Raw genomic sequence first — 144,179 nt, 5'->3', positions numbered from 1 at the left:
CTGAAGTCACAAAAGTGTGAGGGAACACCCCCACCCCCGCAAATGTCTAGATCTCTCTGGAGTTAATTCTCAGACTTATCCACACTAAGCCTCCAGCAATTCATCAACTACACTTCATATTTTCCAATACCAGTACTGGTTCCCCCAGAGGTGGGTTTTTGCTCCAAAAAGTTGTGATTTTCTGTATTTGTCTAACTCCAATTCTGCGGTCATTGGTTTACCCCTGAGTTCTCAACTCCCGGACAGATCTAAGAAGAGTTTTTGATTCTCAGTTTGTTCAGCTTTTTACCCCTCGTTAGGATGGATGGACAACTTTCAATCCCCTTATATGTCAGACCAGAAACTAGCAACTAGGAAGGTATCACAAAAAATGCAAATGCCTCTTCCCAGAAAATAGACAATATAACTAGAGTAGGGAAAAGAACATTAACTCTTTGCTAAAAGTGTTCTTTCACTGCATCCCAGCAAAAGTTCTATTATATACAAAGGCTTGGAATCAAGAAGAGAACAGTCCTTTTAAGAAAATGCAAATGTTCCATAAGATTGGAATGAGACTTGTGTGGTAGAAGAAAGGAAAATAAGCATATAGAGATAACTAGGATTCAAAAGCTATTAAAGGGAAGGAAAATGGCATGAATTGGTGTGTGTTTCAGAAAGATCACTAAGGGGTCAATTAGTCAGAAATGCCTTAGACTCAGGGGCATGACAACAAAGACATCAGATGGAGGCTTTTTCAGAAACCCTGTAAGAGGTGATGACACCACAAAAATAAGCAGCCAGCAGTGGGGGGTGGGGGATGGAAAGAAACCAATTTGGGGGGATGGAGAGAGAGAGAGGGAGAAGGCACAAGATACAAGAGGTATTAGGGTTTGGTGACATTTTGAGTGGAGGCATTGAGTGTCTGGGAGAAGTTGCAGGTTCCAGGTTTCTGGCTTGGGGCAAGAAGGTGGGGGTGCCTGGTGGCTCAGTAGGTCAAGCATCTGCCTGTGGCTCAGGTCATGATCCCAGGGTCCTGGGATTGACTCTGCATCAGGCTCCCTGCTCAGTGAGTAGTGCTTCTCCCTTTGCCCCTCCCCTCCACTGGTGCTCTCTCTTTCTCTCTCCCAAAAATAAATTAATAAAATCTTTAAAAGAGGAGAGGAGTGGGGGGGGGGGTGCCATACACAGACAGAAGGAAGATTAAGAAGAAAAGATGACAAAATGACTTTTGAAGAAGTCGACTTTGAGATAACTAGGAGATGTCCTAATGGAGACAGACAGATGTCTAGTAGTCAGTTGTAAGCCCAAGCCTGGAGTTCACCACAGCCATCCTTATTCATAACCTAGAAGCTGTCCTTTACATAAAAATAAGTTAAAAGCCATGTAAATGAGAGTGGAGTGAAGGGAAAGTCGTTTGACAGAAATTTTTTTTTAGATCGCCAGCACTGAAGATACATACTGAGCAAAATGAGCCACGAAAAAGACCATGAAGCAGAGGAAGAGAGTGGTCTGGTAAAGCCATTCTTTAAAAAAATTCAGCATTCACAACAGAGTTTAAGAGAAACTGGCAAATACTCCACCTTCTTTCTCCACTCTGGCCACTCCTAAACCACACCACATCAAATACATCCACGCTCCGGAGGCTTTACACTCACTCGTGCCCCTCCTCACAAAGTTCTCTCCCCGCATCCTGCTAACCGCCAAAACTTCTATCCGCCCTTCAAGAACAGCTGGAATAGAGCCTGGGAAGTTTCCCGACTGGGTACGTCCTTTGTGTCCCCTTTACCATTGTCCTCACAGCTCAGTTTCCCCGCGCCATTGAAGAGTCCTTTGAAGGGCTAGATCTTACTCATGTTGTCAGGTCAAGACGCAGCGCACAAATAGTGTGTAGAAGGAGCACAAAATGGTGCAGTCCTGTTTCTCACGTGCTTCCAGTTAAATTCCTGGTTCCTCCTCACATTCCATCTCTCTCCTTCATAAGCCTTATCTACGTTGCCTGGGCTAAAAGTTACAGGGGGAAAACTCCTTCAGGCACAGATAGTCCACATCCAGCCTGACTTGCCTCGCGAAACCCCTCCAACTTCAGAGCTGAAACCACGTGGGCGCGTCCTAGACCTTCCGCCGCGTCCAGCCCAGGCCCCCGCCCAGCTCAGGGCCCGCCCCTCGCGACCAAAGAAGGCCTAGCAAGTCCGGCATTCACGCTCCGCCCCCGGTGCAGGCGGAGGCGGGAACACGCCAAGAGCACGCCCCCCCAGCCGCGCCCCCAGCGCCAGGCGCACGCCCCGCCCATTTGCCCAGTACTGTGGGTCCCACCCCGGATGTCCGCCCCTAGCTGACTGAGCCCGAGGCCATGGCGAGCCAGGTAGGCCCTCCTGTGTCGCGCGACCGACTCCAAGGAAGGAAGGGAAGGGATAGAGGGAAAGCGTAAGATGGAACCCGGCCGCTGACTGTGACGGGAGCGCGAGACCCGCAGACAGGCTTGAGCTGCCGGATCGGAAACGGTGCCTGGGGCGAGCTGCTCTGGGGGAAGGAAGGGAAAGAATCTTTGTTTGGCTCCTTACTTGAAAAGGTTTTGCTGCTTCTAGGGCCGCAGAGAGTGGGGGCAGGGGTGGTCGGTTTCCTGCTAGAAGTGGTTTAGGAGCACTTGTGCTTTGCAAATGCTAAAATAACTAACTTGCCTGGGGTCATAGTGGGCTGGTAGCAGAACCCGTGAGTCTAACCCTTACGATAGCTGTGTTTCATGATCGTAATTCATAATTGAACAGTGACGGTGACACCAAAGACTGCTAGAGCCCTTTCAGTAGTAACATTTTTGAGCATTTAAGGCACCAGAAGTTTATATCCTTTTAATCCTCCCGTGACACTTCTGCGGGGTATTGTCTCCATTTTACAGACCAAAAATTGAGGCTTAGAGGTTTGGCGTGCTTAGTGGTCACTTTAAGGTAGCCAAGATTCCGGTCCAGGTCTGTTCCTGTGCAAGGACTATTCTAGGTTCCTGAAATATGCATTAGACAATAAAGAAAGGCAGAAATAGACGAATACCATGAATAATTAAAAGTTATTTGGTGTTTTAATGTTTTGCAAACTTTAGAAATTTTCTAGAAAGATTTAGGACGTTAAATGTTGAAGTTGAGAAGAAACGGTAAACTGTAGACAATCTTTTAGACTTAACAGGTTGGCAAGTTGTTTATCCTTATTACCAAGTGCCTTTGTTCGAAGAAGGTGAGAAATTATAATCCTGTGATAGTTCAATTGTTGAAGTAGGGCAATTGTCTGTGGATTTGGGGTGGAGCCTTTCCTGCTTAGAATCGTCATTGAAAGGAAAAGGTTAATCTTTCAAACATTCCTGAAATGAGGGGAAGGGGCATAAAAACTTAGATTATAGGTGAATTATTTATTCGTGTTGCTTAAGTTCTCTAGGATCCATGACTATTCCAAATTTGACCTTTAGGACTTTGTTTTGAGCTTTAATGATCCATTGAGTTGGAAACCGATTCTAATACAATGTCTGAATTTTTTGACCATCAGATTTAATATCTACACTTTAATTTTAAAAGCAATAATTTCCAGCCTCACCAGTTTACACAAGCCATTCATCTCTCCATGTAGTTCAACTCTCCTTTTCCTCCAGTCTTTGTTCTACTGCTACTAAGAAGTATTGATTTATTATTGCAAAGCTACACAATGCCAAGGAAGTTTTAGGGACATCATTTTCAGTTACTTCTCACAATAGCTTTTTGTAATTGTAGGTGTTTTATCACTATTTGTAACTCTTTCTCATCCTTTGGTATCCTAGTTAAAAGTGAAGATTTTTCAAACCCACCAACCAAAGTTAACTCTTTCTCCGCTTTGTGCACACTGTAGCACTTTATGCCTCTCCCTTTAACTTACACTTGTTGGAATTGTTGACTGTCAAGTCTGTCTCCTATAAACCCAGCAGTTTGCAACCTTTATTCTGTCAACAGATTTCATAAGCATTATGTGAACTAATCAAAACTTTCCTGCGGGGTTGGGGAGGTGGCAAAATAGGTGAGGAAGATTAAGTTCAAACTTCCACTTATAAAATAAAGAAGTCATGGAAATGTGAAGTACACCGTTAAGAATAAAGTCAAGAAAATATTGCAATAACTTTGTATGGTGACAGATGATAACTAGACCTACTGTGGTGATCGTTTCCTTATGTATATAAACATCAAATCACTATGTTGTACACCTGAACTAATATAATATTCAATGTTTACCATACTTCAATTAAAAAAAATGTTTAAACTCTCCTCATTACACCTGATTCTCTGGTAAAGGAGGAGTGTACTGACTAGAATTTCTAAGGCAATGCTATGCTATAGAAATATAATACAAGTCCCATATGTAATTTTTATTTTCTAGTTGCCACATTAAAATTGGATAAAAATGTAATCCATTATACAGTAATCCACACCACCCCCTGCCCTGCCTTATCCACTGTTTCAGTTACCCAAAGTCACCTACAGTCCAGAAATCGGTGATCTTCTTTCTGACCTATTGTCAGAAGGTCACTAGTAGCCTAACTCTACATCACAGTGCCTACATCACTCCATGTCACCTCATGTAGACATTTTATTGTCTCACATCATCACAAGAAGGGTGACTACATAACAGTACAATAATATTTTGAGAGACCATATTCACATAACTTATTATAATTGTTCTACTTTATATCATTGTTAATCTCTTACTGTGCCTAATTAATAAATTAAACTATCACAGGTACATTTGTATAGGAAAAACATAATAATTTCAGATATCCACTGAGAGTCTGAGAATGTATCCTCCACAGATAAGGAAGAACTACTGTATTCAAGTTACTATCATGATATATAATTAATATTTTTTAAATATTAAAATACTTCTACTTTATTTGTACTAAGTCTTCATAATCTGGGTAACTTTTACACTTACAGTTTGTATCAGTTCAGACTGGCCATTTTCCAGCTCCTCGGTAACACACATGGCAAGTGGCTACTGTATTTGTATAGAACAGCTAAAAGGAGTAGATGTAGTATTTTAAAGTTCCTGCCTTCTGTTACTCCTTATGCTTCTTCCCACTTTGCAGTTTTGCACTAAACCAGTGTCAGCTTAAACCAGCCTTAGAGGAATCCTCTAGGGTATATGTTAAGCATTCAAGATTCCTTGGATCCTATGCCAGACCTACTAAATCAGATTGTCTTGGAATGTGTATGCTTTTTTTTTTTTTTTAAGATTTTATTTATTTATTAGAGAGCAGAGTGAGGGAGAGAGCACAAGTGGCGGTGAGGGGCAAAAGGAGAAGGGCAAGCAGATTCCCTGCTGAGCCAGGAGTCGGACATGGACCTCAGTCCCAGGACCCTGAGATCTTGACCTGCGCCGAAGGCAAACACTTAACCCACTGAACCACCCAGGTGCCCCTGGAATCTGTATTCTTGATGTGCTCCTGCTTATGCATTGTAGAAAGCCATTATTATTTGGTTCACAAAACTTCTTAACCAAAAGAGGCTTTATATCTGACCATGTGGTCATCTCAATTAATTTTTTCCATGAACATTATTTATATGAAATCTAAAAACATGCAGAATAGTTCTCCCTATCACTTCGCGGTGTAGAGTTTTCGTGTGTGATATGCTTTCTAAGATGAGCATTCCTCAGGACCTAAATTAACTAATAAGTAGTTCATTATTAGTGCAGGAGGATAAACAATGTGCTCTCTTTTTTTCCCCATTTCAGGTGATCAAGTGCAAGGCTGCAGTTGCCTGGGAGGCAGGAAAGCCTCTCTCCATAGAGGAGGTAGAGGTGGCACCCCCAAAGGCTCATGAAGTTCGAATTAAGGTAATGATACATCTAAGGCCCTGGAAGAGAAGACTTAAAATTAGGTCTCTGGGTAGGTGAATCCTCTGAGGATAAATCCCAAAGGCCAGTGTCAAGGAAAAGGTATCGAAAGTCATCCAACCTTAGAATCACAACATCTTCCTCTTATTTTACCCCGTTCGCTTTTGCAACGCTGCTCCATCTTTTCTGCTTTGATGCTGAGCTGAACTCAGCAACCTTCCCCACGGATCAATGGATTATTGCAACTTGCCTTCTGTAGCCCGTGTTTAAGATGAATTTGTAAGATGCTCCCTTTTCTCCTGATCCCATGACTTAAAATGTATGAAGACCTTTAGAAACAGAAGTAGAAATGGTCTTCAGTTGTTAGACAAGGTTTTGAATAAGATTTGGAAAGAGGCTCCTGATTAACCGGAGCAACAGCCAGGCGAAGTCCGCTTGCTTAGAGAGCTTTAACATGTACTGGCCCCGGCAGGCAAGGCCGCGGCTCAGGGGATCAGTCTCGTCCTACTCGGCCTCTACTGTGGCAGAGAAAGGAAGATCCCCGTGGAGAAAAGGCTGTTGCACAGGCAGTCACCTGGATATTTTTAGCATTCTACTCTGTTGTTTTGATGCAAATTAATACTTTAAAGTAGTGACCACTGAGTAAAACTAACATTCTAGAAAAGTAAGCTTTTTTTTCTTTTTTGCTCTGAATTAGAGTATACCTTCCCCATCTCACCTCCAAACGCTCATGCTCCCAGGGATCAAATACCAAGTGGAGGAGCCCAGGGCCAAGTAACTTTTCAAGATCCTATTCAACTCGGACCCAGGAATCTGAAATCTACAGGGCTTAGATGTTTTTCCTTAAGTTCAGAAATTAACCTGATTGTGATTTTGCTACTGAAAAAGAAAATGTGTCCTGGGATGTACTAAGATGAGATGTAGAGCAATAGGAAGCTACTGACAAATAGCAGGTATATAGGTGAGAAACAGAGAAGCATAAATACAAACATTCCACACTTTTTTTTTTTTAAAGATTTTATTTACTTGAGAGAGAGTGTGTGTGTGTGCACAAGCAGAAGGAGTGGCAGAGGGAGAGAGAGAAGCAGACTCCCCGCTGAGCAGGGAGACCAATATGGGGCTGGATGGAGTGTGGCTCAGGATTTGATCCCAAGACCCTGGAATCATGACCTGAGCCGAAGGCAAACACTCTACCAGCTGAAGCACCTAGGCACTCCTCCCAGATTTCTTTCTTGTGCTTTTAGTGCTTAGAAAGATAAGCTAGTTTTTAAAAACCAGAGAGATAGGAATGAAGGATTATTTAAGTAGAAATTGTATGTGGTTGCTAAAAAGGGAGTCAGTTACACTAAAAGCTCTGAATTTGGGCTCAGAATAAGTAGCCTGTCATATTTCAGAAGTAGGACATACCTCTTTAGAAATCACAATTGTCAGGAGTCAGGAGGATCCCAGCAGTGAAGTGGGCTCCACCTGCTTTGTACACAGGTCATGTTCCTCTCCATATCTGGAGGCACAGGGCCCATAAAGTCACCATGTTTACCTGCTCTTGCTAGCCTGCACTGGAAAGGAGACAGAAAAACCATTTCCTTCGCATATAAACACACCATTACTTTTATGGATCACTAAAAAATGCTGTCAGTTCTAATTGTTAAGAGGCCATAGATTATAAGCACATGCTGATTTTCAAGAGGTTAAAATATCAAAGAAATGTGTCTTAGAATCAGTGAAATACGGTATTAAAAATGCCTTGCCTTTGACCTGTATCTCACTCTGAATTGCATGCACACACACATAAATGCTCTTTAATATCCTGTTAGATTATTGCCACTGCAGTTTGCCACACCGATGCCTATACCCTGAGTGGGGCTGATCCTGAAGGGAGTTTTCCAGTGATCCTGGGACATGAAGGTGCTGGAATTGTGGAAAGTGTTGGTGAAGGAGTTACTAAGCTGAAGGCAGGTAAGGAGGATATTTGAACCACTTGATTTCATAATTTCAACTAATTTGTGCAAGGAAATTATATTTCCAATAAGCTATACGTTGTTTCTTCATGAACAGATTATCACATGAGTCATTTGTCAAGAACGATTTTATTCCTTATCTGGGAAGTACAAATACTAGAGATTTTTTTCTTTTGGATTTTGCAGACTACTGTTCTTCTGAAACTGTTTATTCCCAAAGCCAGTTTTGACCAATTATACAAGAATTTTTGAAGATTCAGCAGTGAATCGGTATTTCAAAGCCCATGACCTTGTTTTCCGTTTACAATTTTAAGAGCTTCATTTCAATCAAAATTTTGAAAACTTGTACTTCTTGTATAGTCAGTGGTGTCTGAATGATGTTATGTAGGTTATGTTCTAAGTGGAAGTTGTTAATTTGGAAAGCCATGCGAGTTGACAGGAGTGGGAATTTACAGGGGCTGATGTATCCATTTAGAAACAGAGCTTCCCTATTCAGGAGAGTGTCTTTGCATTTGTTTCCCAGGTGATACTGTCATCCCACTTTACATCCCACAGTGTGGAGAATGCAAATTTTGTCTAAACCCTAAAACAACCTTTGCCAGAAGATAAGGTTAGTATCTGTGATTTTTTTCTTAAAATAATAAGTAATTGTGTGGCAATGTATACAGAATATTCTACCTGCATTATTTCATTTCAGCCCTGTGGCAACCTTATCACTCATATCCCCATTTTCATGGATGAGAAAATTAAGACTCAGAAATTAAGTGGTTTACCCAATATCATAACTATTAGATAAAACAGAATTTTCTGAACCCATTCTCCTTCCATAACACTAGGCTAAATTTGCCAAAATATACATTAAGGAGGGACATGCTTTTGAAATTAAATGAAACCATTTAAAGAGCCATTTTATTGTCCATGAGATCCAAGTAATAAAACTCATAGGTTACTAGGAAGACTACGAGAGATAACATAACCCCTTACTACACAGAAAAAGGTGCTTACTTTATTGTAGTAAGGTAGCAGCACTTAACTCTCTTTTGAGGCAACTTAAGATCTCCATGTATTCACCTTTTTTTCTTCTTCTTCTTGAGGTAGAACATATAAAATACTTAGTCTATACATCTTAAGTGTACAGCTCCATGAATTGTTATGTATATACACACCTATATCCACCTAGATCAAGATCGAGAACCCTTCCAGCACCCTGTGGAGTCATTCGTATCCCTTCCACGTCAGTACCTGCCTCCCTCAAAGGGAACCACTGTTCTCATTTCATTTGCTACAGGACTTCATATAAATAGAATCCCATACTGTGTGCTCTTTTTCCGGTTTCTTTCATTCAGAATGTCAATGAGATGTATCCAGGTTGCTCTGCCATATTTCATTCATTTATCTCTAGCCATTCCCCTGTTGATGGACATTGAAGTTGCTCCTTCAGTGTTTGGGGCTCTCGTGGCTCATGCTGCTGTAAACTTTCTTGTGCATATCTTTTAGTGAATATATGCACTACTTTCTCTTGGGTATTTTCCTAAGATTAGAATTGCTGAGTATAATACCGTGATTTCATTTAGATGACCAGATTTATATTTCTCTTACGTATTTGGTGTTCTGCCATGGTTTCTGGCTCATAGCTACTAAAACCCTTGGAATTTCCTGTGATGTGGGCCATGAAGGTGTCTTTATCGTATTAGTAAAAGTGACCTTTGGAAAACCGTTAGGAAACCTACAAACGGCCTGGCCTTTGGTAGAGGAAAAGGGGCTACTGAGGTTGAATCAGCCAATGGCCAGTGTCAACCATGACTATAATTAAGCTTCCATAAACCCCAAAAGGTTGGTTCAGAGAGCTTTGGGGCTAGTGAACACATGGAGACTGGGGAGAGTGACATACCTGGAAAGCATGTGGGAGCTCCTCAGTTTTTTCCCATACCTTCTATGCATCTCTTCATCTGGCTGTTGATTCGTATTCTTTATCATATCCTTTAATAACAGAAGTGTTTCCATGAGTTCTGTGAGCTGCTCTGGAGAATTAAAAGAACCTAAGGAGGAAGTCTTTGGAACCTCCAGTCTGTAGCCTATGAGTCAGAAGCATAGGTTCCATGGGGCACCTGGGTGGCTCAGTCACTTGAGCTTCCTACACTTGGTTTTAGCTCAGGTCGTGATCTCAGGGTTGTGGGGTCGAGTCCCGTGTCAGGATCTGCACTTGGCACCAAGTCTGAGATTCTCTGCCTCTCCCTCTGCCCCTCCCCCGAGGCATGTGCACGCATGCACCTGCACATACTCTCTTTTCTCTCTCAAATAAAATCTTTCCAAAAAAACAAAAAAAGTCCCTTGTAACAGCCTGGAGCTTGCAACTGGCTTTTGAAGCAGAGGGTAGGGGCAGTCTTACAGGACTGAGTCCTTAATCTGTGGAACCTGATGGCTCTCCAGGTAGCTGGTGTCAGAATTGAGTTGAATTCTTGGACCCTGCTGTGTCCAAGAATTTGTTCAGTGTTGTGTGTGAGGGAACACACCCCCACACACACATTGGAATTGTGTCCATGACCTAGAAGATTGAGTCATATATGGTAAATCCATGTGTTCTCATATTTGTTTTCTAGTGCCATTGATAAAATTAGCTTATATTTTTGGGAAACGAAATTCCATTTACTTTATAACATAAGTCCAATTAGTTTTGGCAAAGCTAAAACCGAAACAGATCTTGTTTTGAAAGATAATTTCAAACACTGTCTAAAAGCTTGGGACCTATCAAGTAAAATAGTGATAATGGACTTTTTGTGGCTGTCTGTAACCTTTCAGAGGGACAAGTCCTTTCAAAGCATAAAATGTATCCCATGTCACCTTTTGTTAAAGAAACTCCTCTGGGACAGAAGTGATTTCTTACATTAAGGAAGGCTAAACAAACTTAAGTTGTTCTCTTAAAGGTAGAAGTTATTTGTGGTAGAGCTCTGTCACATAGTTTTTTGTTTCTGGCCTTATTTTTCTCTCCAAGGGAATGTATTTGCTCTTATGTCTAGAGGCAATCCATTTTCTCTTCATCTGTGTGTTTATTCTGTGTATTCCAAAAGATTAGCTTAAGAATGTACATCAAATTATAGTACATTGTTTTTACTAAAAACAACAAATATTTATTAAATAACTTATTAAATTAACTTATTAAATATTTATTAGTATTGTCCCTGTGCCAAGCACAATACTAAATGCTTTACAAATGCTCATTTGATTTTTATAACAATCTGTAAGGAAAATATGATTGTTTCTCTCCATTTTCTAATGAGGAAACTAAGGCACAAAGGCTAATTAACTGGCCCAAGATCACACAGGATTTGAACCCAAGTGTGTTTGACTTTAGGGCCTGTACTCCTAAGCAGGGCATTATTACATTACCTATCTATTTAGAATGTCAAAAATAACTTTTGATACCGTTTATCATACTGGTGTCCTTTGTGAGGTTTTTTTTTTTTAATCCTTCATTAGTGTTACCAACTACAAAGGCAAAACAAAACAAAACAAAACCAAAAAAAAAAAAACAGAAAGAAAAGATAACTTGAATCCTTGAGGACCGTTTTGAAAAAACAAGCCTCCTGAAAGATCTAAATTAGCCAGTGTGGCTATCTATTTTCATCACCTGATCTGCATAATTGCTCATAATCTCTCCTTGTGTAGATTCTGGCTTTGGCTCTGTGCTTTCAGAAGTTATATTTGCTCACAGCTTTATGATGGAATTTTAAAATTATTTAATCTGCCGTAAGCTGTATCTGTTAAATTTACTTCAATACCAACAGTAAGATCCAGAAGGATATTGAATGTTGGCAAATGTCTTTCTTAAGTTTCCTTAATAAGTTATTGCTGAAAGGTGCTAAATTATTAATACAATAGAAATTAGACTTTAGGGATCACCTGGGTGACACAGTTGGTTAAGTGTCTGATTTTTGTTTTCAGCTCAGGTAATGATTTCAGGGTCGTGCAATGAGCCCCACATCATGCTCCCGTGCTAAGCACAGAGTATGCTTGAGTTCTCCCTTTCTCTCTGCCCCTTCTGCTTACGTGTGCATGTGCTCTCTCTGGCATGTTTGTGCTGTCTTCTCTTTCTCTCTGAAATATTTTTTTTTTTTAAATTGGACTTTGGGTCATAGCACACATTTCTGTCATATTTAAAATCGATTTTCCTGTGCATTTTGGGAAACCTGATTTTACCCTGCCTTTTTCCTTTTTTATTTTCTTTAGAGTTACTCAGGGGAAAGGATTAATGCCAGATGGTACTAGCAGATTTACTTGTAAAGGAAAGACAATTTTACATTACATGGGAACCAGCACATTTTCTGAGTATACAGTTGTGGCTGATATCTCTGTTGCTAAAATTGATCCTTTAGCACCTTTGGATAAAGTCTGCCTTCTGGGCTGTGGCATTTCAACTGGTTATGGTGCTGCTGTGAACACTGCCAAGGTAAGACATTGGCCTTCAAATTTGATAAAACAGAGCTTTGCTAGAATAGTGAACTTGACCTGGTATGTAAGAAACCTAGTGATTTCCTTGACACTTGTGCAAGGAGTACCTAATAGACGGTCTTTACTGTTAGGTGGAGCCTGGCTCTACTTGTGCCATCTTTGGCCTAGGAGGAGTTGGATTGGCGGCCATCATGGGCTGTGAGGTGGCTGGTGCATCCCGGATCATTGGTGTGGACATCAATAAAGATAAATTTGCAAGGGCCAAGGAATTTGGAGCTTCTGAATGCATTAACCCCCAGGACTTCAGTAAACCCATCCAGGAAGTGCTCATTGAAATGACTGATGGGGGTGTGGACTATTCCTTCGAGTGCATTGGTAATGTAAAAGTCATGGTAGGTATGTTTCACTTCATTCCTTTTTTTCTCTAGCTTTATTATAAGAATAGAGCATAAAATACACAAAATATTGGCTGATTGACTGTTTATATTATTATAAATTATTATTTTATATTTTATGAATATTATGAATTATTAGAATAAGTAAGGCTTCCAGTCAACAGTAGGCTATTAGTTAAATTTTGGGGGAGTTATGTGTGCATTTTCGACTGCACGGGGGGTGGGTGCCCCAGTCCCTGTGTGTTGTTCAGGGGTTAGCTGTACATCCACTTTACTAACCTCAAGCAACAGCTTCTCTAAGCTCAGTTTCCTCTTGTGTAAAATGCAGACAGTAATGACACCTCCTTCACACAAAGTTGATACTCAGCAGGAGTATCACTATTCTCCACCAGCTTCCTTTATTAAAATCTTTAGAATTTTGAACTAGGATTTATTTTAAAAACTAGACAGCAGGGGGCGCCTGGGTGGCTCGGTCTGTTGAGCATCTGCCTTTGGCTCAGGTCGTGATCCCACAGTCCTGGGAACGAGCCCCATGTCAGGCTCCCTGCTCAACGGAGAGCCTGCTCCTCCCTCTGCCTGCCGCTCCCCCTGTTTGTGTGTGCTTGCTTGCTCACTCTCTGTCAAATAAATCAAATCTTTAAAAAAAAAAAAAAAACTAGACAGCAAATAAAAGCTTTAAATTCTTTCATTTTGTGTTAATATTTAGCCAGGTTAATAATTTTTTAAAAAATACTGTTGAATGAAATTATATTTACTAAATATTCAGTATGATCATTTTGTTGTGATTTTCTTAAAAAGCTCTGAGCTACCACTCTCTCCCCCCAAAGCTATTTTGCTGATATTCTCAGCCAGATGCGCTGACCTCTGTGATTTGGTCCTATCTCTGCCTGCAGAGAGCAGCGCTGGAGGCCTGCCACAAAGGCTGGGGTGTCAGCGTCGTAGTTGGAGTAGCTGCATCTGGTGAAGAAATCTCCACTCGCCCATTTCAGCTGGTAACAGGCCGCACGTGGAAAGGCACTGCTTTTGGAGGTAATTCAGTGGATGAGCACATTTTCTCTATTGTGTTTTCCATTGGCAGAATTTTAATCCCAAGCTGATTTTTATTTGTTTTGTTTTAACAAGAATTTTCATAGACTACCTTCTCATCACAACTTGTTGCATAGTTGCTGTACTGGGAGGGTTTCACGTTCATTCAGTACTTACCCCGGGGCCGGGGAGATGCTCACCTTCCTGTGAAGCACAACATCACATTCTGCACACACAGTCAGTATCCTGTTGATGAGGAAATAGTTGGGGGTCAGGCAGGAGTGAGGAGTTGGTTCCAGGATACACAAACAACAGTGTCAGCCACACTGTTATGCTCTAGACTTAATTGTTGGCATTTCTCCTCCTCTTTCCCGAGTGCAGCTGTCGCTGGATGTGATCATACCTCTGTCTACATAGTACTGACTTCAGCAGTAACCAATACAAAGCCTTAACGTGAAAATACTGGGGTTTTTTAAAATTTATTTATTTGACAGAGAGAGACAGTGAGATGGGGAACACAAGCAGGGGAAGTGGGAGAGGGAGAAGCAGGCTTCCTGCCGAGCAGGGAGCCCAATGCAGGGCTCGATCCCAGGACCCTGGGATCTTGACCTGAGATGAAGGCAAACGCTCAATGACTGAGCCACCTAGGCACCCCTGAAAATACTATTTTAGACCAAACTTTATAATAAATTGAAAAGTTGCCAGACTGATCATTTTTCCCTTTTGTGATCCTAAAAAGTTCATGGTTGGTTGCAGTTGCCTAACTACTGGTAGAATGCTGAAAAATCATTTCCATCTTTTTCGTGGTTGCTCAACTAAGAAGCACAAATCATGCTTTTATATCCCAACAATTATGAATGAATGAAATCTTAAGTTTTTATAGGTTTTTATTTTTTTTTTTAATTTTTTTATTTTTTTTCAGCATAACAGTATTCATTATTTTTGCACCACACCCAGTGCTCCATGCAATCCGTGCCCTCTACAATACCCACCACCTGGTGCCCCCAACCTCCCACCCTAGTTTTTATAGGTTTTTAAATACACACACACACACACACACACACACACACACACACACATATTCTTACCATTCTTTTAGGGGGAAAAATAACATAGCATGAGTTTTTAATCTGTATTTAACAAAGTGTCTCTTAAGATCCCCATTGTCCGTATTATGTCCACTTGTTTGAAGCCCAGAGGAAAAGATCAGGAAAGTATGAGGAGTTTGGCCAAAGTTTTCTATCTCTGTACTGTAGAATTCACTATAAAAAGAAGTCAAGGGGCTCCTGGGTGGTACAGTGGGTTAAGTGTCTGACTCGGTTTCAGCTCAGGTCATGATCTCAGGATTGTGAGATTAAGCCCCACGTTGGGCTCAGCTCAGTTCTGCTTGCAGATTATCTTTCTCCCTCTGCCCGTCTCCTGACTCAGGTGAGCTCCCTCTCTTTCTCTGTCTTGCTCTCTCTCAAAAAAATAATAAAATCTTAAAATAAATAAAGGATTTCTATTAAGAAAAATATATAAAGCTGACTAAACTTGCCTTTCCAACTAGATATATGCCTCACTTGAGTATCTTAGAACAGACTTTTAAGGTCACACGTCCTCCCAGGTTCTTATCTGCATTTGAAAGGACATTCTAAGCCTGGGAGACTGAGCCTGGGGTTTGATCCTAACCCCTCACTGAAGCCTCATCCTCCCAGCACATGCTGGTTGAGAAATAAACTGGAGGACTGGGGCCCAGTGGGTGTTGTGAAAATATGACCCACAGATGAAAATAGAAGTTTTGGTCTAGAGAACAGTGGTGGCTGTACTTGTCTCGGTTACCAGGAGATTTAAAGGTGAAAGAAGGGGGTGCCTGGCTGGCTCAGTGGGAAGAACATGTGACTCTTGATCTTGGGGTCATGAGTTCAAGCCCCATGTTGGGCATGGAGCCTACAATCAATAAATATTATACACACACACACACACACACACACACTTTTTTGTTCTTAAAGGACAAAGAAAAAGCCCCATAATTCTTAGGAGAAGAGTAATTGGTAGAAGATATAAAGAGGGAGATTTGGAAAAGGCTCAAAAGTGGATTGAAACAAGCTACAAAGTGTCCTAGTTTCAAAGGTGGAGAGTGGAGAGGCTTCTTTGTCGTCTTATTGCATCTTTCAGTATAAGTGAAAGACTGAAGCCCCTGATTTTGTTTAAAATCTTAAATAGCTAAAAATTTCCCACTTTTGTTTTCAGTTTCACAGTTTTCTAGGGTGAGATGCTATCCCTAATTCATTGCTAAATTTAAAACCAAAGGAATAAAGTTATGTATCACATCAGTTTTATTCTTCCTTGAATTTCACAATTATAGAAATCTTTCTTTTGTGGACCTAAGTAAATTTGTTGTGAAATATCCAGAGTTCTGGCCAAGGCAGTTTAAAATTTTGTCTCAATTTGCTAAAAACTTAATGAGATTTTAGTAAGTCTTAATACAGAAAAAGGAAAATACTCAGAAGGCATTTACTATTTTCTTAACTAAAGACAAACATTAAATTCTTCCTCCTCTCTGCTGATTTTGAAGGTCTTCATTCCCTTTTAATTCACGATAAAATTTATTCTCTTAAATGTCTGTCACCCACTAAGTAATAAGCATACTCTAAAGATTTGTTGGGAGAATTAATAGAAGTATGATTTCTTTTAGGATGGAAGAGTGTGGAAAGTGTCCCAAAGTTGGTGTCTGAATATATGTCCAAAAAGATAAAAGTTGATGAATTTGTGACTCATAATCTGTCTTTTGACCAAATTAATGAAGCCTTTGAACTGATGCATGCAGGAAAGAGGTAAGCTTCCATATTATAAAATGTAGTAATGATTTAGGGTTTATGGAGGGAGGGTTAAAAAAAAATAGTTTTAGTGGTCTTCAAAGATAGCATTTAAAACCTATTTATTGTTTCCTTCTCTTACAGCATTCGAACTGTTGTAAAGCTTTAAATTCAACAGAGAAAGCTTTAAATTCAGCAGTTCATCCTTGTACTTAAGTCTTGTGGTCCAGCTGGAACAGCCAGACAAGCAGGGAGAAGATCTTCCAAGTTCACAGCCTCTTAGACATTCTAGACCTTCTAGGCCTTCTCTACTGTTACTTCTAGAGCAACCTACTTTAGGCAGTATTTTTTGTATAATTCATAAATCTCTAATCAAGGACAAGACTAATAGAGTCATAAATCTGATTTCTCAACTCTCCTTCACATGAATAATTGCCAGCTCATTAAGGAATATCCCAACATAATAAAAATAAGTTCTGCATATGTGTAGATGTTTTTATCTCTCTTTTATGCTGAATTCATTCTCAGGGTTCCTGTCCCCATTATCTTCATTCTTTAAAGGAAAGCTAGAGGAAACAGGGCAGTGGTGAGTATCTGAACCTTGCCTTCTTCCATCCTCAGTAATGTTTGCTTAACTTTTAAGTCTCTGGCCCATTTACTAAAGAACAGATTTCCCTCACCATCAGGGGCAAAGTTAATCAGAACCCAGGTCAGCCTCTGTGAGAGTACATTTTTGAGAACAGATACCATGCCTTGTTCAGACTTACTCTCCCAATTCCTAGTATGGCATCTCGCCCACAGTGGGCACTAAACTTCATTAAACTACCTTCTGGGCAGAAGGTGTGCGTGTGTTGGTGGCAGCTCTGTGAACTTTCAAGCATATTAAAAATATATACTGAATTTCAAAGTTTCCAGATACGTTTTCACATTTTTCCAATTCTAGATCACATTGCCTTTCCTCCCCAGAAGTTTCTTGTGAAATACCTGCCCACATCCTTTCCTCACCACCCAGAATTTGGTGTTTTTCACTCTTCGTGCATGTTGTTATACTTTATACATATCCATTAACCTTCTAGTCTTTGGTATGGAAAACCTGATACTGTCTCATTCTGCAGCTTTCATTTTTTACTCATTATTGTGTGATGAATCATGTCATGCTGTTTTTAATACTGTGCTATAGTATTCAGTTATATGAAATAACATAATTTACTTGCTGTCCAAATGATGGCATAAAGCAACTTCCAGAGCTGTTTCTGTTTTGCTAACACTGGTGACAACCACTGTACATCTTGCTGATTGTGTTAGTTACTTAGGCCATATAGCTGACCCTTGAACAACATGGGTTTGAACTGCACAGATCACTTACACGTGGATTTTTTACATTACGGTACTGTTAATGTATTTTCTCTTTAACATTTTTCTCTAGCTTATTTTGTTGTAAGAATACCATTTATAAGACATATATAAGAAATATGTTAATCAGCTGTTTCTTAAGGCTTCCAGTTGAAAGTGAGCTGTTAGTCGAGTTTTGGGGGAGTCAGAAGTAATATGTGGATTTTCAAATGCGTGGAGGGTCAGCAGCCCTAACCCCTGTGTTGTTCAAGAGTCCGCTATATACTTGGATTAGCGCATCTTAACTTGACTAGAAATTGCCAGACTGTTCCTCAAAATGGCTGAAAACTTTAGCAAGTGAGATGGACATGAAATGATATTTTGTTGCTTTAGCTGCCTTTCCCCTCAGTTACTAAAGTACTATTATACATTTGTATTTTCTTTTTTGTGAAGTATTCATTCACATACTTTGCTCATTTTTCTGTTGAATTAGTTATCTTTTCCCAAGTAGTTTTTAGGAGTTACTATACATGCCAACCCTTCATCCATCGTATATCTTACTTTAATATATCTTATATTTATTTATTTATTTATTTATTTTTAAAGATTTTATTTATTTATTCGACAGACAGAGATCACAAGTAGGCAGAGAGGAAGGCAGAGAGAGAGGAGGAAGCAAGCTGAGCAGAGAGCCCAATGCGGGGCTCGATCCCAGGACCTGGGATCATGATCTGAGCCGAAGGTCATGATATATAAATATATATATATTTTATATGTATATATAAAATATATATAATATATAATATATAAAAATATATTTATTTTTAATATAGTCAAATATATCAGTCTTTTTGTGGTGCTCTTAGGTAACATTTATGTTTTTTTATCCTAAGCAATATAAAGAAGCAAAAATGATTCATAATCTTCCCATCCAGGGGGTGCCTGGGTGGCTCAGTGGGTTAAGCCTCTGCCTTCGGCTCAGGTCATGGTCTCGGGGTCCTGGGATCGAGCCCCGCATCGGGATCTCTGCTCGGCGGAGAGCCTGCTTCCCTTCCTCTCTCTCTCTGCCTGCCTCTCTGCCTACTTGTGATCTCTGTCTGTCAAATGACTGAATAAAATCTTTAAAAAAAAAAAAAAAATCTTCCCATCCAGGTAATCCATTGACATAGAAAAAATAAAACATAAAAGCAACATATCCGAGAGTTAGAAAATTCAAATAGAGAAAACTATATAAGAAGAGCAACACTCCCCTCCTAATATAAACGTAGTTGACTGTTAAGTTTATATATTTTCCCAGAAGTTTCAGTACATATAAGAGCATTGATACATATCCTTCCAGACTACACAAAGCATATTGCAGACTGTCTTTGCATCAACACATTGGATACGCCATGCACATCTCTTCTGGTTGGATTGAACCCATGTGCTTTTTTTATTGTTTTAATACTTTTGATCAATGTGGCTTAATTGCTCCTATATAAAGGTTGTGTTTCTGAGCACCATCTAGTTGACTGAAAAGTAGAAAAGTGGCAATTATGGTCGGGCCCTCTCCTTTTTGGATCTTTGGTGCATTTGTAGGCAATGCAACCTAGCTTTTCATTATAGCTAGAGGGCTAGAGTGCACTAGGGGCCCACTAGCCCCAAACTATTGCCCTGAGAAAACCAAAAGAAGAAATTAAAACTAGCTTCTACCAAAGCTTCAGAAAAAGGCTTTTAATCAGGTTTGATTTAGCCTAGACTTCCAGGAACCAAGTATATTATTACCTTGAGCAATTGCACTAAGAAAATGGACATGTAGGGTAATAATGGAGAACTAATAATTCTTTAAAAAGTTTTTTTCCCCATTGCTTTTCTTATACATGAGGTATACACAAATGAGATGGCATTTTTATGTTCACCAGTGTGAGAAAGTAAAGCCATTTTTAAATATAAAATAATTAACTCCAATTCTTGTAGCTGGCCAATTAGAGAGTTTACTTTTTATTTCTGTCACAGTTAAGTACATACTCCCGAGCCAGCTAATCCAGTTTAAGAAGTAGGAGCATTTCCTGGCTGAGAGCACAATTGTCTATTCAAGGAACTAGCAGAAACAATCAAGTTTATAAGATCCTTATTATAAAGATTCTTGGATCATGGGACTTTCAAGCTTTTTCAAGATCCTTTTAATACATCCTCTTGGATGGCATCTGGGATGTTATTGGCTTTGGAAGAAGGTATAGTTAACATGGTTAAAATCCATTCACTGTGTGCATGTCAGCAAATCTACCCTGGTTGCCCAAAATTAGGAGTCTACCACTTTGGAAATATTGTTGAGAATTTTTTTTATAAGTATCTTAAACTGCTTTCTTGGACAGATACATAATTTTAACACAAATGGCTAACCCATCATATATTTCATGAAAGCTAGTAAAATGTATTTTTAATTTAAGTACCTAAAATTTTACAGTATTAAGAACTAATTTTAGGGGTTCCTGGGTCGCTCAGTCAGTTAAACATCCAACTCTTGGTTTCGGTTGTGATCTCGTGGCTTGTGGGATTGGCCCCCTGCATCAAGCTCTACATTCAGCAGGGAGTCTGCCTGAGATTCTCTCCCTCTGCCCCTCCCCCCCCACTCACACTCACTCTTTCTCTCAAAAAAAAAAAAAAATAAAAATAAGCATCTCTTTTACTGAAAATTTTTACTATACCTAGCTAATATTTTTCAAATCTTATTTGCATATCCATTTTCAGCATGCTGTGCTATTCTTTTTATTTAACCCTACTAATGTTCACTAGAGTAAGATAGTCCAAAGACAGACATGTCTGACTTAGAATAAGTTCTTTATTACATGCAGAGAACTAACCTATAAAGTAGGAACATATAGAATGATGAGGTTTTAGGGGATGGAGGCAGGAAAAAAACTGCATTATATCCAGAACAAGTCACAGGGAACCAGTTAATGTTTGTACAACTTAAACCAAACAAAAAAATGCTCCAAAAAATATACATAATGCTCTTTCCATTTATCCCATTTGAATGCAAAAGTATACATAGCTGGTAATTCTGAAAACGTTTGTTGATTTGGGAATAGAGGGAACATATTTTCCATGCACAGAATTCTTCAGAACATTTTCTGCTTGCCTACCAATCTGCCAGTTAAGCTGATGATCAAAGTCCTAAAGTAACTGACAGTCCCTTTGGGCCTAGAGTCACTTTGTGACCCAGGAAAAAGACCAACTCTGGATTCAGTAAATTTATTTCAGTTAATACACAAGATCAGATTTAGAAAAAGTATACCACAAACACATTTGGAAAACATTTTATAAATTATATTTAAAGAGATATTTAGACAATAAATGCATAGAACTAAGGGAATTGTGTCTTTAAAGAAATAATTACAAAGTAAACAGGGACATACAAAGTCCTCCATTATACAAATTGCTTTGGTAGAACTTTTCTTTCTGAGACAAAGCAGGTGGGATGACTTTTAAGCAGACTGGTTTTTATCAAGGTGATGACATCATACCAGAATTCCTTATGAGATAAATTTTGCACATACTCTTTTCAAGAAAGGAGTGCTAATGTACCATAGAATCGCCTCCAGTTCAGAATGGACTCAAATGTCCTTGACTACCAAAACCAGGCTATATGAAGCAAGATCAACAGTGAAAATGGGCTCTAAAATATCTACTGTTCTTTCTCTACATTATACATCTTCATACTAAATGTTCTTATCCTCAGCTATTTTGTTTCCTCTGAATCACTCAGGGCTCAGATTTACTAATAAAGTTTTTTTCTACCCTGAGGGACGCCTGGGTGACCCAGTCAGTTAAGTGTCTGCCTTCAGCTCAGGTCTTGGTCCCTGGGGTAAAGCCCCGCATCAGGCTCCCTCTGTCTTTCCCCCCACTTGAGCTCCCTTCTCTCTCTCTCAAAAATAAATAGAATCTTAATTAAAAAAAAAAAAAATCTACCCTGTTTTCTGTTGACCCCTGACCCAGGTATTGAAATAATGTGAATTTTACAGTCACATTATCCATAGAATAAAACAGTTCCTAAGTTATGATTACCATTCCACAAATTGGAGGACTCCACAGAGAAGCACGATGATTTGTCCTAGTCAGGCAACCAAGTAAAAAATTAGAGAAATCAGAGCCCTGGGGTCCTGACTATTGGTCTTGTGCTCTTCTCATGACACCAAAGTACAGATGTATCTACAGGTTTTGGAAAGTGTTAACCTGTTTGTTCTTGGGGTAACAGTAAAAGGGCTAAGCACTCGGGAGATGTAAGCCATTACTCTCCGGAAAACTTTACAATGGTAAAAAGATTAAACGTCCATTTTTTTAAAAGTTAATGAAATACTTCAAGCTGTAACAAACATATTACTGGTAACTTTCCAGGAAGCCCTTCCTCAAGTGTTCCACTGACTTGACTTTTTGGCACATCTGAATAAGATATACCAGTGTTGATACATTTTTTAATATAACCACAGAATCGCCATAGACTGACAGTTCTATTTTTGCTCATCCACAGTCCCCCAAAAGCAAATGGTAACAGGGGGCCAAGGCCACCTTATTCCTGCTTCCTTTTTCTCAAAATAACCAAATACACACCCCCATTCTTCTTTGTCATACTTAGCACCAAAAGAAGAGGAAGCGGGGAAGGATGCCACCAAAGGCTGCTTGCTGCTCGGAGTTCAAACATGGGAGAGCCAGGGAATTTCTCCCCAGAGCCTGTGCTAAGCTAACCTTTCCTTGCACGTTTATTTTTAAAATGAAACAACACATTAAAAACCTTTAGGATATTAGCATAATGTAGCCTACATTGTGAAACAATTTGTTCCTAAGGCATCCATGTCCAGATTTTCTTCTCTACTGCAAAATGGGCCATATATCCACATTACAAAGTGGTATTATTTGCTCCTGTTATAGCTAGAGTTTGGTAGAAGTCAAACACCAAATGTAAACAGAATCGTATCACACTACCTCAAACAGTTCCAATATTTCTAACTCCCAGACCACTAAAATATATCCCCCACTCCTCCTACTGTATGTTTCCCCCCCAACATTCACTGTATTCATTGTTTAAAAGTAGCTCACCAAGGGAGGAAAACTCTAAGAGACTATTAATCTCAGAAAACAAACAGGGGAGGGGAGGGGCATGGGAGGGATGGGGTGGCTGGGTCATGGACATTGGGGAGAGTATGTGCTATAGTGAGTGCTGTGAATTGTGTAAGACTGATGATTCACATACCTCTACTTCTGGAACAAATAATACATTATATATTAATTTAAAACTTTTTTTTTTTAAAGTAGCTCAGTTTAGGAAATTTTGAATATAGTAGGAACAAAATTACTTCATGTAATTTTTAAACCAATACTCTGTACTCTCACAGTGAGTCATGTTCCAAGTTAGTAAAAATCACAAATTTTGTACTTAGGTTCCTTGTTGGTAGTGACTTTGATAGAGTAATTCTAAATTTTACATGTCTTATAGACTCAAGCAAATAAGTAAATATTAATGTTATTGAGAACCAAAGTTCCCACCATGGGATAAAGCAGACACAAATATGAAACAGGGAAAGGTGAGGAAGATTAGTGGTAGATTTAAAAGTATCAGAATGAACTCATGATTTTTTTTTTTTTTTTTTAAATGCATTTCCTTGTTCAGTTCCCTGAAAGTGACTGGAAACAATGACAACCAGTAGTACCCATATCTTGATTTCCAAATAGCAGTTCCCATGAAAAGGAAGTAGAGCTCCTTGGAGAAACAGCCTGTCCTACTGAGGGAAAGGAAAACTGTATGATAAACGTACATCTTGCTATGGAAAAAAACAAGAAAGTGTGCAACGACTGGTAGGCACAGGTCAAAATGACACATGAATAAGCTGAAAGTTGCTTCTGCTGGCCAAATTTGGACCAATTATAGTAATTGATTTATAAGAATTGATGTTTACAGAATTTTTATGAATTGATGAGCTCCTATGGATACTCAAAAACAGTGGGTAGGAGGGTAAAAAAAAATGCTTCCTTGTAAGAGTGACAGCTAATAATGTAGATGGAATGCTAGACTTAGAAAATCTCAACGTGCAGTCCCCAGTGTAATAAAATAATGTACCCCAGCAAGGATTATCAATGAATGTTAAAACCATGGAGTGAACAGGATACCAAAATGATCTCCCAAATATCTCCTCCCAGATTATTTGCTTAAGAAAAGATATCCTTAAAATGGAAAGATCTGACAAGGCAAATGACCAAACTTATATTGGCAATGTGACAATAACATTGTGTCTCCTCATGTGATACCATGAAAAAGACATGCTGCATATCATCAGCTGACTCTTCTGCCAAAATACTTATCGTGAACCTACTCATGAGAAACAGAGAAATACATAATTCTACAAGCTAACTGGCTTGCTTAAGTGTCAATTCCATAAAACACCAAAAAGTTAGGCTTGTTCTATAATAAAGAAGACTACAGATAGGGGACAACCAAATGCCATGGGTTTGGATCCTGGATTTTCACAGAAGAAGAAAAGCTTTAAAGAACACTAGCAAAAAACTGAGACTCCTGTTTGAATGTGTACTCTAAGAGAATTCTGTATCAATGTTAAATTCCTTGGGTGCCGTAACTGTATTATGACCAGACAGGAAATGTGCTTACCTTGTAACAGATTGGCTGCAAGAGTAATGAGAGAAGTATGGAGCAAGTTCTTTCAAAAGAAGTGCCTCAAGAGAGAGATGCAGCCAAGTAACGGGCACTGAACACAGGAAAAGGATTTAGGATTATTTCGTTGTACTATACTTTTAACTTTTATGTAAATCTGAAAATTTGCAAAATAAAAGGCTGCAAGTAAAAAAAAAAAAAAAAAGTTTTAAGAAATTAACAGCAGATACCAGGAGGGTGATTTGGGGGGCTTTAGCCAAGTGAAGCACCAGCCCTTCTATTCTCACCTAACAGAAAGAAAAGCCAAATGTGGTTACAGGACAAATGAATCAAGTTAAGACAGCAAACAATTCCTAACCCTCTTCCTATTAATTTTGACCTGTAGCAAATGGTATAGAAGTGTCAGTGTGTGGGTTCTAATGTACCTTAATCCATTTTATCAGCAAAAGACATAAAATGAAGACAAAAGGCAAACATGTTTCCCTGCTTCTAAATTATAATCCCAAGGAAGATGAAGGAATAGCAGGAAAAAATGTATTTATTATTTTAAAAGTTAACACCAAAAAATGGAAACTTAAATTTACTGACTTATTTTGATGAAAAGTTGGCAGCATGATAGAACTTGATGTTTTCATCTAAATCTAAGAAACATCTGATATCAGATATTTACATTTAGACTAGAATCCATATTGTTTTGAAATCTCCCAAAGCGAAAAAAGCCTCATCACCAATGTGTTGGTTTATCTTTTCCACAACTATCCCAACGAGACTTTTTCCCCTTGAGCTTATTTTCTAAGGACAGACATTAAAGAAGCCCTTACTGTTAATTCCACAATCAGTACGTAAGATGCTCCCCTAAATATTCAGCACTCGATCTTAAAATTAGCTCTCAAAAATATGGTTGCATCTCAAATGCTGCTGATAGACTCTGCTGAAACAAAAACAGTACTGGAATCTTTTTTACTCAAATGGTCATGGAGTTTATTTGAGATTATGAAATCACCCACCCTATTCCCACCACTGCCCTCTGAAATCCCCAACAAATGCAGCAAAGTTAATGACTACACAGCGGGATAAGCACTCAAACTTTTAATCTCCCTTTACACATTATATTAACATTCATATTGCAAGGCATTCCATTCACAAATATTACAGTTTGATAAAAAACTTCACACACATACCCCCAAAAGTCTATACCAGATTCAGTCACTTCACTAAATCATTAAAATAATAAAAGTAATGAAAACATTATCATAATTCTTTTAAAGCAATAAAGGTCTGAGGCACTCTGGGAAAGATGTTCTCATATTAACATGTCAGTGGTATCAAATTATCTTAAAGAAAGTTACCAGATACCCAGTAATCAAGTACGCTCCAATGACAGTAACTTCGACCTGATAATGTGTTCACTGGATACACTCCCATTTGGACTGAACTACTGAAAGGAACACAGATATTGGGCAGCTGAGGTCATTTCTAAGGAGGTTCCCAACTATGTAAAGGTAAAGCGTGTTTTCAACACACCAAGGACAGCTGCACTTCTACCGCAAGGGAACAGTCCAGTCTCGAAAGAAGTTCCTTTTTCATCAGTACCAGGTTTACTAAATGTCAGAAGCTAATAGTCCACCAGACTTAACTCTGCTCGCTGCTAAAGAGATTTCAGAACTGTCTCTTCCCATCAACCTCCACAGTGCAACCTTCACCCTTCTCTGAATATCTCCAAGGTGTGCCCTTGAAATAAAACAGAGGGGAAGAAAGGGAGCTTTTTCCCTCCCATTTCGACCAAACAGAGGTCTGAAATAGCAACATTTACAAAATTCTCGTGCTCTGCAACAGTGGGCTACCATTTGAAGCATGGCTACTTTTGCCATAAACTAGATTTTTAAAAAGCTGACAACCCTTTTCCAAAGTGAATTTTGCCACATCCACTCACTGACAGAGTCCACATTGGAGAGAGAGTCTCAATGACTGAGTGCTTCCTTACACACAATTACAAGGGTAACTAATCAGCATGGGGAAGGAGGGAGGCCAATTCCCAACTGGGAAATGAATCACTGCAAACTATGGGTCCACTTATGACAGCATATAACCCTGTCAGAGCAGAATCAACACAAACCCAGGTCATATAGTGTTCGGTAATTACATACATGGAATTTAAAACGTATACATATATATTTCCATACATATATAATAAAAAAAAATCTGGAACAACATATGTTGCTAAAGTTTCAAGGATTCTCCTCTTCCACATTCACCTGGAGAACAGCCGGCTCTTGCTGGCCCAGTCGTGGCAGTGATAAAAGCAACTAGAAGCAGGTGTAAGGAAGAAGTGCTCAAAGGCCACGTGAGAAAACGGGGGTGCACACATTTCTGGAGGGACAGGGGAGCACTGAAAAGAGTTGAGAATGTCTCCTTTATTCTTCTCAGCTTTTCCAGACCCGAGACAAGTTCTGGAGGACACTCATCCAAAGGTGGAGTCCTTCCTTATCTATAGTCAAAACAAAACAAGTAATAAAAATTTTCCCCTCCATTCTGTACTCTCTATAAAATGCATAGTACAGCCAGAAGGTATTATCGAGATGCGCCATCTCAGGAGGAATTAAAACTGGGACATGAAGTGAGGCCGCGTGCTGTCGAGTCGCCGCGTCAGGATTTCACAGCCCGTGTCTGTGACCAGCAGGGTGTGCTCGAACTGAGCAGACCGCTTCCCGTCTCTTGTCACCGCGGTCCAGCCATCTGGCCAGGTTTCATCCTGCCATCCACCTTAAACACAAAAACAGGAACAGTTTCTTAATTCTATCACTCAGTTTTCTCAACAAACTCTTGAGGTAAGTGTATTTGCATGTACTCCCATATGCTGAGATATCACAGAAACAATTAGAAAATTCACTATAGGACACCTACTTACAAATGGTGGACAGCTACATGCAAAAGAATGAAACTGGACCGTGTTCTTAACAACACACACAAAAATAAACTCAAAATGAATAAAAGACTTGAATGTGAGACCTGAAACCACGAAACTTCTTCAAGAAAACATAGGCAGTAATCTCTTAGACATCAGCCTCATCAACATATTTATGAATTGTATCCTCAGAGGAGGGAAACAAAAGCAAAAATAAACTACGGGGGGTCCCCAGGTGGCTCAGTGGGATAAGTGTTGACTCTTGGTTTTGGCTCAGGTCATGATCTCAGCTTCATGAGCTTCATGGGTCCTGGCCTGGGCTCTGTGCTGAGCATGGAGTCTGCTTGAGATTCTTTCTCCCTCTGCTCCTCTCCTTGCATCCCCCTCAAATAAACAGAGAAATATATATATATATTTTTTTTAAGATTTTATTTATTTGTTAGAGAGAGAGAGCGAGCACGTGGGAGCACAGGCAGACAGAGTGTCAGGCAGAGGCAGAGGGAGAAGCAGGCTCCCTGCCGAGCAAGGAGCCCGATGTGGGACTTGATCCCAGGACCCTGGGATCATGACCTGAGCTGAAGGCAGCCACCCAACCAATTGAGCCACCCAGGTGTCCCTAAACAGAGAAATCTTAAAAAAAAAAAAAAAAAAAAAAACAACCCACACAAAAAAACAAAAAAAACTATTGGGGCTACACCAAAATAAAAAGCTTTTGCACAGCAAACAACATCCACAAAACAGAAAAGCAACCTACTGAATGGGACAAGGTATCCACAAATGATATATCCAATAAGGGGTTAATATCCAAAATACATAAAGATTTTATACACCAGGGTTTCCTGGGTAGATCAGTTGTTCAGCGCCTCCTTTTGCCTCAAGTCATGATCCCAGGGTCCTGGGATCAAGCCCCACACTGGGCTCCCTGCTTGGCAGGAAGCCCGCTTCTCCCTCTTCCACTCCCCCTGCTTGTGTTCCCTCTCTCTCTGTGCTGAATAAATAAGTAAAATCTTAAAAAAAAAAAAAAAGAAAGAAAGAAAGAAAGAAAGAAAGAAAAGAATTTATACACTAAAACAACAAAAACCCCACACAAATAATCCAATTAAAAATGGGCAGAAGAAGGGTGCCTGGGTGACTCAGTCAGTTGAGCATCTGCCTTCGGCTCAGGTCATGATTCTGGAGTCCCCAGATCAAGCCCCGCATCAGGCTCCCTGCTCAGTGGAGAATCTGTTTCTCCCTCTGAAGCTCCCCCACTCTCGCGCTCTCCCTCCCTCTCATCACTTGGCATCAGGGAAATGTAAATCAAAACCACAATGAGATAACACCTCACACATGTCAGAATTGCTAAAATCAAGAAGGTAATAACATGTACTGGTGAGGAAACAGAGAAAAGGGAATCTTATGGTCTGTTGGTAGGAATGCAAACTGGTGCAGCCTCTGTGAAAACTTGTATAGAGTTTCCTCAAAAATTTAGAATTACGGGGCGCCTGGGTGGCTCAGTGGGTTAAGCCTCTGCCTTCAGCTCAGGTCATGATCTCAGGGTCCTGGGATCGAGCCCCGCATCGGGCTCTCTGCTCAGCAGGGAGCCTGCTTCCCTTCCTCTCTCTCTGCCTGCCTCTCTGCCTACTTGTGATCTCTGTCTGTCAAATAAATAAATAAAATCTTGAAAAAAAAAATTTAGAATTACATACGATCCAGTAATTTTACTACTAGGTATTTACCCAAAGAAACAAAAACAGTAATTTGAAAAGATACATATACCCTTACATTTATTGTAGCATTATTTACAATACCCAAGATATGGAAGCAATTCAAGCGTCTGCTGATAGATGAATGGAGAAGATAAGGTATACATACACGATTGAATACTACACAGCCATAAAAAAGGATGAGATTGTGCCATTTGCTGCAACATGGGTAGACCTCGAGGGTATTATGCTACGTGAAATAAGTCAGACAAAGGAAAAAAACCCTATGATTTCACTTATATGTGGAACCTAAAAAACAAAACAAACGAATTTTCAAACAAACAGACTTAAATACAAAGAACAAACTGGTGTTGCCAGAGGGTCGGTATGTGGTGGGAGAAAGGGGGGGCAGGAAATAGATAATGGGAATTAAGGGGTACAAGCTTCCAGTTATAAAATAAGCAAATCACAGAGATGAAAAGTACCGCATGAGAAATACAGTCAATAATATTGTAATGCTATATGGTGATAGATGGTGACTATACTTACTTACCATAATGGGCACTGATACAGTATTGTCCAATCAGTATGTTTACTGGATGCCTGAAACTACCGTAACATTGCACGTCAACTAGACTTCAGTAATAATAATGAAGATTCCTATTTATACTTCAATTGTTTTAGTCCTTCCAACTTGATTTTGGTCCTTAGACCAATGACGTAATGATGACATTTTAAATTTCCTTGGATATGTTATAACTTTAGGTTCTTTATACCTCCCAAATATCAAATCAAGATGGTATTTCCAAAATAAAGGCACTGGGTTTCATTTTAGAAAATATATTGATACCACTCATTATAGAACTATGAGTTAAAAATTGAATTAATGAACTTAGCTCTTTCCTGGTTTAACTTTGGCATCTGACTAAACTACAGCCAATGCATATTGTGAAGAATATAATCTTTTTATACTTCTATTATAGCACTTGATTCCTGATATTACTTTTAAATGGCAGGCACACAGATGGTGAGAACAGATTATACTGTGCAATTTCTGTGGACCACACACCCCTGTTAAGCAGAAGACAGGGCTAAGAGCTTGGTGAGGGAAGTTAAGAAATTACAGTGAGGCGAAAGAGGTTAGGGAGGGGCTAAGACTAGAGAAAGGATACTAAGGGACAGTGAAAACAGCCCTAAGACAATGAAAGAATGGGGGGGGGCGCAGGGAGGGAGAGAGAGAGAGAGAGAGAGAAGGAGAGTGGGGGAGAGAGGCAGAAGTAAAATGAGAAAGTTCTACAATTCTGGATATTGCTATGAAACTGTGTTTACAGAGACTTACTTTCTTGTCTCCAAATCAGAGGTCAAAAAATCAAGGCATCCCTCATTCTGAGTAATCTTTATCAAAGATTAGGTCTCACTGACTCAGTAAAATCCCAGAACATAAACTCTGCAGTGAAGTAACCTACTTTTGCGATATTAAATCCCAGCCTAAAAAGAAAAAATATGAGGCAGCTTGAAGAAAGTTAACTCATGCTTTGTCAAACATTTAAAGACAAGTGACTGGGTATTTTCTGATGTAATGAGTAACGTTTTCACCTTCTGATTTAAGATACAATACTCCTCTGACTTTATTGTGATTTCCTTAAAACAGGTTCTTTACACTAATGTCAAGTAAAACATGCCTGGATATTATCCTGAGAAAATACAAATTCCTCTTTGGATTTGAAACTTTCTACTCCAGAGGTAGGATTTAACCTCACTGAGCTACACTGAAGTATATGCATTATAATTTGATGACTATCTGACCAGGCTCCTTGGAAACTTATTTGCTTATACCTGGAAATACCACATTATGTCTCACCAACTAGGTGCCAGTTAACGAAAACAGGCGTATGACCAAAACACTTTCCTCTGAGCTCCTTGCCTTTGCCTAACATACTTACTGCCCTTGCAATTGGTTCCATGTGATCAGAACTTCATTGTTATTCCATGAGGATGACAAAAACAATACCTTACATCTGTATAGCTCTCTAAGATACAAGGTATTTTGTGCTAAATCGTCTCAATTCTTAGAGCAGCCCTGGGGAATTGGCAGGTTCAAGAATGTCATTTCCACTTTACAGAAAAGGCAGCAAAGTACCATGTTATAACGCAGTCTGTGAGCTGGATTCAGTGACTCACTCCTAAGTGGCTACAATCTGGCAGAAATAATGGGATGTCACTCCCAAGATCAGGTTATAAAAAAGACTGGAAGGATCCAGAAAGGAGGTATCCTTCAGTGAGGCCCCAGGACACACGGGCCCCACTACCACTGCCTCACTGCAACCCCTAATCCCAGCAGAGAACTGGTTGAGAAGAAAGATGAAGGGAACACATGAGCCTCTGGGTGAGAAGTCCTAATCATGCCACTGGATCTTCATCATGACCACAAGCCTGCCATGGGGACCCGTGACAGTGAGGGCACCAATGTGCCAGCACTAAGCTTGTCTGAGCTGTGCTTTCTTCAGATGGCCTGAGCACAGAACCTGAAGGGGCAGAACAGCTCCTGAGGTTAGTGTCAGACAAACTCTGTCATATAACTAGCTCGTGACTTTAGACAAGGATCAGTCTGCTCTTCTACATAATGGGGACAGCACTTACCTCACACGTTGTGGAGAATTAAACATATACCCGTGTCTGTCTCAATGTGAATGGCTCTACTTCTTCTTTCCTCCACCTGGACCCTCACCAAGCAAGCTCCGCATGGTGGAGACTCAGGACTGTCAACAACACCCCCCTTGATAGAATCTTTCATTGAAAGGGACTGGGATTCAAGTACTTGAGCATCTACTGAGAGCAGAATTAGCAGGCAGAAAGGATTGCTTTCTTGACAACCCTGACAAGTCTCAGTTCTCTACATGATATTGAATTGAGCTTGAGATGGGACAGAAGTGGAAATAAACCAAAAAGAAAATAAACAGAGCAGACTACTAATCTGATCATGAATAACCAAAAGTAAATAAAAATACAATTAAAAGACATTACAGCAACCCTTTTTCTCACCTTCACAAATCATTGGCTCAATTGTAAATACGTGGCCCGCTTTCATCACTCCAACTGCTTTATTTTCTGAAATTAAAGAAAATAAAATTCTCAAAACATAGCAAAAACTCAACAGTGTGCTCCTGAACAGCTCATTGGTAAGAGTACACATTGTGCGTGAATATGAGAGTATTTTTCAGGACCATCATGAGAAACAGAACTATGAATTCCAGTATCCAGACCTGCCATCCTCCAAAAAAGGCTAAAAGGTAATAATAGGGACAGATCTTTGGAGACAATGTCAGACAAAAATGGAGAACCAGGTTAAAGTTCAAATTCAAAAACAAGAACGGATGTGAACATCAGCAAACGAGAGGCTGCACTTGCTCTGCCTGACCACCAGATGGCAAAGGCACTGGCTTTCAGGCTGCTCTCACCACGGGGACTTCAGGAAAGGACACTTCTGGAGATGCAATCTGGAGATCGCATCTACTAAACACCATTCTTCCTGGGTATGGTCTCATCTCACCCACATGTTTTTACCTGCACATCTTCCTTGTGAATAGCTACCATGCTGCTCCCCACTATCTTACGTATTGCCAAAATACACTTACTGCAGATTTTAAAATCAGGAGTTTGTAAATGGTCATAAAATCTGAGAGACAAAACATAATTTTGACTTTCTATTTCTAATCCCATGAACCTTCTTTCCCAGTGGCTGCAATTTACTACATATAAAGAACTGGTCATAATCCCTGGAGATATATGTATTTTTTTAATGTCAAGAGTGTCAGTGTGGTGTCACAGAAAGGAAAAGGATAAAGGCCTCTAGGGCCTAGCTGTCCCACTGCAGCGAGTGCACTAAGCCAAGGAGTGTTTGCAAAGAGGCCAGTCAGAATGGTATCAGCTCAGAGTATAAAAAAATGAGTCAATCTCAAAGACAAAGTATGTAACAAATCTCGATCATTTTTACATTGACCCAATGTTGAAATACTGCCACTGTGAATGCAATGTATTAAATAAAATAGACCATTAAATTAGTTTCACCTATTTCTTTTTACTTTTTTAATATGACCGCAAGAAAGTTTTAAATTACGTATGTGCCTCATAATACATTATGAGCAGACAGTGCTGATACAGAGAAATCTAGTTCCACTCCTGTTTCTGCCACTGACTCATTATCCTAGAAAAGTTACAACTCCCACTCAACTTGACTCATGGTTTCAGTTTCTCAACATACCTCATTCAGCAAATGTACCTTATCTGATTGACTATAGTACTGCAGATACTATACTAAGTACTTTTTTAAAAGCTGTACCTGCTCTACCATCTACCTCAAAGAATTACTGTAAAATACATTCTAAATATAGGGTATTATCATCATCACTTCCCAACCATGATGACTTAAAGGACATACTCTAAACTAACGAGGACTTCTCTTACATAAGAGGGGGTGGAAGGAAGTTACACAAAATTTCCTAGTTTCACCTTCAGTCGGTTAGGAATATGGAAGGACAAGCCAAAGCAGGGATCATTTACATTTCAAAAGGTCTCCTCTTTACAAAGACAGTTTTCTTTTACACTTCCCTAAAGTGATCACAACCTATTCTAATTTACATAAACCCAATTTACACTGGAGTTTTCATAAATGTTTCAAATTTATGAAACAAGTACATGCCTGGTCCTTGCTTCTTTTTCCAGAATCATTTTTTACTAATTAAATGGTTTTATGTGCTTTATGGACACAATCATCACTGACCCATATTCCCTTCTCCCATAAATTCTATCTTCTTCAGTCTCTCTTTATATAATCCATATCTAAACCTGAGTCTGTCAATTCAGTAAGTAAAGGGACTTTTTCCACCCCCTCCCCTGCACACGCTCTTTTTACACACACATATACAAACATACGCCTGTATCACTGTAATCGCACCAGCTACTTCCATTCTGTTAATGGAATGCACATTGGACCACTACAGGGCCTCCCAGGAAGGAATTAAGTTAGTAACTTATTTTCTGGTGCTAGTTTTTATTTCAAGCACAATTCACAGCTTAAATAAGAACTCTGTGGTCTGCTAGTAAATGTTTGTTGACACATATCAAATGCTGTGCTCTAAACTACTTCCCCAGCTTCTCCCGCTGAGAGGCTTCTCACTCATTTCCCTTTTCTTCACAACCACTGACACCTAGGATTTTCCAGCTCCACATCTCAACTGCAGCAACTGTGCATCGGGCTGGCTAGCCTGAGTCGCTCACACCTGCAATACATTCTAGATACCACTGCCAAACCTGTCCTCCTGAAATAGCACTTCACCTTGTCATTCTGCTCAAAAATGTTTTTGCATTTTTGCAAATGAAGTCAATTATCTTCGGTCTGGAACTGCCTACTGCTAGCTTTTAACACAAAATACTCAGCCCCAGCTTATCTTGTCTCTATTCAGTCTCAACCTCAAGCATCCGCTCATGATACCCTATACCTGGAATGTTCTTCCTCATCTTCTCCACTGAGCCAAAATTTCAATGGTTCTGTATTTCTCTCACAGGACCTGCCTCCAACTACTTCAGTCCTCACCAGGCAGCACAAAGTACAGAAATAAAGACTGCCTCTAGAAAGACAGAACCCAGGTACCAATCCTAGCCCTATAATTTATTTACTAGTCTGTGTGAACCTGAATAAAGTTACTTCTCTAAGCAAATAATCAATCAATCTTTCTTTCTCTCCTTCTTTCTTTCTCTCTTCCTTCACAGTCTGCTCTTTAAAATAGGGTTAATGGTGCGCCTGGGTGGCTCAGTCGGTTAAGCATCTGACTCTTGATCTCAGCTCAGGTCTTGATTTCAGGGTCATGAGTTTAAGCCCATGGTAGGCTCCACACCCAGTAGAACTTTATAAATAAATAAGTAAGGCTAAGAAATTATTCAGAGTGGTTAGAGCAAATGAAATAATGTATATCATCATCCTCATCATGATCATTCTAAAAGTTAACATTAAGGGCTCCCCACATATTCTCTGTCTCACTCCTACGAACCCTTCTCAGGGAGGTGCCATTCCCTATTGTTCAAGACGAGAAAACTGAAGCACAAGAAGCTGTGTGCAAGTGTCTACATAGCAATGACTCATACATACATATTAAAATTCCTTCTCAAAAAAAAAATACATATAAAAAATAAAATTCTTTCTCAGGTCACATAGTGTAGACAGTTTTCCTTTTTAGCACTAAATAGCAGACTTATTCCTGCACACCCTGGCTCTCCAAGAGAAAAGGTTTCTGGAAGACATCAACTGTCCCACACTTCCTTTGATAGTCTATCCAACACCACTCAACTTGAGGAAAAGTACTCTGTTTATTCCCCTGAATTTATACCAACAAATAGTAGTATCTGACGTACAGTACGAAATCAAACCAAACCAAACCAGTTTCATTTAAGGAATCAGAATAATGATAGCTAGACCCACGGCAGAGGCTATTAGCTGTTCACCAAAACTAGTTTACTTTTCTTCTGAGTACTCAGCTAGATTCCATTTCCCAGCCTCCTCTGCAGTTAGCACAGCCTTGTGACTGCATTCCTGCCAATGAGAAATCAATGTAAGAGATTTATGCCAATTCCAGACTGGTTCATCAAAACCTTCCAAACATACCCCTTCTTCCAAACATACTCCCCGTCCTTCCCAGTATCTACAGATTAGAAGAGTAACCTGAAGTGACAGATAAAAGGTAACAGGACCTGGATCACAGAGTCACTGCCCTGCCACCACCCTCAACAGTCAGCAAACACACACTGGCCTGTTACTTCAGCAAGATACAAATGTGTGCTAGGTATGAGCAAGTATACATTTTGGCGGTCCATGTCTAAAAGCTTATAGGTAAGTCAGTACAAAATAGTAGGTCCTGTTGAATGTCTAAATAAATATGAGCTGAATAAATGGCTAACAAAGACCAAGTGTTTGGAGAGTACTTACTGGCATAATGGGGCACATTGGGGGCTGTATGAAAAAGCTTGTGGATTCCATGCCCACAATAGCTTCGAACTACTGAAAACCCATTTGCTTGGGCATGCTTCTGAATAATGTTTCCCAATTCTCTGTATCGAACACCAGGTTTCACTGAAAGGAAAAAAGAAGAGTCATGACGAAGAGTAATAATAACTAATATTTACTGAGCAACTATTATCTATGCACCAGCAACCTTTCTAAATGCTTTATATGCCTCCATTATACGCTTCCATGTAAACAAATTATGTACAAAACTTTCAGATGAGGAAACCAAGGGACAGAGACTCTGTACCACCAGTAAATGGTGAAGTTGAGATTCAAACCAGTAGCACCTGTCTGTACTCCATCCTTCAGTGTAGAAAAGGACATATAGGTGCAGTACGAAGGGCTTGGGGAGACACACCTTTTGTTTTCTTAATAAACAAAAGAAGGGAAAACGTGCATGTCTTCCTCTCCTTCTCTAAGGTCAAGTGTGCTGCTCTTTTGAGAGAGAGAGATGAGGGTGCAGCAAAGGAGGTGGCACAGGAGAGAGAGAATCGTTAAGCAGGCTCCATACCCAGTGCAGAGAGCCCAACACAGGGCTTGATCCCATGACCCTGAGATCATGACCGAGGATGAATTCGAGAGTTGTATGTTTAACTGACTGAGCCACCCAGGTGCCCCAAGTGTGCTAGTGTTTTAAAGTAAGCAGAAGAGGTAAGAAAGGAGAGAGCACTGGGAGAAAAAGGAATGTCCAGAAAGTAACTTGACTTGTCCTCAGTATCAGTCTGATCAATTTCTCAAAGAATTACTTCCCCTGGGCTTCTTTATCCCCATAAAAGTGACCCTAAAATTATTCAGAGCTGCCTCTGAACTCTGAACACAGTCCGACAGGTATGGTATAGAAAGATACTTCTTGGGCGCCTGTGTAGCTCAATCAGTGAAGTCTCTGCCTCTGGTTCAGGCCATGATCCCAGGGTGCTGGGTTAGAGCCCCATATCAGGCTCCTTGCTCAGCGGGGAGCCTGCTTCTCCCTCTGCCTTTGCCCCTCCCCACTCTCAAATATAATCTTTTTAAAAAAAAGATACTTCCTATTACATATTCTTGCTCTGCTTAATTTTTATGACTTTTACCACTGTTTCAATCAAAATTAAAATAAACGAAGTGTTTCTCATTGCCGTTCTGGCTCCCCTAGCACTGAGACCCCAGGAGCTGGGCCCTGTCAGACTCCTGGGGAACCTAGCCATGGTTCTTGGGGTCCTCAGACTCCGTACAGTCTCCTACTCTGCCTACCTGATTTACAAGCTGAGGTTCAGATACAATGTATCTCCTCCAGCCAAGCAAATCTCTGGGAAGATAGCTCTAGTAATCATTTCAGTTAATATATTCTTGCTCTTAAGTCTATGCTCCAGATGTACTTTTTTGGGGGTGGGGAGGGTAGTTTGTTAATAATTTTGAGGAACCATGCTGACTTTCATAATGATTTGCTTGCATTCCCATCTGAGACTTCCTATCAGTCCCAGTCAGGGGGAGGGAAAGCAAAATTTTAACTCATTTTGCACAATATACAAAAAGAAAATCCCTGTTCAAAAATAATGAGCAAGGAGAAGAGAAGAGATTCCTCCCTAGTTCTCAAACCCGAGGCAGTTCTCACGCCAAGGATGCACCTCATTAAAATCCAGAGACATTTCTGGCTGTCACAAGTAGGAGCGGCCGTGCAACTGGTGTCCGGCGGGTAAAGACCAGAAACGTGGCTAAGCATCCTATGATGCACAGGACAGGCCCTGCAACAAAGAACTCTCAGACCCCAAATACCAGTAACGGAGAGGCTGAGAAGCCCTATCCTAGAAGGAGAATGTCAACACAAGTGAAGCTCTCTACTGTGCCGCACCACACTCAGCTGCCAAGTTAACAGAAAATAGGGGGCAAGAATGATACATATGGTATTAATAGCACTTTCCAAAGATCAGGCAACTTTTATTCCTTCCTGGCTACTGTTATGAAGATCTCGGTTTCTGATAGCTTCTTGGCAAGTTTCATTCCCGAGTCTTCATAAACCAACACTTTTACTGTCTGGTTACTTAAATCAACTCACAGAAAAGCAAAAAGGACATAAACATTGAAGACATAATCTGGCAGTAACCTTAAAAGTTATTTTAAACTCCAACTTCCACAAATGAGAAACTAAACACTAAAGAATATTAGTTTTTAAATAATCCACAATGAATAATAAGTAAAAAGAAATCTCATACCCTCTCATACACGGACACCTGAGAATATCACGTTTTCATTTCTCATTCCTCCAAATTTATTAGTAAAAATCTCATCATCTCCCATGCATGTTAAAACAGACTCAAAACAATAACAAATCTATGTCATTAGAGATAACTATGTGTTTGTCAAAAAACCTGGTCATGTCCAATACTTTGTTGATGATGTATCAGGTTTATTGTGGAGGGGGGTGAGGAGTGGCACAGATAATACACTAAACAATACAGCTAAAATGTTGTGGGTTTCAACTGAAAATGTTGTTTGCATGCAAACTGTCCTTTTAGTAATAGTCTGCTAGTATTCCGAACAAGCCATTCCTTCTCTCTTCTCCTAAGAAAGTATAAACAACAACCAAAAAAATATCTGTATGAGCTGTTTGTATGGAAAAAGACAGCCTGAGCAAAAGCCTAGAGAAATATATTCAAAAAAAAAAAAAAAAAAAAAAGTTATTATTCACTATAGTAGCAAGATACCTGGAAAACACCAAATTCCAGTAGGGGAATAGCTGTAGAAATGTTTACACTATGGAATATAATATATAGCCATTAAAAGAAGAGAGTAGATTTATGCATGCAGATATATACGCTAATTTGAAAAATTCATAAAGATCCTATTGAGAAAATATTAAATTACATACTACTACCAATACTATAACTCCATTTAACTTAACAAAACATACATACAGGTATATGTGGTCTGTCTGTCTGTTAATACACAGGGGAGAAAAAGATTAAATGTTAGAAGTAGGAAAAAACCTAAATGTTAAAAGTAGATTTAAAAAGACATAAAAAGGAAAGAGGTAAGTATAAAGGAAGATCATTCATTTTTCTCTCATAATCTAGCATCTTGTTTTTTTATGAGAACATAATACTTGTAAAAGAATTAACAAGGAAAAAAAACTGCACTCAAGAACTATACATTCCTCCGCATTTATCAGCCAAAGAAAAGGCTAATAAATCACAGAAGAAATAAAGGATGATAAGCAATCATCTGGTCCTGGTCCACCTCATCAAGGGATTCCCAAATCACCTGTAAATCCATCACTGCTAAAATCCTAAGAAACTCAAGTTAGGGTAGAGGCAGAACTGGTAGGGACACAGAATGCAATAAAGAGCCAGATGAGGCCCATCAACACAGAGCAGCTCCAGCGGGTGCCCAACACAGACACTGACCTGCATCGATGGCTTGCATCAGGCACTCATACGTGGTCTGCACCAGCTTCCGTGCTCCCTCATCCACATCTCCAACAAAAAACGTCTCATTCAAGTCCCCATGATAACCATTGCGATAAAGAGTGATGTCCACTGCAAAACAACGAATAAAAAGGCCACATTTGTTTTTTATTTCAAAATAGAAGTCACTTCTCCAACATGGCAGCATCAAGCAGTTTCAGGAGCAAGACAATTACTGCATTCTCCAAGCAGACACTAAGGGATATATACAGTAACTTCCTGAAAAACACCCCTTGCCTGTAACTAAACTCACTGTGGAGAAAACGGGAGTGGTCACACAGCACAAGCCAGATGGTGGGCTTCTATACATACAATAGTAATCAGATCATGGGCGGCAGAAGAAACCTACTGAGGACACATTCGTGCAAGATCAATAAGTCACATTAATAGCATTAAATGGAGAGTTATGCTACGTTTTGACATTAAACAGAAAATACTTTCACTTACCATCTTCAACGAGTTCTTCCTCCTCCAAGCACATCCATAAATAGAAAAGCTTACGCTATTCTATATTTGTTTTTTCAAAAACTCATCTGCCTTCTCCTTATTTGTGAATATTCATCCCTCCCGTTGTCCCCATATTTAAGAGGACAGACTACTAGTATATAAAACACTAAATGTATACATTAAATTAGTATTTTTAAACCATGAATTTTCAACCAACCTACAAGATCACAATATAGTGTGTTGGCTAGCATGACACATATATTCCTGAAAAACCACACACATTATGCATGTAATAAAAGTAACAGGGTTTGTACAAAAAAAAGAGTTCAGGCAGACCCCTCAACACCTATGGCATTTCATAAACAGCCCCCCTGACTGTTATAACCAGAATAAGAGGTGTCCATTGTCTCTAGCACTGCACCCAGCCAGCATCGCGGGCACTGCATCCCCAGCAGCCTTCACCACTTGGGCTCATGCTTCCCGATCTGATACATAAGCCTTTGAAGATATCTGATTACTAAAGAGACCAAGTTCATCAATATTAAAAATGCCATCTAGGGATGCCTTTTTTGTCGCTATGTCTTTTAATCCCAGAGGGAAATGTCTTGGCAGCTCCTTCCTCTGCACTTGCAAGAGAGCTTAACACAGTGGTCCTCAGAGCCACGTTCTGAACTTTTTACATCAAGGAAGGCTTCTGTACTTCTGTAGGATTTTAGCTATTTTCTTAGGGTCTTCAGATGTTACTAAAAACTTCTTATCTGTAAGAAAACCTGCCCTGATCTCTTCAAAATCATCAGTGGACTAAAAGGAAAAGGGGAAAAATATCCCAGCTGAATGAACATTACTTCCACATTTCACTCATCTTTCACCTATTTATCATTCACATATGATAACTGGCATTAAAGAAATTCATGCTGTACTAAACATATACTAGAAGTATCTTAAAAGCAGTATCTTAAAATCATAAAAAAACGTTTCCATATATTTAAGATTTCTTTTACATTTTAAATGCAAAAAAAGGGTAAGTCAAGACAGGAACAAAGTGAACAAAATGAAGTCACTATCAGATGTCCAAAATCTTGCTGCTGTTTCACTGATGGGGATAAAAGTCACACTTACATATTTCTTACCATTAACAATATCACCTTCTTGCAAGGGCCGTCTGTCTGGAATCCCATGGCAGATCACTTCATTCACTGAAGTACAACAAGACTTTGGGAAATTATAATAATTCAGGGGAGAAGGATAACAGTTTCTTGCAATACATGCCTACAATAAAGTAAAATACAGAGAAAATAATTTGGAATGAGCAAAAGAAAAAAATTAATCAATATGCAATTAACCAGATTTTTTTAAAGATTGTGTTTATTTATTTAGAGAGAGACAGAGTAAGAGAGTGCCAAGTGGGGGAAGGGGCAGAGGGAGAAGAAGAGAATCTCAAGCAGACTCCACAAGCACAGAGCCCAATGTAGGGCTCAAGTTCATGACCCTGAGATCAGGACCTGAGCCAAAATCAAGAGTCAGACGTTCAACAGACTGAGTCATCCAGGCACTGCAATTAGCCAGGTTTTAAAATTTGAAAAATGTGAAAAAATATGTTGCACAGATGCTAATGCTAATTTTGCTAATGAACTTAGTATTTTATTTTAGAAATAGTAGTAAATGTCATCTTAAACAATATATACCAGGCTTTATGCAATCCAGTTTACTAATAATTGCAAAAGAAAAGCAAGTTCACATATTACAAATACTTACAAATACAAATGTTATGTATCTGAAGATTCTAGTTTAGAATTAACTACTTTTTATTAAAAATATATTATTTAAAATTAAAAGATAATTCTAAAGAAAATATATACTTTTAATGTAATTATAATATCTTATACAACAACCCTATCCCTGTGACCAAAAAAGGAATACCAACATAATTAAGAGATGACAAAGTACTTTCAGATACATTTTTAATCACTACATTCATATGGAACAACAAAGGAACCTCTAAGAAAACAGTTAGGTTTTCCTTAACGAATCTTAGGTTACTTGGATATTTTTCCACAGTGGGAGTTATAGCATACATGCTTTCTCTTTCCATACTGCCACACAGTCTTCAGACTAGTAATTCTTAAGTAGTTGCATATAATATGATTTGTGAAATACACCAAAATTTTACTGCCGATTCCACTATTATTGGAAAATTTAAATTAAGTTTCCTCAATTACATAAAATGTTACAACCAATAACTACATTCCTGTCACTTTTCCCTTACTTAATGATATACTCTTATACTTCTCACAACCAGTATAAATAATAGTTTACACAGCAAACTGTTTTGACGAAAAATGCCAACTCCATCACTTATGAGTTGTGTCTAACATTGGACAAGTCAATTAACCCCTTCCTCAGTTTCCTTTCCTATACAAGGGAGACAAGAGTGATATCTACTTCATGGAGCTGTTGCAGAGATTAAATAAGTTAGTAAAAGCAGCATGTAAAAGAGCACCTGAGAGCACCTGGGTGACTCAGTCAACTGGGCACCTGCATTCTGCTCAGGTCATGATCCCAGGGTCCTGGGATCAAGCCCCAAATCCGGCTCCTTGCTCAGCAGGGTGCCTGCTTTCTCCCTCTTCCTCTGCCCCTCCCCCCAGCTTGTACACACGCTCAATCTCTAATACATATACACACACACACATATATAAAGAGCACCTGAGCTATGACAAGTGCACAAAATGCTATTACTGCATATTACATATTTTATAATATATGGAACAATTTCCCCAAATCGGAATTTGTAGTTTTTCTTTTTAATAAAAAATTTTACAAGCTGGGGTGCCTGGTGGCTCAGATGGTTAAACATCTGACTCTTGGTTTCGACTCATGTCCTGATTTCAGCATCTCAGTGAAATGGAGCCTCGCTGCTGGGCTCCGTGCTGGGCAAGGAGGCTGCTTGGGTTCTCTCTCCCTCTGTCCCTCCACCATTTGCACACATGGGTGTGCAATAAATAACTTTATGAACATTTTTATGGCTCAAGACACACTGTCAAATTTCTTTTCAAGAAGGATGTCCCAATTTACAGTAGCACCACCATGTAAAGAAGTTCCAGCTTCATCTTCTCCATAAAGGCAGTGGAAATGAACATCTTTAAAATACTGAACTAATTCAGTAGGTCTTCATGATTTGCTTTTGTTTGATTACCATAGCAGGTTTAATTAGTTTTCCCTGTGATTTATTAACTAATTATTGTTCTTCTCTTGTGAACAATCTACTCATATAATGTGTGCATTCATTACTACTCATGTACTAAGGTCTCTCCATGATGGATAGGCAATCTTTATAAAAAGATACCCTGTATTATATTTACTACAAACACTGTTCTATTTACTGCTTTGTTATTATAGATATGAAAGGGAACATTTTTCTACTAATCTAGTTTCAGATGTTGTATTCTTATTTCAGAATACTTAATGTATGTAGTGGCAAGGTTTATTTAAAGCACTAGCGTTGGGGCGCCTGGGTGGCTCAGTGGGTTAAGCCGCTGCCTTCGGCTCAGGTCATGATCTCAGGGTCCTGGGATCGAGCCCCGCGTCAGGCTCTCTGCTCAGAAGGGAGCCTGCTTCCTCCTCTCTCTCTGCCTGCCTCTCTGCCTGCTTGTGATCTCTCTCTGTCAGATAAATAAATAAAATCTTTACAAAAATAAAAAATAAAAAAATAAAGCACTAGCGTTAAAAAAATAAAGCACTATAAATTTGTAAAATTACCACTTTATAAAAACTAAACTAAACATTATAAAATGTGAGATTTCAGAAACAAGATATTTCAAGCTCACCTCAGACGTAAATATCACAGATACTTAAAAATGGGAATAAAGACATGAATATTTTCTATATTGAAATAAAGCAAGAATCTGCTTTCAAATTAGCTATGTTAATTTAGATATTACTTTTGACATTTAGAACTTAAGTTTACTTAATTTTTAGAAGCCTAAAACATCTAATAATGTGAAAAACATTTTAAAAAGTAGAGTTCTTACTAAGTGTACAGCATGATCTATTTCTTCAGTAGTCACACCGGGTTTAATCATGCCAGCAGCAATGTCCAACACTTCTCTAGCAAGCTGTAAAAAAAAAATATTTAATACATTCAAGAAGAAATGAAACAGAAAGAGGAATCTGTATGTTGTACTATCTTAGGTTTTGTGAGAGAATCGTACCCTAAATATTATAATCTTGAATTTTCATTTTTAAAACCATTTCCATTTCTAATGTCCATCAATCAACAAATGTGTGTATATAAATATATAGATAAAATTGGGCTAACTAGCTTAATAAGTAGGCATGCCTGATTTCTATGTGAAAATGCATATCCTAGGAATCTAAATAATAATCAACTAGTGGAAGTTAAGTCTTCTCACATTTTTATACTTCCTAGTTACAGCAGCTTCCCCTTATCTCTAGGGACACCTGAAACCAAACTGTACTGAAACCAACATATGCTATGTCTTCCTACACATATAAACCTATGATAAAATTTAATTTATAAATAAATGACAGTGAGACATTAATAATAATAGAATAATTCTAATAATATACTCTAATAAAAGTTATATGAATGTGATTTCCCTCTCTCAAAATAGCTTGCTATACTGTACTCACCCTTCTGGGGATGATGTGAGATGATAAAATGCTGTCATGATGAGATAAAATGAAGTGAACAACACAGGCACTGTGATGTAGCACTAGGGTACTAATGACCTTCTGACAATACGTCAGAAAAAAGATCAACTGCCTCCAGACTGTGGTTGACCATGGATAACTGAAACCATGGAAAGCGAAACCACAGATAAGGGTGAGCTACTATATTTCATGGCTTTGACGGAGGCTTTAACTTAAAGTTATATAACGCCTTAAACTTTGCCTTATTGTTACGATGAATCACAAAAATAACAAAATACCACGAATACCTGGTTCTTTTAAAAAAAAGAAAAAGTGTCAAAAAATTGACTTCCAACTAAGCTAGATTACCTGCCATATTATTTTTCAAATAGGCTATCCAAGCTATCGATGTAGAAAACAATAGTTGCATAAAATTATATGTTAACACTAGTTTAAAGAAAAGTAAGTATGGCTAGCCAAAGTCTAACAATATAACAACTGCTACCTTTATACATCAACAAATCATTGACTTCATGTCTAATTACTCCATGTCCACTTAAACATAGCTTACCCCATGGGGAAAAAAGTAACTCTTACCCTACATACAAGTCGCATCCCTTCTATATCTTCAGATGAGAGTAATTTAATTTGAGAAGTACCTTTAAGAGCCTGTTCAGATTCAGACATTCCTAAAAAAGAGAATCAGTAAGAAAAGCCAAAATGAATGGAAAGATGTAGTATTTATTAGCATAGTTGTCTTCCTGACAAAACAATAATCGTCAAGTCTCATTACTTCACACAATGGTATCTCATCATTTTAGAGGGTCCAGGTCAGGTATTTTTTTTAAGTATTTCCAACATGAAAAGAAAATTTGCTAAACAAACAGAAGAAAGAATTCTAAAGAACAAACTCCCAGATCAGAAATCAGTCAATGTGGGATACTTATCACGTACAGGCAATATGCTGGTAAGGTCAGTAAATGATTCACACTTAAATAGTCCTATGCAATTTACAAATTGCTGTCATGATCATCAACTAATGAAGCAATTATACACCAACAACTGATGAATGATTATACTCATTGATTTTTTTAAACAAGAACCTAAGTTGGTGTTTTTCAAACTGTAGCAACTAACATCTTTTTAAAGTAAATACATGGAACAGAAAATATTAGACTAAATCATATAGAACAGGATTAAGAGCTGTTGTGGAATGTTTGTTAATTTACACACACACACAATCATGTTATAAAATCCATTTCTCATCCTAGGTCATAGTCAAAAAAGTTTGAAAAATACCACCCTAAGAATCTTAATAAAACTAGCTTAATTCAAATTATTCATACATTTGAAAAGTGTCACAGTCAGTATAATGGTTATTTCAAAACTTGACAAAAGAGAATATAATAAACCATAAACTAAGCTTTTTTATAAATGATTTTAAAAATCCCAAATAAAGTCTTATCAAACAGAATCCAAAAAACATAAAATACAGCATGATTTAAATGAGATTCACAGTGGAAAGGGAAGGATAGTTCAATAGTAACAACTCTATTAATATAATTCATCAGGGCCACAGATTAAGAGAGGAAAGATAAACGATCATCTTCAAAGATAATTCTGATAACATGACCAACTAACACCTTAACATGACAAATACAAATCTTAAGCTAAGAACCATCATCATGGGATGCCCACTTGTCAGGAATATTATTTAACAATGTTCTGACAGTACTAACAAATGTAATTAAACAGGAGAAAGAAGTATAAAACTAGAAAGAAAAGAACAAAATCCTCACCACTTTTAGATATGATTATGTGACCCTAGAACGAGGGAATATCTGATAAATGACTACAAATAAGAATGCAGCAGTTGGCAGAATATCAGATAAATGTATCAAAGTCAATTAACTTTCCTACATACAAACCATTGCTACAAAATACAGAAGATACTATTCCTCCCATCCAAGTACTAACCAGGCCCGACCCTGCTTAGCTTCCGAGATCAGACGAGATCGGGCGCGTTCAGGGTGGTATGGCCGTAGACCAGAAGATACTATTCCTAAGAATAACTAAACAAGATAAAGTATCTAGGAATAAATAATAAACAACCAAAAAAAAAAAAACAAAAGAAAAACCTAATGAAAAAATTGAAAACACCACTAAAAGACACAGAAGGAGACAAAGGAGAAAAACACCCTACTCTTGGGTAGGAATACTTAATATTGTAAAGGTGTGAGTTCTTCCAATATTAATCTACAAATTTAATGCTATCCCAAGAAAAATGGCAACAGGGTATTTTTGGGAACCAGACAAACGGATTCTAAATTTCACATGGAAAAACATAATAAAATAAAATAAATTTCACATGGAAAAACAAACATGCAAGAATCTCGGGAAAATTCTGAAAAAAGAGGAAAGGTGGCACAACAAGGCTTACCAAGTATTAAAACATTATATAGCAATAATAATTAAAAGAGTTTGGTGGGGAGCCTGGGTGGCTTGGTGGGTTGAGTTAATGCCTTTGGCTAAGGTCATGATCTCAGAGTCCTAGGATCAAGCCCCACATCAGGCTCTCTGTTCAGCAGGAGCCTGCTTCTCCCTCTCATGCTCCCTCTGCTCTCCCTCTCTCTAATAAATAAATAAAATCTTAAAAAAAAAAAAGTTTGGCAATGGCACATGATTAGACAAACAGTCAATGAAACAGATCAGAAACCAAAAACAAACCCAGACATGTAAGAATTAACTATAAAGATAGAGATTGCATTTTACAATCAATTAAAAGACAACTGATTTGCTTAAACACTAGTGATATGACAACCAGATATTGACAGAAAAATTTAAGTTGCATCCCTGTTTAACACCTAATAATAAATGATAAAAGCACCAAAAATCTTATCATACACAAAAAGAGTGAAACCACGAAACAGTGGAAGAAAAGACAAGAAAAATATTTTTTATAATATCTGAACCAGAAAGGTCTTTCTGGTTCATCAAACCATAGACACCTTGAAAGAAAACACTGATAAATTTTATTACGGAAAAATGTTTCAAGTCTATCATAAATGTAATGTTACAAAGACAAAAATGTAAATATTCAGTTGGGAAAAAGCATTTATAGCATGTACATCAAGGGATTATTTTTCTTAATATACAAAGAACACTTACAACTCAGAATAGAAAAAACTACAAATCTAAGTGGGGGAAGCCTAGGAATATGAACAGACAGATCAAGAGGAAAAAAAATAAAAATGACCTTTAATATATAAAAAGATGCTCAACCTTACAATTTAAGAATATAAATTAACAGTATCATTTAGCACAAATCATAAAACTTGGCAACAGTCAATACAAGGGAGAATATAGGAAAAGAAACCCCCATATGTTTTTAATGAGAGTAACAAATGGCAAAAAGCTCTGAAATTTGTAGTAACTCTCAAAATTAAAAAATGCATGCATCCTTTGATCTACTCACTCACTTTAGCCAATTAACCTACAGAAATACTCTCACATGTTCACAAAGATGTAATTATAAGAACAGTTACTGCAGTCAAATTTTAAGAAGTAAAAACCTGAAAATAAACTAGCCATGTATTAGAAGAGGCCTGGCTTACCCAACTATGACACATCCACACAATGGAATATACCTCAGTCATTAAAAAGAAAGAGGTGGGTTTATATGGGTTTATACAGAATGTTTCCAAGAAGTATTGAGAATATCACAAGGCGAAAAGTGAAAAGGTGTATACGGTTTGTCCCTTTTGTGTGTAACTGGGGGTGGGATATTTATATGCGTAAACAAATAAAATATCCCTAGAAATTGTCCCAAGAAACTGTTAACATTGGTTACCTATGGGGAATAGGACTTACTTTTCGCTGTGTAACATTTTATCCTATTAGAATTTACCTTGTCTTTTTTTTTTTAAACACAAATTAAAACTATACTCAAGTATATTAAGTACAGAGTAATGAAATTATACATCCTTAACAATGTTCTTTCATTCAGACTGTCCTGTCCTTCAATTCATCTGAAATTGTGGAATTTAACTAAATTTTAAAACTATATTCATGGGACACCTGGCCTGGATGGCTCAGTCTGTTAAGCAGCCAACTCTTGCTTTTAATTCAGGTCAAGATCTCAGGACATTGACCCTGAGCACCACAATGGGCTCCGTGCTCAGCCAGGGAATCTGCTTGTGGATTCTCTCTCCCTCTTCCTCTACCCCTCCCACTGCCTGTATGCACTCTCTCTCTTTCTATCTCTAAGATGAATCAATAAATAAATCTTTAAAAAAAATAAAATTATATTCATAAGACGTTAATACACCTCCCACTTCTTAGAGAACAAAGCAAAGCAAAGGTAGCTTAGCTTAGTAGATTAAACCACAGGAAAAGGATGATACTCAACATTTTAGACATGGAGAATCAGTAATGTCACACAGTCCAGCTGAAGCTATGTATGTAGGCCCTACAATCAGACTGCTTCACTAACCTGTGTTGCAAATTACATTATCTTCTCTGGGTTCCTCACTATCAATATCTATAAAATGGAGAAGACCATGGAACCCAACTCAGGGGTGGTCGAAGTATTAAATGGAGAAAGGAATACACGTAAAGAACTTAGCATGGTGCCTGACACATAGTCATGAAAAAATAAGTACCAATTATAGAATCAATCATCCTCACTACCATTTCTATTACTGCTACAGCCCAGAGTCTTTAGTTAGGCGTTCAATCAAGGTCTCCACAAGCTGTTTTTTATCTAAATAGATAGTACATAATTAAGGTAGGAGGACATGTTAAAATCAAAACAATTTTTTAATTTAGAATTTGACAGAACACAAAATACATTATGTTAAATATACCCGTTAGCAGCTACATAAACAATGTTTTCAGAATTGGGTAGGTTTCTAAAGGAAGGAAAGAAACTTTAATTGTTGCAAATGTTCTAGTGTATCTCAGAAAAACATGTTTACATTTACTGGAAATTCAGCACTGAAACATTTCTACCAAAAAAAAACCCAAAACAAAACAAAAAACAAAACAAAAATGAAGAATCAGCACAGAATTTACCTAAAGGGTGATCAGCATAATCTGGTCTTTGAATATAGCTTGGCACTGGCCTTGTTGGCATCTAAAAACATCAAAGAGGTTAGTTAAAACCAATTCAAATCTGGAAGTAACTTTCATTATTAAAATTTACTAACAAAGATAAAAAGTAGGGGAAAAAACACTAAAGATAAAAGTTCATTCATAAATATAATTGGAAAACAAGTTTTAAATGACATCTTAAATATCATATCTATTTCATGAAGACTAAGCCTTCCTTTCCTAGTGGCTAACGCCACTCCCTTTCTGAGGATATTTTAAAAAGGAGGAGAGCAGACAAGTTAGGATTTAAGATGACATGGACAGCAACATGCCCGTGTTGCTCCAAACAAACTAGCAAGCCAAAAGCTGTAATAAAATAATATCTCAAAGTATATCTACATCAATATGCTCCCATTACCTCTGCAGGTAGAATAAAGAGACTTTCTCATACTTTTTGTATTTTTCCAAATTTAAAAATAAAAGATACACTCCTTTGATAAAAAGAACACCATCAGTAAAGAGTTTTTAAATACTTAAGGATGACAAACAGATGTCAACTTAAGTCAATTCCTATGTTAAGATTCTTGAGGTCCACCTGCCAAGAACCATAGGAAGGACTGGGAGTGGCAGAAAAGCTGTATCTAAATTAAGGTGGATATATATCCTGCTTTAAAAAAAACTAGGAAAATAGTAATATACACTATCATTGTGCAGGGCAGAAAATATCTATTCTACCTCATTTTTTTAAGATTAAAATGTTTTTAAGCCTTTCACCTAGAATTCTTTCTGCTTTGTCCATGACTGTCAATTATCCTAAATTCCAAGTACTACATCATAAAAGCTAAAGAGCTAGAATGCAAATTTGATCCTGATTGTGTGATTAATAACTGCAATATAAAACACATATATCATTTTTAGGAAACTGAAAATTGTTTTATTTATTTATTTATTTATTTTAATTTATTTGGCAGACAGGGATCACAAGTAGGCAGAGACGCAGGCAGAGAGAGACGGGGAGGAAGCAGGCTCCCTGCAGAGCAGAGAGCCCGATGCGGGGCTCGATCCCAGGACCCTGGGATCATGATCTGAGCCGAAGGCAGAGGCTTTAACCCACTGAGCCACCCAGGCGCCCCCCTGAAAATTGTTTTAAAAGAAAGTAAAATTTTGGGCACCTTAGTCAGTTGAGTGTCTGACTTTGGCTCAGTTCATGATCTCAGGATCTTGGGATCGAGGCTGATAGCAACAGCAGGCTCCCTGCTCAGTGGGAAGTCTGCTTCTCCCTCTCCTCCTGCTTATCCTCTCCCTCTCTCTCTCTCTCTCTCAAATAAATAAATTAAACCTTTAAAAAAAAAAAAAGAATGTAAAAATTTTTATTACCTTATTTACTCACCAGTGGGTAATGTGGTCTGAGTTTCCCAGTATATCGATAGCCTGCCCATGGATCAGTGTTAATATCACCTTCTACAGTCCAGGAAGACACTTCTCGCTTGGCCTTTTCATCTTCTAGGAGGTAGGCAGACAAGAAAAAAAGAGAAAGAAATACTTCAGCTGTCAAGCTACTGAGGACAAGAATACTTTAACTATCACTTGTTTGGAAACCAAGCCACAGAGCCCAGGCATAAAAACCTAACAAACTTCCACCCTAACCTAAATCATCAAAGCTTCTGCTTTCTTGCTATGTTCACAACCCTATGACTCCTCAAAGATCTCAGTGTCTTGGGAGAAAAGACCCAAGCTAAACATATTATAAGATTTTACATAATATCAAACAGGAATAGCTCAGAGAACTCCTTTTCCAAGAAAATGCTAAATGTATTCTCTCCACAATGTCAATTTATAGGAAGCCCATTTTTTGAAAATATAAAATCTTAAGCCTAGGCAAAACCTCCCAACTGAGAGCAGATGTTATAAATGGATTCTGTGCTCCTACTGAAAGAACAGATTCTAAATAGTTTCACACCAAATTTAAAGTAAAAAATAAAAATTTCCCACTTATTTGACAAAAAGCTTTCAGACTAGTACTTCAGAATGTTTTGAAAATTTTATAGTCATCATATGCCTTTTTTCAGAAAGGGAGTAATAGAAGAAAGTAGGAAAGTCAAAGATAAGAGGAGAGAACAATCAATAGAAAATTACTGAAAACTCAGTAGAAAGATTAAGAATCACACACACTCACTCTTGCCAGGTTAGCTATTAATACATAATGTTAATGCACCTGACTTCTTTGCATATGGAGAGACCCTCAATGTTGTTTGATGCCAGCACCCTGATTGCACCTCTCATCCACCAAGTAAAATAAAAGTAACCTAAGACTTTTACATAGCAGAAATTCAAATCCCTCCTACACCAAATCAACCTGAACACCTCCCAATGCACACTGGTCTTCTCCTGTTTACCGTTAAGCTATCATAGCTTCTGAAAGTCAGATTTTTAAAAAATTTAAAAAACAAATCAAAGTCAGATTTCAAAATTTCTGAGGTCTGCAAGGAAAATAAAACTCCCCCTTTAAACAATCTAAACATACAAAATTGGGGAGAATAGAGAGACTCACACAGTGTTAGGCTAACGAGGAATGGTGAAATGAGTGAAGGGGGTCCAAAAGTATAAACTTCCAGTTATAAGATCAGTAAGTTCTAGGCATGTCAAATACAGCACGGTGACTAAGTTAACAACAACAAAAAGGCCATCGACACTAAATGACTCCTCATTTTATAGAGGAAGAAACTGAGGCAGTATGGCTCACAAGAGCAGAGACACGTAGCAATGCTGGCTCCCAGGACAATGCCCTCTCCACGGAGCCCATGGTCAACCTGGAATTGAAAGGTGGTTGAAGCACAATGTACAAGACTGCAAAAATACAGCCAGTCCAGTCACATTACTTTGGAAATGCAAAGTAATTGTAATTGTCACTAAAAATTGTGACAATCTAAAATCTACTGTATTATTTACAACTTTTACAGGTCAGTAATGCAAAGTAGTTGCATTCTTTGGAATGCAATTATAATATTATATATAAAGTAAAGGAATGGAAAAGAGTAAGACTAGAAAATAAAAATAAGAAGAGCAAAGGAAAAGAAAAGCTCTATCATGCTCCTGATTTTGAGATCTTGCTCCCCTCTGGAGTTCAAGAAAGCCACCGGAGGACATGAATGTCAATAGGAAAACTGTTACACATCCCAGGACAAAAACAGACTCCATTCATTACCCCCAGAGTCAAACATTTCAGAAAACAGTTCAAAATGCAGGCAAATGGATGCCTGCTTCAGCTATCAATTACATCAAGTGCTTTGTCTGAAATATAAACTTCAAGATTAATTTTCACCTGAAACCTAGGACAGAACAGCAAACAGGATGTAGGCTTTTTGGTCTGACATACTGCAGGGAGTGTGGAAGGGAACAGAAGAGATGTGCAATCTTCCAAAGCTTCCTGATGATCTGTGTTCAGGCCCTTCCACAGTCTATTTTCAAAAGAGAATTAAAAGCAGACCTCCAAGGGATGCCTGGGTGGCTCAGTCATTAAGCGTCTGCCTTCAGCTCAGGTCATGATCTCAGCGTCCTGGAATCAAGTCCCGGATCAAGTCCCGCATCGGGCTCCCTGCTCAGTAGGGAGCCTGCCTCTCCCTCTGCCCTCCCCACTGCTTGTGTGCATTCTCTCTCTCTCTCTCTCAAATAAATAAATAAAATCTTTAAAAAAAAAAAAAAAAAAAGCAGACCTCCAACAGATAATATAACTCAAAGCTACCCGAATAAATTAAGAATGAATTATGGTAATTTCTTTTCTAATCTCCAGGTATAATTTACTTAGGGAAATTGACACTTCAAAAGTAAGTTGGTTTACATTTTAGGATCAGTTTGCTCTAACCCTCAATGCTAGACACATTAACAGTGTCTACCTAGTAAGCATGAATTGTACTGGGGGGTTAGGAACAAAACTATTTACTCACTGGTCTTTGTCAAAAGACTAAAAACACAGGACAGTGTAAATAAACCTCTGTAGTTGTCTTCCAAACATTTCAATGCAAAAAAGACCAGCCAGGTACACCACAGGTAGCAGCAAAGAGTAACCGGTATGCAAAAGGTGTGATCCAAAGCACTGCACACCCAGGCCTCACTCTTGAAAAGGTCCTGCCCAGGCAACCCCTCCTAGTCAGCGGATACAGAACTGCACCCATCTCAGCTCTGCCTGGGACAGGATTTTCTGCTCACAATCCTGACTCAGTTCTTGCAGAGATAATTATTAAACAATTGTTGAGCACTTACTAGGCATTGTACACATGCTAAGCACTTGATGTGGATTTCTTTATTTAATCCTCATAACAAACCTGTAATTTCAGCACTTTGGAGGTAAGGCTTAACGTAATCCATGCTCACAAAGCTTGGTGGAACCAGTTCTGAATGATTACATAATACCTTCTGTCTGCAATCCAAAAATCAAGCATACTAGGTTCGGAGCAGTAGAGAAGTAGAATAAAAAGAATTACTTAAAGGTTTGGGTTTTGTTTTGTTTTGTTTTTTCCTTAAGATTTTATTTATTTATTTGACAGACAGACAGAGATCACAAGTAGGCAGAGAGGCAGGCAGAGAGAGGGGGAAGCAGGCTCCCTGCTGAGCAGAGAGCCCGATGTGGGGCTCTATCCCAGGACTTTGGGATCATGACCTGAGCCGAAGGCAGAGGCTTAACCCAGTAAGCCACCCAGGTGCCCCTGGATTTTTTTTAAATAGAGTTTTCATATCATACTTTTGCCAATTCAAAAGGTACTCCTAAGGTCTCCTCCTACCTTTTATCGGAGGCAAAGGTGACAAAGAAACATACTGATTTTATCAGTGATAAACTAAAAAAAGTGATAACTAAAACCTACTGTATTATTATTTACAATTTTTACAGGTCAGACTAAAAGCCAATGCTACTGTGTGCATTCTGACAGGAGATACGTGTTGGTAGTATGTGCCTAGCAACCATCAACACTGTGTGCCTTTAAGGGCTCTGCAATCTAACCGGTCTTCTTCCCTAGGACACATGAAAAGTAAATTCTGCCCTTGAGTCATTTCTTTAACTCACACTTGAAATTTTCCTAAGGCCTGATTAGCTTCTACAATCAAAACAACTCCAGGTCCAGATGGCTTCACTGGTAAATTCTACCAAATATTTACAGAAGAAATAATACCAATTCTACACAATCTCTTCTAGAAAAGAAAAGAGGAGGGAACATCTTCCATTTCATGAGTCCAGGATTACTCTCATGCCAAAACTAGGCAAAAATATTAAAAGCAAATGACAGACTAATATCCTGCACCAATATAAATACAAATCAGGCAATTTAATTACAGATCAGTACACACTACAGTTTTAAGAAAAAGAGGGATGCCTGGGTGGCTCAGTCAGTTAAGCATCTGCCTTCAGCTCAAGTCATGCTCCCAGGGTCTAGGATCTAGTCCCACATCGGGCTCCCTGCTCAGCGAGAGGCCTGCTTCTCCTTCTCTTCCCTGCTCTCTCTCGCTACATCTGTCTCTCTCAAATAAAGAAAATCTTAAAAAGAAAAAGGCTGGGTATAACATCTTCACAAAATGAACTGCATGCTATATATTCTCTCACTATTGTTTCTTGGAATAAGATATGCCTAGTTCTAATATGCCTGGTTCCTTGCCATCCCAACATTCGTTTCTACTGATCCCTTTCCAGATACTCCTCTTAGCTCTAGATACCAACCCTCCCCACACCATTTCCTCCTCTAGGACTGTCCTCCCCAGTGGGTGTAGTCAGGTTCAATTTAATAGGATATGAAAGATACAGGGCTGGCCAGCTGAGGACTGTCTTTATCCAGCACAGCCCAAAGGGATCAAGACAGTGCTCACCCACTAAGAAAACCATCCCCAAAGATCCAAGAGGGCACCATCTAAAAGATGACACCATAGTAAACACTAGAGCAATGAGTAAAATGCAAATATTTTCAGTCTAAAGCATAATAATTATGATCTTTTTACTTAGGGTACATTAGCCGTTGAATTCTCTTGGAGTGTAGGTTGTAATGGCTCTTCATTTCCTGTAGGAATCCAGTATTAAAGAAACACACACACATGGGACACCTGGGTGGCTCAGTCAGTTAAGCGTATGTCTTCAGTTCAGGTCATGATCCCAGCATCCTGGGATCCTGCCCCATGTAGGATTCCCTGCCAACAAGGAGCCTGCTTCTTCTCCCTCACCCTCTGCCCCTTCCCCCACTCATTCTCGTTCTCTCTCTCTCTCTCTCTCAAATAAATAAAATCTTAAAAAGAAAGAAAGACAGAAAGACACACACTTCAATATGTTAGGAAACGTTTGGGGTAGAGACCCATTCTAAGCTGTTTTGCTAACATACTATTTCACCTCAACCATTCACTTATCTAAACTTTTTAACTTCCTGGATATAAAATATTAATAACTGGTCAAAGAGCTCTAAAAATATCTAACACATTAGAAATACAGTACTTAGTGTATGACTGAATAAAGTTAAATGGCATTTAAACCAAACTCTATACTTTGATCTGAAGTAATGAATCCTGTTATTTATGCTTTGTTAAACTCTCATTTATTCGCAATCCTTCTTTCTCATCTCTACCAACATTTCCTCCCACAATAACCTAGCATTTCCATTCAATGTAGACTTCACTTTACAGAACCACAGAAATTGTCTTTGCATTTTTATTTCCCTTTCCTTCAAATGGTGGTTAAACTGACCTCAATGAGATTTTAAGATAGATACATATAAAACAATCTCTCTATATTTATTAAACCAGCAAATTCCTAAATAAAAAAAAATACATAATTTGATGAATTAAAAAGAACAAGATCAGTAGGTCAAGAAACAGAAACTTTATACCAAGAACCATGAGTTGTCTGCCAAACCTTCATCCATCAAGATGGCAATGTTTTAAGACCAGAAAACCCTGGTCAATTTTCAGGTAACTGCAACGAATTGTCTTAAGCCCTTAAGGCAGTCCACTGATGAAATTAATTTACAGGATGAGTGAGTAGCCAAAGCAGGAAAAGTCATGTGAATTGGTAATAGATCCATGTGGTTGACAGCAATAGCTAAGAGTTTCACTTTGTGGTGTCTCAGAAAGTAACTTTAAAAAAGAAAAATCAGGGGCACCTGGGTGGCTCAGTGGGTTAAAGCCTCTGCCTTCGGCTCAGGTCATGATCCCAAGGTCCTGGGATCGAACCCCGCATTGGGCTCTCTGCTCGGCAGGGAGCCTGCTTCTCCCTCTCTCTCTGCCTGCCTCTCTGCCTACTTGTGATCTCTGTCAAATAGATAAATAAAATCTTTAAAAAAAAAAAGAAAGAAAGAAAGAAAGAAAAATCGAATATTCAGCAGCAAATAAGAGTATTTTTTTTTAAAGCAGGGGGGGCAGCGGCTTAGCCCACTGAGCAACTCAGGTGTCCCAATAAGAGTATTAAAACACCAAAAAAACAAAGTAATAAATTTTGAAAATGAAACAAAAACAAGAGATCTGGCTAAATTTAAAAGCCAGACAGCTCAAGTACCACTGCCTACAACACTCAAACACTTCTAGCAAAGGAAAGTGGGTGCCAGAAAATTAGGACATTCTCAGGTACTGCTCAAGAAAGATCCATCTATCCTAACAACCATCTCGTGTTTTTGTGTTACATACAAGATTAAAAAAAAAAGATTGCTCAGCCACATTTTATTTCCATGATTACAAACCACAAAGAATAAAAAATTTTAAAACATGTCCTAATTCTCGCTCTTGGGATTACATTTTCAGAAATTCAAATATGCACTTTCAGAACTGGAAGACTTCTTTCAAGACACGTGGAGGCAAAGCAAACAAAAGCAAAAATGAACTTTTGGGACTTCCTCAAGGTAAAAAGCTTCACACAGCAAAGGAAATAGTCAATAAAACAAAGAGGCAACCCACAGAATGGGAGAAGATATTTGCAAATGACACTACAAAGGGCTGATATCCAAGATATATAAAGAACTCCTCAAACTCAACACTCAAAAAACTGATATAAAAATGGGCAGAAGACATGAACAGACACTTCTCCAAAGAAGACATATAAATGGCTAACAGATACATGAAAAAAATGTTCATCATCATTAGCCATTGGGGAGATTCAAATCAAAACAGAATGGCAAAGATTAACAGGACAGGAAACAACAAATGTTGGAGAGGATGTGGAGAAAGGGGAACTCTTTTACACTACTGGTGGGAATGCAAGTTGGTGTAGCCACTTTGGAAAACAGTGTGGAGATGCCTCAAAAAATTAAAATGGAGTTACCCTATAACCCTGCAATTGCACTACTGGGTATTTACCCCAAAGATACAGATGTAGTAGAAAGAAGGGCCACCTGTACCGCAATGTTCATAGCAGCAACAGCCACAATCGCCAAACTGTGGAAAGAGCCAAGACGTCCTTCAACAGACGAATGGATAAAGAAGATATGGTCCACATATACAATGGAATATTACACCTCCATCAGAAAGGATGAATACCCAACTTTTTTATCAACATGGACGGGACCGGAAGAGATTATGCTGAGTGAAATAAGTCAAGAAGAGAAAGTCAATTATTATATGGTTTTGCTTATTTGTGGAGCATAAGGAATAACACAGAAGACACTGGAGATGGAGAGGAGAAGTGAGTTGGGGGAAATCAGGGGGAGACGAACCATGAGAAACTGTGGACTCTTAGAAACAAACAGGGTTTTGGAGGAGAGGTGCGTGGGGGGATGGTTGAACCTGGTGGTGGGTATTAAGGAGAGCACAAATTGCATGGAGCACTGGGTGTGGTACATAAACAATGAATCTTGGAACACTGAAAAAATTAAATTAAAAAATTTTTTTTTAATTTTAAAAATACAAATATACACTTTCAGAACTGGAATATTTCTAGTCTTCTGCATAAAAATCGTTTCTAAGACAAATGGTACAGAGATAGAAGATTTTACTTACTTGCTTTCTTATGCAGTAACTTGTGAGTTGCCCAACTTCCTTTAAAACATTCCTGAAAGAGCAAACATGAAAATTAGTGTCAGGCCTTCAGAGACATTTTAAGGAATACTGTATGTAAAAAATAGACACCAGACCCTTTGCACAAGTCAAAATCTGTGACTTTACTACATCCTGTATTTGGGAAGGCTTATACCTATCTAAAAATTTACTTCAGAAAGGAACCTAAACTTACAGTACTTCAAATAAGTAGAAACATTAGCCTATATTATAAATAGCAGTCACAGTTATATTTCAATTTTATATCATCAAATTATTTTGAAGTATTTGAAAAGAACCATAACCCAATTAATCAATTGTATACTAGGGGAGGGAAAAGGAAAATTTTGCAGATTTTTCCATTATTTATAGTAGTTTGATTCCTGGCTAGCTATACCCTCCTCTTTGTTTTCTCCATGCTGCCAGCCCTACATGGTAAGCTCAGTAAGGGAAGGGACTATGTCAAGATTACCCCCACATCCCGAGAGCCAATCACAGTAGTTAGCACACAGTGGAATTTCAGTGAGTACTTTGAGCAGAATGGATCAATGAACAGGAAGACTCAACTTTTCACTTAAGAAAAAAAGTTCATGTGACATATTTCAGATGCCAGTAGGAAGTACTGTCTTGGGAAAATGAACTCAAGTAATAAATTGAATTCAAATAATCAACTCAAGTAATAAATTAGAAAAAAAAAATGAATTCAACCAGACACAGATCTTAAGCATGATTTCATTTTTATGGTATTTCCTTCAAAGGATTTAAAATTATTCAAACAAATCATTATCAATACGAAGAAAATTCACAAAATCCTACAAATGTTTTGACTTTGCAATATAAAAGAGTAAGTAATGGATTTTTTAAAAAGCTAAGAAAAAACAGAAAGCATCCCTAGGACTATATAGTAATCAAACCACATTACACTAGTGATGCTAAAGCTATTCTCCCGAGGTTGATCCAAAGGCTGAGGGGTTAGTTTCCTCCTCCAGGGCCAGAATCTTCACGACTTCCCCTTTTTCGTATCCTCCACAGCAGGCCAACTGTTTGGTTAGGAAAACCCAGGTCATACCTATTACCTCCTATTGCAACATTAAACCCCAAGACTTCAAATGTATAAAAAGTATCTACAACATTCAAGGATTTTTTTCAATTTTGAAGCCAAAACTAAGCTCAGTCTTTTGGGGAGGATGGGGGATGTGGTTGGCAGAATAACGGCACCCCCAGGAATGGCCATGTCCTAATTCACGGAACCTGTGAATGTGCTGGGTTACAACTAAGGTAAAGGAGAATTAAAGTTGCTAATAAACTGACCTTAAGGAAGAGAGAGGCATGAGTCATCAGAGAAGGAATAATGGAGGCAGGGTTGGAGAGAAGTTACATTGCTGGGATTGAAGATGGAGGAAGGGCCATGAGCCAAGACACTAGCCTCTAGAAACTACAATGCGCAAGTAACAGTTCCCAAAGCCTCCAGAAAGGTTGCCAACCTGCCAACACCTGACTTTAGCCCTGAGACCTATGCAGACTTCTGACCTACTGAACTATAAGAAAATAAGTTTGTGTTGTCTTAAGCTACCAAGTTTGTGGTAATTTGTGATGGCAGCTATAGGAAACTAATACAGGAGGGAAAATAGTTATTCCTATCTGCTGTCACACTGCAAAAACCCTCACAACCGGCAAAAAGGTCAATTTTTCTCCACCCTGGAGTTATAGGAAACTGGTTGAAACACACACACACACAAACACACACACACACAGAGACATCTATGATTCTGCCATAAGAGGTATTGTAATTAACTGAAAAGTCCCAAGAACTGAAACAGGATTAAGTGACTTCTTCAGTACTACATCTATTCAGCCTAAGAAAAGGAAGGTAAAGTCAGTATTAAACTATAATATGAAGACAGCCATAATAAATAAGTTACCATTTACTATGTGCACTATAAACCTGTATCTCATTTCATCCTCAGAAAAATCTTGCAAGGCAGAAAGCATTATCCCCATTTTACACATGACAAAACTGAAGCACAAACAGCTAAATAACTTGTCTGTCACATAACAGAATCACACCAGGCAGAATGAGAACACAAACCCAGGATTACCTAAGATCATGCTTTCTCACTGCTTCTGTGTATGGATGAGTAGGTGTGGGTGTGTGTGGAGAGTTTATATTCAATTCAAAGCATCTATTTAGTACCAAACTCAGAACTAGAAAACATGTATGCAATTAAGCTCTACCATTATAAGCTCTAGAATTTTACCTTTTTTTTTTTTTAAGATTTTTATTTATTTATTTGACAGACAGATTACAAGTAGGCAGAGGAGATAGGCAGAGAGAGAGGAGGAAACAGGCTCCCCATTGAGCAGAGAGCCTGATGTGGGGCTCAATCTCAGGACCCTGGGACCATGACCTGAGCCTAAGGCAGAGGCTTTAACCCACCCAGGTGCCCCTCTAGAATTTTATCTTTAAGGGAGCGCCTCGGTGGCTCAGTCAGTTGAGCCTCTAACTCCCTGTTTCAGCTCTGGTCATGATCTCAGGGTCATGGGATTGAGCCCTGCGTCAGAGACTCCACACTGGGCGTGGAGCCTGCTTAAAATTCTCTCTCTCCCTCTCTCTCTGCCTCTCCCACCACTTGTGCTCACTCTCTTGCTCCCTCTCAAAATAAGTAAGTAAATCTGAAAAAATAAATAAATTTTTATCTTTAAATCTAGGAAATGATAACTACTAACCATTTTCATGGATCCTCAACTGCCAAACCTAGAGAGTGGGGCTGATACGTCTAGGGAAGATAAGATAGCAGATTAAAGGAGATCCTGTAAATAATTCATGGGAAAGTAGTTAACAAAGTTTCTAGCACATAGCAAGTATCAAAATATGGGAGCCCCTGACATCCCAGTGCTTATCACTATGCCTGGCATTGAACAGGTTTTCTTGGTTTTTGTTAAAGAATGAACAAAAATTAATGTGATCATATGCACAAAGCCTTCTTCTGGTTGTAGATGGAAATTTAAACCTTCCATCACCTTCCAGGACTGACCGCAAGCTGCCTACTCCACAGCCTTTCTCCCCTCTCCTGGACACCAAAGAACACTGCAACAGCAGAATTGTAATGGACCCTGGGAAAAACGTTCCCAGCCTCCTGGATGATACAAGTGGCCTCGTGACCTAGTCTGGCCAACATGTGAGCCCAGTTGTCAGGTGAGGCCTCTGGAAAGCTTTTTAGAAAACAGGCACCTATTTTCTCTTTGCCCTTTCCCTGCTTCAAACCGAGAGACGCTGGCTTGAGGTAAAGCGGCAGTCTTCTATCCACAAAGTAATGAGTGCACCCCAAGAAGCCAGGGTCCCTGATGACTTCGTGGAGCTGCTGTTCCAGTCTCAAATATCCGCACCTCCAGACTCCTCATCATTAAAATAAAAACTCCACACCTTTAGTTTTGGAAGATGTATTGGTTAGAAATTGCATTAGATTATGAGAAACAAAAGCTCGAAGAACAGTGACATAAATCAATCACTCACCTATTTCATAAGACTAAAAGGCAGGGGATGGGGTGGGGGTGGAAGTGGGGGAAAGGGGCCCTGGATGAAGGTGGCTGTAACAACTACAGCAGGTTGAATAATGGCCACCCAAAGACACCAGGTTATAATCCCTGGAAACTGTGAATGTCACCTTATTTTGAAAAAGGGTATTTTTGCATATGTGATTCAATTAAGGGTCTTGTGATAGGGAGATTATCCTGGTAGGCCCTAAATGCCATCATCATGAGTGTCCTTAGAACAGGGAGGCAGCGGGAGGCTCACACACACAGAAAAGGAAGTAATATGGCCAGAAGGGTGGAGATTAGAGTGATGTGGTAGAGCCTCTGGAGGGAGCACCGCCCTGCCATCGCCTTGATTTTGGTTCCGAGAAACTGGCTTTGGACTTCCTACCTCTCCAACCGTGAAAGAATACACTGCTGTTGTTTCAGGGACTCTTGTCAGTGGCAGTTTGTTACAGCAGCCACAGGAAACTAAGGCAGTAAATAACAAGACACCAGGGCATACACCTAAAGAATGACTCCAATTAGGGCACTGGGAATGAAGGACTAATTACAGTTTTCTTGAAGCTTTTTCTGCTTACATCTACTTATTCATGAGGTCAACTCCCAATTACACACAGTGATTTTTAAATGGGATCAACAAAGGCATATGACTTATTTTAAGAAGCTTCAGTCAGCCATTTCGACCCCTACTCTTCCTCCCCTTTCCAAACTACTCATCATCATGGGTAAGATTGGCAAAGGTGATGAGACAGATTGGAGTTTCACTTGTTTTTCCTTCATCCAGCCTACCTGATAGCAGAGATATTCATGGCAGTAAGGTTGTCAACAAGGAAAAGTTCAGGGATGGGGAAGAAAGGAGTGGAGAGAGGCATTCAGGGTGCGTCCTGGAACTCCAGCCTAAGAGTCAGCCCGGTCCAGAGGTAAAATGCCACCAGGGCTGCATGCCTGGTGTACCAGTGCTGTTCTTCAGTTCCAGGCCTTGACTCCAGTGTCCCCTTAATACCAGGCAAACCATCTGCATACTAAGTGCGCTGGATACAATTCTGAATTCATTTTCAGTAGGACAGCTTAGAATAAATCAACTGAATGTCTGTCAATGAGAACGATGTACGGCTGAAGTGGCTTACACGTCTCCTAGGTACTAATACAGCCAAGACTGCAGCACTGCAAAGTCTTCCCTGAGAAAAATCAAGGTCAGATTTTTTGCTCTGTCACATACACCCTCCTTTCCAAAATCCGAAGGTACTCCACTTGTTAGGTAAGCACCAGCACAGTTTGTATCCTCAACTTGGCTAACCCTTTTCCTGCCATCATTAAAATCAGGATATAAAAAAGGCAGGAGACCATCAAAAAATGAAAAAAAAAATATGTCAAGAATAGAGAAGAGACTTCTGAACAGAGCAGGGTTATCAAAAGATGACTTTCAGATACTCTTCAGCTCCATTAGCCTAGGATTCCATCTTTTAAGTAATTATGGAATAATAAGTAATTATTCCATCTTTTTAAATAATTCTTAAAAACTTGTGACAGTAGAAATGATTATCTCAAAGTTAATCTTCCCCCCCAAAGTAAAGCAAAACGACAAAAAGTTGAAAACAAAGAGATGGTGTTTTTGAAAAAAAAGATTTGAAACCAATGAAGTCTGGGGCACCTGGCTGGCTCAGTCAGTAGAGCATGGGAATCTTGATCTCAGGGTTTTAAGTTCAAGCCCCACAATGGGTGTAGAGATTACTTATTAAAAGGTGGGGGGCGCCTGGGTGGCTTAGTCGTTAGGCATCTGCCTTCAGCTCATGTCATGATCCCAGGGTCCTGGGATCGAGCCCCATATCAGGCTCCCTGCCCAGTGGGGAGCCTGCTTCTCCCTGTCCCTCTGCTGCTCTGGCTGCTTGTGCTCTCTTGCTTTCTCTGTCAAATAAATAAATAAATAAAATATTTAAAATATATATATATATATATATATGTATATATAGGAAAAAAAAGAAGAAACCAACAAGTCTAATACCTGAATAACAAAAGTTTCAGAAAGAAAAGGGAGCGGAGAGATCAAAGAAATAAATTCAAAGTTTCCCATAACTGAAAGACAGGAGTTTCCAGACTGAAAAGACCCCCAAAAGATTAAGTCTCAACTTGCCCAAGGAATGCAATATGAAATTTTGTAATAGTGCGATAAGAGAAAATCCAATAGGCTTCCAGAGAAAGGGGGGGAGGGCTCGATCCCAGGTCCCCAAGATCACGACCTGAACCAAAACCAAGAGCTGGACACTTAACCGACCAACCCACCCATGTGCCCCAACAACCAGTTTTTAACACAGGCAGTCAGTCCTTACTTTGCACAATAGTGCAGAACCATAAAAACGACCATGCAAGCCATAACTGTACAAAGTAATCTTCATAATCAATGGGAAATTACAATTGTTCCATGACCTTTAAAATTTTTTGATACGACATCCAAAACTCTATGTCAGTTATAAATACACAGAGTATTGTGGAAGAAAGTAAAACTCATGTTTGTTTATTAGTACACTGTACCACTGAGAATTAGAGCATTTTCTTTCTTTCTTTTTTTTTTTTTTTAAAGATTTTATTTGTTTATTTGACAGACAGAAATCACAAGTAGGCAGAGAGGCAGGCAGAGAGAGAGGGGGAGGCAGGCTCCCCGCCGAGCAGAGAGCCCGATGCGGGGCTCGATCCCAGGACCCTGAGATCATGACCTGAGCTGAAGGCAGAGGCTTTAACCCACTGAGCCACCCAGGCGCCCCAAGCATTTTCTTTCTTTATTTAAAAACTTACCAAGACCAGTTTGAATGTTTGCTTTCTTCCCATTGTATAACTCATGAAACGGAGTGAGTATCTTTTTTATGATTGGCAAATTGTCCTACTCCTTTCTAGGTATGGAACAGCTTCCAAATTTTATCATTTGTACTGTCAATACCTCTGAGAGTTCCATTAAAGTTTTTGTTGGTATTATTTCCCCTGCAACACTGCTATTCTTTTCATCACAACCATTTTCCTCATTTATTCCAACAAGCTGGCCCCACAGAGTTGCTCTGGCTGCACGTCTAGAGTTTCTAGAACGGTGAGCAATGCCAACATTCCCGTGGTCAGCTATTTCTTCTACAAACCCCTTTCTGGATTTAGATTTCACTTCCGGCGTTATCATTTACCATTTCTTTGCTGCACTTTCTATCTTTGTGGACAAATTCCCTCTTACGATTATCCATTTTTGTAAAATACCACAGAAGTCATCACTGGCAAACAAAGCAACACAATCACAGACTTGGCTGTCTGGAAGAGAAACAAGTGAGAGTTGCACAATGGCCAGTCACTGATAGGTTCTGAAAGAAAGGAGGGATTGGTCACTGATCAAGGTGCCCATCTGTGATTTACACAATGATCCTAGGACTAAAGAGCTCTCTGTAAAGTATGTACTTCATTTAATTACTTCATGTTGCTGGGAGACTGGTTTCACTTAACTAAACTATGCTAACTAAATTCATGCATATCAAAACTGCAAAATGAGATCTGCCTTTAGTGGGTACCTATCTAGCTCAGTCAGCAGAGCATGCAACTCTTGATCTCAGGTCATGAGTTCAAACCCCAAGTTGGGTGTAGAGCTTACTTTAAAAAAAAAAAAATCTGCCTTTACATAGTTGGCACTCTGATACAACCTATTTATAAAACTTTTCTAAATAGGTTATGTGAACAAAACACTTCTGTATCACCCAGGATCTTTTTTTACCCTCACAGAAGCTGACACACATTTCCTTAAGTTAAAAAAAAAAATCTCTATCCCAACTGATTCATTTAGAGAACACAGAAGTTTACATACCAATTTAAATGGGGGGCAGGGGATACATACTAATTTAAACAAGAAAAGGAGGGGGAAGACATCATTTCTTTAAAGAAGCATTTAAATGTTACCAAAAATTTAGCATATTCACCTAATTTTTTAATACTAAAAAAACAAAAAAGAATATTTTAACATTAACTACTTAGTACTAAGGATACTTCATTAATTCCTAAAGGGTTTATAAGTAGGGACAACTCAAAACCCACAAGATTTCCTAAAACACTCCTTTTCAAAAGTGGCTAGTGGCTAAAAATCATGGACTCTGAAGTCAGACAGACTTGTATCCTAGCTTGGTCACTTATTAGCTGTACGACACTTAGTATCTCTCAAGTTCTGGTTTCCTCAACTATTATGTAGGGAAAACAACTGTGCAGTGCTCAATTCTAATAATCATCAATTTTGTTAATTTTTGAAGCAATTTAAATTTTAAACTTGAAAAGATGAAGCACCTAAATATCTATCTTTAACGTGTGTCAATCCTGGCCCAAAGTCTCAGCTTATGAAAACCGATGGGCAATGAAGCAACTAGTCGTTACTGTGACTCTGTATCTTTCTAGCATCATGACTGCCCACAGAAGCTACACTGTTGGGGAGGACATGTAACCCAAAGTTCGAACCTGCTCCCACCACACAGACCATCAGAGAGAATCAAGCCTCCTGGCTCATGGCATCCGAGTACAACCAGGGACCAATCTCTGGCAGAATTCTAAGCTACACAGACATAATGGCAACCCTTAGAAAGTCAAGTCTTTTTTAAAAATACAAATAGAAAATAAAACATTGATCAGTGACACCAGTAGCCACAGTGCAAAGGAGGCAAAAGTCAGAAGATTTAGTCCAACCATAAAACCTGAACAGAATGCATGAAACAGTTATTTAAGAACTCTGAAAAGCAAACAGAAGGAGGCAGATTAGGGAAGACCAAAATCTGAAGGTCCACCGAGCTGGTGATGAGTTCAGCATCCCAGCCGACCCTGCATATCTTCAGCGGCACCAGAGGTGACCATCTGGCATAAACACACAGTGCTCCCAGAGAAAATGCTCTAATTCTGGCTCAAAGACCAGAACAGGGAATTAACAGTGCTCAAAGAGCATAGATACCACCTTCTCCTCCCTCTTTATCCTCTCACACCCCAGACCCCAAGTGATCCCGAGGTAGCCACCTATGAGCCTGTAGGAGCCAAAATTCTGAGGAAGAGGCATTTTCCTTCTCTAATCAGTGAAGCTGTAGTCCACAGAGGGTGGACCAAACTCCACTTTCTGCTCTCTGCCTTCCTGCCATTTGGCCCCAGACACAAGCACAGTCATAAACTGTGCAGCAAAGCAGGTAACTAAACCAAAGATTTCTGGCCAGAGAACAAACAAAGAGAATTCCCAAGAAACCAGAAAGTACTGTGAAGGAGTTCCAGAAAGGGACCCCACAGAGTTGTTCATAATACAATACGCTGATGCTTGTGAGAACAGAACTAATCACAAGTCCATCATCCAAGTCTCAGACCAAGCACTGGGTCAGAAAGGTTAGAACTCGCAGCCAGAATCTAACCCAGATCAGGAGGCTGCTAAAACAAAAATATGAACATTCTCCACAGGATTTAAACAAGTCTCAAGATCTCATAATATTCAAAATCTCCAGGATACAATCTAAAATTATTTGACATATAAAGAACCGTAAAAATTTCAACTCACAAGGGAAGTGAGTCAACAGACACCAATACCAAGATGACATGAACGTTACCATTAACTGACAAAGACCTAGAAGCAGGTATTATTAAAATGCTCCAAAAACCAATGAGGACATTCTTAATACCAGTGGAAAAAGAGAAAATCTTTGCAATGAAAAACAGACATAAAGAAAAACCACACGGAAATTTTAGAAGTGAAAAATACAGCAGCCAAAATAAAAAACTAACTGGGTGGATCCAAGAGCATGATGGAGATGACAGAGGAAAGAGTCAGTGAACTAAAGGATCAAAAGAAATTATCCCATTTGGACATGGAAAAGATTTATTTTTAACGAACAGAGCCTCAGGGACAAATGTGACAATAACGAATTACTGACAGCAAAGAGGGAAATTACATAATGATAAAAAAAAAAACAGGTCAACTAAGATGATATATCACAGTCTAAATCATACATGTGTAACAACAGAGCTTTAAAGTACGTGAAGCAAAGGTAATGAAAGTGAAAGAGAAAAATCCACAATACTGTTGGAAGAAAAATTAACATCCATTCATAATAAAAACTCCCAGTAAATTAGGAGAGCATTTCAACTTGATAAGGATCATCTATCAGGAGCACTGGGTGGCTCAGCCAGTAAAGCGTCTGCCTTCGGCTCAGGACATGATCCCAGGGGCTTGGGATCCAGCCCCACATCGGGCTCCCTGCTCAGCGGGGAGCCTGCTTCTCCCTCTCCCTCTCCACCCCTCCCACTCATGTTCTCACTCTTTCTGCTCTCTCTCTTCCAAATAAATGAAAAATCTTAAAAAAAAAATCATCTACCAGAAGTCTACAGATGCCATATTTAAGATTTTATTTATTTATTTGACAGACAGAGATTACAAGTAGGCAGAGAGGCAGGCAGAGAGAGAGGAGGAAGCAGGCTCCCTGCTGAGCAAAGAACCCAATGTGGGGCTCGATCCCAGGACCCTGGAATCATGGCCTGAGCTGAAGGCAGAGGTTTTAACCCACTGAGCCACCCAGGCGCCCCCAGATGCCATATTTAATAGTGAAAGACAAAACGCTTTCTCCCTAAGATCAGGAACCAGACAAGGATGTCCACTCTCAACATTCCTAATTCAACATTACACTAGAAGTCTTGCAATTCAAAAAGGCAAGAAAAAAAAATATAAAAGCCATAGAGACAGAAAAAGAAAAGAAAGAAAACTGTCCCCATTCAAAGATGACATAAGTATCTATATAAAAATACATAAGTATCTATATAAAAATATCTATATAAAAAACTCCCAGAACTAAAATATCAGATTAGCAGAGTCACAAATACAAGGTCAACACACAAAAGTCAACTGTTTTTCTATATACTGGCAATATATAATTGGAACATGACACAAAAGCAATACCATTTACAATTACTCCTCCCCAAATTAAATAAAGAGCATAAAGGTAACAAAACATGTACAGCAACTATATGCTAAAAACTAAGAAACAATGATAAATCAAAGAAGATCTAAATAAATACAGAGACATCTCGTGTGCCTAGAGTGGAAAACTAAACATCAGAAAGATGTCAATTCTCCCCAAATTCATTTATAAGTTTTAAAAAATCTCAACTGGGATTTTTTTTTTTTAGATATAAGAAAGTATGATTCTAAAATTTATATGAAAAGGCAAACAAACTAGAACTGCTCAATTTTGAAAAAGAAGAACAGAATTGGAGGAATCTTATACTTTTTCTTATGTTAAATAATTTTTCCTATTTCTACTCTAAAATTAGGGACTGATGGTGAATATCACCAAATGTATCTTTAGCATCTATAGATGCTAAAGTATTTTGTATTTGATATAATGGCTTAATGTATTGTTATATTAATAGCTTTTCCTATTATTTCATGATTTCTACCTCCCTGAAACAAACTAGTTGGCTATGGTGGGTTATTCTTTTTTATACTATGCAATACAACTTGGTAATATTTGTTTTGCAAAGTTGTAGGCATTTTATATCTCTCACTTTCTGGTTCCAAAGTCCACTCTCTGCACAGCTACAGGGCTCACAGGGCAGGGCAAGGAGGAAGCGACAGCTTGGTAAAGGAGATAAAAGGGGTAAGATATCGGTCTGCACCACTGCCTCCCCACTGCAACACCGTGCCCTGTGCATATTTTCCATTTGGCTGTCCCTGAGTTGTATTCTGTACAGTAAATCAGTAAATGTGAAGAGAAACAAAAACAATCTAGCAGCATAGAGGAGAAAGAGGAAGAAGCAGATGAGATCAAGGTAAACGGGGACAGATTTCAGAGAAAAGGCTAAATAAAAAATTTTAGCTTAAAATTTTTAAAAATATAAATATGAAGAATATGAAGAATTTCTCAGTATATACTAAGGATTGGCAAAAGGACAAAATCAAAGGAAAAAATATGAGACTGGTCCCAAGCAGAATCAGATTACCATTTTACAAACATTTTACAATGTTAGATGTTTTTATCCACAGAGCTTATAAGTATGCTAATTCTCTTACCAAAATTATTTCTTTATTAGAAACTATAGTAACCCATGTTATCAAGTACAGACAGGAAAACAGAGTGTTTCTTATTGAATTCTGTTGAATAAAGATGTTCATTAAGAGACAGATTACGTACCTTGAGAAATTCTTGGAATACAGAGCAACCTGTTATTAACAGTGATTACTCCAAAGGAATGAGACAAACTTGGAGAAGGCAGCCCTCACTTCAAATTCTCCACAACTAACACGTATTACCTTTATTTTAACAACAACAACAACAACAATAACAACAAAGGATATGGTAATAAAATATCTCAGAAATTTTCATGGAATTAAAACATACACACAGAAAAATACTCAGCATCCAAACACTGAATAGAAGTTAACCATCCTGATGGATCAGCAGCTCCCAGAAAGAACTTCACATGAACAGAATGAACTCAAGAACTTCTAAGTTGTACCAGTGAAAAGTTACTAAATGCTAATAAATCACTCCACTAGATTATTAATCCTTCATGTTGGTAAAACGCTACTTCTAAATAATAAAAATGAGCAAACACAGCCAGCATGTTATACAATATGGTTTCTTAAACCCTACTGTTAGGCTATAAGTGCTTTCTTCTTCATTTTCAAATGAAGAGGACAAAAAACGAAAAAACTGCCTGCTTACTCTAGAAGACCTACTAGACTCAAGGAAAACAAAGGAACACAGTAACATTAGAAAGCTCAGGAAAGGGGCGCCTGGGTGGCTCAGTGGGTTAAGCCACTGCCTTCGGCTCAGGTCATGATCCCAGGTCCTGGGTTCAAGCCCCGCATCGGGCTTACTGCTCAGCGGGGAGCCTGCTTCCTCCTCTCTCTCTGCCTGCCTCTCTGCTTACTTGTGATTTCTCTCTGTCAAATAAATAAAATCTTAAAAAAAAAAAAAAAAAAGTTCAGGAAAATGTCCTTTCAAGAAGATACAGACCTGTTTTGTAAGTTCCAGAAATACTATAACTAGCAACTATATTGGCATATTGTGGTTTTGCAACTGTAAGACCTGGCTGTTTCTACTATAAAACTTTGGTCAAATAGAAGGATTAAGAGTTGTCAAAAATCAATCAATTACTATTAAGTGAGTGTTCAACATATAAAAAGCATTCCTGAGTCTACTGCATTTGAAAATAACTATTTTGGGTCCAAACTATGGTATTCCATGTAAAATTGCTATTCAATAGCTTTCACCATTACTGATTTCTGTAACCATAAAGTAATATCAAAATTACTTCTAACTAAAGGAGGCATTAAAAAATTGTCACCCAGATGTGGTTTTAAATTAGAAACAAATGTTTTATAACCTTAGAAAAGAAACTATTTTCTCAAAATACTGTTTTTCAAGAAATCTCCTGCAAATATTTTAGCAAAATGCAGGAAACAGGGAATACTACACAAGAGAAAGTAAAAGCAAATCCCAGAATGATATGAAATAAATACCCACCAACCTCCTCCCCTCAAAAAAACTCTACAACAGAGATAGAGACCTACTAATCCAAGCTGAAAAGATCAGAAGACCCAAAAGAGACTTCTTACAGAAACATGAAAACTGACAAATACCAAATATGTTTAAATATACTACAAAGAGATTTACAAACCCAAAGAAAGGGTTGGGGTAAATTAAAAATAAGTACACAAAGAGCTAAGTAAAGGATCTGCATGGGAAAGAAAAAGTAATCACAATATAGTAATAATGGGGAACACATGTAATGCCTACTATGTGTCACTGTCCTAACTACTTTACAGATGTTAACTCTTAACAACCCTATGAGGTAGGTATTATTTATAAACTCATTTACAGGTGAGAAAACTGAAACATACGGATGATAAAGGACTTGCCCAAGGTCACCCGTCTACTACGGGGCAAACAGGCTACATGACTGTTGTCAAAATCACTTATAAATCAGAAGATAATAAGCATATGGCAGGCAAGGGGTACAACTAAATACTCTTCTTGCATCTCCAGGAAACCTAGAGAAAAAAACTAAGCCAAATCATCAGGACATAGCAATATAATCATGTTACTTAGAGATATGGAATTAAATGACAAAATAATCTGTTTAAAACGTTGAAATAAAGATAAGTAAGTTCTGAGGATGTAATGTACAACATGATGATACTGTATTGTGTATCTGAAAGTTGCTAGGAGCATAAATCCAAAAGTTCTCATCAGGGAACTTTTTTAATATTTGTAATATTTGTAAGGAAATAAATATTTGTAACTAGTGAGGTAATGGATATTAACTAAATTTACGGTGGTAATCATGTTGCAATATATACATATATCAAATCATTTAACTTGATATGCCTTAAACTTATACAAAGTTAAGTCAATTATTTCTCAGTAGAACTGGAAAAAAAATGTTGAAAGAAATTACGTGGTATAAGGATTACAGAATATTTGACTCGAAGCACATCTTTCCAAGAATCAAAATCATATTCCCTATAATGCACAGTGCATATATACTAAGGCTCATCTCCTACAGTCAGACTGTATTGACTCTACAGTCAGACTAAATTGAACGCCATTTTCTAGCTCCGTGAAGAATCCATCTAAAAGACTAGTTGCTTTCTTTTCCTGAGTTAAAACATTATACCAATTAATACAGGATTAGGATAATGTATTTATACTTTCTGCTAATAGTGTGACTGAACAAGTTACTCTCCACCCCACGAGTGAATATCCCATGGGGCAAAACACACAGCCCCCCTTTTTTAATCTCTTCCCTGGGGGACATCACTCCTCTGATGAACTAGGCCTGACAGACTGACATCAAGAACTAAAACAATTAGACTGACTGCCCCTTTCTTTCACATTGATCTTACTTCCATTCTAACACCTGTTGTATTCAGTGACTTACCCCCTTACAGGGGTATGTCTACACAGTTATCATTATTTGACTGTTCCAAGATTATACTCAGAAGGCCATGTTATTTACAACAGGACAACATCCAGAACCCAGTCATCAAATCTTCCTGAATTTTAAATAAACAAAGACTTCTTGCTTCCAATTGCAAATACTTGCCATCTGGAGTGTTCAGAGTTAAGTTCCAAAGGTTTTTCTTTTTACCCCTCTTGATCAAGGAACTCTTTTTAGAAAGAAATCTAGAGCAGTCTTCAGTATTTAAAACAGAAAAAAGAGTGGCTCTGACTAAGACAGGAGCTGGGAGCTAGTGCCATTCCCACTTGTGCCCAACTCTATAGGTATCTTTCAAAGCAATTAAGCTTAAATAATCAGATGCCCTCCTATCCTCCATTCAAACCTCACCTTTCTTCAAGAGTACAGAATATAATAATAACTGATTTTAAATACCATCTGTCCCTCAGTGGAAACTGACACTTCTAAACCCTTTAGCAATAACTACCTCTACAATTCACTTAATCTATTCCATTGTGATATCTACTGTTGTTTCCCTTCTCAGGTAAACTTCGGACAAACTAAAAGTAGTAAAAAAATTTTTAAGGAACCACATTTCAAAACCCTTCTACTCCATCCTCACTTCAGGGTGGGCAGAATAAACCCAAGATAATATATAAAGACCAACATTCAAATACCTCTTAAGTTTTCATAGAAAATTATTTTTTCATACCTATTCTGAGAAGTAATAAGCTATGTAGTAATTATCAAGATTTAAAAATAATCATGCTTGATTCTACTTTAGCAAAGAACACTTTCAACAAGATTATGAACATACCCCTGGAAAAACACAATGCACTTTACATATTTCAGACTACTTGCTATTCTTTTTTTTTTTTTTTTTTTAGATTTTATTTATTCATTTGAGAGGGAACAAGAGTGAGAGGTTACAGAGGGAGAGGGAGAAGCAGACTCAACGCTAAGCAGGGAGCCCGATGCTGAGCTCAATCCCAGGACCCTGAGATCATGACCCGAGCCAAAGGCAGATGCTTAACCGACTAAGACACCCATGTACCCCAGACTACTTGGTATTATAAAGAAGCTTACAACGCACTGGGGATCAACTCTTCCCCCACTTAATTTTTCTCCCAACTGTATTTTCAATATAGCCATCAGTGACTAACATTTTGAAATTTCACACATTTATTGAAAAGTAGCTATCCAACTAGGTTTCTGCATTCCTCAGAGTGCTTTACATTTGGTTCACAAAACTTACATCAAATTCCAACTTTTTAGTAAGAGGACTAATAGGATTATTCTCATTAAATAAACAGGGGAGCTATCTCACGGAACAGCTTAAGTAGCTAAAGACTTGTATTTCAACATATACAAGGGTTCAAGTAAATGAAGGAACTAAAGTATTCATAAAAAATACCTCTCACCTATATAAGGACACCTACTTCCTCTTACTTGCTGAGGCCATGAAACAACCTGGTCATAGCCTTCAAAATCACAGAGGGTGTCAAGAATATCCCTACATCTCCTAACGACTTTTGATGGCTGAACAGCGTTCTTTCCCCAACCCACAATCCCACTAATTTTCTTCTCCCATTCGTTACCAGACCAGGACCACCCGAAACCACGAGTGACTGACTACCCATTCAGACTTGTGAACACTTAACTGGGCAATCTTTCTCTCCTCATCTCTGCAAAATGTACCAATGACCCAACTAAATTAGACTTAGAGTTCCCCAAACACACTTTCTTTTCCTTGCCACAACCTGGTCTATCTGTGGCTGATACTTCCCTTTACATCTCAGTTCTCAGAAGCTTTATCTACCCCTTCAGGTCTATTTCAAATGCTATCCTCTCCATATAGTGCCCACACCACACCCCAACCCACCCCCAAACCTAAGAGGTCACATGTGCTTATTTGGTCCTTATATGAGAGCACTTTGTCCCACTGCTTTACTCTCTACCTGCTGAACAGCACCAAAGCACTGTCTAATGATTACCTATTAAAACTAGCTGTAAACCTTGAGTTTTCACCCCCAGAGAAGGTATTTTTCTTTAACACCAAGGAAAAGGTCTACCACGTTTAGGAGCTGATAGAAGATAGTGTGGTTCTCAGTCCTACCTATATATTAGAATCATCTGTAAAGATTTTCTTTAAAAATATTCATGCTGTTTCCTACCTCAAATTTCATCAGAATCTCTGAGGACAGGTTATGTTGGTGATTCTTTTTTTTTTTTTTTAAGATTTTATTTATTTATTTGACAGAGAGGGTCACAGTGAAAGAGGAAACAGAAGCAGGGGAAGTGGAAGAGGAAGAAGCAGGCTCCCCGCCGAGCAGGGAGCCCGATGCGGGGCTCGATCCAAGGACCCCGGGACCACGACCTGAGCAGAAGGCAGACACCTAATGACTGAGCCACCCAGATGCCCCTATGTTGGTGATTCTTACTTATTTCCAGGATTGTGAATCACTGGACAGCAAAAAAAGTATTAACAGGGGTAAGATATTTGTGTTTTCATTTCACTGATGGAACAAGTCATTTCCTATTTTATTCTTCTTATCTAGTTAATCCCAACATCTCCCATCCTATTTTAGGCTCTACTAATTTGACAAACTATCAAAACAGCTTCCTACTGGTTTCTCTACCTGGACCACCTCTTGGATTCAGCTCAGATCATGATCTCAGGATAGTGAGATCAAGCCTCATGTTGGGCTCCAGGGTCAGCTCAGTCTGCTTCAGATTCTCTCCTCTCGCCCCCTGCCCTTCCCACTTGTGCTCTCTCTTTAAAATAAAGAAGTAGGGTGCTTGGGTGGCTCAATCAATTGAGTGTCTGCCTTCAGCTCAGGTCATGATCCCAGGGTCCTGGGATCAAGTCCCACATTAGGCCCCCTGCTCCACAGGGAGCCTGCTTCTCCCTCTCCCTCTTCCTGCTGCTCCCCCTGCTTGTGCTCTCTGTCAAGTAAAGTAAATAAATAAGACGTTAAGAAAGAAAGGGAAAGAAAGAAAGAAAGAAAGAAAGAGGTAACTCTTTTTTAAAAAAAGCTTATGGGATACAGTTAAAGTGAAGTTTATAGCTATAAATTCATATATTAAAAAGGAAGAAAGGGGGCATCTGGGTGGCTCAGTCGTTAAAGCTATAGACTCTTGGTTTCAGCTAGGGTCATGATCTCAGGGTCAGGAGATTGAGCCCTGCATTGGACTCTGTGCTCGCTGCAGAGTCTGCTTGAGATTCTCGCTTTCCCTCTCCCTCTGCCCCCCTCCCCTTCAAAAATGATAAAAAATATTTAAAAAACATTAAATAAATTAAAAAACAATAAAAAATTAAAAGATCTCAAATTAATAACACTAACTTTACACCTCAGGGAACTAAAAGAATAAACTAAATCTAAAGCTAGCAGAAGAAAGGAAATGATAAAGAGTACAAGAGATTAATAATACAGAAAAACAATGACAGTGGGGGGACGATGGTGAGCAGTGAGGGGAAATCAACCCAACTAAGAGTTTAATTTTTTTTAAACATCAACAAAATTGATGAACCCTTAGCTAAATTAACTAAGAAAAAAAGAGAGGACTCAATTCACAAAAAAAAAAAGAGGGTAAATTCCCAGTGCATTCATTCTATGAAGCCAGTGCTACCCTGATACCAAAGACAGATAAAAGACACCACAACAAAACTACAGACCAGCATCCCTGATATATGCTGATGCAAAATCCTCAACAAAATAGTAGCAAACCACATTCAACAACACATTTAAAAAATTATACACCACGATGACATGGGTTCCTGGAATTCAAGGATAGTTCAACATACAAAAAAATTTAATCAGCATTTAAAAATCACCACTAAGTGAACAGAATGAAGGGCAAAAATCACAGTCATCTCAATTAATGCAGGAGAAACATCTGACAAGACTCTACACTCTTTCAAGATTAAAACACTTGTTAGGAACAGAAGAAACTATCTCAACATAATAAAAGCTGAAAAGCTAACATCACTCAATGATGAAAGAGTGAAAACTTTTCCTCTAAGACCAGGAACAATACAAGGATGCCCACTCTCACAATTTCTATTCAATATAGTATTGGAATTCTTAGCCAGAGCAATTAAGCAAGAATAATAAAAGGCATCCAACTAGGAAGGAAAAGCAAAATTATCTTAGTTCACAAATGCCATGATCTTATATGTAGAAAATGTCTTAAAGATTCTAAAGTGAAAAACCATTAGAATAAACAAAATCAGTAAAGCTGAAGGATACAAAATCAACATGCAACAACTGTGTTTCTGTACACTAACAATGAGCAATCTGAAAAGGAAACTAAGAAAACAATTTCATTTATAATAGCATCAAAAGAACATTTAGAAACAAATGTTTCTAAGTGAGGAAGGTGAGAAACATACCCCCAAAACTACAAAACATTGCCAAAGGAAATTAAAATCACCTCCAAGTGGAAAGCAGTGCCATGTGTATGGACTGAAAGACTTAATATTGTTAAAATGTTAGTACTACCCAAAGCAACATACAGATTCAACACAATTGCTCTCAAAATCCCAAAGACTTATTTTGTAGAAATTCAACAAATCATCCTAAAATCCACATGTAATCTAAAAGGCCCCCAAATAGCCAAAACAATTACTTTTAAAATGAACACACTTAGAAGACTGAGACTTCCTGATCTCAAACTACTTGATCTCATACTACAAAGCCACACTAAGCAAAACAGTATGGTACTGCCATAAAGATAAATATACATACTACTGGAATAGTGAAGTCCAGAAATAAACACTTATATACATAGTCAAACGACCTTAGTAGAGTGCCAAGACCACTCAATAAGGACAGTGCCTTCAATAAATGGTGTTAGGAAAACTAGATATCCAAAAGCAAAAGACTGAAGTTAGACATTTATCTTATACTATATACAAAAATAAATTCAAAATGAGTTAAAAGACCTAAATATAAGGCCCAAAACCATAAGACACAGGGGAAAATTTCATGACATTATTTCTTGGGTCTGACACTAAAAAGAACAGGTAACAAAAGCAAAAATAAAGTGGTACTACATCAAACCATTAAGACTTTTAAGATTTTGGGGACACCTGGGTGGCTCAGTGGGTTAAGCCTCTGCCTCAGCTCAGGTCATGATCCCAGGGTCCTGGGATTGAGCCCCACATCGGGCTCTCTGCTCACCAGGGAGCCTGCTTCCTCCTCTCTCTCTGCCTGCCTCTCTGCCTGCTTGTGATCTCCGTCTGTCAAATAAATAAATAAAATCTTTAAAAAAAAAAAGACTTAAGATTTTTATTTATATGAGAGAGAGAAAGAGCATGAGCAGGAGAAGGGGCAGAGGGAGAGGGAGAAGCAGACTCCTCACTGAGCAGGGAGCCCAATGTGGGGCTTGATCCCAACACCCTGGGATCATGACGTAATAAGCCAAAGGCAGACACTTAACCCCCCAGGCACCCCAAACATTAAGACTTTCGCTCATCAAAGGACACAACTGACAGTGAAGAGGTAACCTATGGAATGGAAGAAGAGATCTACAAATCATGTACCTGATAATATTATGGTTAATATCCAGAACGTATTAGTCGGTTAAATCCAGAATATACAAAGAATCCTACAACCCAACTAGAAAAAAATCAAATAACCAGATTAAGAAATGTCAATAGACATTTCACCAAGAATGATTTTTTTTTTAAAAAAAAGGCCACAAGCATCTGAAAGATACTAAATATCACTAGTCATCAGAGAAATATAAATCAAAACCCAGTATGAGATCACCTCATATCCACAAGGATAGCTATTAAAAAAATAAAAATAAATTTAAAAACAAGCATTGGCAGGGATCTAGAGAAGCTGGAACCCTTGTGCACTGTTGGTGGGACCATAAACTACTGTGTAAAACCATAGTGGAATAACGTAGATACTGTGGAAAACAGTATGATGGTTCCTCAAAAAATTAAAATAGAACTAATTAATGATCCAGCAATCCATCTTCAGGATATATAGCCAAAAGAACAGAAAGCAGGGCCAAAGAGACAACTGCACCATGTTCCTAAGCAGCACTGTTCACAAAAGCCAAGAGGTGGGAGCAACGCAAATGCCCATCAAAGGATGAACTGATAAGAACAAAACGTGGTACCTGCATACAATGGAATACTGTGCAGCCTTAAAATGGAAGGAAATCCTGTCACATGCTACACCATGGATGAACCTTGAGGACATTATGGTAAGTGAAACAAGACAGTCGCAGGGGTACTTGCAGTTAATCGGTTGAGCCTTCAGCTCCGGTCATGATTCCTGGGTCCTGGGAATCAAGCCAGAGTTGGGCCTCTCTGCTCAGCTGGGAGCCTGCTTCTCCCTGTTCCACTCCCCACCCCTGCTTGTGAGCGTGCACGGGCGCTCTCTCTCTCTGTCAAATAAATAAATAAAATCTTAGGAAAGAAGCCAGTCACAAAAAGACAAATACTATATGATTCCACTAGTATAAGGTATCTAAAGTAGTCAAATTCATAGATACAGGGGCGCCTGGGTGGCTCAGTGGGTTAAGCCGCTGCCTTCGGCTCGGGTCATGATCCCAGGTCCTGGGTTCGAGCCCCGCATCGGGCTTTCTGCTCAGCAGGGAGTCTGCTACCTCCTCTCTTTCTCTGCCTGCCTCTCTGCCTACTTGTGCTTTCTCTCTGTCAAATAAATAAATAAAATCTTTAAAAAAAAAATTCATAGATACAGAAAGTAGAATGGTGGTTATCAGGCTGGGAGAAGGGAGCAAAAGAGAATTCTTGTTTAATGGGTTTCAATTGTGCAAAATGAAAAATTTCAGGAGATCTCTTCCACAACAATGTAAATATACTTAATACTGAAACTGTACACTTAAAAATGGTTAAGGTCCTAAAGTCTTTTTTTACCACAATAAAAAAGACACATTTTTTACCAAAATAAAAAAGTTATAGGGGCGCCTGGGTGGCTCAGTGGTTAAAGCCTCTGCCTTCAGCTCAGGTCATGATCTCAGGGTCCTGGGATCGAGTCCCGCATCGGGCTCTCTGCTCAGCAAGGAGTCTGCCTCCTCCTCCTGTCTCTCTCTGCCTGCCTCTCTGCCTACTTGTAATCTGTCTGTCAAATAAATTAAAAAAAAAAAAAAATCTTAAAAAAAAAAAGTTATAGCTTAACTTTTTTAAAAAGTTAAACTATAAAACTGAATAGATATATGTAAGAGCAATGATCCAATTTTTGTTTTGAAAAAATAAAAACAGCTAACATTTGAGTGCATACCATATGCCAAACTCTGACTTAGGCAGTTACTATGTATTAATGCTGTTAATCCTACAACAACTATAAGAGGTCAATGCTATTACCATCCCATTTTACAGATGAGAAAACTGAGACATAGACAAGTACTTAGCATGTCCAAAAAACACAAAGCCAGCGTTTTTTGTTTTGGTTTGCAAGGTTTTTTTTTTTTTTAAGTTTTTTATTTATTTGAGAGAGAACGAGCACAAATTGGAGGTGGGGGAGAGCAGAGGGAAAGGGAGCAGACTCCAGGGAGCCCAATGTGGTGCTCAATCCCAGGATCCCCAGCTCATGACCTGAACAGAAGGCAAACACTTAACTGTCTAAGCCCCCTAGGTGCCCCTAAAGATTTATTTATTTGAGAGACAGGGAGCATGTGCACATGCACAAGCACACGGGCCGGGGGTGGAGGGGAGGTGTGGACAGCGAAAGAGGGAGAGAGAGAGAATCCTCAAGCAGACACCCCACTGAGCGCAAAGCCCAATGTGAGACTCCATCCCAGGATCCCGGGATCATGACCTGAGCCAAAATTCAGAGTTGGCCGCTTAACCAAGTGGGCCACCCAAGCACCCCACAAAGCCAAGTTCTAAATACTGACCCTCTTGAGACACTATTCATGCTCTTAACCTCTATGCAATACCTACAGAAAAATCTGGAAAGATAATGAACCAAATTATTAACATTCTCTTAGATTCTTTCTGTTCATGATGGACTTTTCATTTCATACACTTCTATTAAATTTATGAAAAGATTATGTACTGCTTTTTATAATGTAAAGCAAAAGGAGATATTGACATTTTCAAAAAGTATACTTAATGTAACAGCAAGGTCTCTATACCTACTGTCAATGACTTTATTTACTTATATATCTCTGGACTCAGGCCCTCCACTACAGTAAAGCTACTCTATTTACTACAACACACTTTTTCAGCTGGCTTCTCTACTTCCATAAGCTATCCTTCCCCTGGAATATCCTCTCCTACACTCTAATGAGCACTTTCTGATTTACCCTTCCACTTTTAGTTACTTTTGAAACTTATCAAAATCCAGTTCTTTACTCATTTCCTTCAGGAGGCCTTCCTGTCTTTACCTATACCATTTTTCATCAATTTAGTATGTGGCTTTGAAAAAACTGCCCTACAGAGGTTTTATTTGTGCCTCTCATAGAGCCATCAGCAAAGTTCCTTGAAGATGTTACTACTCCTTCTCCTACAGGCAAGGGCACTCCAGGGGCATAAAATATACTTAGCACCAACATCTAGAGTTCTAAAGACTTTCCTACCAGAAACAACAGCTCCTTAGAGATAGGACTGATTCCAGATCTGGGATAGGGAAATTACAAGGTAAATCTGATTTGTCTGGCGCCAGAAGGCCAGGAAGCAATCAGAGACTAATGCAGGAGGGTCAAAAGGATATAGAAACCACTCTGAAAGTGGTTATCACTGACAAACTGAGACAATCTGAACATCCAAAAGAATAAGGATTGCAACTTATTTTAATGTTCAATGAAGGCACGGGCACCTGGGTGGCTCAGTCAGTTAAGTACCTGACTCTTGACTTTGGCTGGGGTTGTGATCTCAGGGTCATGAGATTGAGCCCCACTTCCAGCTTCCCGCTGAGCATGGAGTCTGGTTGGGATTCTCTCTCTCTCTCTCTCCCTCTGCCCCTCCCCCCTGCACTCGCAAGCCTCTTTCTCTCCCTCGGGGCAGGGGAATGAAGGGGGAAAAAATCCAAAGGTCCCTATACTGAAAAATGGGGAAACTACAACAAACATTTGTGATCCCTGGAAGTAACCAATATATTACCATTACATGTCTTCTAAGTAGGAATCTTACCATTTTTAGGGAGAACATAGTTTTTATTAACCAGTTGATGAGGAAGAACTTCCTTAGAGGGGGGAAAAATCAGACAGTAAATGACAGAATGGGGTTGGAAGGGGAATCACTATGTGCAAACCCTTACTGAAATAATTATCAGCCAACGACCATCATGGATACTAAAACCATTTGGAGAAAGATCATGAAGAAAAGCATATTCTCATCATGCCAGAGTATCACCCTACAGATTACACGGTCACTGCAAAGTGAAAAATACATGTTTACAGTGGTGATCTGGCAGCAACCTCTCTAACCATATGTCAAATTTTGGAGTGGAACAACCAGGCATTCTGTGTCTCCTAATGTGATAAAATACAAGGCATGCAGGATCACCTAGGAGTCTTTTCAAGTGAATCTCGACAGATTCTAATTAGGCCTTTGGACCTAATATTTGGCTGAAGGAAAATACAAGGGATAAAAGAACAACTTAAAGACACTACGAGGAAATAAGGAGTTAATCAAGAATATGTGATGTTGAGGAAATAATGAGATAATCAAGAATATGTGACATGCTACAAGACAACTGACTAATCTCTTTTAAAAAGTCAGCATCATGAAATAAAGATGAGAGGACTCTTCTAAATTAAAAGAGACTGAGAGACATGACAAGCATATGCTACTTGTGAGCTCCAATAAGATCTTAATTCCAAAAAATAATAAAAAGCAAAAAATACAACTATTAAAGATGCCTAGGGGATAACTGGGAAATCTGAATAGGATTGACTATTAGATAATGTTAGGGAATTCCTGTCCACCTTCTTAAATGTAATCATGGCATTGTAAACAAGAAAGAAGAATGTCCTTGTCATTAAGATGCACGCTGAATAATTAACAGGTGTGGTGTCATGTTGTCTGTGACTTTCAAATGTTTCAACAAATACACAAATGCAATACACACACAAGCAGACACAAATAAAGCAAACAGGGCAAAATGTTAATTTAGGTGATGAGAATACTGCAATTAGTTATTAATATTCTTCTTTAAACTTTTCTATATGTTTCAAATTCTTCACAACAAAAAGCTAGGGAAACAATAAAGTTGTAAAATAAGTAAGGGGAAAAAGAACTCCTTGTCTCTTTCACTTAGCACCACCTCGTGATTTATTTTCTTTCTTAAAGAAAACTTCACATATAATATTAGTTTCAGGTGCACAACATCCTGATTCAACCACTTATCTTTTTTTAAAGTACTTCCTGTCTGTACAAGTAACCTTAAGTCCCTCAAGGACACTTAGATTTTCACAGGTTTACAAATATATAAATAGCCCAACAGATGTTGTTATTCATAAGTAACATAAAAGACCACTTTGATAAAAATCAAAATGTCTGTTAATTTAAAGTCTTAGCTAGGATATGGAACAATATAAAGCTTTTGATGACAGAAGTATAAGTATAATCATGCTGGAAAACAATTTGGCACCACCAAAACAAAGCTGAACACATACATATTCTATTACTAAAGAATGTTTCTGATGGGTGTATACCCAGGAGAAACTCTTGCACACAGGCACCAGGAGTTAGGCTTAAGAATATTTAAAGCAGGGCACCTGTGTGGCTCAGTTGGTTAAGCGACTGCCTTCAGCTCAGGTCATGATCCCAGGGTCCTGGAATCGAGTCCCGCATCGGGCTCCCTGCTCCATAGGGAGTCTGCTCCTTCTGACCTTCTCCCCTTTCATGCTCTCTCTCACTGTCTCTCTCTCAAATAAATAAATAAAATCTTTTAAAAAAAAATAAAAAAGATTATTTAAAGCAGCACTATACAAGAACAAAAACCTGGAACAACCCAAATTTCCATTAACAAAGAAATGAATGAACTATGATATATGGATTCACTGGAATACCACAAAGCAATGAAAAATGAATGAACTAGAGCTACACACGTGAATGAATCTCAAAAACATGTTAAAGAAAAAACAAGTTGCATAACAATACTAGCAGTGATTTCATTTATAAAAGTTTCAAAAACATCGAAAGTAACAATGCATTATCTAAGGAATCAAACATGTGGAAAAGCAAATGAATGATAAACACAAAATTCGGGATAAGTAGTTCCTCTTGTGTGAGGAACACAGTGAAGCCTTCTGGTTTTACTACTAATGTTCTTTTTAAGAAGTTAGGTCCTAAGTATATAGGCATTTATTGTATCATTTTTGTTTTAGATTCTATTAATGATTCACTATTAGTTTTTTATTCTATTCAAAATCTAATAATAACTGAGTAAAAAAAATTAATAACTGACTTTAAGGTACATAAAACCTCAATTCAAAAACAATACTAAATTATTCACATAATAACTGCACTTAAATTTCTCTGCATTTATTTAGTAGTGAACAATGCAAAGCTATCAGTATTCAAATAGTCAAACCTATCAGTAGTGCCAATTAGGAAAATAATGAGGAATAAAATAAATCCCCAACCCAAGAAGCCATGCCCCATTTGAGGAAAAAAACAAAAGCCATGCGCTATCTAAAGGCACCTACAGTTACCTATTTTACTCAATGATTTAAGCTCACAGCTTGACAAAAAGGACAAAGCAGCCTTCAGAATCAGATACAAAGTTTGCCCTTTTGACCTTTTATCAAGGTAGAATCATTAAATACAGGTTCATAATATGGAGAAGTCTCTGTTTCCTCTTACTTTATGACCATAAGGAAAGTCACAATTTCATTTATCTTTTATACCTAACCACTAGAGGTCTGAGCCTATGACCCAAATAATGCCACACGAGCAGACCCCAGCTAACAGGATTTTAGGAATGCTTTCCACCAGACATGGCACAGCAGTAGTGTCATCAAGAAGTCCCTATGGAACCTTGCAATAAAACAGAACTTTTTTTTTTTAATGTAAGAACACTTTAACATGAAATCTACCCTCGAACAAATTTAAGTGTCAATATAATTTTCCTTGTTGTAGGTACAATGCTGAATAACAGATGTCTAGAGCCTATTCATCGTGTGTGACTCAAACTCTGAGCCCACTGATGAGTGCTCCCCATTTCTTCCTCCTCCCAGCCCCTGGCAGCCACCATTACATTCTTCGATTCCATGAACTCAAGTGTTTTAGATACCTCATGTAAGTGCAATCATCCAGTGTCTTTCTGTAACTGGTTTATTTTAGGTGCACAATGTGGCATACTGCAGAATTTCCTTCTTTTTAAGGCTATGTTGTATCCTACTGTGTGTATATACCACAAATTATTTATCCATTCACCCATCCATGGACATTCTGGTTGTTTCCACGACTTAGCCACTGTGAACAGTGCTACAAGAAGAGAACTTGTGTGAAATGTATAATTTGAGGGAAGTATCACAGGGTTCTTCTACCAGGTTCAACAACAGCTGCCAAACACATAGCAAAAAAGACCTAGCTTACAGAGTATGTTGAATTGCTCTTTATTCAAAGTCAGACACAAGACTGATACCAATCAAAGAAATTGAAATAAAAACACATAATTGTTGAGCTAGGAGTACTACCTGCCCAAGCATGAATAAGCAAATGCCTCATGTTAAAACAGGAGATCGGGAGAGGTTCACGATCAACCAGGAAGAGTAATAATTGTATTTATACTCCATTACATTAAAACTTTACTATGCAGAGATTTATAATGGTTGCTGTATGGAGTATGCCTGACTACAGGACATCTACTAAATGGGTTTGCTATCAATACCAGGGACAATTCCTTATTAGTACAGGAGTTACCATGCTATTGCTTCTCTCTTCTAACATCTAGAGCTAAGTATGTGCTTAGCTATGTGCATATGTGTCTATTACATCAACCCCTACCAAATTTACTAACACCAAACTAAAAATTTTGTATGTTGGGATGCCGGGATGGCACGGTTAAGCATCTGCTTTCTGCTCAGGTCATGATCCCAGAGTCCTTGCTAAGCGAGAAGCCTGCTTCTCCCTCTCCCTGCCACTTCCCCTGCTTGTGCTCCCTCTCTCTCTCCCTCTCTCTCCCTCTCTGACAAATAAATAAAACTTTAAAAAAAAAAACAAAAATAAGAAAATAAAAATTTTGTATGAAAAAGATTCACCCCCCAAAAAATGACTAAAACTTCTATCTACAAACTGTATGAACAATATAAGATCACACCTACTTCCGCCAGCCCTTCAATCTCTTAAAAAAAAAAAAACAAAAACTGAGTTAAATAAAGACTTCTTCAACTTTTGATTACCTACCAACCAAATGATGCTTGCTTTTTAAAAGTTCTACTGGAATATAAATATAACTCGTGCCAAAACCCCAGCATAACTGTTTATAATATAAGCATGTCAATAAAAGGATATCTCCACTGACCACCACAATGTCCTCAAACCAACACTGGTCTTTTGTAAGATCAATAATCTTTATAAGAAGCTATGACAGTTGTACCCAACCACCTAACTTACAGCAGTACCTAGGGATGGTATGAGATAATGTGAGGAATTTAAAGATAATCCTTATAAATACAAAGTATAACATGGTAATATCTCCATCAGTGATGAAGATGAATTCCAGAAACATGCTGCATTATTAGGAAGGAACTTTGTTATGGAAGGACAAGAGTTTCAGAGGGTACAGTGACATCTCAAAGTTGCTACATGCTGGAAGGGCAATTCCTTCCTCAGTTCCAAATCCAACTCCCAAGATGCCCAGCTACACACTTTCTTCCTGGAGACCCAAATCACCTTACCTTGCTACTGCTCCTTTGAAAGAATCTACTCCAAGAATGTGTTCAAAATGTTCATAAACAGATGGAAGCAGGAGTAGGGGAGGTGGGGGGAGAGACAAAATGAGTGAAGGGGAGTGGGAGATAGAGGCTTCCAGTTTCAGAACAAGTAAGTCACAGGAATAAAAGGCACAGCATAGGACATATAGTCAATGATATTGTAATAGTGTTGTATAGTGACAGACAGTAGCACACTTGTGGTGTGGAGCACAGCCTGAGGTAGAGACATACTGAATCACTATGTTGTACACCTGAAACTAATGTAACATTGTGTGTCAACTATTCTCAAACTAAAAACTTTAAGAAAAAATGAAAAAGTTCTAAATACTGTGAGAATTACTAAAACGTGACAGAGAAAATTAGAAAAATGGAAAAGAAAGAAAGAAGGAAAGAAAGAAAGAAAGAAAGGAAGGAAGGAAGGAAGGAAGGAAAATGGGGCTAAGAGACTTGCTTGACACACGATTGTCACAAATCTTCAATTTGTAAAAACCACAGTATGTGTAAAGCCCAATAAAGCAAGCACAATAAAACAGGTGTATATGGGTGCCTGGGTGGCTCAGTGGGTTAAAGCCTCTGCCTTCTCTGCTCAGCAGGGAGTCTGCTTCCTCCTCTCGCTCTCTGCCTGCCTCTCTGCCTACTTGTGATCTCTGTCAAATGAATAAATAAAAAATCTTTAAAAAAAAATAAAATAGGTGTGTATGTGTGTGTGTGCATATACCTCTATATGTATACCTATATGTACCTCCATTCCTAGCTTTTAATTTCTCTCAGCAATGATATGTATGTTTCTAGTGTAGAGATCTTTCATTGCTTTTATTACATTTTTTCTAGTTGTTTGATTTCCTTGGGTGTTACTAATATAACAACTTTTAAAATTTTATTTTTCAAAAGCTATTATGGAGAAACAAAATTTGTTTTTGAGTTAAAAAAACAAAAATAAAATTTTCATAAACAAATGATACTTCTTGAACATTTTTAAGCCTTCCTTATAATTGGGACACCTGGGTGGCTCAGTTGATTAAGCATCTGCCTTCAGCTAAGATCACGATTCCAGGGTCCTGAAATTGAGTCCTACATCTGGCTCCTTGCTCTGAGGGGAGGCTGCTTCTCACTCTGCCTGCTGCTCCCTCTGCTTGTGCGCTCTCATGCACGCTCTCTCCCCGTCTCTGGCAAATAAATTTTAAAAAGTCTTAAAAAACAAAACAAAACAAAAAACCTTCCTTATAACTAGGTGTAATAGTATTAGACATGAAACTACATGCATAATAAAACCACTCACTGAACACTGTGCTAAGTATTTTGCATGCTCCCTTATTCACCTTCCCATCAATTCCATGAAGAGGATACACCATTAGCCCTCTACTACAAATTTAAGAGAGAACTTGGCCAAGGACATGGTAGTAAAGATTTAACTCCAGGTCAGACTATAAACCCAGTCTCCTTCCACTCATACTATACTCTTTAAAGTTCTTACATCTTATAAATGGTTACAAATCACTCAGGTCCTCAGCTGATCCTTTAACTACAGACAAGGTAGCATCTGCCCTGAGCTATTTACTAGGGGCTTGAATGCTCTTTGCTTTCCTTGTCAGGCCCAATGACGACCTCTTTTCGTTAAGAAACTGAACGCCTGAAAAAAAAAAACCTGAATGCCTACAGTGTACAAGGTAGAGAAAATGAAAATATGTAAAGCACAGCCTCCACCCTCAAAATATTTTTACAGACTCCTAGGAACTAGGCATAAACTATTACACTACTATTAAAATTAGTAAACTACTATTAAATAAGAATGAACACTTCTATAAGGAAATGCCATCAAACATCAGAAAAGCTCAATTTTCAAGTAAAAGGGATTTTATTCATATAAAGAGCCAAAACTTTTCTTAAAATTAAACATCTTAGGGGCCCCTAGCTGGCTAAGTCAGAAAAGCATGTGACTCCTGATCTCAGGGTTTTGAGTTCGAGCCCCACATTAGATGCAGAGATTACCAAAAAAAAAAAAAAAAAAAAAAAACAAAAAAAAAACAAAAAAAAAACAAAAAAACCTCAAAAAAAGTAAATTAAGGAATCTTAGATAAAATATTTTGTACCTTAAGCATAAAACACAGCATAATACTACAAAGACCTTAACATTGACAGGTGCCTGGGTGGCTCAGTCGGTTAGGCATCCAACTCTTGATTTTGGCTCTGGTGATGATTTCAGGGTCCTGAGACTGGGCTGGGCGATGGGTCCCCCCCTCAGTTGAGGGGGGAGGGGTCTGCTTGAGATTCTCTCCCTGTCCCCCAACACCCCTCCCCCTGCAAGTGTGTATCTCTCTAATAAATAAATGTTTTTTAAAAATGTTTAAACAAGAAGACCTAACATTGATTAAATTTACTAATGTGTGAAGTGTTTTACATACAATTAGTATTTACACCCAAATCCTGTACTATCCATGGGCCCACTGGATGTAACATCAAACAGAGAAGTAAAGTTATTTGCCCAAAATCATGCAGCTAGTAAATGATGGAGTCATGATCCAAATGTAGCATATGCCTCTTTATTCAGCTTTGTGATGCATTTATCATTGACGCAAACATTCTATGCCCACCTACTGCATGCATAGCATTGTATTGAGAAATGAGAGGGCAGTAAACAAGATAGCTTGTTCACAAACCTCACCTTGTGATTAAAAAACAGATAAATAAGAAAATAAATGAGGTAACTACTTATTGTATAAAATATCCTAAAGGAAATCAAGGTGTTGTGAGTAAGTAACTGGGAAAGGCTTACCTCAGTTATGGCCTCTTATAGTTTTGTTCTCAGATTGTTCCCATATAAGCTGGCCAGACAGCCAGGCTGGGGACCAGAGAAGCAGGCAGACAGAAGAGAGACCACTGAAGATGATCAGAGAAGTGGCGAGGAGATGCCTTATGTCATGTTTTCACGAATATGTTGGCATTTTTCCACAAATCCTAAGGAGACAATGTTCTTTCTACTGAATAATACCATGCCTAAGAGAGTATCATCTATGCCTGATGAGTATGGTTTCAGTCAAAATCTCAACAAGTAGGTGTCTGTACGTATTAACTCATTCAGCATTACAAAATGCAACCTAATTTTAGGGGCACCTGGGTGGCTCAGCGGATTAAGCCGCTGCCTTCGGCTCAGGTCATGATCTCAGGGTCCTGGGATCGAGCCCCGCATCGGGCTCTCTGCTCGGCGGAGAGCCTGCTTCCTCCTCTCTCTCTGCCTGCCTCTCTGCCTGCTTGTGATCTCTCTCTGTCAAATAAATAAATAAAAAATCTTTAAAAAAAAAAAAAAAACAAAATGCAACCTAATTTTAAACTCAAGATAAACCACATTATTCCACTCATGGTACACAATTTCCAAAAGCAAATTATTGGGTTTTTTGTTTTAAATCCAGGTCCCACATAGCCTTCAACAAATTAAAATTTGAAAATTATTTCAAAGAAACAAAAAGACTCATACCACGTTTAGCATGCTGAGTAGTCCCAATGCTATTTTTAGAAAGAGCAACACTTCTCATGTGCAACTTTTTCCAAATGATACTAACAAGGTCAAGGATCATATCCTATCTAAAAACAAGACCTATACAACATAGCCAGGATCTCTTAGAATAGCTTATATACAAGTTGTGTGGCCTGAAGGATTTACTTGTATTTTACATGTCTTTATATTTACATACTTTATATTTAAAATATTCATATTACCTGTACATACTATTCTTATTTGTTTTTCATTCCAATCATTCATATTTTTCATATGGCAGTGTTCAAACAGCCTTTAAAAGAAGAAAATAATGCTTCACGTCTTACCAGCATTTCACATTCACTGGATAATTTGAGCTCCAGAACAACCTTGAGAAATATGTAAGTAAGAGTATCATCTTCCCCTCTGCACAGTGGTAGGAGTGCAGCTCAGAAAGGTTAGGTAACTTGGCTAGTTCAAGATTGCACAGTACTTGGCAAAGACAGAGCCCTGACCAGGCCTTCACACTCTTTGTTCATGCTCTTCTCCCCACAGGACGCTGCTAATTTAATACATGAACTTTCACGCGTCTCCCTCTTCAACATACCTGGACTGGAACTAAGAGCCATACCACTGCGGCCCTGACGATACTCTGAGTGTCCAAATGCAACCGGAACACGAGTGCTTTTCAGTAAACATAAACACTAGCACACGTTTCAGTCAGGACCCCATTCAGTGCTGGGTTTGCTCCACTGCACAAAACTTATTAAAATACACCATGCCTTAAAGCATAACCCTTAATGGAACTGACTTTTTCACTCAGTGGCAAATTCTGTAAATGAGAACGGTGACTCATAGCGCTAACTTATGGTTTTCTAAATTAATAATTTTGGATGCCAAAGCAAACGAATGAATTACAGACCCCTATCCATCCCCAAGCCCAAAGTTGCTGAAGTGTCAAAGCGCGGTAGTAAAACACAAGGAGAGAGGTGGGGCTGGAGCTAGCGTTCCTCCTCTTCTGCGACCCCGGGCAACCCACTCCTCAAAACCCCAACGGGTCTCTTCCGACCCCCAATCCCGCCGGGACCAAAGTGCCTGACTACCCGGCCCCGCGACGCCCCGCGACCACGACCAGAGTGCTGCCGGGAACTGCGGCTGTGGGGATACGCACGGCTGAGGCTGCCCCCTCCCCGGGGCGTCCCCACCTGTCTCGGGTAGCCCGCACACCTGACAGTCCCAGCAAGGGCAGAGGATGCGCTGCGGGAAGCCGCCCCTCACCTAGAACCGCCGGGCTGCCGGGGACAAGTCCGCTTCCGCCCCCAGCCCACATGGCCGCTGGAAGACCGCGCCCGCGTCGGAGGGGCCCAAGATCCCCAGAGGCGGGAGGGGGCGGCGGCGACAGTGGCTGGAGGAGGAGAGAGCGCGGCCGGCGCGCCCGGGGGGTGGAAGAGGTGGAGCGCGTCCCGACCGGCCGCGAGGGCAGACGGAGAGCGGAGGAAGTCCGCCGGCCGCAGCGGCGCCGCGGGGGAGCAGGCGTCTACCTGGGAGCAGAAGTACGAGCCCTGGATGCCCAGCTTGATGCAGGTGGGACACTGAAGCTTGGCCTCGCTGCTGCAGCCGTCCGTCTCGCACACGCGCGTCTCCACGGCCGCCATGCTGCCTGGCTGCTCGAGGAGCGCCTCACCGAGGAAGAGGAGGAGGAGGAGAGAGGGCAGAGGAGGGGACAGAGGCCGAGCCAGAGGAGGAGCTCGGCCCACGGGGCCTGGGCGCGGAAGCAGGAGGAGCGCCGGGCCGGCCCAGACCACGCTGCGCGCCCCGCCCCTGCCCCGCGCGCGCAACTGGCGCCCCGCCCCGCGGCGTTCGCCCCGCCCCCGCCGGCGGCCCCCGCCTCCCGGCGCCAGGCGCGCACGTGGGGGCTGCGAGGGATCGTGGCAGAGACCTCCGCCGGCTCCGCGTGGTTTCACGTCTGTCCCGGGAGAGAGCGACCTCCTGGCCCTGGTCAGAGAAGGCCAGGTGCTGCGGGCGGGGAGGGGCCCTCATGTCTTGCGCCGTGTGTATCTAGAGAGACAGCGCTCTGGTCCTGCCTTACTGGATCGCAGGGTCTTGAATGTCCCCCACACTCACAGGAGGTTGGAAAGGGCGCCCTGCTCCTCTGCGTTGGTCACCCGGCAGCTTCTTGGAAAAGGAAAGTAATTCCTTTTTTAAAGTTCTGTTTCTCACGGATAGTGTCTGCTCTGAGGCCTAAGGACCACCATTCAGTCATTCACAAAAAGGGGAGCCAGAGAGCTGTCAGGAGGAGATGGGCTGAGATTTGCATCAACCCTCCCTCGTGCCTGATTTTCTTCATACACACACCCCCATTCACAATGTACAATGCTAGTAATAGTAACACTACAACTACTAGATATTCAATAAAACAATTTCGTGTTATCCCAGTCGATTATTTAAAAGGTGAGTAGGGAAGAATTGTATTAATCTTGAATCATCAGGGTTGAAAGGAGATTTAGAGGTCTTGTGATGCAACTTGTTGCCCAGATCTCTTCAACTACATCCCACATCTGCCATTTTCGAACTCGTGCTTGAATATGTGTCACTAGGGAACGGAGAGGGACTAATACTTATTGATCATCAACTAAGTATTGTGAGCTTCGTGTTATCTAATCTATATTTTTTTAATTTAGCATTTAATAGAGGAGAAAAACTCATGTTACTTTTATTTTTAATAAGTTTTGCTGTGTAAGCAGCACAAATAATAATAAAATCAAACACATTTTTGTAAAAGATTTTATTTATTTGAGAGGAGAGAGTGGGGAGGTGGGCGCAGAGGGAGAGGGAGAGAAGCAGGCTCTCTGCTGAGCAGAGAGCTGGATGCAGGACTCAACCCAGGACCCTGGGATCACGACCTGCGTGGAAGGCAGACATTTAATGGACTGAGCCACCCAGGTGCCCCCAAATACACTTTAAAAAGTAAGACCTGAGCAAAAAAGATATCAACACTAAGTATATGTGTGTACAGATGCATATATATATATATCTGTATATATGTATATATATATATATATATATGCTACATATGTGTATAGGTATATATGATATTTTTTAACAAAAATATTTTTTTGTTAAAAAAAATTTAAAATTTAAAACCATGGAGAATCTTTAGTTAATTGCTTTCTTCAGTTATTACATTGTGAACTTCCTTTTTTGTCATTAAATATAGTATGATTTATTATTGATTTAATTATCATTAAACCATTAAATTATTGACTTAATAAATAAAATTTACCACATAATTTTAACATCTGCATGATATTCTATTGTATGGATAGTTTACTGAACCACATTCACTAGTAATAAGAATGTAAGTTATTTTTAATTGTTACATATTATAAGCAAGGCTTCAGTGAAATACCCTTTTATTTTTTTTTTAAGATTTTATTTATTTATTTGACAGAGATCACAGGTAGGCAGAGAGGCAGGCACAGAGAGAGGAGGAAGCAGGCTCCCTGCCGAGCAGAGAGCCCAAGGTGGGGCTCGATCCCAGGACTCTGGGATCATGACCCGAGCTGAAGGCAGAGGCCTTAACCCACTGAGCCACCCAGGCGCCCCTCAGTGAATACCCTTTTAGCTAGAACTTTGTGTACATCCTTATTTACTTAGGATATATGCTTTTTTTTTTTTTTTTTTTTTTGAGTAGGCTCTACACCTAGCATGGAGCCCAACATGGGGCTCAAACTCACAACCCCAGACCACGGCCAGCTGAGACCAAGAGTGGGATTCTTAACTGAGTGAGCCACCCAGGTGCCTGAAAGATATATTCTTAAAAGTGGAACTACTACATCAAAGGGTTGTCACTATTTATTTCTTATAATATGATTTGTCAAGTTTTCCTTTAAAAAGTGTATATAAGAGGTGGCTGGGTGACACAGTCAGTTAAGTGTCTACCTTTGGCTTAGGTCATGATCTTAGGGTCCTGGGATGAGCCGCACATGGCTCACTGATCAACGGGAGGCTGCTTCTCCCTCTCTCTCTGCCTGACACTCACCCTGCTTGTGCACACTTTCTCTCACTCTCTCTCAAATAAATAGATAAAATCTTTTTTTAAAAAAAGTATATAAATTTACAATCTGGTCATAACTATTCTGACATATTATTTCCTGAGACTTTACTAGTGCTGGCTATTATTTATTTAATGTTGTTTGATAAATGGGAAATTGTATCGTGTTTTTTTATTTTATATTATAATGAGGCTGAACATTTTTCTCTGATTATCAGCATTTGTATGTTTTCCTGTATGTGTTTGCTTTTGTCAAATTTTCTTTTTTGCAGAACTTTAAAAAAAAAAAAAGCCAAGACAAATTGGCCATACTGCCATTGCATAAACACATCAATGCTTCATTTGTCCTTGTTACCTTTGATGTGGGAAACAAAGGCAGAAGAAAAATTACTAATTTCCTTACTACCCAGAGCCCACTGACAAGTCCCTGAAACAGGCAGTGACATTCCTCTAGGGACTCAACTGCCTCAATGTTAATACTTTGCTAAGGGCAAAAGGCAATCCTAGCCTGAACAAACCCCCCAACCCGGATCTTGTAAGTCTACTTTAACATATTAAAAATTCCTTTGGAAACTTCCTTTATCTCTAAACCCCGCAAGATACGTGTTGGCAATCATCCGTAAGCACATGGCCCACTGATATACATCTGAAAGGTCTCATGACTGAAGTTTCATTAGATAGTAATAAATGACCTTATCCCAACAATAACTAGCCCTCTCAAGGTCCTGGAAACCTTGCTTCCAAAATTCCTTAGAGACTTTTTCTATCCCTAACCCACTCCCCACTGGAAAGTATATAATGCACCACTCCTCATGACCCCGGTGTATCTCTTTCTGGCCACTGGTCCTGTCCCCGTGTTTTAATAAAATCACCTTTTTGCACTAAAGACGTCTTGAGAATTCTTTCTTGGCTGTCAGCTTTGAACCCTGTCACCGTCTTTCCTACATCACCTTCGGTCCTTATCCACATGCATATTCAGTGTTTACATATTTGCAGTTATTGATAAAAATTTTTATTCTACATTTTCACATAATATTATGCCATGAATTAATCTTAGATTTAGGAAAAACACTAAATTCTATTCCTTTTCTACATGAGAGCTCTTTCTGTGTTTGAGACCATCATGTATTATGGGTTGTGAGTCTTACAGCATCCTCTTCTATCTTGTAGTATGTTTAGATCTCTTGCAATCTTTCTCCATCAAATCTGGAGGAATTCCAGTTTGTTGTCCCCTGGTGGGTTGTGTTCAGATTAAGCTACTCAAATAGAGGAACAGGAATTATTGATAATTCTAGTCCAAAAGGCCCTCGGGGTTCTTCTCAACCAGGAAGAGCCTGCAAAGTCTCTGCTTTTGCCGGCTATCTGTTCTGGAGGATGCTGTGTCCTCATACCTTCAGGAAAGCGATGCTGTGGGGCAATTAAAAACACAGAATGTTGCATTAAGATAGGCAGACCTGGGTTGAAACCTCTACCTCCAACTATCCCTCCTTAGTCCTGTTCCCATGAGAAACTTGTTTAACCTTATTTTCCATACCTGAAAAATACCGGCCAGTGTAACTACCCATAGAGTTTTATGATAATTGCATTGAATAGATTTTGTGAAGTGCTTAGGAACCCCATAAGTGATAATTAGTTAGCCTTGCCATTAACTTCTCCTTCCATGGTCCTCCTCACCTTCCACAAAACCAGCTGTTCAGTGAGTTAAACTTCCTAAGACCATCTTTCTGACTATTCTTAAGATAATCATGCAGACCCCTCTTATTTAAGCATAAAAAATTGACAAAATGGGAGATTTTTACAAAATTATGTCAGAGTCCCGGTTTTATTCCTCTCTTCCTTCTGAGATTTTTAACTCAAAGTCCCCATTGGACATCCTGTTTTTGTTTTAATTCCTGTGTACAAAGTTCAGCCAACCCACTTCGAGGACAAAGAGTGGACTTCAGAATCTCAGAATTTAGCACTGATAAATGATAAAGAGTCCTTTGGCCTTGGAAGGCACTTGTTTCCTGGGACTTCTGGGCAGAGAGCCCTTTTGAGATCGTGTCTAAGCACATGCCCAAAGCCATCCGTCCAACTAGCTACTATATTTCTAGTGTCCATGGACATCTCAAATCCAGCATGGCCAAAAAGAAACAATTATCTTCTATTTACCCACTTTGCCCTTTACATCCGCTTTTTCTCCTTACTCCCCTGTCTTGCTTAGTGACATCCTCTACCCACTTGCCTTACAAGTTAAAAATTAGGCCCCTTCTCTTGCTTATCCCCCCATTAGATGAATTGATCAGTCCTGTAGATTTTATCCTCTAAATATTTTTTTTAATGTGTGCTCTCTATTCTTATGGCTGCAGCTTTAATTTAGGCCATTTTAAGCCTTTGCTCAGACTATTACAGTGACTTCTTAACTGCCTTTAATGCATCGAATCTACCCTACCATCAGGCTGATTGTTCTCAGAGATAAATCTGATCATGCCTTTCCCTGCTTAAAATCCTTCACTAATCTGGGGCTTGGAGAGTTGGAGCCAGGGTCAAAAGGTGGCCAGAACCTGCAGAGTTTGTGGCAAGGAAACAGTACTAAGGAGATCTATGGACCATGAAGGCCAAAGGTAAGGACACAGGCAAGGAGATCAGGGGCTTGGAACATAAAAGGGAAAATAGCAAATAAGTAACTAAATTAAGGATAATGAGAGCCAAGTTTATCACTGTCTGAGGAGGGAGTTACAAATAGGAAAACAATGAAGGCTAGGATGAATCATGTGGTGTTGTATTGGTATTAGAAATATTGATGTGAACTCAAGGTTTTGATTAATGGATAGGTAATATGGATGTGTGTGTATTTATGTATATGAGATTCTGACCACTAAGGGGACCCAAAGGCAACGAGCACACTTAATTTTCCGATCTTGGTTTCTAAATACTAGTCTCCACTAAAAGGAATCAGATCTCTTTGGAGGGCTGGCTCATTCCAGGACCAGAGCACGGAAAGTACAAGTCTGGAAAGTCTCATTGTACCAGCACATGAGATAGAGCACAAAAATTATGGAGACTATAGAAAGGACACACAGTAGACAGTTTGAAGCATCTCCCACTGGCCAAACTGAATACAATTTGAGCACTAGAATAAATAATCATAGTATCAGATGATACACACTGAAGAAAAATAGTATTCCATGAGCCCATACTGATAAATATACATAAATAAACTAGCAAATGGGGGACAAAAGTAAGCCCTTCTTTACAATAGATTGTCAACTAAGAAATTGGAAGAAAATTGAGAGCTTTATTCTAAGATCAGGAACAAAACAAGCATGTCCATGCTTACCACTTTTATTTGACATAGTACTAGAAGTCCCAGCTGTAGCAATCAGACAAGAAAAAGACATAAAAGACATCTAAATTGGTAAGGAAGAAGTAAAACTTTCACTATTTGCAGATGACATGTTACTGTATACAGGAGACCCCAAAGGCCACCAAAATCTATTAGTACTGATTAATTCAATAAAATTGTAAGATACAAAATTAATTACAGAAATCTGCAGCATTTCTATACACTAATAACAAACCAGCAGAAAGAGAAATTAAGAACACAATCTCATTAACAATTGCACCAAAAAAAAAAAAAAGATACCTAGGAATAAACTTAACCAAGAAGATGAAAGACCTATACTCTGAAAACTGTAAGACATTGGTGAAAGAAATTGAAGACAACACAAACAATGGAAAGATATTCTGTGTTCATCAATTGGAAAAATTAACATCATTGAAATGTTCATACTACCCAAAGCAATCTATGGATTCAAGGCAATTCCTATCAAAATACCAGTAGCATTTTCCACATAACTAAAATAATCTTAAAATTTGTATAGAACCACAAAGACCTTGAAGAGTCAATGCAATCTTGAGAAAGAACTGGAGATATCACAATCCCGGATTTCAAAGTACATTACTAAGCTATAGTAATCAAACTGATATATGGTACTGGCACAAAATTAGATCATTGGGAACAAGATAGAAAGTCCAGAAATAAATCCATACCAATATGGTTAATTAGTCTATGACAAAGGAGGTAAGAATATACAATGGGGATAAAACAATCTCTTCAACAAATGGTGTTGGGGAAACTGGACAGTCACATGCAAAAGAATGAACCTGGACCACTTCTGACACCATACACAAAAATAAACACAATATGGACTGAAGACGAAAATCTGAGACCTGAATATAAAAGAAAACATAGGCAGCAATCTCTTGGACATCAGCCTTTGCAAAATATTTATGGATATATCTCTCAGGAAAGGGAAACAAAAGCAAAAATTAACTATTAGGACTAAGCCAAAATAAAAAGCTTTTGCACACCAAAGGAATTATTAACAAAACAGAAAAGCAGCTTACTGAATGAGAGAAGATACTGGCAAGCAATACACTTGATAAGGGGTAAATATCTAAAATACAAAGAATTTATACAACTCAACACCAAAAATAAGAAATCCAACTAAAAAAAATGGGCAGGGGGCACTGAATGGCTCAGTTGGATGAGCAGCTGCCTTTGGCTCAGGTCATGATCTCAGGGTCCTGAGATTGAGCCCTGCATTGGGGTCCCTGCTCAGCGGAGAGCCTGCTTCTCCCTCTCTGCCTGCTCATCCTCATGTGCTCGCTTCCTCTCTCTCTCTCTCTCATGTTCTCTCTCAAATAAATAAGTAAAATCTTTTTTTAAAATTTTCTTTAGGGGCGCCTGTGTGGCTCAGTAGGTTAAGCCTCTGCCTTCAGCTCAGGTCATGATCCCAGGGTCCTGGGATCGAGCCCTGCATCAGGCTCTCTGCTTGGCTGGGAGCCTGCTTCCCACCCCCCTCTCTCTGCCTACTTATGATCTCTATCAAATAAATAAATAAAATCTTTAAAAAATAAAATAAAATGAAATTTTCTTTAAAAACTTAAAAATAGGCAAAGAATCTGAATAGACATTTTCCCAAAAAGACATACAGATGGCCAACAGACATATGAAAAGAAGCTCAACCTCACTAATGAAGGGAATGCAAATCAAAACCACAATGAGATATCACCTAACACCTGTCAGAATGGCTGAAATAAAAAAGACAAGAAATAACAGGACTTGGCGTAGATATGGAGAAGAAGAACCCTCATACACTGGTGGTGGGCGTGCAATTGGCACAGCCACTGTGGAAAACTGTGTGGAGCTTCCTCCAAAAATTAAAAATAAAAATACAACAAACACCAGGAATTCCACTACTGGGTATTTACACAAAGAAAACTAAAACAGTAATTGGAAAAGATACATCCACCCCTATATTTATTGCAGCATTACTTAACAATAGACAAAATACAGAAGCAACCCAAGTGTCCATTGGTAGATGAATGGATAAAGAAGAGATGGTACAGGTATCTAAAAAGGAATATTACTCAGCCATGAAAAAGAATGAGATCGTGCCATTTGTAATAACATAAATGGTCTTAGAAATATTATGGTAAGTGAAATAAGAGAAAGACTAATACTGTATGATCACTTACATGTGGAATCTAAAAAAACAAAACAAATGAAGAAACAAAAAGCAAGAATAGAGAGAACAAACTGATGGTTGCCAGAGGGGAGATTTGCAGGGGGGGTGGGCAAAATGGATGAACGGGAATGGGAAGTACAGGCTTCCAGTTATAGAATGAATAAGTCATGACGATGAAAGGTACAGCACAGTGTATATACTCAAAGGTATTGAAATAGCACTGTACGGTGACAGATGGTAGCTACACTTGTGCTAAGCATCACATACTGTATAGGGTTGTCAAATCACTATGTTTTGCACCTGAAACTAATGTAATATTTTGTGTCAACTACACTTCAGATAAATAAAATAAAGGAGCACCTAGGTGGCTCAGTCAGTTAAGCATCTGCCTTTGGCTAGGGTCATGGTCCCACATTGGGTTGTGTTCCACATCAGGCTCTCTGCTCATCAAGAGAGTCCTTCTCCCCTTTCCTCTGTCCGTTACCCTGCTCATGCTCTCCCTCTCTCTTGCTCACTTTCTCAATAAATAAATAAAATCTTTTAAGAAATAAATTAACTAAATAAAATAAAACTAGAAAAAAAATAATGGAAAGAATAACAGAGTTAGAAAATCATTATTTGGCAATCATTATAGCAGTAATTTATTCAGGCCAGAATCATCAACAGATGCTAAAAAAAACAAAAAACAAAACAAAAAAAAAAAACAGACACTTTCACTGGGTGAAAGGTTCTTAAGGAACAGGATATTTTCATAGTCTCAGTGTAAATCCCTACAAAATATTTATCATTTAACAAGGGAAAATAAGGGCACCTGGGTGGCTCAATCAGTTGAGTTCCTGACTCTTGATTTCAGCTCAGGTCATGATCTTAGGATCATGAGATGGAGTCCTGCAACGGGAAGTCTGCTTGACATTCTCTCTCTCCCTCTCCTCTCCCTTGGCTCTCCCCCAACTTATGCATGTGTGCACGCATGTGCTCTCTCTCTCTCTCTCTCTTAAATAAATAAATCTTTAAAATAATAAAAAGGCAAAATAATAACTTCACAGTGAGAAACCTTGCAGATATTTTCTTAATTGTGTTATCAAAGTTAAAATCATCAGTAATGAGACAAATTGACTGTGCACCTTCTGATATGAAACACTGAGAACATAAACTATTTTCTGTAGTATTCTTGATAGAAATACATAATTGATTCTAATCATGAGGAAGCATCACTCAAACCCAAACAGAAAACAATATACAATATAAATGATCTGTATTCTTCAAAATGTCAATATCCCAAAGACAGAAAGATTTGAGGAACTCTTCCAGATCAAAAGAGACTAAAGAGATTCGACAACTGGGTTGTATTTTGGATGAAAAGAAAAAAACGTTTCTGCCAAAAAGGAAATATAAAGATGGTATTGTATCCTTAAGAATTCCCTGATTTTGACAGTTATATCATGGTTACAGTATTGGTTCAGAATAACACAAATATGTAATTCATATATATTATATATTGAATATATAATTCATATATTTATATGTTCATATCTGAGAGATAGCAAATGGTAAGACATTTGTAGCAGAATGTTAACAAGTAGGGACCTTGGGTATACCAGCGTTCTTTTTACAATTTTGTAACTTTTCTCTAGGTTTGAAAATATTTCAATATAAAAGAAAGTTTTGAAAGTTTTTTCTAGATGCTCATGACCTGCAGGATCAAGCCCAAACCAGGTTCTTTTTTGTGTAGTAAGCCCTTGCTTAACTCATTGGCCTCATCTCTCATTGTTCTTCATGCCTTGGCCTCAACCCTCCAGCAATAACAAACCACTCATTTTTCCCTAAACACACAATGCTATTTCATTTTTCCATGTTCATATACATGTTGTTTCCTCTGCCTCAACTTCCTTTCCCTACTTGATCTCTTGGTGAAATTACTATTTCTTCAAGATCCAGCTCAGACATTACTTCACCCATTAAACTTCAGTGACCTCAGCTCCAGCTAATCAATACCTTCTTTGTGTTACCTCTAAACCAGACACAAAGTACTATTGTTCCAATTAACAATAATTTTAAGTAGTATTTATTGAAGAATTAATTTATGCTAAGCACAAATAGATCATAGCATGTATCTATGCTTAGCATATAGTAAGTATAGATGCTAATGGGTTCACTTTTAATGTTCACAATGACCCTGTGAGGAAGGTTCTAGCCCAAGATCACATAGCCAGTAGGTGGCTTAGCCTGGACTTGAGCTCAAGTCTGAAAGTCTGACTATAAATCCCTTGCTTTTAACCATTATACTTCATTGCCTATAATTTTTCACCTGTCTCTCCTACTGCGACTTTCTGGTGATATGAAGGTTTATATCTTGTTTTTCTCTCTATTCCCAATCCTTAACCCTATCACAATGCTTATCATATAAGTGCTCAATGAATGTTTTTCCTTAAGTTTTTTTGTAAACACAAATTATTTCATATATACAAAAAAGAAAAAAGATTGTGTGTGTGTGTGTGTGTGTGTGTGTGTGTGTGTGTGTGCTTAGAGACAGAAAGAGAGAATACCTAGGTTATCATTTAGAACCTAGCAAGAAGCCTATGATACTCTCAAGCTGGATAATTTGAGAAGAGTGAAGGATTTCCTAAAGATATTATGTACTAAGGCAAGTCAGTGTCTTGGAAAAACAACAAAAATAGTGCAATAAACAGAGAAAACAATGGGGCAACATTTCTATTCCTAGGCTTGAAGGAGTGAGGGAACTGGGAAAATTCCAAAACATAGAGTAAGTTGGGAGGAGAGGGCCTCTACCAGGAGCTGAAAGCTTTGCTTAAGAGACCTAGATAACCCAAAGCTACATTGAAGTCAGTCTTAGACCTCATTCTCTTCCCTCCTTTCAATCCTCTAAAAGCTAAAAAAGATAAAGAGCCCATTGATCTACAGTGGACCCTGTAAGTCAGCCTTTCAGGGCTGGATTGGCAAGGGTGGAACATGGATACACAGGGGCAAATAGAAGATAATCCAGAACAACATTGTACCTACCACCCATCTTCAGATGGAAACGGCCAATACAGTTCAAGTGTTCAGTGTATCCCTTCCCTACGGCCTCCCTCTCTCCTGCAGGGGAGGCATTATCCTAAAGTTGGTATTTATTGTTCCCGTGAATATCTTCAAATTTTATAGTGGCATTATACCATTTTTAGTCTTCATCTTACCTTCAATCTTCATTATGATCGTGAGATTCATCTTTGTGAACAATTTACTGCTCCCGGTTGTTTATGTTCCCTATGATAGAGTATTCTATTCCCTGAATATACCACAATATATGCATTTTCCTGCTGACAGACATTTACTTTGTTTTCCACATTGTGCTCTTACAATCAGTACAGCCATAAAGATTCTCACAATTCCACATAATATGTCATTTTTAAATAAAATTTAATAATGGATTTTTCTGACAAAAACTCTTTTTTTGTTCTGTTGTACCCTTATATTGAAGAAACATGGCATAAACAGGGCGCCTGGGTGGCTCAGTGGGTTAAGCCGCTGCCTTCGGCTCAGGTCATGATCTCGGGGTCCTGGGATCGAGTCCCGCATCGGGCTCTCTGCTCAGCAGGGAGCCTGCTTCCCTTCCTCTCTCTCTGCCTGCCTCTCTGCCTACTTGTGATCTCTCTCTGTCAAATAAAAAAAAAAAAAAAAAAAACATGGCGTAAACAATAGGCTGGGAGTCAGAAAACTGAGCTTTACCTATCTAGTTGCTAACTTTGTCTTGTGAGAGGCATGGAAATCTTTGAGCTTTGTTTCTTCATCTGTAAAATATTATGAAGATCAAATGAATTGGTGCTATGAAATACTTTGTAAACTGCACCATATGAATGTAAAGGATTATTATTTATTGTCTGCCTTCTCTTCTATAACATGTCCTGTAAAAGCAGAAACCTTATCTCTTTTGCTCGTTTGCTACTGTGTCCAGAATGAGGGCTGGTACAGAATAGGCACTGCATTACTATTAATCAGGTAGGTTAACTGTTACAACAATCCCAAAACTCAGAGGCTTAAGGAAAACGTTTGTATCTCTTTTATGTCAGAGTCAGCTATAGATCATCTAGGGAAGAAGGAAAGTCCTGCCCTCTTAGTTATCACAGATTCCAGACCCGTCTTTTATCTCCACTCACCTTATAGATTCTTGGAATCATCTCTTGAGGATAGGCTGACACACGAACATTCCTGTGCATGAGATTCAACAGGCCAACCCTGAGAGTGGTATACTTCACTCCAGCCCATTCCACAGGCCAGAAGTCAGTCTCTGGCCACATCATATTCCAAGTGATACTAGAAAGGGTAGTCACTGTAGCCTTAAAATAGGAGAAAATGAGTTTGATCAGCGTCTAGCCAGTCTTTGCTATGGCATTCAATAGATATCTGTAGAATAAATAAATGAATGAAATATCCACGTATGAACATACATAACATCCACTTATCTTTTTTTTTTTTTTTTTTTAGCTTTTCAAGATACCTTAATTTGAATTTGTGTCAGCTAAAGTGACTACAACTTTATCACTGTCTGCTGTTAAGGTCCACTGAGAATCTAGTAGTTTCTCAAGAGTCTTATTTTCCAGAGATGGGTCTGGGGAGATTGGTTAGCAAATGCTCTGCTGCCCTATTACTAGACATGTTCTCTAATAACATCATGGCAGTGTCTACCTTCCTTAGGAAACAGAGCCAGAAGCACCTTTTCCTGAAATCTTACTTCCAAAATCTCACATGAATGGCTTATAATTTCAATTTGCTGGCCAAGAGACTAATCCTTTCTATTCCATTCTGAAGCAACAAGGGCTCCACTTCAAGATTTGCATCATTGCCACCTCATTCTTCCTCACAGATGAACACTCTTGGATCAAGTGAATACTAGAGTTTCTGAGGTCAGACCTTAAGAGAACTGCAGCTTCAACTTTAATTCCTCTTGGAATACTCCCCATTGGTACCTAACCACCATGCAAGAAGTCTAACTTCCTTGAGACTTCTGTGTTGAGCCCACATTTCTTTCGTTCTTTCTTTCTTTTTCCCGGATAGTCCAGAAAAATTCAGTTTCTGGGGATGATAGATATAGATGTGAAAGGAAAAATAATACAGATTCTAGATAATAACATTGGAAAATATCTCCATGACACTGTGGAAAGCAGCAATTTCTTAAACAGGACACAAAAGCTTCATTTTTTGAAGTCCACCCTTTTCCCTCTGCTCTGTTTGCCATCTTCATTTTAAATCAAAGGTCCATATGTGAGTGTATTTGTGTCTTGATGTTATTAAGTGATATTGGTCTTCTTGACTATCCCTTGGTTCTATATTGTACTGCCCTAATTAATATAACTTTATAATAAGTATTGATATCTGAAGGAGCAAACCCTTCTAATTAGTTCTTTTTTCAAGAGATTCTCAGTATTTAGCACTAGGAGGTATGAGAAAAGTTTCCATGGGAAGGTGAGAGGAACCAATTGACACAGGGTGTCAGAGTTTAAAAGGTGAAGAAGGAGTCTTCTCCTTCTTCAGGCGTGGCGGCCAGTGCAACTCAGAACAGAGTGTCTGAGCCTAAACAGTATGTGGAAGGAGTCCACGTGAGGGACAGCTTGATGTCAAGTATCAGAGCCTGACACTGTATGCACCCCACTCAGGCTAGGCACCTTTTCTTTGGAGACTCCCTTCTCATCTTGCTCAAGCTCTGTCGCTCCAAAGAAGATGGCCAGGGGTAGGGTGTCAGACCCCCACATGATGATAATGACTTCTCTGTGATGGTCCCACCTGGAGTGTCATGACCAGAGCAAGGTGAGAAGGACATGCCCAGAAGAGGAATAGGCTGGCAAGGGAAATCAACCCTTGAGTACATTGGGGAGGGTAACTGCGCAGGAGGGCACCTTAGCCTAATGGAGGATCAGGTGGGTTTCCCTCCAGAGGGGTGGGCCAATATGGGTAGTCAAAGCTTAGCTGCTGTGAGGAGGCCCACAGGGAAAGGGGCAGATGTGGAATGTCCCAGCCGGAGTTGGGTGAGGAAATCATACCAGTGAAGGAGAAGTCTGATGTGGGGTGTGGGAGCTCAGGTATGAAAAAAAGAAAATGCATTCACAGGAGGTCAAGAAGAACAATAAGGATTAGTTGTGTATGCCGGATCCAACAGATAAATATGTTAAGAATAATCAAAGCTAGTTCACTTTCTGTCAGAGAAGGTAGTTACAAACATGGAAAGGGGGAACACTAAAAAAAATCCCTGTGGGAGTGAATGAAATTGGAGGAATTGGTGTGCGTTAATGGTTTTCAACATATGGAGATATGTTCAACATATAGAGATATGGATATAGATATAAATATACACTTAATTGTAAGTATATATTTGTATGTAAATAAAGACACATTCCATTCCCTAGCTCTATCCACTGAATGAGGTTGAGACCTTCATCATCCCAAAAGCAAATATCATACCTAGTGCTAGATTCTGGCTTCTAAATATCAGTCTCTACTAACGGGAACCAAAATAATGATAATAAGAGTAATAAATTATAGCCCATTAAATAAAGTAAGAGATAATGATTCATAAATCATTTATTGCTATAAAATGATAAATGAATAAATTGTCAGTTTGGTAAGGAATAGAATCTTTACACAATTTTAAATATTTTCCCACAAATTCTTGTTAATTATAAAGGAGGAAAAGTATCTTCAGAGTTGACAAGCCCAGCAGCTGCCTCCTTAATCAAGTAATCAAAGCAAACATTATCATCAAGGGAACAAATCAAAATAGTGTTCCACATGATAGGATTCAATGACAATATATGTCTCTTCTAAAGATGCATAACTTGCATCTGGTCGTGAAGAGACATCAGACAAACCAAAATTGAGGAACACTATATAGACAAATGCCTTAATATGATCAAAAGTTAAAGTGTGGTAAATAAAAGAAGAACTAAGAAACTGCTTTTGGACAAAGGAAACTAAAGAGACATGACAATTAAAAACAACTCATGAGGGGCACCTGAGTGGCTCAGTTAACCATCTGTCTTCAGCTCGGGTTGTAGTCCCGGGGTCCTGGGATCAAGCCCCGCATCAGGCTCTCTGGTCAGTGGGGAGCCTGCTTCCCCCTCTCTCTCTGCCTGCTTCTCTGCCTACTTGTATCTCTCTCTGTCCAAATAAATACTTAAAATCTTAAAAAAAAAAAAACACTTATGATTCTGAAATGGATTCTTTTGCTCTAAAGGACATTGTTTGAACATCTGGTAAAACTTAAATGGGGTCTGCTGATCAGATGGTAGTAATGTCTCAATGGTGATTTTCTTTTTTCTTTAATTTTCTGATTTTTTTTGTCTTTTTATTTTTTACTTATTTTTGTATTACTGAAGTATTACTGAGTAATTTTCTGATTTTTATGGTAGTGTAATTACAGAGGAGAATGTCTTCATTGTAGGAAATACACTCTAAAGATTTAGGGGGTGATGGACATCAGGCAATTTTCTCTCAAACAGTCAAAGAAAATATAATTTTTGTACTGTACTTATAATTTCTCTAAGTTTAAGATTGTTTCAAGAAAAGTAGCCTCATCCTATGCAAAGTATTTATAAAATAATATTTTATGGGGACACCTGGGTGGCTCAGTTGGTTGAGCCTCTGCTCTTGGTTTCAGTTTGGGTCGTGATCTCAGGGTCATGGGATCGATCCTCATGTTTGGCTCTGGGCTCAGAGAGGCGTCTGCTTCTCTTCCTCTTCCCCTTTCCCTCCCCCTGCTTGCCTGCTCACTCTCTCTCATTCTCTCTCTGTAAAATAAATAAATCTTTAAAAAATAATATTTTATGTATGCTTGTCATTTTTTTCTAATGCATTGTATAATAAACTCTGCTTACAATTTATAAGTTACCTTGCTGTAGGTATTGTGAAAATTGCCTGACCTACTTTGAGGTGGTACTTTGACCCTGATTCAAATGCTTTAATTTTTGCATGTACATATTTTAATTCTACTAGAATTTTTAACAATTAATATTAGCAATGTACATATTTGTGTATGTTTTTATGTGTATATGTGCACAGAGTAACAAAGCACAATGAGATTACACAAATGCACATTTCAGCTATGAACCACATAAAGCATATGCCTGGGCTTATCTACAACATCCAGGTATTTGTTAGATAATGGATATGGTAAATTGTATCTCCAATAATAATTTTTACTGCAGAAATGCAATAGAATTAGCCTGCTTTATTGCTACCTACCATACCCTACACACTATTTTAGATTCTCAGGATACAACAGACAACATAAACTACGTATTCTTGAAGGTTCTGACAAGAATCAAATAAATAAATAACTGCTTTCACAAAAAATACACAACTCTGTGGTACTGGTTTATAGATAGACATATAAATCAATGGAATAGAATTGAGAGTCCAGAAGTAAATCCATACATTTATTTTCCAAAAACTGGAAACCACACAAATGTCAATCAACTGATGAATGAATTTTTAAAAATGTGTTATATCCATGTAACAACAGTATCCAGTCATAAAAAGGAATGGCAGACTAATACATGCTACAACATGGGGAAATCTCAAAAACATTATGTTAAGTGAAAGAAACCAGAAAAGGCTACATATTGTATGACTCCATTTATATGAAATGTCCAAAATAGGTAAATCCATAGAAACAGAAATTGAATTAGTGGTTTCCAGGGATGAAGGTGGAAAGAGAATACAGAGTGACTGAGGGTTTCTTTTTGCATGACAAAAATCAGATACTGGACATGGCTGTTCAACTTTGTAAATATACTAAAAACCACTCAACTGTATACTTTGAAAAGGTGAATTTTATGATATAAGGATTATATCTCAATTTTTAAAAGTTACTTTGAAACAAAAAAGGAAAAAAGATGTAAAGACTGATTCATGGAGGTACTCTTAAAAAGGACTTTAAAGTTATACTTCTTTTTTTTTTAACTTTATTTATTTGAGAGAGAGAGAGAGAGAGCATGAGTGGGGGGGGGCAGGCAGAGGGAGAGAGAGAAGCAGACTCCCCACTGAGCAGGGAGCCGATGTGGGAATCAATCCCAGGACCCCAGGACTGTGACCTGGGCTGAAAGCAGAGCCTAAGTGACTGAGTCACCCAGACACCCCTAAAGTTATCATTCTAATAGCTCTTGGTCTTTAGGACTTCTGTTTAAAAAGCCAGCTGTTAGCCTTGTTGTTGTTCCTTTGACAGTGATTCCCCCCAGAATATTTTAAAGATTTCCCTCTTTGCCTTTGATTTTCAGTAGTTTTAATATGATGTGCCCAGACATGATTTTCTTTGGATTTATCCTGCTTGCAGTCTATTGCTTCCTGGCTCTGTGGCTTGATGTCTCTTGTTGGATTTTGAAAATTCATAGTATCTCTCATTACACACATGTTAAAAGTAAATTCCAATTACACATATATTCAATTTCTTTTCTGTATCTTCTGTGACTCTTAAGTTCCTTTTTACATTTTCTACCCTTTCTCTAAGTTTCTGTCTGAATATTTCAGACAACAAGTCAGCCCTGGTGTTAGGCGCCCAAAATGTTATTATTTGGTGGTCTTTTCTCCTCCTCTTAAGTTATTCAAGAAAATAATTCTCTTATCTCCTGCCAAGAAATTGTATATATCTGACAATCTCAATCCCCAGTAAAGAGTCTGCATATTTTCCCTTTATTCTGGCCAGCTCCTGGAGTCACTGCTTCCTGTGGTCCTTATTTCATATTTCTTTAGAGGTGGGAGGGGCAGAGGAAGAGGGAGAGAGAGTGAATCCCAAGCAGACTCCTCACTGAGGGCAGAGCTTCACTTGAAGTTCAATCTCACAACCCTAAGATCATGACCTGAGCTGAAAGAGTAAGATGTTTAACAGACTGAGCTTCTTTAATGAAGCTTTGAGTAGAAGGGAAGAGAAGAGAAAATAAATGTATATGGTCATGGCGCCATGTTTTACAGGAAGTCGTATATATAATGCTGGTCATTGTTGCTTCCTCTGTCCCTCCCCACGCCACTGATGCTCTCTCTCTCTCTCTCTCTCTCTCTCAAATAAATAAATAAAATCTTTTAAAAAAAGAATGATAACTGGCAAAATAATGCCCATGAACAGCATTCTCATAAGTTTCTGATGGTATCTGATTGTAGTGTCCTTTTCTTTTTAAGGTCTTTAAATGTGATTTCCCTTCTGAGAAGAAAGCCTTTATAAATAAAATTCAAAATTAAGAGTTTGTTCTAGGCACAAAGATGTTCACAGTAATATATTTTACAAAAGCTAAAACTTACATCAACCTAAATACCTAATGACCTGGGACTAGATAAATAATTTAAAGATCCCCCTTTAACAGAAAATTGTATGATCCTTTAAAATTATTTGTAAAGATATGTGTTAACATAGGTAAATGGTATTACTATTATTAACTAAAAAGAGCAGAATAAAAAAATAATTGTATACAAACAGAAGCTCAAAACAGAAGCATAAAAAAGCACAGAGGAAATGTACTCAAATATGGATAATACCTATCATTGCATGGTGGAACAATGACAAATAGGGGTTTTTTTCTTTGCATTTCTGTATTTTCCAGTATTCTTAATGAATATGTTCTTTTTTTTAGTGTCTCCGAAATTTGACTTTACTTTTTATTTATTTTTTTGTTGTTATGTTCAATCATTAGTTTTGATGTAGTGTTCAACAATTCATCAGTTGCATATAACACCCAGTGCCCATCATTACACATGCCCTCCTTAATATCCACCACCTGATTACTCCTCCCCCAATCCCTCCCCTCTGTAACTCAGTCTGGTTCCCAGAGTCCAGAGTCTCTCATGGTTTGTCAGTGAATATGTTCTTAAAATGAAGGGGGAAAGCTATTTTTAAAAGAAGAAACATTATTTCTCTCTCTTTTTTAAAAATATTTTATTTATTTGACAGAGATCACAAGTAGGCAGAAAGGCAGTCAGAGAGAGAAAGAGAGAAAGAGGAGGAAGCAGGCTCCCTGCTGAGCAGAGAGCCCAATGTGGGGCTCAATCCCAGGACTCTGGGATCATGACCTGAGCCGAAGGCAGAGGCTTTAACCCACTGAGCCACCCAGGTGCCCCAAAACATTATTTCTTTAAATAACACAATATGCTATTTATAATAAATATGATAGCCATACTATTAGTTCAATTTTTTCTATTTCTTTTTAATTAATTACAAGTTTTAGATTTCAGTCCAGTTATAAAGATGGGGATTCTTTAACCTGAATTTCTAAAAAATAGTGTCTAAGAAAGAGTACTAAACTCAAAAGACTAGCAGACTCCTGGGATCATCTTTACTACTTTTCATGGAAAACACATGTTTCAGGTAAAAGTCAGCCTCAGAATTAATTGACTCAAAATCTGTGCTAATACAACTTGAAAATGCAATGCCTCAGATAAATATCAACCAAGCACTACAAAGTTTAATTTGAAATATGTGTCCCACATTACAGTCTGGTTTCCCTCAATACCGTTTAACAAATTAAAATGTCAAGAGGTATCATCTGCTATCCCTTTGAGGCAGCAAGAGATATTGAAGAGTTGCTTGAATTTATTTCTGCTGACATATTCTTCAAAGTATTGTAAGACTGTTCTAAGATTGATAATGCGTACAAGTTGAACTAAAAGTGATTTTTTTTTAAGAAGTGGATTTGGAAATGTAGTATACTATCAGTACCATTCTCATGTTCTGTCTTGAATGCCTGTGATAAATTTTTAAAAAGTGAAATCTTTGAGTGATTAGAGATAGACAAATATCCATAAATTGCAGAATATGTGACATATGTATTAACACCGAAGTCACTTGGCAGATTCTAAACTTTATTTATCATCTGAACTGTGGAAGTAACTTGTCATCGATAGGCTAGCAGGATCTAAAAGATAGAGATTTGGTTACCCGTCTAAAATTTATATACAAGGAAATAATTTATGTTCATGGCAACCCTTTTAGTAAAGACAGAAGCCCAGGAAAGAAACAAGGGGAAGTATAATTCTTTTACATCTTTCACACTGGGCTCAAATTACACAGAATGGTTTGTCATACCTCCCAAGTAAATGGCAGGAAAGACAACTACACTACACCAAACCAGTTTGGAAATGAAAGACAAGCATCTGTTTGTTTGATAAATTCTTCCGCTTCTTCTCCGATAGCTGAGTCAAGCTTCTTCTAAGTGCCTCTACAGCTGCCCTTCGGCACTGCTGGGTGGTACACTCACAAGAAACAAGCTTACTGATTTCTTCTTTCTTCCTTAGGAAACGAAATGGTCCTTCTCCATCATGCCTTCTAGTTACTCTATTTGCATAGCTTTATGTCCCTCAAAGGAACACACACCACGTAGCATATAAATCAAGAAATGTATAGTATCCATTCATGGACCTTGATTTATGGCAGGACTCCATTTCAGCTCCATTCTGGGCATGTCTGAGAGCAGTGCGAGAGGTGAGATCTGCAGAAGCTAGCGGAGAAGGCTCAAAGGAGAGGTCAGACATGCTACCAAGGTCAGAATGCCTTTGTGAGAATGCGACTTCATCCAGCTGTGAGTACAGCTGCTGTGTGAGAATGGCCTGTGTGACAGTGTGATGATGCTTAATCAAGTGTCTCCTGATAATTCAAAGTGTCAATGTGCAACCTGGGATTGCATAAGCTATTTATTTTGCTTTAGTCCAATCTCATCAGCATCAAAATGAATATTGTAACTGAATGATGCAATTCCGTTCTCTTTCCTTGTCTTACAGTTAAACCATATTTCTTCCCAAATACTTGGTGCATTTAGGCAAGGTTTTTTCAATAATAGTTTTTACAGGGGAGCCTGGCTGTCTCAGTTGGAAGAGCATGCAACTCTTGATCTTGGGGTCATGAGTTCAAACCCTACATTGGGGGTAGAGATTACTAAAATAATTAACTTAAAAAAATAGTCTTTAAAACAAGAATATTAACAATGCATCTCTAAGATTCCTAAGTAATTTTATATTTTTATCATTATTTTCTCCATGTGTTCTGGTATTTTTTACAATGATAAACAGCATAGTATTCCAAATCTTTATATCATTTTATCATATTTTTTTTAAAGATTTTATTTATTTGACAGACAGAGATCACAAGTAGGCAGAGAGGCAGGCAGAGAGAGAGAGGAGGAAGCAGGCTCCCTGCCGAGCAGAAAGCCTGATGCGCGGCTCGATCCCAGGACCTGGAGATCATGACCTGAGCTGAAGGCAGAGGCTTAACCCACTGAGCCACCCAGGCGCCCCCATTTTATCATATTTAAAACATTGGTCATTATCCATAAATACTTGGTTTTATAATTTATAAAAACGGAATAGGACATAACCATAAAATGTTGGTTTTTTTTAATTTTAAGACTGAAGTAAAGCCTCTTTTTAAAAATAAAAAAGATTTTATTTATTTATTTGACAGAGAGAGAGAGATCACAAGTAGGCAGAGAGGCAGGCAAAGAGAGAGGAGGAAGCAGGCTCCCTGCTGAGCAGAGAGCCCGATGCTAGGCTCGATTCCAGGACCCTGAGACCATGACCTGAGCCAAAGGCAGAGGCTTAACCCACTGAGCCACCCAGGTACCCCCATAAAATGCTTTTTTTTTTTTTAATTATTTATTTATTTGAGAGAGAACATGAGAGCATGAGCAGGGGAAAGGGCAAAGGGGGAGAGAGAGAACAAAAGAAGCAGATTCCCCACTGCGTGCAGAGCAAGATGCAAGGCTCCATCTCACACTTGAGACCATGACTTGAGCCAAAATCAAGAGCTGGATGCTTAACTGACTGAGCCAACCAGGCGTCCCAACCATAAAACGCTTTTAGAGGATTCTCTGAAGAAGTCTGATATTAGTGAAACTGCTCTTCTAAAGCTTCCTTAAAATAAACAAAAATAGAGGTCCCCAACAAAACCATGTTATGCTCCTCATAGTTTTGAATATTGAAGAAAAATATTTACCATAATCAGATCTCTATATTCTTTTTCACTTAGGAAAAAAAATGCTTACTGAATTTGTGAGATTATTAAAAGAATCTTTCTGTTAGTGATATTCAAAGATTGAACTGCAATCGGCAGCTTGGTGTGAATATTCGTGACTTAATTGAAGAGTTGGATTAATTGTCTCAATTCAGAAAATAAAGGCACAACTTCTAACACACAGGAATGTCGTGTTCATTCAAAGAACACTTTGAGAAGTGCTCTTGGCCATGGAATTGGTAAAATAAAAAAAAAAAGGTTTGTGTTCACAATATTTAGAGATCAACTCATACATAAAAATTCTACCCACACTATGCAAGATTATACCTGTGAGGATTTAGGAGATTTAAAGAAGCAGAATGTTAATTCTGAGGGACAAAGGGCCTTTTGGAATTTATTAGTTTGCTAGGGCTTCCGTAACAAAATATCGCTCACAGAGTTTATTTTCTCACAGTTCTGGAGATTAGAAATCCAAGGTTAAGGTGTTGTTATGTTTGGTTTCTTCTGAGACCACTCTCCTTGGCTTGCAGATGACTACCTTCCGGTTGTGCCCTCACTTGGCCATCCTTTGGCCTGTGCTGTCTGTGTCCTAATCTCTTATAAGGACACCAGTCTTGTTACATTAGGACCCATCCACACAATCTCATTTTACCTTAGTTACCTCTTTAAAGACCCTCTCTCCAAACACAGTCACATTCCGAGGTACCCTTCTCCAAGTGGTCATCTCAGAGAAACAGGCACTCTCTATCTTACGGCACTACCACCTTAAACAGGTGGATTCCAAGTTCCCATGGAAGAAGAGTAGGGCATGAGGAAAGCACACCAGACACTAACTTCTCTGACCTGAATGTGAAACACATCACCTGTGTTCACATTGACAAGAACCAGTCATATATTCTTGCTTAGATTCAAAGGGACTAGAAAACAGGAGTGCCTGGCTGGTTCAGTCAGTGGAGCATGTGGCTCTTAATCTCAGGGTCATGAGTTGAAGCCCCAAATTGGGTGTGGGACTGACTTAAAGTAAATAAACTAATTTTATTTTTAAAAAAGGGGGGGACCAGAAAACATAGTCTTTCGTTGGGCAGCTGCTTCCCAATGACAACTCTCCACTATGAACACAGAATCTGAGCCACTAGTCATCAACTCTGCTGTGCACAGCAGCTCTGGTGTAGGTTTCTTTAAATTCAGGCAAACTGGAAATGTAGTGGGTAAAAGCCAGATTGCCAGGTTAGAATCCTGGCTGTACTGCTTACCAGTGTGTGACCTTGGAAATATTGCTCACCTCTAACGGTATTAGCTTTCTTATCTGTCAAATGGGAATTTTATTCAGAGGTTGGAACTGACTAACTGTAAAGCCCTTGGAACAATGTCCAGCCCGCAGTTAGCACTCCCTAAGTGTTAGATATTACTATTATTATTTTCAAAGAGTCTGTCCCTAAAACACTCCTTGTTGAGGTAGGCTCAGAAAGGCCCAAGAAGGGGTGCCTGGGGGGCTCAGTGGGTTAAAGCCTCTGCCTTTGGCTCAGGTCATGATCCCGGGGTCCTGGGATCGAGCCCCACATTGGGCTCTCTGCTCTGCGGGGAGCCTGCTTCCTCCTCTCTCTCTCTGCCTGCCTCTCTGCCTACTTGTGATCTCTGTCTGTCAAATAAATAAACAAAATCTTAAAAAAAAAAAAAAAAAGCCCAAGAACACATCTCGCTGCCCGCAGCAGAAATGATCCAGGTTTGAGAGCTCCACTGAAAGGAGGCGGCTGTATGGCTGAATGGATGGCCCAGGATCCTCTTTTGCAAAGGCTGAGTGTCTAGCACACGGAGTAGGTCAGCAGTTTATTATGGGGTAGAATTCTGAAAATGAAAAGAACAAAACCAAGCAAATACCCAGAGAAAAGGCAATAATCAGATGCTGTGAGACAATAAAACCCAACAGTAGTCAGAAACTATGAATGGCAAAAGCTAAGAAAGACAATGGAGAGAATGGAATAGCAGGAATAGCAGCTACAAAGAGGCGCTGAGTCACCAGAATGGTATAGGACCGCAGTGGCCATCCATGGCGGCATGGCAACACAAGGGCGTGAACTACTAATATCCCAAATGACCTTTCAGATTCATTTTAGTTGGGGGCAGGGGGCCTGACTGCAGGACAGTCATTTGTCTGCCTTACTTTAAAGCCCTATTATTTAAGTTACCCTAGCATGTCATTTTGGCTTGTGATTTGAAAGAGCCTGTTGTCACAGCCACTACAATTCATTTGAAATTAACAAGTGATCTTGGTATTTCTCTCTTTTCCCATAATGCAAGATATTGCCTTGTGAATCTCAGGTCACAGAGACAGAGGTGCAAAAATCTTTTCTATCAAGGTGCTTCCTGATGCTGAGCCCTACCGCCATCATCATTCCACCAGGTGTGTGGAAATTAAACCTTGTTCATTCTTGGAGCTGACCCCAGCCTCCCTGGGCTGTTCATGGTTCTGGAGTCTTCTGTGGTGCCAAGGCATCACTCAGGTGGAAGAAAGGTTATTGGTTGTTGGTCATCTGTTCACAGCCTGGATCATGCTCTGTCTGCCTGGTCCTGCTCAGGTCCATCAGCTCTCGGCTGCTTCTGCACCCAGTTTGCAACATGGATATTTTTTTCAAGAATTCCAAGCGTGGGGTCTCCAGCCATCCCTTTCTGAGATCCATCTTGCTCCCTCCCTAACAATACTTCCTGAGAGCATGATCCAGGTTCCTGTATCTAAAACCCAAGTCCTCTGGACCCCAATGAACATATAGAATCTTTCTGTTCCAGAGTGAGGGAAGTTCTTTTACTTCAGCTTTTTCCCAGCAATTTTGTCTCTGCCTGCAATGTCTACCCTTTAATGAGGGCCTTTTGAAATAAGAGCCAGAAAGTTTTCCTGACAACTTCAATATCCATCCTTAGTACATACTTCTTCTTGGTGAAGAAAGCACAGATCTGGCCTTAATTAAATGTTAAATGTTTCAAAATGTTTTTGTTTTTATTTTGTTTAAATATTTGCCTTAGATACCTGGAAGCTTGGGTTCAAATTTTATGCTCAACATACATAACAATTAGGAGGGTCTGAGGTGGCTCAGTCCATTAAGTGTCTGCCTTCAGCTCAGGTCATGGTCCCAGGGTCCTGGGATCGAGCCCTACATCTGGCTCTCTGCTCAGCAGAGAGCCTGCTTCTCCTTCTCCATCTATCTGTCGCTCTGCCTACTTGTAATCTCTCTCTCTCAAATAAATAAATAAAATCTTTTTAAAAATACATAACAATTACAGACCCTTGAAGATAGGATATTTACTAATTTATTAGTCTCAAATTCTGATTTCAGATTGTCATTCTCATATTATTAACTTTATGAGGTATATCATGTAAACAAGTACACTATTCAAGTCATTTTTTTTTAAACTGACAAAATTCATTGCAGTAGTGTAGGAGGTAGTTAGGGTCTAGAAAGTTACAGGAATAGAGACATATTCAAGTTACCAGGACTCAAGGAGATAGGATATGGCTTGGGAACTGAAAGGTCTATCCTAATGTTCAGCAGGACTAGTGACTCAGTAACCTTCCAGTGACCTTCACTGTACGCTGGACCATAACAAAGAATCAATTAATCTATGTCTGATTGTCCTGCTCCAGGTGCCACCAATAAACTGACCATCTTCTTTCTCTCAAAATAATGGCATCAGCTAATTTCAGCATCTCCTCATTCTTGACTTCTCCTTCTTATAGGCTTCAACTAACTAGCTTTTTTCAATCTTTGTCTTTCAGTTTTTGCAGGTGCTACTGTTTGAACACCTCCCAAGGAAAGATGATGTTCATCAGTCTAACTACAATTATTTCCAACTGAGTTTCCACAAAAGATCAACTCATATGTTATTGACTAAATGGATTATTGGCTTTCCTCAGATCAGATAACTAACTGCCTTTGTTCACACTAGTTGCGGCTAAGATGACAGGGTGATTTTATACAAGAAGAAAATTCTATGTAGAAGTAAAATTCTAGAAAAAGATTACAGGCAAGGACCTCTTACAAGGGGCTGTGGGCAGACAGATATCTAGGCTTAGCTTGTTCAGTGTTACTATCAAAGGTAGAATGAAGAATGGAAATACTGCTTCCAGAATATAAACATATGTTTACCTTTGGGGATAAAGCCTCTCCTGCCCCATGCAGACATGGTTTGGTTCCATGACCTCTGTGAGGCAATGACCGGAGTCCAAACGGGTACATGCTCCAGAGTCTGGGCTATTTAGTCTTAAGTAAGACCTTATACAACAAGGTAGCCTATGGCTACAAAATCAGACGATACGTTCAAATAGGTCTCTAAATTTTTATGACACAGGTTCCCTTCAAAATCCTCAATAGTTCTGATGATGACTTCTGACCTTTAGATTATTTTACATTTCGATTTGTCCAGCTTCCACCAGCTTGTAGATGCAAATAAGGCCATGGTAAGAGGAATAGCCCACTAGTCACTGGCTTATGTCATCACCTGCATAATGCAGGACTTCAGTCCTTTTTTGAAATCTCACTTTCTTGAGGTGTTTTAGGCATCTTCAGTGGGTGTCTCACATATGCTCACCAACACACCCTGATTCAGCAACCACCCACCAGGTACCACATTTGCTCACAGGAACCTGGAACTTCTCCCCCAGCATTGTTTCCCTAGCAGGATCTGTGCATGGCAACTTCTGCTGAGTTCTGCTGATGTTCAGAGATCAAGATCCCTTGATGGGCACCGTGGTTTCCAAGTTTGCTGCGGACACTGCTGTGTTCCATGGGACGTCCCATCTTCTGCTCTGCTCCAACAGGCATGGCAGTTCTTACTGGTCTTAGCCTCGGTTCTGCCTGCCAGCGTCTGCCACCAAGCACTGAAGGAACAGGCTTCTCCCCTGTCAGTTCTGAGCGGGACAATCCAAACTAGCAGTGTCAGTGTTTTAAGGCCTTCAGTGAAACACACTTTCATTTTTTTTTAAATTAAAATTGTATTTATTTATTTGAGAGAGAGAGAGGGAGCATGAGCAGAAGGGAGGGGCAGAGGGAGAAGCAACTCTATGCTGAGCAAGTAGCCCAAGGGGCTTGATCCCTGGTTCCCAGTATCATGACCTGAGCCGAAGGCAGACGCTTAACCGACTGAGCCACCCAGGCGCCCCAACACACATTCACTTTTGACTTAGAGCCCTCTGTCTCCCTAGGCCCTAGATATCCACTTGTAAAAGAGACTGAGCAAAATAACAGCCACCAGGAGGCCGGCAGAGCAACATTCTCTTCCTGATAATGCTCTCTGACAAACTCAAGTCCATTGTTTTTGACCTGGTCTTTCTTCAAGGTGATTTATTACAAGATACTAACTTTGTCTTCATACAAACGTTCTCCTACCAGCTTGCCAGACATCCCTGCTCATGCCTGAAACTTACCCTAATTTCAAATTGCATCTCCGCTCTATACTTCAGTACCATTGGCTATATTGTTCTTTCCCAGTTCTATCTTCCAGATTAAAAGGAGATTGTCAAGTAATGTGCGCAAATACATATGCTCTCAACACCACTAAAACAGAAATAAGGCATTCCTATAGATAGCGAAGTGATAACACAGTGACAGAAAATACTGTAGAGATGAGAAAAACAAAACCTACTTCATGTCAGAGCCAAATGCTTAGTCTAATATATGTAATCAGTTATAGACTTGCCAGGTTTCCGCAGCTTTGCAGAAATTATTGCACAAATAATAAATCATTGCACTCCAGAATCTTAGAATAATTTAGAAAGCTGTCAGTAATTCATAGGACTGAATAACAAATAAAGACTGAATCTATCATGATAATTCAAAGAGAGTGACTAAATTAAATTGGCTTAAAGCAAAATTTTTATCCAAACTAAACAGAATTAAATAGAGAAAATAAAATGAAGTTTTCAGTTAGTTTTGTTGAGAAATGTCAAAAACATTTATTAGGAATTCAAGAATAATTGTAGGGAGGCTGGGTGGCTCAGTCAGTTAAGCATCTGCCTTAGCTCAGTTCATGATCCCAGGGTCCTGGGTTCAAGTCCCACATTGGGCTCCCTGCTCAGCAGGGTGTCTGCTTCTTGCTCTGCCCCTCTTCCCCTGCTCCTGTGCACACGCGTGCTCTCTCTCTCTCTCTCGTTCTCACTCTCAAATAAATAAATAAAAACAAATAAAAATTTTTTAAAATCTTAAAAAAAAAAAAAAGAACAATTTGTTATGAACTGGATTAAAGTTAACTGCACAGGGCGCCTGGATGGCTCAGTTGGTTAAGCAGCCGGCTCTTGATTTTGGCTCAGGTTATGGTCTCAGGGTTTTGAGATCAAGCCCAGAGTCAGGCTCATGCCCTGAGCATGGAGCCTGCTTAAGATTCTCTCTCTCTCTCCCTCTACCACTCTCTCTCTTTCTCTAAAAAAATAAAAATAAGAGTTAATTGCAAATCTGATTATAATAAATCACTAATATAATTGATTAATCTGTTTAATTCCTACTGAGTTTACATATTTCTTCAGTTTCTGTAGCACCTGCTGGTTATTTGTTTGCTTTTTAATGTCTTTACCATTCCCAGAAGAGCATTTTTTTTTCATAGTATGCATTCCAAATAGTATGATAAATGAGTAGCAAATCAATGGTTGGCATGTGTAAAGGAAGGACTGTTTCCCTTCAGTGTTTTGGCCTGTGGTCTTATAGCAACATGGCAAAGTGGCTGGGGGAGAGCTACAGACTGGAGCCAGCCACACAGTGTAGGTTTACACTTTGATGCCGTATGTGTTAGAAGCGCAAGACTGTACAATGTACTTCACATCTCCATGCCTGTTTCCTTGTCTGAAAATGAGGATAATAACAGTACATATCTCATAGGGTTGTGGGGGGATTAGATGAGATTTTATAGATAAAGTCCTTAGAACGTTGCCTGACACATGATAAAGCAGAAGTGATTTCCACTATTATTCCTTTAACTTATGTACGAATACTCTTCATTTTAAGTAAAAAAAAAAAAAAAAAAAAAAACGTTGGGGGACCTGGGTGGCTCAGTTGGTTAAACATATGCCTTTTCCACTCAGGTCATGATCTCAGGGTCCTGAGATCAAGCCCCAAGCCTTCTTCCCAGTCCTCCTCTCTCTTCCTTTGCCCCTCCCCCTGGTTGTACTCTCTCTCTCTTGCTCACTCTCAGTCTATCTCAAATAAATTTTAAAAAAAAGTTTTTTGAAAAAGTTAAAAAATTTGAACTTTCAAAATTATCTGACACTAATTTGTTTTACATATGCTAAAAACTAAACATTAAGACATTTTTAAGATAGGAAATGTTATGTGTGCTGAAGAGAAAAAGCTATCCAGGAGATGTGACCATGAATTAGAAAATTCTGTGACTTAAGGGAAATCTGGGAACAGGAGATAGTACTGATGGGCAAGGCAACACGCAGGGTCAGAGATCCCAAATTACAAAGGGACTAAGGAAAACCAAAGCCAAATATTACCGGAAGACACCTCAGAAGTCTGGTCATCATATGAACATGGTCTAAAAAAATATTTCCACACTATCTTTTGGGGGAATTTTTGTCCTATGGAACAATTTCTTCCATTTCATAATGTAAACAGAGACTTAAAATGCCCACATCATATCCCTGAGGCCCACCTCTGATTTGTTAATTGTTCACAGTTACATGTAAGAGTCAGACTGATAGAGTCGCACCTGAAGCTCTCCTCGTGTTTTTCTGCTTGTCTGCCAGCAAGCACACACCCGGCTCTCATCACTCCAAAGAGCTTCCCCACAGTAAAGCTGTCGTCAGTTGACATTTACCCTTATATTTGCATTGCTGTGTTTCTCGTAATAAAGTTCAGAGGACAGGAAACCTTCCTTATACCCATGTTTCATACATTTCTTGAAAAAATTAGGTAGCATTCTTTTTTTCTTAATATAATTTTTATTTTTAAAAGTACATGCTCATTAAAGAAAACTTCATCCCTGTTAAAAAGGATAAAGGAAATGAAAAAGTAGTCTTTAATTAGTCCTACCACACAACACCATCACTGTTCATATCCTAGTAAATATCTTCCCCCTTCCCTCCCTTCTTATTTCGTGAAACACCTACAGTCTGCTATTCCCTGGATAGCATTCTTTCTTGCAGCAAAAAAAGACTTTATTATACCTGGCTATGTCATTCATTTATGCCATCTGCCCAGGCTTATAGGTATTGAAGCTTCTGGGCTATGTTCAGAAACTTGGCTTAAGTGAATATATAGAGAAAGACTTAACAACTATTGTCTTGGTAAAGATTTCAAAAAGAATGAAAATGTCCAGGAGCGTCTTCAGAGGAATACCTGTAGGATTTCATTGTTAAGAATGACTAACTGACTATTTGTTTCAGATAAGTAATTATAAGTAATTATTATGATAATAAAGAAGTAGATCACAGTTCTAGTTTGAATCTGAAGTGGGCACTGAATTTTTTTTTTTTAAAGATTTTATTTATTTATTTGACACAGAGAGAGAGATCACAAGCAGGCGGAGAGGCAGGCAGAGAGAGGGGAGGAAGCAGGCTCCCCGCAGAGCAGAGAGCCCGATGCGGGGCTCGATCCCAGGACCCTGAGATCATGACCTGAGCCGAAGGCAGCGGCTTAACCACTGAGCCACCCAGGCGCCCCTGAATTTTTTTTTTTAAGATTTTATATTTATTTATTTGAGAGAGAGACAGTGAAAGAGAGCATGAGCGAGGAGAAGGTCAGAGGGAGAAGCAGACTCCCCATGGAGCTGGAAGCCCGATGTGGGACTCGATCCTGGAACCCCGGGATCATGACCTGAGCCGAAGACAGTCGTCCAACCAACTGAGCCACCCAGGCATCCCAGGGCACTGAATTTTTATTAAACATACTTTCAGTAGTTATCCGGCTGAGTTTGTGAACTTTTTCTGATTAAGGGCTTAAGTTCATCAGTTTTATACCCAATACATGCATACATATAATAGGCTTTTAATAAATGCATTATTTTGGATTGCTTGAATAAATCATATTTTGCCATGATTCATTTTAAGACACATGGATATATTTCCCTAATATTTTATTTGGAATCCTTTTTCCTCTTTTTTTTTATTTTATTGAGGTATAATCGATATAAAATGTTATATTAGTTTCAAGTGTACAACATAATGATTCAATAATTGTATATATTGAAAATTGATCACCACAATAAGTCTAGGTAACATCCATCAATATATATAGTGGTAAACATACACGGTAAACATTCTTCCCAATCATCTTCAATTAAAAAAGAGTATTGTGTTATACATGGCTTTATATAATGTACTGTTTTAGTCAGTAATATATTACAGATATTTTTCTGTCAATAACTAGAAATGTATGTTATTATGTTAACGTGTGTTAAAATATCTCATCTTGTGATGAGAACTCTTTTTTTAAAGATTTTATTTATTCATTTGACAGAGAGAGCATAAGCAGGGGGGAAAGCAGAGGGAGAGGGAGAAACAGGCTCCCTAACGAGCAGGGAGACCAACATGGGGCTCAATTCCAGAACCCTGGGATCACAACCTGAGCCGAAGGCAAACAGATGCTTAACCATCTGAGCCACCCAGATGCCCCATGATGAGAACTTTCAAGATATGCTCTCTTAGCAACTTCCAAATATGCAATACAGTATTATTAACATAGTAACCAGGCTGTTCATTATATCCCTGGACTTATTTATTTTATAACTGAAAGTTTGTATTTTTTGCCCCCCCCCCCTTTTTTAAGATTTTATTTATTTGACAGAGAGAGAGAGATCACAAGTAGGCAGAAAGGCAGGCAGAGGGGGAGGGAGAAGCAGGCTCCCCACTGAGCAAGGAGCCTGATGTGGGACTCGATCCCAGGACCCTGAGATCATGACCTGAGCTGAAGGCAGCGGCTTAACCCACTAAACCACCCAAGTGCCCCTTTTTGCTCCCTTTCAATTATCTCCCAACTCCCCCTTCCTCTATTTTTAAGTGATTGTTCCTATAGATTTAATTTTAAGTTTTGTTCTTTGGTTTTGATGTCTGAGTCATGTTAGCCTCTTAAAAATTAATTGAGAAGTTTTCCATCTTTTGTATTTGCTACAAAATATTTAAATAGAATATATAGCACCTGCTCTCTAAAATCTGATATAATTTATCACATAAACCATTTAAGCCTTTTGTTTTGGGGAGTGTTAACTCTGACCATCTTCTCAATTTTTTGTTTTTACTGGAGTATTTATCCATGACTCTTCTTGGCTGCGGTAAGTCATATGCTTAACCCATTAAGCCACTCGGGCACCCCTTGACTAAATTCTTTTTAAAAATTTTTTTTGCAAAAAAGTTAGTATATAACATGCTTATGTAAGTTTTAAAAAATCTTTTCAGAATTTTTGGTTTCATTCTCTCTCTCATTCCTAACATGATAGGTTTGGTTTTTCTCTCTCTTTTGTTATAATTTAATGTAATTAGGCTGAGAGTGCCTGAAATAACTCATCAACACAATAGGAATGGTCTTGTCTATAAAGCCCCTTCACAGGCCATGATTCTCCCTCTCTTGGATAGTACTTGGATGAATACTGCCTAAATTAGTTTCTCTGATTCTTCTCATTCAGTGCTTCCATAGCAGACCAGTCCCTATTGGCTGACACCGGCATTCTTTCTTTTGATACGTTAATGTTTTCTATCTTTTACAGTCCAGTCAAGTTGGTCTAGAAGTCATTCTATTTAAGGTGACTTTACCGTTATTGGTTTTTGCTTTTGACATGAGAATAACATTTATTTTCTGATTTTATTTTTTATTTTTATTTTTTTAATTAACGTATAATGTATTACTTGTTTCAGGGGTACAGGTCTGTGATTCATCAGTCTTTTTTTTTAAGATTTTATTTATTTATTTGACAGACAGAGATCATAAGTAGGCAGAGAGGCAGGCAGAGAGAGGAGGAAGCAGGCTCCCTGCTGAGCAGAGAGCCCGATGCGGAGCTCAATCCCAGGACCCTGGGATCATGACCTGAGCCAAAGGCAGAGGCTTTAACCCACTGAGCCACCCAGGTGCCCCTGTGATTCATCAGTCTTACACAATTCACAGTGGTCACAATACATACCCTCCCCAATGTCCATCCCCCAACCACCCCAAGCTGGTTATAATACACTTAAATATTCCAGAACAGCATAAAGAATGTAAAATCAGGGCCGCCTGGGTGGCTCAGTCATTAAGTGTCTGTCTCTGGCTCAGGTCAGGATCCCAGAGTCCTGGGATTGAGCCAGGCATGGGGCTTCCTGCTCAGCGGGGAGCCTGCTTCTCCCTTTCTCACTCCCCTTGCTAGTGTTCCCTCTCTGGCTGTGTCTTTCTCCGTCAAATAAAGAAATAAAATCTTAAAAAAAAAAAAAAAAGTAAAATCAACCAGAGACCTCCTACCCAGTTAAAACCATCCTTAACAGTTTGGTAAACATCCCTCCCAATCATCTTTAATTTAAAAAAAAAAGTATTATATTATAAATGTCTTTACATCATGTGCTGTTTTAAGTCAATAACATACTATAGATATTTTTCTATGTCAATAACTAGAAATGTATGTTATTCTTTTAACAGGTAGGTATTATTACAATGTATGAGTTTTCCATCATTTGTTGGTGTTTAATTTTAAAGTTAAGTGTTAGAGGAAAATCTTATTTTCTTATTTCTAAATTCTTGAAAGAGTTCACCATAATCACCCTAGAACAAATACCCCTTTTTAAGTTTACCATGTGCCAGCCACTCTGCTAAGATACCCCACATGCATTAACTTATTTCATTCTTCTTATAAGGGAGTCAAAGCCTGAGTAAAAACCAAAAATCACAGACTGTATTACAGGTGAAAGGTCACCATAGATTCTTTACAAGAAAGTAATTTTTTTCCCTACTGTTTTCAAAGCACTCTAGAAGATATCTTTTGACCTATTTCGCCGAATCTTCATTTTCACTTCAACTAGCATTTATTGGGCTCTTACCAACACCGATTTTGAGACCCAGTTTTTTCACCCATAAAATGAGATACTTGAACTGGATGTTTCTAGGACTTTTTCCAGCTCTGAAATATTTGTTTCTGGGCAGGAGACGTTGAGACGGGCAATTTCGTGTGTTTTGGGGGGCGGGGGGGGAAGTGGGAGACAAAATGATTGTAAAATGTCCCTCACCATCAAAGAGTTTATACCATGCCAGAGAAGATAAATATACAGGCAGCTCTTAATAAAGTGTAAAATTTCAATCTCTTAAGTGCAATTTAATGGGAACACATTGGAGGACAAATCGACTAAAGAAACCAAAAAGCCTTCATGGAAAAGGTGGAAATTAAGTTAGTCTTGAAGACTAGATGCAGAGCGCAAACTCTACAGACCTGTGGCAATTTAATCTGCGGTTTACGAGGAGAGTGAATGGGATGGAAGTTGTGCAGGATATCTCTCATTTGCTCCTTTCATGTCCCTTCTAGTTGTGTTCCACTCTGCTTCGTCATGTTCTGTGCGCCAGAAAAGTTACTGCACTCATAAACTTGCTTTTCCCTTGGGTTCTTCCCCCACCCCTATTTTATTTTATTTTATTTTATTTTATTTTATTTTATTTTATTTTATTTTATTTTATTTTTTCAGTGTTCCAAGATTCACTGTTTATGCACTGCACCCAGTGCTCCATACAATACGTGCCCTTCTTAATACCCACCACCAGGCTCACCCAAACCCCCACCCCCCTTCCTTTGGGTTCTGATTGGGTTCAGCTAATGTGAAGATAGGAAGGTGGGGGAAGAGTGAAGTAGGGATATCTATTCCCCATACCCCGCCCTGCCCCGTTTCCCTGCCTTGTTCCCTCTTGTTTAGAGACCCATTCAATACACTTGGGTCTTGGTAATGGTCCTTCGCTTGCCCCTTCAGACTTAGAGGTTGTAATACTCCCCATCCTATCGCAGAGCTAGCCTTAAGGATGCTGCACCATCTCCTGTGACTACATAAATTTTGGCCATGTCTTATAAGTAATTCCCTTGTTAACTCTCCTCGAATCATCCAGTTTATTATGCCATCGGTTTCCTGCTGTTTTCCTAATACTGTATCTGTGATTTAAGAATCATTAAATAGGGCACCTGGGTGGCTCAGTGGGTTAAGCCTCTGCCTTCAGCTGGGGTCATGATCTCAGGGTCCTGAGATCGAGCCCCACGTTGGGCTCTTTGCTTAGTGGGGAGCGTGCTTCGCCACCTCCCTCGCCTCTCTGCTTACTTGTGATCTCTCTGTCAAATAAATAAATAAATAAATAAATAAATCTTTAAAAAAAAAAGAATCATTAAGTATGTCTTTACATTTTAATCCTTATGAGATCATGGTGTATCTTAACCACAGTGTATAGGGCCCACTGTGCTCTTGTTTCCTGACCCAAAGGCTATTATTAAAGCAATCATATGTCATGATCAACAGCATCTTAGAACTGAAGAACGATAGTATATAGTTAAAACTATTCCAGTGAAAGACTAAAAAGGCCTATCTCAGATCCTTGTGGAAAAAAGAGAATTTGAATTTTATTCTCTGGATAACTGAAAGCAGTTGTTGGGATTCTGAGTGTTGTCATTAGGCTTGAAGTATAAGAAGAGTAATCTCTCAACAGTGAGAAGGGTGGACTGGACATAGAAGTCTGAGTACAGGAAGATCAGTGAGGCTGCTATTGCGATGATTTAGATGTACAGAGTGAGGAAGGTTCGAAGTAAGGGAAATATGGGGCACCTGGCTGGCTCAGTCAGCAGAGCACGTAACTCTTGATCACGGGGTCGTTCATTTGAGCACCACGTTGGGTGAAGAATTAACTTTAAAAAAATAAAATCTTCAGAATAAGGGAATTACAATGGAAATACCAGGGTGGGACAGATGTAACAACCTTGTAGAAGCTGTTAGAGTTGCAAGAAAAAGCAGCTAATAAGGATAGCTCAAGTATTAAGTTTGAAACTTTCTAGAAACCTGGAGGGATAGGTACCAGCCCAGAGATCATCTCTGTCCTAGGTCCTAAGACAATAGCCTCATTTGTGTGGAAGCTAGGGAACCTCATACCAAGAACTCTGAAGGCCATAAGTTGGTAACAGTTAAAGTTGGAATGAAGTTTGTTGCAATTTTTACTGCTGTTGCATATGTTTGGAATTTTCCATATTAAAAAATTAAAATGTGTTCTTTCCAAACTTTGTGAAACATCTTCCGAATACAGAAGCATTTGGACAAAATTGAGGAAAAATTGAGGAGAGGCATTAACATTAGAGGTTAAGAACACAATCTCTGAGCAAGACTGCCTGAGTTCATTTCTAAATCAAAAGCTCAAGACCCACAAAGCTTTCAAGTTGCCCAGGGCCTCAGCCCACTTCCTCCCTCTTCTTAGCCACAGGAGAGTTGTACTTGTAATACCCAACACCTACAGATCATTGCCTATACATCAGCCATCATTTTAGATGTGTTACAAGCATAAACTCACTAAATCTTCACAATAGCCTCATTTGACAGTGAGTTAACTGAGCCACAGAGATATTAAGAAGATCAAGGGCATACAGTTAGTAAACAACAGACACAATCCAACGTTCAGGCTTCAGAAGCTGGGTTTGTACATATTCCATATCACAGTAAGGGATACTGGTTGCTATAACAAAGAGAATATACCCATCCCTAATATAGGACAGTTTAATAGTTCCCAGGTAGAGAAAGAGTGAGCAACCAAGGAGAAGTCATCAATAATATTTTTCGGACAAAAAACAGACTTGGATAGAACTGCTCATAAATGCAACTCTGAAGAAAAGCCCAACAATAATAAATAAATGTACAAACTAAAAGAAAGAAAAGAACATATGGTACAACTGGATGATAGTTTAGAAAAATAAAGTTGGATTCTTTTTTTTTTTAAGATTTTATTTATTTATTTGACAGACAGAGATCACAAGCAGGCAGAGACGCAGGCAGAGAGAGGAGGAAGCAGGCTCCCCGCAGAGCAGAGAGCCCGATGTGGGGCTCAATCCCAGGACCCTGGGATCACGACCTGAGCCAAAGGCAGAGGATTTAACCCACTGAGCCACCCAGGTGCCCCTAAAGTTGGATTCTTAAATAACACATTCCACCAAAAAACATAAATAATTCAAAAGTTTAAACTTAAGATGTAAAAATAAAAATATAAAGTACACAAAAGAGAGATTAAAACAAACAAACAAACAAACAAACAAGCATACCCTTAGAGGGACACCTAGCTGTCTCAGTCAATGGAGCCCTCAACTCTTGATCTCAGGGACATGAGTTCAAGCCCCACGTTGGGCATAGAGCCTACTTAAAACAACAACAACCAACCAAACAAACAAACCATACTCTTAAAATAAGATCGAATAGCCTAAGTAGGAAATAACCCCATAAGCCATAAAGCATAAAACTGATAAAATGAATCACATAAAAAGTTTTTTTTAATTCTTGAATAGGAAAACTCCTCAACAGTTAAGAAAAGTAATAAACTATAAACTGGGAAAAAAAATATTTCCAATTCATGCCACAAAGAGAAAATTTCCTTAATACATAAAGAGCTTCTTAAAGTCGATAATGAAATGATCTCACGACTCAATAGAAAAATGGACAAACATATGAAAAGACATTTCATAAAACTCGAAATTACACATGGTTCTCAAATATAGGAAGAAACACTCAATTTGATTCATTAGGAGAGACAAACTACAACATTATGATATCATGTTTCACAAAATTACTAAAGCACAAAAAGTTTGATGACTTTGTTCATGAGGGGATGAGTCAGTAGGTCCTGTCACGGTTTGCTAATGAGTATTACATACTTTATTATTTGTCCGGGACATTTTACAATTATCTACAGGAATCACATAATCACATACACTTTTTTTACCTAACAATTCCTCTTTTGGGTTCTCTTCCGTGCACATACTCACGTGTGAAATGACTTATGTATATGGAAATTTGTTGAACCATTCTTGCCTTAAAAAAACGTTTTAAAAAAAGCACATAAAAGCCTCCAGGATACTGGTTAAATAAATCCTCCTTCATCTATAAAATAGAATCACTTACAATGAAAAGAAGGAAGTATTTCTCTATATATTTTTAACGGAAGCATCACCTACAAATATTATGTGAAAATATTATATATATATAAAAAAATGGGGGCGCCTGGGTGGCTCAGTGGGTTAAGCCTCTGCCTTCAGCTCAGGTCATGATCCCAGGGTCCTGGGATCGAGCCCCGCATCGGGCTCTCTGCTGAGCAGGGAGTATGCTTCCCCCCGCCCCTCTCTCTGCCTGCCTCTCTGCCTACTTGTAATCTCTCTCTCTCTGTCAAATAAATAAAAAAAAATCTAAAAAACAAAAAAATGTGTGGGGGCGCCAGCGTGGCTCAGTGGGTTAAAGCCTCTCTCTTTGGCTCAGGTCATGATCCCAGGGTCCTGGGATCAAGCCCGGCATCGGGCTCTCTGCTCCGAGGGGAGCCTGCTTTCTCCTCTCTCTCTGCCTGCCTCTCTGCCTGCTTGTGATCTCTGTCTGTCAAATAAATAAATAAAACCTTTAAAAAAAAATGTGTGTATATACTAAAAAATATATGCCTACCTAAATGGGAGTACACTATGTATACTGCTGTTTATCATATATACGCGTATATATATATGCACCAAATGAGTAAATTAGTGTATATATAGCCAAAAATAAGTGGTATTCCAGAAATAAGATTGTGTATAGGAACATAGGATTGCGTATAGGAAGGAAATCATCAGCTCAGTACTTAAGGATGCCCATTTCTTGGATTTCTCTACATTCCTCCATTTCTCCATTTCTCCCTCCATAGTGCCTTCATCCTAGACTTGTTCTTCTATGATTACAAAATAGGTGCGGCAATTTAAGTACTCACATGGAGAAAACTTCTGGCAAGAATCTCTCTTTTTAGGTTACTTTTCTAGGAGTGAGGAACGCTTCCTAGAAGCCCTCTAGTGGACAATTCCTTAATAACACATTGGCCAGGTTGAGGATAGGGACCCAGTCCTAAATCTACCATTGGCAAAAGTAAGAAAATCATCATAAATAGCTTAGACTAGTAGTTCTCAACCTGAGGTGATTTTGCCTTCCAGGAGGCATTTGGCAATATCTGGAGGCTTTTGGGTCACAACTTCGGGGCAGGGTGGAACTGACATCTGATGGGTAGAAACCAAGAATGCTGTCAAACATCCTGCAATGCACCCAACAGCCCCCACAACCAAGAATTATCAGACCCCAAATGTCAATAGTAGGGGAATTACTGACCTAGGCTAATCACTTGGGGAGGGACCGCAGCTGGGGAATCATCTGCCAAGACCATCACATTAACCTTGACTTGCAGAAGGTTAACTGTCTGAAGCACTTCCTTTCAAGTTATAGCTTCCCTTTTCATTTCCTCTCCTGGGTCCTATGCTTCCACTTGTGGTTGGAGTAAGGAGATCTCTGAGAGGTACTCCAGTCAGACCACAGGGTTAGAGAGGGAGAGAAGTAGGTCATCAGAAGAAGAGAATCACTGTTACCAGAGGAAGGAGAAAGCTGAGCTAGGGATCTAAAGATGTCCACTACACTAATGTAGTGAGAATGAAGAGATGAGGGAATATTTGGGAATGTTAAAAAAAATTATTTATTCCTGCTGATTTTTTAAAAAAATATTTTATTTATTTATTTGACAGAGATCGCAAGTAGGCAAAGAGGCAGGCAGATAGAGAAGGAGAAGCAGCCTCCCTGCAGAGCAGAGAACCCGATACAGGGCTTGATCCCAGGACCCTGGGATCATGACCTGAGCCAAAGGCAGAGGCTTTAACCCACTGAGCCACCCAAGCATCCCTCCTGATGATTTTCTAAATATGGAGGATGAGACAGAGAGTCACGGGAGGGCTGATGACAAGATTTGTAGAAAAACATAGTGACTAGAAGAGGATTTTTATCATTAACCAGGATAAAGAATTCAGGAAAAGAAACATGTTTGTTTAGGTAGAAGAGAGATTAATAATGTTTTGGATTCCACTTATTTTCATTAGCATTCATCTGGAAGCAATTTTTTAGGATTAATTTTATCGGGCTACCTTTAGGTTTTACATCCCATTTAATAACCACAAGTGTCACCAACTGTGTTAGTCTAGAATAAGGAGAGATTCCTGGCTCACAGATCAGCTACCATATTTGTGTTTCAAGGCCCTGAATATGCAAGCCGAACAGCCAAAATTATCCTTCTCAACTTTCCTTTTAAATATGACAGGGAGACTACCTCTCCCTTGTTAAAGCATAATTGTTCAGGCAGAATATATTGCAACCACTTCATTTCAGTTTCTTGATTAAAATCACAATCCGGGGACGCCTAGGTGGCTCAGTTGGTTAAGCCGCTGCCTTCGGCTCAGATCATGATCCCAGGGTCCTGGAATCGAGTCCCGCATCGGGCTCCTTGCTCGTCAGGGAGCTTGCTTCTGCCTGCCTGTCTGCCTGCTTGTGTGTACTCTCTTTCTCTCTCTGGCAAATAAATAAAATCTTAAAAAAAAATTTTTTTTAAATAAAATAAAATCACAATCCGGAGTGCCTGGGTGGCTCAGTGAGTTAAAGCCTCTGCCTTCAGCTCCGGTCATGATCTCAGGGTCCTGGGATCGAGCCCCACATCAGGCTCTCTGCTCGGCGGGGAACCTGCTTCCCTCTCTCTCTCTCTGCCTGCCTCTCTGCCCACTTGAGATGTCTCTCTGTTAAATAAATTTTTTTTTAAATCTTTTAAATAAATAAATAAATAAATAAATTAAATAAAATCGCAATCCAATTGTGCTTCTCTAAATTTATACCTGGGACATCTTTATTGAATTTTGTTATTTTCTACTCATTATTGGAGGAATATGCTCTGTTTGGGCATTACGCGCTGAATTATTAAAAAGTCTGGAAACTTACTCAGTCCAAAAAGGCCTGTTCTAATTCTAAACTTCTTAGCCACAGAAAAGGGAATTGGAGAAGCATACCAGTTCACTAACAGCTCTGGTTTGGAGTTATGATTCTGTCTACTTATATAATAATACCTTACTGATCCAAATGGGGCACAGATCATTCCAGGTTTGTGCCCCCTAAACTATAGCATTTTAATAAATTTAAGAACACACTCTCCTAGACAAGTAAGTTATGAGGTAGAACAAAGAAAAGCAGGGTGCCTGGGTGGCTCAGTTGGTTAAGCGTCTTGATCCATGGTCCTGGGATTGGGCCCCACATAGGGATCCCTGCTCAGCAGGGAGTCTGCTTCTCCCTCTCCTTCTGGTGCAGCTCTGCCTGCTTGTCCACATGCTCTCTCAATCTCTCTCTCTCTCTGTCAAATAAATAAATAAAATCTTTAAAAAAAGAAAAAGAAAGGAGAAAAGATTACTCATGAGCCATATGCTATGAGACGTAGGGATTTTTTCCTGTCCCCAGATTCCCCCTTTCTTCATGGCTAATTCCTGGTACCTTTGGTGTCCTTTACTGCCAAAAGACATCATTTGAGACCATCTCAATCCATTAAATAGATTGTAATAAATTGGAATATCAGACGAGAAGAGGTCAAGGCCTTGGTTCCTTTCCACCCAGGAGGCTTCTTGTTTTCTAAAGAAAATTTGCATATCAAGAAGCATGTGGAGAGGCAGCCTTTGTCAAGACAAAATAAAGGGTATGGGGCGCCTGGGTTCTTGCATTTATATAACTACACTTCTGAGTTCCATTCTCACTGGGGAAACTCATCACTGTATCATACTGTGCTTTTAGCTTCTTGAACCAACTAAATTTACTCTCTGCCTCATTTGGGGGTATTGGTTATGGGTTTATCTCTACAACATAGGCCTTAGAAATCTTTGAACGGCCCCTAACTTTCTCTTGCGTCAGATTCCTCTAATCACACATCTTTCTTTTTTTTAAGATATTTTACTTATTTATTTGACAGAGATCACAAGTAGGCAGAGAGGCAGGCAGAGAGAGAGGGGGAAGCAGGCTCCCCGCTGAGCAGAGAGCCCGATATGGGGCTCGAACCCAGGACCCTGAGATTATGACCTGAGCCAAAGGCAGAGGCTTAACCACTGAGCCACACAGGTGCCTCTCGTTTTCTCCTTTTTTATCTATCTAAACTTCAATGCACTTTGCGACCTCATGTAAGTATCACACCTACTTCATCAATGGGTGTTACTTCTTTTGCAAATATTCTTCCCCCAGAAAGCCGAAAAACTGTTCTCTCTGTTCATTTCAAATTCATGGAACTGGTGACTGTTACATTTTATAGGTTCTGGTGAGTTTGTCATCATACACGATACCTCTTTTAGTTTTCCAGTATACAATATTCCTCTACTACTCTTGCTTAACAGACTTTTAAAGAGTCTTGGGTCCTCTTTGTTTGCTATTTCTTCACAAGCTTTGGTACACTACAGATGTACATATAATCATAAAAATTTCGAACACTATAGACATGTAAAACATGGATGTGTCTGCACAATCCTTCCCCCCACACATTCTCCAGAAATTACCATTGCTAATACACGGATATGTATTCCTCTGGATGTTTTCATATTATTGTTCTTTCAAAATATGCTCGGGGCTCCTGGGTGGCTCAGTGGGTTAGGGCCTCTGCCTTCGGCTCAGGTCATGATCCCAGGGTCCTGGGATCCAGCCTCACATCGGGCTCTCTGCTTGGCGGGGAGCCTGCTTCTCTCTCTCTCTCTCTCTCTCTCTCTCTCTGCTTGCCTCTCTGCCTGCTTGTGATCTCTCTCTCTCTGTGTCAAATAAATAAATAAATAAAATCTTTAAAAAAAAAAGCCTCAGTTTTTATTCTATTAGAGCTTATTTATCTTATAACATCAAGATTGGTTGATCTAGTTAATTATCCATCTTTGTATGATCTTTTTTTTTTTTTTTTTAGATTTTTGTTTATTTGAGAGCGAGAGACCCCAGGGATCGTGACCTGAGCCAAAGGCAGACGCTCCACCAACCAAGCCACCCTGGTGCTCCTGTGTATGATTTTAATGAAGCTTTTGTCTTTGTTTTTCTTCTATTCTAAATTTACACTCCTTTCCTGGCAGCCCATCACTCCTTTCACCTGTCTGTAATCTACTCTTCCCTCCCCTCCAACTCTCTGACTCACACAGAAGTTACTACGTTGTTATAAACACTATCCCTTTCCCAGGCAGAGTTGACTGGTCCAAGAGAAGTGAATAACCTAAGTCAGACCAATCGTATCAACCCATCCTTGTTGGACTTCATCAGCTATGGTCTAGATGGGGGCCCATGACTTAGAACACTTCCTTCCCTGCGACTAATTTAGCATAGAACGATGGGAGTCAGTACCACTATTGCAGCGAGGCCTATAGGATGACAGCGAAGTTTAGAGTTTTGGGCAGCCATGATTCCTACAATTTGGAGACAGTTTGTTGTGAGAGAGAATGAAGCAGACATGCGGAGTGCAAATAACAGAAGAGGTTTAAGAGTCATTCAAATTCCTTATTCCTGAGACTTAGATTCGTTCTTGTCTTGTCTTTTTTTTTTTTTAAAGATTTTATTTATTTATTTGACAGACAGAGATCACAAGTAGGCAGAGAGGCAGGCAGAGAGGGTGGGGGAAGCAGGTTCCCTTCGGAGCAGAGAGCCTGATGCGGGGCTCGATCCCAGGAGCCTGGGATCATGAGTTGAGCCTAAGGCAGAGGCTTTAACCCACTGAGCCACCCAGGTGCCCTGTCTTTTTTTTTTTTTTAAAGATTTTATTTATTTGACAGACAGATCACAAGTAGGCAGAGAAGCAGGCAGAGAGAGAGGGGGAAGCAGGCTCCCCACTGAGCAGAGAGCCTGATGCGGGGCTCCATCCCAGGATCCTGGGATCGTGACCCGAGCTGAAGGCAGAGGCTTAACCCACTGAGCCACCCAAGCGTCCCCATTCTTGTCTTTTCTAAGTTCTTCCATTTAAAAGAGATTCTCGAATAATTTCCCTCTTTTTACTTATGCTAAGTCCCAAGTAACATATTCTCTTTAGTTTAAGGACACTCCCATTTTGTTCCTACCACTTCTGAAACAGCACTTTTTTTCATTTTTTCTGAAACATCACTTTGTTTCAACAAAACAAAACATTTCGACTTATGTCATTAAGGTTACACAGGGCGTTCTGAACTTTATTTTCACTAATAGGATCCTCAGAAGTTGTAAGTGTAAGATGCTATTTCTTCAAGGAGCACTCATGTAGAGTCAATTGGATCAGACTCTCGACACTTGTTCCTTGTTATCAGTGCATGGATGAAAACATGCAGTGAGGGGCGTCTGAGTGGCTCAGTCATTTAAGCGTCTGCTTTAGGCTCAGGTCATGATCCTAGGGTCCTAGGATTGAGCACCATATCAGGCTCCCTGCTCAGCGGAGAGCCTGTTTCTCCCTCTCCTCCTGGGCTTATGCTCCCTGTCACTATCTCCGTATCTCTCTCTTAAATAAATAAATAAAATCTTAAAAAAAAAAAAAAGAAAGAAAACAGCAATGAACAAACACACAATCAAAATAAAATCATGTTCTTTGAGTTAGAAGTCACTAAGACTGAGGTGCCTGGCTGGCTCAGTTGGTGGAATGTGTGTGTGACTCTTGATCTTGGGGTTGTGATTTCAAGCCCCATGTTGGGTATAGAGATTGCTTAAAAATAAAATCTAAAAAAAAAAACAAAGAAAGAAAGAAATCACCAAGATTGATATAAGAGTCACACAAACATACTCCTTCATCTTCTACAACCATAATTTTCATAGTTTAAAGCACATTTTTCATCAGTTCTATTCACAAACTCTTGATGAATTAAATGTCATATTAATTACTAGCATTCAAACTAGGAATTCCATTTGGCAGATTCTGACAAAGCACCTTAATATTAATTTCTTGAAAATTTTCTTGAGGCTGATAAACAGCAATCATTTTAAATCTGTCCTGATTACTAACCCTTATAAGTTACATATGACCAACAATATATGAAAGGATTTTTAGAGGTACAGTCTTAAGGAAGGATGCCCTAGGGAGAGTTGGAGGAAGTGTGATGTAGGAGGAATACAGAAAGGGTTGTTGCAATCATATCTGCAACACTCTAAAAAAAATTTTTTTATTAAGTAATCTCTGTGCCCAATGTGGGGCTCAAACTCATGGCCCCAAATTCAAAAGTCACATTCTCTGCTGAATGAGCCAGCCAGGTGCCCCTGCAACACTTCATTTTATTTGTTTATTATCTATCTATCTATCTATCTATCTATCTATTTAAAAAATCTTTTTGAGACAGAGAGAGCACCTGTGCTTGTAAGCAGGGGGTTGGAGCTGGGGGGTAAGGGAGGGGCAGAGGGAATCTTAGGCAGGCTCCATGCTCAGTGTCAAGCTTGATCTCACGACCCTGACATCATGATCTGAGCAAAATCAAGAGTCACCTGCTTAAGCAACTGAGCCACCTAGGCACCCCTGCAACACTTTATTTTAGAAATAAAACATCTGGTCAACATTGGAGGAGGCTGGGTATTAAGAGTCCAATTCTACTTTAAGCTGGTGAGTCCTAGATATTATTTTTAGCGATTCCAGTGTCTCTGTGCTTGTTAACTTTATGAGCCAACTTGACTGGGCTAAGAGATGATCAGATAGCTGGTAAGTCATTTTTTCTGGGTGTATCTGTGATGGTGTTTCTGGAAGACTTAGCATTTGGCTGGTAGACTGAGTAAGATTGCCCTCACCAGTGTGGGTGGGCATCATCCAACCCAGAATAAAAAGGTGGAGGAAGGGTGAATTTTTTCAGTACTTGAGCTGAGACAGCTATCTTCTCCTGCCCTTGGACATCAGTGTTCCTAGTTCTCCAGCCTTTGCACTTGCACTAGGGCTTACACAATTGGCTCTCCTGGTTCTCAGGCCTTCAGACTCAGACTGAATCATACCACTGGATTTCCTGGTTCTCCAGCCTGCAGACAACAGATTGTGAGTCTTCTTAGCCTCCATAATTGCATAAGCCAACTCCTATAAATCATGCATATAGGATATATATATATCCTATAGCAGGATATTATTCTGTTTCGTTATGTTTCTCTGGACAATCCTAATATAGTCACATAAGGTCACTTAATGAGAAGGTCTTATCCTAGCAGCCTGAGCTAGAATTCAGTTGTGGGGATTGGAGAGTATGGGGTCAGCATGTCTAAATGCTGACTTTTTACCTGTTCTCAATCCAAAAAAAATAGCAGGAACATTATAAATAACATAAAGTATAGTTTCAGGATTTTAGCATTTCTAAATATAGAAATGAGTAAGCCACCCATCTACGTATAATAATATTCAGCCACATTCTCAAACTCTATTACCCTAAAAAGCAATAATAATCCTTTGGGTCAGGACATATGAGTTCTTTATATAGCAGTTTAAAAAAAATCTGGAATTCACAGCTTAAGTTGCCAGATGTGTCACATTATAATTTAATACTTTTCACTCTGATTTACATATTCAGCTTAATATATGTACTCAGGGTTTTATGATTATGCCATTATATGGCATAATTATGCCATATATATTTTGCCATTATATATTTTCCAATTTATTCATACATTATGATTCAATCATGAATTTCTCTAGGCCTATTCAATTGTTGGTACATATTTTTAAAAATATTTCATTTAAAAAGTACTAAACATAAGTGTTCTTCTACACCTATATATCAAATTACACCTGCTCAGAATTTTTAAGTATTATGTATATTGGTTGTTGTTGGTTCTACACTCCGGGCAGTACACTCTGACACAGAGCTTGGGGCAACAGGTCATTCATTAAAGGCAAATCTTGGTGGGTCACCGTTGCGTTAAAGGTAGTCTATTCCCTATGCTGCTCACATTCACTGCTTTTTTTTTTTAAGTAATTTTTTTTTAAGTGAAGTACAGTTGACCCACGATGTTAAATTAGTTTCAGGTGTACAGATCCACTTCTTCACATATATTTCGGAACACCTCCTCCCAGATCACAGTGGACCTGTTTTCCCAGGGAAATTTGGAAATGGAGGATGAGTGGGAAGAATTATAAACACCTACCAAAGCAGCTGATGTCAGGGCTGGGGCTGAGCCTCCTCATCTCCCTCCTCCGCTATCCACTCAAGATTCTCCTCACCCTCAGAGAGCACCTGTGCTGGTCTCAGTAGTTTACCCCACTGTTTGGCCCAGGTCCTTCCCCTAGGGTTCTGATTCCCAGGGTGCCGTGCCCATCTGTACCCATTTGCCTTTAAAATTAGGCAAGGAGGGAGGCACCTGGGTGGCTCACTTGTTAGGCGTCTGCTCACCTGTTAAGCGTCCAGGGTCCTAGGATCGAGCCCCGCGCATCGGGCTCTCTGCTTGGTGGGAAGCCTGCTTCTTCCTCTCCCACTCCCCCTGCTTGTGTTCCCTCTCTTGCTCACTGTATCTCTCTCTGTCAAATAATAAATACAATCTTTTAAAAAAAAATTAGGCAAGGAGGTACCAGGAGGCCCCCAGGTGGGTCTCCTGGGCACCAAGCCTATAATCCCTGCCCTCATGGCTTAGTAGCAGTTCTGTCTCATCCTGATCAGCCCAGTCAATGACTTCTGACGGAAGGATGAGTCCTTCTTTCGTCTGTGGAGTTGGAGCTTCCCAGGGGCTGTAGCTACATCCGCCTTGGCGAGTTCATCTTTTGGGGTCCTTGTGTGGTCGCCATTCACTATCCCCATGGGTATTCTGTCCATGCACCCATTCTGCAAGCACCGAGGTGGCTGATGACAGAGGCTAGCTAATGTCGAGTGGCCAAGTCATTTTGTTTTCTTGGCTGTTTAGAGTCTCTTCCACGGTAGATGCTCTCTGGTGGACATGAACATGTGACACACTGATCCTCGTTCTTGTTTATCCACTCTAATCTTCCAATATTTCTTCTTTCAGGCCCCTATCTAGCTGGCTGAGCCATTCACCACTGACACAGGTTTTTAAAACATTCTAACCCTGGGCCACTTATCTTTCCATTCAAAGTGGAGGACCAAGTGTACTCACTTGGAGGAATTTCACTCACCAGTGATTTTTTTAAAATTTTTTGTTTTGATCGACTGGTGCTCATCGTGTCAAGTACACTCCTCAATCCCCATCATCTATTTCACCCATCCTCCCACTAGAAGCTAAAAGAGTCTGTTTTGGGGTTGTTTCTCTCACTCGTTTTTTTCCCCCTTTGCCTGTTTGTTTATTTTGTTCCTTAAGTTCTACATATGAATAAAATCAAATGGTATTTGTCTTTCTCTGACTGACTTATTTCACTAAGCGTTATATGCTCTAGCTCCATCCATATCATCACAAATGACAAGATTTCATTCTTTTTTATGGCTGAATAATCATACACACACACACACACACACACACACACATATGCCATATCTTCTTTATCCATTCATATATTGATGGACACTTGGGCTGCTACCATATCTTGGCTATTGTAAATAATGCTGCTATAAATATGGGCATGAATGTATCCCTTTGAATTAATATTTTTATATTCTTTTTTCCTTTTTTTTAAAGTAGGCTCCACACCCAACATGGGGCTTGAACTCATGACCCCGAGATCAAGACTCATATGCTATATCAACTGAGCCAACTAGGCACCCCAGTGTTTTTGTATTCTTTAGGTAAATACCCCAGTAGTGTGATTGCTGGATCATAAGATAGTTCTATATTTAACTTTTTGAGGGACCTCCAGATTATCTTCCACGTTCACTGCACCACTTTGCGTTCCCATTAACAGTGCAAGAGTTTCCTTTCTCTTCACATCCATATCTGTTGTTTCCTATGTTTTTTATTTAAACCATTCTGACAGGTATGTGGTGATAACTCACTGTAGTTTTGATAGGCATTTATCTGATGATAAGTGATGATGAGCATCTTTTCATGTATCTCTTGGTCATCTATATGTCTTCTCTGGAGCAATGTCTGTTCACATTCTCTGAATTAATTGAATAATTTGCTTTTTGGGTGTTGAAATGCAACAGTTCTTTATATATTTTAGATATTAATGCTTTATCAGATATGTCATTTGCAAATATCTTCTCTCAATCCATAGGTTGCCTTTTAGTTTTCTTGATTGTTTCCTTTGCTGTGCAGAAGCTTTTTGTTTTGATGTAGTCCCAACAGTTGATCTTTGTTTTTGTTTCCCTTGCTTCAGGAGCTCTATCTAGAAAAAAGTTGCTACAGCTAAAGTCAGAGAAATCACTCTCTGCACTCTCTCCTAGGATTTTTATAATTTCAGATCTCGTGTTTAGGTCTTTAATCTATTTTGAATTTACTTTGTGTTTGGTATATTTTCACTCTTTTGCATGTTCCTGTCCAGTTGGGAAAACCCAACACCATTGTTGAAGAGATTGTCTTTTTCCCAATGGATATTCTTTCCTTCTTTGTTGAAGATCGATTGACCATGTAATTGCGGGTTTGTTTCTGGGTTTTCTATTCTGTTCTATCAATCTATGTGTCCTTTTTTGTGTGTGTGTCAAAACATACTGTTTTGATTACTACAGTAATATAGTCTGGAATTATAATGCCTCCAGCTTTGCTTGCTTTTTTCTTTTTCTTTTTTAAAAATTTTATTTATTTGACACAGAGAGAGAGAGAGAGAGAGCACAAGCAGGAGGAGTGGCAGGCAGGCAGAGGGAGAAGGAGAAGCAGGCTCCCTGCTAAGCAGGGACCCCCCCCCCCCAATGTGGGACTCGATCTCAGGACCCTGGGATCACGACCTGAGCTGAAGGCAGATGCTTAACTGACTGAGCCACCCAGGCACTCTGGCTTGCTTTTTTCAAAATGACTTTGACTACTCGGAGTCTTTGTAGTTCCATATAGATTTTAGGATTTTTTTTTCTAATTCTGTGAAAAATGCTATTGGAATTTTTTGTAAAGCTTTTTACTTATTTAAATAATTTCTACACCCAACATGGGGGCTTGAACTCACGACCCGCAATCAAGAGTCACATGCTCTTCCAACTGAGCCAGCTGAGCACCCCTGCTGTTGGTATTTTGATAGGAATTGCATTAAATGTATAGAATGCTTTGGACAGGATAGACATTTTTAACGGTATTTGTTCTTCTAACCCATGAGCATGGAATGTCTTTCCATTTCTTTGTATCATCTTTGATTTCTTTCGTCAGCATTTTATAGTTTGCAGAGTACAGGTTTTTCACTTCTTTGGTTAGGTTTATTCCTGGGTATCTCATTGTTTTTGGCACTCACCAGTGTTTTTTAAGGCCACGCCCATGTGGAGCTGCAGTGAACTTCTATTTTCAGTTTGCACTCACTCATTGAGTGGACACAGCCATGATTCAACCTTGACCTTTCCTCCTCCATCAGGTGATCTTGAGTAATTCTCCATACAGCCACAGTGTAAGATGAAGGAGATGTGCTGATGCAACCCGCTTGTGCCCTCTGGTCCTGCTTATGCTAGATTCCAGGTGTACAACTTTCATCTCATAATGAATGATTGCTAGGCTGCCTAGCCTTGTGACTTAGTGGAATAGGTCTGACAGATCCCAGCTCATCATGGGTAGTTGCAACCATATGGTCACTTGATGTCCCATGAGCAAGTATTTCCCTTCTATCAGGGTCTGAGAGCATGACAGAGAATTGTTTTCCAAAAGGAGTAAAATTCTTTGCTGCAAATGCCATGGCCTTGCTATGGAACCCCAGAAGCTTACATTGTGATTATTCTTCTACAGCTTGCCAAAAATTCCACACGGCATCTTTCACCATCATTGACACCTCTAACATCATAGGTCTTCTGGTTCTTATGGTTCAAAGGGCAGAGCTATTTGCACCTTAATCTGGTCCTACACTAGAGCCCTTTCTCCCCTGGGCCTCATTCGAAGCTAGCAGCCTTTATCACTTTATTCCAGAAAGAGAATATGCTGCCTCCAGAACCTGAAGAAGCATAAATCTGATGTTATGCTTCCTTTTTCACTGGCGGTGGTGTGAGATGCAATTAGTCCTTTAGTTTGGATGGGCTATCCTGCCATGCCCCTGACCACTGGATACCTAAAAATTGTAATGACATGTCAGGCTCCTGAATCTTAGTAGCATTTATCTTCTACCTTCTGATGCACATATGTCCTACCAAAGTCTGCAATGTGCTACCCTATTTGCTCACCCAGCTGGATTAGAATGATGTCACTGACACAACAAGTAAATGTGATGTTCTGCAAGATGTCCAGATGTTCAAAACCTCATGGAACTATATTGTGACAGAAGCATGTGGTATACTGTATTATAACATAGACTGAGGGCAAAATTATAAATGTATATGTACTGTCTATATAAATGAAGTCCTTTTAATCCACATTTTAGATAAAGATGGAAAAAAACTGCACCAAATTTAATGGACATATATGATGTATTGAGGCCATGTTAATCTGCTATAGCAAAGATACTATGTCTGGTACAGTAGCAGCAATTTGAGCTTCTACTTACTTGAGTTTCAAAGATCTAATGTGATATTTTGGGATTTATCTAGTTTTTAAATGGGCAAGACTTGTGGATTAAATGAAGATATAAGGGGGACCACCATCCCTGCATCTTTTTGAGTTTTAGGAGTAGGACTATCATTGTTTCCAGAATTGTACTGGTTTTTGTTTATTATCTTAACTGGAGACAGTGGGGGAGGAGGAGCAGTTTCAGAGGTTTTCACCTGGTCTTTACCACTATGAAACTTTTTCTCACAAGGGCTAAGTTTCCACCTACAAAGTATTCCAGTTACGTATTCAGGGAATGGTAAAATAACTATGCAGTAGGTTTTTTGATACCGTGGATTTACTGTGCACTAGACACTAATGGGGATTCCATTTATTACTTGAATTCCATATGTTCTCATTCTAAGAGGGGGAGCCAGGATGACTTTTCAGGGCTCTGGGTATCAAGGTAAAGTTAGACCTGAGTCCAACAATATTAGAAATATTTACGTATTCCCTTCTCCAGGGCGTGCACTTACCCAAATAAATGGTCTTAGATCCATTTGAGAAAGGACTGAGAAAATCATTTCCCCATTGCTGGCCAAGATTCCTTTCTCTTGAGCTGCCAGCTCCTTCAGTCAATGGAATATGGGTCTGAAAACTGGGGGCACCTGGGTGGCTCAGTGGGTTAAGCCTCTGCTTTCGGCTCAGGTCATGA

At 39.1% G+C, this 144,179-nt stretch overlaps 1 protein-coding gene and 1 pseudogene across 2 annotated transcripts; one reads left to right on the top strand and one right to left on the bottom strand.

Moving 5' to 3' along the window:
• The first annotated feature begins 2,196 nt into the window (after positions 1–2,196).
• LOC125093199 (alcohol dehydrogenase class-3-like) lies at positions 2,197–16,929 on the top strand (annotated as a pseudogene).
• Positions 16,930–25,495: 8,566 nt separating this feature from the next.
• METAP1 (methionyl aminopeptidase 1) lies at positions 25,496–92,271 on the bottom strand. Of its 2 annotated transcripts, none has more exons than XM_047718042.1 (11): positions 92,039–92,271; positions 58,649–58,700; positions 51,084–51,193; positions 49,676–49,736; positions 45,200–45,291; positions 43,981–44,064; positions 41,083–41,221; positions 39,446–39,577; positions 35,991–36,134; positions 32,054–32,119; positions 25,496–27,184 (listed from the first exon to the last, which is right to left on the bottom strand). In XM_047718042.1, exons 1-11 carry the CDS (start codon positions 92,150–92,152, stop codon positions 27,021–27,023), a joined length of 1,158 nt encoding a protein of 385 aa, XP_047573998.1. In that variant the 5' UTR covers positions 92,153–92,271; the 3' UTR covers positions 25,496–27,020. The 2 variants fall into 2 exon arrangements, with proteins under 2 accessions (XP_047573998.1, XP_047573997.1); XM_047718041.1 differs by having other exon boundaries at positions 51,084–51,196; positions 92,039–92,268.
• Positions 92,272–144,179: the final 51,908 nt, after the last annotated feature.

The sequence above is a fragment of the Lutra lutra genome, chromosome 2, assembly GCF_902655055.1.
Source record: "Lutra lutra chromosome 2, mLutLut1.2, whole genome shotgun sequence".
NCBI classification, from domain to species: domain Eukaryota; kingdom Metazoa; phylum Chordata; class Mammalia; order Carnivora; family Mustelidae; genus Lutra; species Lutra lutra.
This window is presented reverse-complemented; position numbering and strand designations above follow the sequence as displayed.

Bases quoted from the DNA above. Each gene is read 5' to 3' on its own strand.
- METAP1 (XM_047718041.1), bottom strand. From the start codon at position 92,152: ATGGCGGCCGTGGAGACGCGCGTGTGCGAGACGGACGGCTGCAGCAGC. The intron at 45,292-49,675 runs GTAAATTCTGTG...TCTCTTTTTTAG, and splicing joins TTATGCTGATCACCCTTTAG to GAATGTCTGAATCTGAACAG. The intron at 27,185-32,053 runs GTGAGAAAAAGG...TTTGTGTTTAAG, and splicing joins TGAGCCAATGATTTGTGAAG to GTGGATGGCAGGATGAAACC.